At 48.9% G+C, this 140892-nt stretch overlaps 3 protein-coding genes across 13 annotated transcripts in view; all 3 read left to right on the forward strand.

Annotated features, from left to right (window-relative positions):
- Positions 1 to 4063: 4063 nt before the first annotated feature.
- Pik3c2b (phosphatidylinositol-4-phosphate 3-kinase catalytic subunit type 2 beta) lies at positions 4064 to 72972 on the forward strand. The gene is made up of 33 exons (XM_042681720.1): positions 4064 to 4384; positions 24402 to 25424; positions 28435 to 28535; positions 29589 to 29743; positions 30009 to 30129; positions 33421 to 33532; positions 33680 to 33759; positions 34327 to 34390; positions 37008 to 37154; positions 37794 to 37827; positions 39767 to 39962; positions 41000 to 41122; positions 45341 to 45508; positions 46041 to 46152; positions 47137 to 47279; positions 48467 to 48655; positions 49815 to 49908; positions 50344 to 50438; positions 50872 to 51052; positions 52819 to 52926; positions 53469 to 53561; positions 55060 to 55189; positions 56675 to 56811; positions 60608 to 60777; positions 61501 to 61657; positions 62209 to 62318; positions 62445 to 62646; positions 62754 to 62878; positions 64171 to 64288; positions 65902 to 65983; positions 66697 to 66803; positions 69474 to 69602; positions 70678 to 72972. The coding sequence occupies exons 2-33, from the start codon at positions 24489 to 24491 to the stop codon at positions 70864 to 70866; spliced, it is 4908 nt and encodes a 1635-aa protein (XP_042537654.1). The 5' UTR covers positions 4064 to 4384; positions 24402 to 24488; the 3' UTR covers positions 70867 to 72972.
- A 10266-nt stretch (positions 72973 to 83238) lies between these two features.
- Positions 83239 to 92076, forward strand: Ppp1r15b (protein phosphatase 1 regulatory subunit 15B). The gene is given in 3 exon segments (XM_042681704.1): positions 83239 to 85492; positions 89286 to 89462; positions 89464 to 92076. Coding segments are annotated over 3 exon segments (2046 nt in total). The 5' UTR covers positions 83239 to 83677; the 3' UTR covers positions 89518 to 92076.
- A 23291-nt stretch (positions 92077 to 115367) lies between these two features.
- Plekha6 (pleckstrin homology domain containing A6) overlaps positions 115368 to 140892 on the forward strand; it is a 142032-nt gene continuing 116507 nt past the window's right edge. For 6 of the 11 annotated variants that reach the window (XM_042681648.1, XM_042681649.1, XM_042681655.1 and 3 more), the window contains exons 1-3: positions 115369 to 115502; positions 120300 to 120376; positions 124891 to 124948. In XM_042681648.1, the coding sequence (XP_042537582.1) occupies positions 115420 to 115502; positions 120300 to 120376; positions 124891 to 124948 (218 nt within the window). In that variant the 5' untranslated portion in view covers positions 115369 to 115419. Of the gene's footprint in view, positions 115503 to 120299; positions 120377 to 124890; positions 124949 to 140892 lie in introns of all 11 variants that reach the window. The other 5 variants (XM_042681654.1, XM_042681653.1, XM_042681659.1 and 2 more) reach the window with 2 other exon arrangements.

Raw genomic sequence — 140892 nt, forward strand, 5'->3', positions numbered from 1 at the left:
CAGGTCCTGAGCCCTGTCCCTGAGCTTCTTTTTGCTCAAGGCTAGTGCCCTGCCACTTGAGCCACAGTGCCACTTGTGGCTTTTTCTGTGTATGTGGTACTGAGGAATGGGACCCAGGGCTTCATGCATGCTAGGCAAGCACTCTACCACCTAGCCACATTTCCAGTCTCGTGTGCCCCTCCAAACCAGGAACATATTTAACTTTTTTTTCTCATTTTAAAAAATCTCCAGCCAGGCGCTGGGTGGCTCACACCTGAAATCCTAGCTACTCAGGAGGTTGGGCTCTGAGGATGGTGACTCAAAGCCAGCCTGGGCAGGAAAGTCCGTGAGAGTCTTTCTTTTTGTTGTTGTTGGTCATGGGGCTTGAACTCTGGGCCTGGGCGCTGTCCCTCAGCAATTCAGCTCAAGGCCAGCACTCTACTACCTGAGCCACAGCGCCACTTCCTCCGTGAGACTTTTATCTCCAATGAACCACCAGAAAACCGAAGTGGTGCTATGGCTCAAGTGGTAGAGCACTAGCCTTGAGCTGAAGAGCTCAGCGACAGTACTCAGGCCCAGAGTTCAAGCCCAGTGGTGGACAAAAAAAAAAAAAAAATCTCCTCCAGGAGTTTGTGGCTCAAGTCTGAAATCCTAGTTACTTAGGTTAAAATCTGAGGACTGAAGCCAGCTTGGGTAGGAAAGTCTGTGAAGAAGAAGAACAACAACAGAAAAAAAGAATGCCCCCATTCTGCATTCCCTCTCTCTTCCTTCTCTTTAGCTGGCAAACTAGATTGTGTCCTTTACTCTTGTAGCCACTGGAACCTGGCCATTGCAAACCTCTCCCTCCTGCGCCTTTGTGAGGTCCTTCACCCGTTCCTGACAGGCTTCCCCTAGGTACTCTGAGCCCCACCTCTCTGGCTACTTCCTGATTTCTTTTGCAGGCCTCTTCCTTTCTCTGAATGTCCCCTTGAGTAATCTCATAGAGTCCATAATTTTACTATCTGCAACTCAACCCAACATGTCCGCATTTAAACTCACGATGAGTCCTCCACACGAAGATCCATGCCTGATTTATAGCTCCTAACTTCTCTCTAATCTTTTTTCTTTTCTCTTCTTTCTTTTTTTGGGTCTGGTTGTGGGGCCTGAACTCTGGACCTGGGCATTGTCCCTCAGCTCTTCAGCTCAAGGCTAGCACTCTACCCCTTGAGCCACAGCGCCACTTCCGGCTTTTTTCTTTATGTTTATGTGGTGCTGAGGAATCGAACCCAGGGCCTCAAGCATGCAAGGCAAGCGCTCTACCACTGAGCCACCTTCCCAGCCCCTGTCTCTAGTCTTGACCAGCTCTGCCATGGACTCCTAAGGCATCAACAGGGATGTAATTCAAGATTCCTCCCCTCACCAATTCTCTACATTCAATACCTTGTTAGATATCATTTATTTGATGTATTCTCTCATTCTGTGTTTTATTTCTTTTGTGTGTGTGCATGTCTTGAACCTGAGCTGCCCATTCTCGCTTGCCTTTTTTGCTCAAGGTAGAACTCAAGGTTCTACCATTTGAGGTTCTACCATAGAGGTTCTACCTCTATTTCTGGCTTTTTGCTAGTTAATTGGAAATAAGTCGCATGGATTTTTTTCACTTCATTTGATGTCAGTCTATTTGGAGCTTGAATTCATGGCCTGGGCACTGTCCCAGAAATTTTTTGCTCAAGGCTAGTGCTCTACCATTTGAGTTCCACTTCTGGCTTTTTTTTTTTTTTTTTTTTTTTGGTCAGTCATGGGGCTTGAACTCTGGGCCTGGTAGAGCACTCACCTTGTTTACCACTTGAGCCACAGTGCCACTTCCAGTTTTCTGATGGTTAATTGGAGATAAGAGTCTGACAGTTTCCTGCCTGGGCTGGCTTTGAACCTCAACTCTCAGACCTCAGCCTCCTGAGTAGCTAGGATTACAGGTGTGAGCCACTGGTGCCCAGCTTCTATAGACTTTTCTGCTCAGGATGGCTTTGAACCACAAACATCAGATCTCAGCCTCTTGAGAAGCTTGGATTATAGGCATGAGCTACTGGTGCCTGCTGTTAATGTACTCTTTTTTTATGTTTGTCAGTTTGTTTTTATCTCTGCCACAGTTCTCAGCTTCCTTGATCTCCCAGCCAGAATGTAGACTCAACCTCCTTGTTCATCTCCCAGCTTATATGCCTGTGGCAGTGGAAAGCAACTCCACATTCTGATTTAGGTAACAATAATTAGGGTGTAGCTTAGTGGTAAAGCATTTGCTTAGTATGTGCTTAGTATGTGGGAGGTACATGGGAGGTACCAGGCTTCCCAGCACTGCGGGGGGGGGGGGGGGGGGGGGGGGGGGGTTGGCAGTAGGGACTAGGAAAGCCACAAGGAATACTATGATGTACACTGGGCCAGCAGCAAGCAGTTGCCCACCTCCAGGGCCTGAACAGTCTGAAACAAGACAGAGTGAAGGAAAAGGAAAATGACTAGCTACAGGCAGCTTTGGTTGACCATGACTCCAAAGAAAACCAGAAGACAGATGGGGTGGTTCTGGAGTTCAAAGCTTTCCTTTGCCCAACCCCTTCCTTTAATATGCCAGGTCACACCACTCCTCAGGTGTCTTTGTCCACACCCAGGTACTGTACTCTGTTACCTTGTCTGGGCTTGCTTCCAACTGCCATCCTTAGATCTCAGCCTCCAGAGTAGCTAGGATTACAGGCATGGCCCAGGAATGTGCTTTTTATGTTGCTATCTGCTGCTCTTGGTGGGACTTTTTCTGGTTATTCTAATTCTCTCTTACTGAGCCCTGGTCTTTTTCCAGTCTCTAAGACTAACACTAGGCTGACCTTCAAGCATTGTATCCCCAGGAATTATGGCTGGGCTTGTGGCAGAGACTGAGGAAACAATTTAGAAGGACCCACATCTTTCTGACTCCATTAAACCCAAGACAGATTGGAATGGTATCAGCTAAACTAAACAAATATTTCCTTGGTGTGGGGCAAAACTTAGTAGTTGTTTCCATAGGCATTTTTGCTGGCCATCTGAGGGAGATAGTGTGTCTTGAGACCCCAGCATCTGTAGGGGTGCAGAGGGCAGTGGAGGGGGGAGGACCAGGTTCTGATCTTCCCAGGATTGAAGGAAGGAAGGAAAGAAGGAGGGAAGGAGGGAAGGAAAGAAGGAAGGAAGGAAGGAAGGAAGCCTTCAGGAAAATGGTTCCCACGACCAGTGCTCTAAAAAAGGTACCGAGAGTCAACTATTAGGATATAACATATTATAGTTTTTTTTTGTACCATTAGTTGGGTTGGAGGGTCCTCTGCCTCCCCTCTCCCCTCACGTGGAAACATTCACTTGGACCAATGGGAAAAGAACCAGACTGTGTGTATGTATCCCTGCACCTGCACCTCTGGCCTCAAGACAGGAGTTCTTTCCTGCCTCGCTAGCATGAAGATGCGGGGCCATCCCTCAAACCCACCTTGAACCTTGAACCCCGGTGCCTACCACGGAATGATCTGGCTTGCTTTCACCTGACTCACATGGGCGGGGCCAGGGGGGGAGGGGGAGTGTTCCAGCAGGGGAAAGTAGCTACCACCTGCAAACGCCCTCACCCAAGTGGGAAGCGGGAATCCCGGCTCTAGGGTTTGGAGAGCCGCACAGGACGCCAGAGCGTGGCTGGCCACGCACTGCGCCGAGGGCGGGAGGAAAAGGAGGGAGGAGGGAGGAGGGAAGAAGGGAGGGGAGAGAAAAAGGAGGGGGAGGAGAAAAAGGATCGATCAGGGAGGGGAGGGGTGAGGGGAAGAGGAGGGGACAGATCGGGGAGGGGAGGCGGGAGGGAAGCTATTGGGAGAGGAGGAGAGAGGGGCGCGTTCGGGAGGGGAGGAGGAGGGGAGCGATCGGGAGGGGAGCGATCGGGAGGGGAGGGGGGAAGGGAGCGATCGGGGAGAGGAGGAGGAGGAGGGGAGCGATCGGGGAGGGGAGAGGGGGGCCGGGAGCGCGGAGGGGAGAGGGGGGCCGGGAGCGGGGAGGCCGGCCGGGGTTCCCGCCCCGCCCTCGGGGCCGGCGCGCGGCGGCGGGGTGCTGCGGCGGGGCGGCTGCTGTCCGGGTCGCGTCTGGCGCGCGCGGAGCGGTGTCCGTGCAGTGCGCTGGCTGTCCGGGAGATGGCTTCTCCCCGCTCGCCCGCTGCTCCTGCCATTGTCTCCGGGGTCGCCTGATCGCGAGCCGGCGCGCGCTCCCGGCGCCCCCGGTCCATCCCCGGCTGGTCCCCGCGCCCCCTCGCTCGGTGCGAAGCGGAGAGCCAAGCGGCGGGGAGGAGGCAGAGCGCGGCCACCGCACGCCGCGCCGGTGCCGGGGACACCCGGAGCCGCGGAGCCGCCCACGACGCCGGGCTCCGCAGAGCCCGCAGCCCGTGCAGGTAGGACTCGGCGCGCCAGGCCCGGGGGGCGGGGGGGCGTCTGCGGGGAGGCGAGGAGCCCGGGCGGCCGAGGTCGAGGGGCGCCCCCTCCAGCAGGGCATCGACGAGGTGCAACAATGGAAGCGCGGGCACTGCCCGCGGCGCGCGGCGCCCCCGGCCCCGGCGCCCAGCAGGTTGCTCGCCTCTAACCCCGCCGCGCGCCCGCAGCTCGGGGCCTCCCAGACCCGCACCCACCGGCTCCCCCGCATCACACTTCCCAGATCCCGGGTACGGGGCAGTAGGAGCCAGCTAAAGGCTCTGGGGCTTGCTGCTTGCTTAAGAGGAGAAATAAAAAGCAAAATGCGTCCTGGAGGAGGGGTAATGGGGTGGCGCCTTCCGTGCAGAGAAAAAAGTCAGCGTCCAGCCTGAGGACTCTATGCATTTTTTTTTTAAGCCAGGGAGAGTAGAATTGGCTTCTCCCTTATAAGGCTACTGCAGCAAAGGCAGACCGAGAGCTTGCATGGGAGAGGGACCCCGGCCTGAGTTGCAAGGCCCTCTGAGAAGACCCTGTCCTCCTGGCCTGTACTTGTCTCTCTCGCTTTTTTTTAAGCTCCCCATGGCGACATCGGTGGCTTTGATGTGTGTGTGTGTGGGGGGGAGGGGGGTGATGGTGTGCAATCACAGCTGGAAGACCAAGCTAGGCAGCCAAGCTGGGGTGGGGAGCCCAAGGGCTTGGCAGTCTCCTGGATTGTGGAAAGAGGTCACCAAATGGATGAAGTTCAGTGGTACACACACCCTATTTGGCCGAGGTTGGAGTGTGTGTGTGTGTGTAGGGAAGATCTATCATTGCTCCTCTTTCTTCAAGCCAACTTTCTTTCCCTCCAGCTCCACTCTCTTTTGGGGGTCTTTGTGGCTTTCCTGGCCCAATCCCACCATTCATGCTGGGTATGGAATCTATTGTCTCTGGCTGCCCTGATTCCCCCCCCAACTCTGTTGGGGAGTTGTGTGCCCTGGGCTGGTTGATCCCAGCAGGCACCAGAGATTCTTTTACACAGAGATTTATGCAGCTACTCAAACTCCCAGAAGTGGGCCAAGGCTGTCCCTCCTTCCTTCTCTAAGCTACCTGATTGTCTGGTCTGTGGCCAAGCAGGTGTAAGTAATTTGCCCTGATTTCCAGCTGTGAATCAGTCTTGACTGAAAACTTACTCTATTCCTTCCCTAGGAAAGGAAATGGCCCTGACCCCTCAAATACTCTGTGTCTCCCCAACTGTTGCCGTAGGTCCCAGGGCACAGAGGCAGTGAGCCTTTGGAATCAAAGCTCCTCTAGAGCCTGGCAGCCCCATCTGGGGTTGCATCCATGGAAAAATTAAGTCGAGGCACATTTTATAGCTTTGCCTGGCAGCCAGCCTCGGAGGAGACAGTGGCTCTGGGCCGCAGCCCTGGACCAGGGCTGTGGCTGCTTCTCCTCTGGCTGGTGGATGAGGCCAAGGTTTGATTTCCATGGCTCTGGCCTTAATGCTGAGTGTGCATGGGTGTGTGTCTGTGAATCTGATCAAGCTCTCAGGCCTGGCCAGAGGCAGCTTGTCCAGTTTCCTCTCCACTGGATGCATGGATGAGGGAGAGCCAAGGAGGTATACTGGAGTGACAGAGGTCAGTTTATCTAAGCATTTTTCTGGGATGTTCCTTTGCACTTGCCCAGTGATCTGGAATGTCTGTGTTTTGCCATGATGTAGTTTGTACTCTTAGCAGACACTCCACACCCTCGTGGGCCTTTGGTCCCCTCTGCCGTGCCCCCATCCCCTGGAGTCAGAACTTTGCAGTGTCTCCTATCTGGTCCTCCAGCCTCAGACAGACCTGTATGGTCCAGCAGGGGAAAAAATAAAGGCATCTCTGTTCCCTTTGTGTGTATGTGTGTGTGGGGGGTGGTTGTAACTGACCATAAACTTGAAGTACCTCATGCTCCCCAGATGTGAACTTGGATTACAGTGCCATGAGGCCCCATTTTGAGTCCTAGATTGATTTCCTAGATGAGTGTGCATGGACAATTTGGGCACCTCAGATTTTAATTAGCATGTTTGTAAAATGGGGGTGGAAAGTACTTGTCTTGTTGGATTGTTTTAAGGATGAAATACACAACTTGCCTCAAACCGAATGAACAGACTGAAAGGGTTTGGCAAAAGCTCTCAGCGAACGGTTGACAGTACTCTACAAAAGTTGGCTATTTATTCTGGGTTTTAGCATCCGTCCTCTGGCAGGGGGCGGGGCTGAACAGTTTGAGGTGCATGTGAAGTAGGATGAGGGGTGGGGTTAGGGAGTAGGGAATGTTTCAGAACCTTTGCTTTTTGGCAAGCAAAGACTGATTTGACAACACCGAGGAAACTATTTCTTGGGTATTTTTCTCTAAATGGAGTTGGGAACTAGGAGAGAAAAGCTGCTTAATATTTGTAGGGAACTAGGGAGGGACAGATACGTTCCACAGGCTACTGCTGAACTGGCAGATAATTGGATGGCTGACTCTTCCTGAGGTCAGCCATGGAGTCAGTGACAGAGGTGGGTTTTGAAGCAAGCAACCTCCAGGCATTCATACCCTGTGCTCAAATCTCAGTGCCAGAGGTATTGGTATAGGTGAAGCAAAAGGGCATCAGGATTACAGAATTCATTTGTAGTGGGTCCCTTAAATGTCTGGTCACCAGACAGAGACCTCCTTAGAGAATAAACTTCTCAAGGACGGGGCCCAGGGGGATGTGTCTTCCACCCAGCCCTAGTGCACCCTAAGAATCACCCTCATCCTTGGTTATTTGGGGACTGAGGCCCATATATGAGAATTTTTTGGGCTCCTGCCTTAATAGCTCTCTTCTAGTTGTTTTTTTTTAATCCTTTCAAGGGAGAACAATTGGAATAATCAGATGAGGTCATTTGGCCACCTCCTAGGCCACTCTAGTAAATAGATTTGGTACTGGGGGAGGGAAGCTGGGAAAATGAAAGCAGATTTCTTATTATATCAACTTGTTATATGTTCATCTCAACATTCTTTGTGTTTTGTTAAGATGAAACTTGAAGGGTGATTCTTATAGCTCCAATTAACCACCAGAAAATCCAAAGTGGAGCTGTGGCTCAAACTGGTAGAGCAAAAATTGCTCAGGGACAGTGCCCAGGCCCAGAGTTTAAGCTCCACAACCAGCCAAAAATAAATAAATTGTTAGGAATGGAAAAGACCTTGGAGATGACCTCATGGAGAAGTGGCTCTTTCAGGTCACAGCAACCCTGGAACTCATTCTGTATCTCAGGTCACAAGAGAACCAGTGAAAGGAGTTGACCTTTGGCACTTTGCACCACCTCTGTGGTTTCCTGGTTGAGAAATTCTTTTCCCTCTGAACAGGGTATGGGAATTTACTCACCAGAGATGAGTTAAGGAGCTTGCAGACATTTGAGCAGTCTTCCCCTTCTTGTCCTGAGAGCTCCCCAGGGAAGCTTCACCTAATCGTGCATTTCAAAGGAAAGTCAAGGTCATTTGCCTCTCTGGAAACTTCCTTGTGTCTGCCTTCTACATCTCTGTCCGTGGGGTCTGTCCTAAAAGTTAGATGCTACTTCATCTCTGACTGTATCTTCCTCACCACAGAAGTGGGGACCAGGCCTGAGGCCCGCTCCACATATATGGTTCATTCCCACGCTCCACACCCATCTAAGCCAGCTCACCTGAAATAAACTTGAGTGGAGGTATTCTTGCCAGCTGAGTCCTTTTCTGGGATGAGTTACTATGCCTTGCAGCAACTCAGAAGGTGAAAGGGTGAAGGAGAAAAGTAGAGGCCCAAGGAGAATCCATTTTGAATAATAGTAATTATTTTATCTCAGTACTAGGGCTTGAACTCAGGGCCTGGGCACTGTCCTTAGCTTTTTGTTCAAGAGTGGTACTCTCCCACTTGAGCAACAGCTCTACTTTTGACTTTTTTTAACTTTTTTTTTGTCTTTTTTTTCTTTTTTGGTACTGGGGATCGAACCCAGGACGCTGCACTTGCTAGGCAAGCACTTTGCCACTGAGCTACATCCCAGCCCTACTTTTGATTTTTTGATGGTTCATTGGAGATAAGACTCTCACAGAGGGGCTGGGAAAGTGGTTCAGTGGTAGAGTGCTTGCCTTGCATGCGTGAGGCCCTGGGTTCGATTCCTCAGTACCACATAAGCAAAAAGAAAAAAGCCGGAAGTGGCGCTGTGGCCTGAATAGCTGAGGGACATTGCCCAGACCCAGGGTTCAGGCCCCATGACCGGACCCCCCCCCCCAAAAAAAAAAAAGTCTCACAGACATTCCTGCTTGAGCGGGCTTTGAACTGTGATCCTCAGATCTCAGCCTCCTGAGTAGCTAAGATTATAAGTATGAGCCATCAGCACCTGGCTTTGTTTTGAATTGTTATTACAGTGTGTCTTGTTCAATAGGAGAAATAGGTAGGAACTCTTCTTGTGCAGGTGGTCTAGATAATAGTAATGTTGGAACTTCTTAGAGCCCCACTTACCTGTACACAGAGCACATGTCACATCCCTCACCTGTACCTAATAGGGGGAAAGGAAGTTGGAGTGAGTAGACTTGATTCTTCCTTAGGAAGGAGAGATTGTTTCTAAATTGGGGGCAGGTAATGGGAACCTGGGAGAAGGCAGTTCTATGTTTCTGAAGAACATGGTAACCAGGGAGGTGAGAATTTCCACACTTGACCTTAAGAAGGCAGAGCGTGATGAGGCTGCTTACTGGGTGTTCTGGAGTTCTCCTTGGTCCATGTGAGGCTTACCTACCTGCCATGCCCAAGGCCCAGATGGAGGAGTGATGGCATTGCTTCCTGTACTTCTGTGCACACCCTCACTGTCTCTCAGAGACAACTTTTCCAGACCTTTCTGTAGTCAGCTGGCTCTTGTGGAAGGTCCATGTCACTCAGGAATGGAGTCTTCTTGATCTCTCAGGTCCCTTAGCACTGCACAGAAGGAGCAGTGGTTCTCTGGAGGTAACCTGACCTAGACTCAATCTTGTGCTTTATGTATGGGGTGTGGTACTCACTGTCCAAGGATCTCTGCTATCACCACCCAAACAAAATCCAGCTTACGTTCTTCTCCAGGTAGTTGCACATGTTTAAAAGGAGTGCATTTGTTTATTTAATCCATTCAATAATTTTTTTTTACCCTGCAAATAGTTTAATGATTATTTTGGAGCATACATTTTGGAAATCTACTTCAAACTGTACTTAGCAGTAATGTTTAAGTACTTCCTTTGTCCTTCTACTTCTTTTTTAAAATTTGGTGCTGGGGATGGAACCCAAAGTCTCAAGAATGTTAAGCGCACATTCTACCACTGAGCTATATCCCAGACTTGAGGTACATCCAATGATGAACCTCCAATGATGTACCTCCAGTGTTGTACCTCCAATGATGTATCTCCAATCCAATGATGTACCTCCAATGATATACCTCCAATGTTGTACATCCAATGGGCAGGCAGCCTTCTAGAACTTGTCGCTGAATGGAAAATGTAGACAGGTAAAAACGCTGTGGTGAGGAAAATATGGGTGCCTTGTCAAGTCCTAATTGGGGCCTTTTGGGAGGTTTGGGGGGGCGGGGTTAGTCCTCTTGAAGGAATTAAGTATTAGCCAAGATAGGAGCAGTGGGAATTGGAGAAGGATGGAGAATGAAGTATGTGGTGGAAGATGTGGCTGAAAGTAGTTAAATTGGACCAGAGCTTTCTTTTTTTTTTTTTTTTTGTTGGTTGTGGGGCTGGACCAGAGCTTTCTAAGGCATTAGTAATTTATCATTTATTCAATCAATGAATCAGCCATGAGACACTTAAATGTACACTGACACTCTTGGAAGTTCACAGCAGTGAAGGGGATAGATATGGTCTTTATGCTTGTAGAGTTTATATTCTGAGAAAAATTAGTTCAATAAACGTATTGAAGCCGAGTGACTGTGGCTCATGCCTGTAACCCTATCTACTTGGGGGCTGAGATGTGAGGATTGCAATTCGAAGCCAACCCAAGCTGGAAAGTGTGTAAGAATCTTACCTCCAGCTAGCCACTAAAAAGCCAAAAGTGGAGGTATGGCTCAAATGGTAGAGCACCAGCCTTGAGTGAAAAAGCTCAAAGATAGTAAGTACTTAGGCACTAAGTTCAAGCCTCAGTACTGGCATACACACACACACACAAAATTGAATTGACCTTTTTTGTGTGTGTACGCCAGTACTGGAGCTTAGACTCAGGGCCTCACGTTCTTGCTAGGCTTTTTCCACTCAAGGCTAACACTCTACCACTTGGGCCACACCTCCACTTCTGGCTTTTTCCTGGTTAACTAGAGAAAAGAGTCTCACAGACTTTTCTGCCTAGGCTGACTTTGTACCTCCATCCTCAGGTCTCAGTTTACAGAGTGTCTAGGATTATAGGAGTGAGCCACAAGCAGTCAGCTTAACCAAACTTTTTGATTAAGCAGGGATCCTACCCTCATAGATTAAAAGAATTACTGGTGATAAACCTCAGCTGAACTCTAGGAAAATGTGAGCACTCTTAACTTCCTACCCTGTGGATGACGTAAGATGAAGACAAAGGTGGATGACATAAGATGAAAACAAAAGTTCATTTAATTAGTAGTTAGGGAAACAGACTGGGAACTATGATGGGACTCCATGTAGGGGTCTTGAGTATCTGACAAGGAATGAGAGGCACCAATATTTGCCTTAAAACAGTGACGGGGGGGGGGGGGGGGGGAGGGGGGGGCGGGCTGGGAAGGTGGCTCAGTGGTAGAGTGCTTGCCCCTCCCATGTATGAAGCCCTGGGTTCGATTCCTCAGCACCACCTAAGCAGACAAAGCCAGAAGTGGCACTGTGGCTCAAGTGGTAGAGCGCTAGCCTTGAGCTGAGGAGCTGAGGGACAGTGCCCAGGCCCAGAGTTCAGGCCCCACAACCGGATCCCCCAAAAACAAAACAAAACAAAAACAACAAAAACAGTGATGTGAAGCCAAGTGTTGTTGGCTATGCCTGTAATCCTCATTGTTCAAGAGGCTAAGATCTGAGGATCGTGGTTTGAAACTAACTTGGGCAGGAAAATCCATGAGACTTTTTTGTTTTTTCAGTTGTGAGGCTTGAATTCAGAGCCTAGGCTCTGTCCCTGAACTCACTCTCTCTCTCTTTTTTTTTTTGGACTTGAACTCAGGGCCTGGGCACTGTCCCTGAGCTTCTTTTGCTCAAGGCTAGCACTCTACCACGTAAGCCACAGCACCATTTCAAGCTTTATCTGTTTATGTGGTACTGAGGAATGCAACCCAGGGCTTCATGCATGTTAGGTAAGCACTCTACCACTCAGCCACAGACCGAGCCCCAATGGTCTATGTATTGAACCCCTGGGACTTTTCTCTCTTTCTCTCTCTCTCTCAGGAGGGGGGAGTGGTCTGGGAGAGCGTGGGGTATTCTGGAGCAATAGCCAACATCAGCATGAATATTTGCCAGTATGATGAGCCTGGGTTTCCATGGCAGGATGGAAAAAGATGATTTATGCGGAGCTCACACATGTTTCAGCTTAACTCTTTTTGCTTTCTTTCTTTTTTCTTTTTTTTGCAGTATTAGGGCTTGAACTCAAGGCCTTGTGCTTACTAGGCAAGTGCTCTACCAATTGGGCCACACCCCCAGCCCTTAGACTAAAATGTTAAACTATCATTTCCGTAATGTGTGACCTTGGACAAATCACACAATCCCTTTTCCTGTTTTCTGGTTTCCTCATCCATAAAAGAAGGATAATAATATCCACACTTAAGGTCTGCTGTAGCGATGAAATAAAACAATGCTTGGAACCAAATACCAAAGGAAATATTAGAGTCCTGTTTTTGTGAAGGCCAGATCTAGCTTCCCTCCCTTCTCTCAGAGCCTCACCCCCCTTCTTCCGGTTCACCAAGGCTGTCATATACCCTTACCAAGAGTAAATGCCCAGAGCTACTGATTTACAAGGTGGAAATGACTTTCCATTTGACATTTATATTTTTGTAAAGGTATTTTAGCCCAGCTAAATTAATAACAGATCTAGTGTTGGTCTGTGTTTGTTTTGTGCCAGTCCTGGCGCTTAAATTCAGGGTCTGGATGTTGTCCCTTAACTTTTTTGCTCAAGGCTGGTGCTCTACCACTTGGGCCATAGCTCCACTTTTAGCTTTTGTGGTGGTTCATTGGAGATAAGGGTCTCATAGACTTGCTGGGGCTGGCTTTTGAACTGTGATGCTTAGAACCCAGCTTCCTGAGTAACTAGCATGAACAGGCCTGAGCTACCAGCACCTGGCAAGAGTAAACATTTGAGCTATTAATTCTTCCTGATTATAAGCTAACTATATAATCATCTTAGCACCTTACACCATGAGTGGGGTTTCCTTCCTCCAAGGACCTAGGTAAAGAAGAATTCTTGGTTGGCCCTTGGTTCATTGTCCTTGACTGGCAGAGTAGGATACCCTTTAAAGGCAGGAAGCTTCCAGCTGGGGAAGGCCTGGTGGACACCTGGGTTAGTCTGGGCTCAACGTAGCCAAAGCTCCTGTCTCTCTGAGTCAATGACTCAGAGAGACAAGGACAGGCGTGTCCATCTGAGAGGGCTGAGACATCTCTGCTCTGGAGCTGAGAACTGGAGGCCTATTAGAGATCCACCCCACCTACCTCTTTTCTTTCCTCTCTTTTTTCTTTTCTTCCCTCTCCCTCTCCCTCCCTTCCTCTTACCCACCCTTCTATCCATCCTTTCTCTTTCTCTCTCATTCTTTCCTTTCTCTGTCTTTCTCCTTCCCTCTCTTTCTCTCTCTCTTATCCTCTCTCTCTTTCTCTCTCTCTCTCTTTCTTTGTTTCTTTCTTTCTTTCTCTCTTTCTGTCTGTCTGTCTGTCTGTCTGTCTTATCTTTCTATCTTTGCCAGTCCTGGGGCTTGAACTTAAGGCCTGTCCCACTGTCCCTGAGCTTCATTTGCTCAGGCCTTCACTCTACCATTTGAGCCACAGCTCCACTTTGGATTTTTTTTTAATTTTATTTTTAGTAGTTTATTGAGGATAAGAATCTCATGGAGAGGGGCTGGGAAGGTGGCTCAGTGGTGGAGTGCTTGCCTTGCATGCATGAGGCCCTGGGTTCGATTCCTCAGCACCACATAAGCAGAAAAAGCCGGAAGTGGGGCTGACGCACAAGTGGTAGAGTGCTAGCCTTCAGCTGAAGAGCTGAGGGACAGTGCCCAGGCCCAGAGTTCAGGCCCCACGACCGACCAAAAAAAAAAAAAGAAGAATCTCATGGAGGGGCTGGGAAGGTGGCTCAGTGGTAAAGCGCTTGCCTTGCATGCCTGAGAGCCTGGGTTCGATTCCTCAGCACCACATAAGCAGAAAAAGCCGGAATGGGGCTGACGCACAAGTGATAGAATCCTAGCCTTCAGCTGAAGAGCTGAGGGACAGTGCCCAGGCCCAGAGTTCAGGCCCCACGACCGACCAAAAAAAAAAAAAGAAGAATCTCATGGAGGGGCTGGGAAGGTGGCTCAGTGGTAAAGCGCTTGCCTTGCATGCCTGAGAGCCTGGGTTCGATTCCTCAGCACCACATAAGCAAAAAGAAAAAAGCCGGAAGTGGCGCTGTGGCTCAAGTGGTAGAGCGCTAACCGTGAGCTGAAGAGCTGAGGGACAGCGCCCAGGCCCAGAGTTCAGGCCCCACGACTGGACCCAAAAAAAAAAAAAAAAAAAAATCTCATGGACTCTCCTGCCCTGGCTTGCTTTAAACTGCGATCCTCAGATCTCAGCCTCAGCCTCCTGAGTAGCTAGGATTACAGGTGCTGGGCCTTACCTACCTCTTAAATTGCTCATTGCTCCCAGGCTAGTGTTCAGGCCCTAGTAGGGTGGGCATACCCCTCTTCACACTCTGCTCTTTAAATGTAGCTGTCCCTGGAGAAACTGCACCTCATCTCTAACACCCTGTGTAGCTTAGGGTCAGAGATCTGGTGGTCTGGTTTTATAGGAAGCATCAGAGCTGCCTTTGGAGCTAGGATGGCCTGGTTTCTTTTTATTTTCCAGATTCACCCTTCTGACTACTCTTCTCAGGTGTCTTTGCCAGTGACACTTAAGAATGTGACCTGGAGGGGATGAGGACAGCTCACTTTCCTTTCTCAGGGAGCTGATGTGGGAAGGAGTGAGCTGCAGGGTGTATGTGGGGCGGGGTGTGCAGGGGGAGACGGAAGGATTGTAGAGAGCATGTGGGATGTGTATGAAGAGCTATGTAGTGGGTATAGGAAGATGTTGGGGCTGTGGGAGTACAGGTGGAGGGTACAGGACTATAAGTTGGGAAAGTGTAGGGATTGTGGGTAGTGTGAGGAGAATGGGGCACGTGTGGAGGAGGGTATGAGAGACCAGGGCTAAGCATGGCGTAGGAGAGGTATGAAGAATGTATTGGAGACCAGGATGGGAAAGGAGGGGCGCGGGGAGGAAGGAGTGGGGTGTTGTGCTCAGTTCATGGCTTTGGGTCTCAGGATGACCGGAATGTATCTGGAATGGTCTTGCTTGGGAGACAGTGTTCATTGAAGGCATTCTCCCCTGTGGTCAGCTGTGTCTGCATGGCTGATTTAGGAATGCTGTGGTGGCAGAATGACCCTGGGCAGGAGCTGGGGACACATGAGGCAGGGTCTTCTACTCTGAATGGAGGAAGGAGCATGTGTGGCATGGTGCCCTCCCCTGCTTCCATAGATGGCTGGCTTGGCTCTTGGCCTTGTTCTGTTTGGTTTCCTTTGGCCCTCCTCAGAGTTGAGCAGGTGGCAGTCAGCTGTTGGCAGCCCACTCCCCACACAGCCTGCCCCTGCCCCCTGGTTTTCACACCCAGATTTCCAAGCAGTCGCCCCTATTTTTCCCACAGGGGACTGCTGGCTGACTGACCTCTTCTGTGTGCTGGGTCATTCTGAGACACAGGGCAAAGTCAGTGAACCTCTAATGTCATTCAAGAGGGAGATGATCTTTCAGATGGCTGGGATGAGTTGTGACCAGGAGAGACACAATTAGCACAATTGAAATGAACTGGAGACACTCCCAACCTTCCCAGAGGACACCCTGCTCCTGGATGGTGGTCTTTTTATTTGTTGTTGTTGGTCATGGGGCTTGAACTGTCCTTTAGCTTTGTTATTAGCTGGTAGTGGGGCTTGAACTGCGGGCCTGGGCGCTGTCCCTGAGCTTCCTTTGCTCAAGGCTAGCGCTCTACCACTTAAGCCACAGCACCACTTCTGGCTTTTTCTGCATAGATGAGAGTCTCACGGACTTTCCTGCCCAGGCTGGCTTCAACCTTGCTCCTCAGATCTCAGCCTCCTGAGTAGCTAGGATTAAAGGCCTGAGTCACTAGTGCCTGGCTAAATTAGGTAGTTTTGTTGGCATTGTTTGGTGTCCTCTCCTCCATCCCATATCTCTAAAGTTTCTCTGACATCCTATCCTCTGGCGTAGGATTGGGCCCTAATTTGATACACCCCACAGTGCTACCTCCTGCTTCCCTGCAGACAGACACTGATGTGTTGGCCCAGCCCACAGGAGGACCTGGTGAGTGTTTCCTAGTGAGGCTGACCCTGCTCTGCCTCTTACTCTTCTCCCTTCAAGGCCTCCAGGCAGAACAGGGCCTTGTTAAGTTTGTTCTGGCCTGGCTAGAAGGGAGCAGCTGTGACCTGCTTTCTGGACTCTTGTTTCATGGACTGGTCTCCTCCAGGGAGATTTCCCCACCCTCAAAGGAATCCTGAAAAACTGGATTCCACCGGGCATGAGCTGGGGGAGCTGGAGAAGGCTGGAGGTGATAGGTTAGGATCTGGACCTGGCAGGAAGCATCAGTGTACAGGAAGAGGAGGGTGGCAGATGGGAAAGCAAAGGCTGAAGAGAGCTATGATGCCCTGTCCCCTATGATACCCATTTTCTGTGTCTGCTTCCAACATGGAATGTCAGCTGCTCCCCAATAACAGCATCCATAGCACCTGCAGACTGAGGAGAGTTCTGAGGTGTCAGCTGTTTGGTTTTCCAGATTGGAGATGGGATGGATGGTGTACAAATGTATGCAATGGTGTCACGTCCACTGGAAGCCGTGGTTTGTAAGGGCAAGGGGTCATCAAGGACCCTTTCCTTCTCATCCTACCATCTCATCCCTTCTCTGGAGGCAGAGGATGCAGGAGTAATCTATTGTAACTCCCACACTCCTCAGAGGAAACCCAGGGCTGAACTAAAGGAGAAGTGCTCTTTCTTGGGGCTGCAGTAGGTGAGGGAGGAGAGAAAAGGAAAAGGCAGCATGTGTGGATCAGAGAGAGGAAATGTGGTCGTGTTGGCTCCCAGGATGAATTCTGGGTTAGAAATCCACATGATGCCAAGACTTCTTTCCCCCTTGCCAAACATTCCATTCAGCTGGTTGCCAGCTCTGGGTCGCTGGTCTTCCAATCTAAATTGCAGCTCTAGAGGAACAAACTTGTTTGGAAGGAGCCATGAACCATCCTACCTCTTCCAACCCTGCCTCTCCACCTCCTCAGGGTCTGGAGGCTGCAGGGTGTGTGTTGGGAGCTGTGATTTCTGTGGGTTCTTTGTGCCTGTATGAACAGAACACACTGCATAGTCCATTTCTGAGCTGGGACTCTGAGGTTCTGAATTGTAGCCAGTAGTGTATGCAAATCATACTAGTTCTATGTCCCACAGGCTCCAAGCACCTGTTCCTCTGCTAGTCTGGGACCCAGAAAGCTCTTTACAAACCTTTTTTTTTTTTTTTAATGCCAATCCTGGAGCTTGAACTCTGGGCCTGTCCTTGAGCTCTGCCACTTGAGCCACAGCTCCACTTCTGGCTTTTTGTGGTGCTTAATTTGGAGATGAGAGTCTTATGGACTTTCCTACATGGGTTGCCTTCAAACTGTGATCTTCAGATCTCAGCCTCCTAAGTAGCTAGGATGGCAGGTGTGAGCCATGGGCACCAGGCTGTTTATTAAACTTTTGTATCTACTTTGTCTTAAGGATGGATATAGTAACTAAAGGGATGAAGAGTTAAGTCCTGGTAGGAAATAATGTGTCCTATAGAGCTGCTTTAATTCGGTTAAGAGGACACCAGAGAGAGAAAATACACCGATAATCTATTTTTTAAGAAATCTTTTCTTCTTACTATTTTTTTTTTAAGTATACACATATTTTTTGATACTAGATCTTGAACTCAGGGTCTCTTTTGCTCAAGGCTAGCGTTCTACCACTTTGAGTCATAAATCCACTTCTGGTTTTTGATTTGCTTTTTTTTTGGTCAGTTGTGGGGCTTGAACTCTGGGCCTGGGCGCTGTCCCTCAGCTCTTCAGCTCAAGGCTAGCGCTCTACCACTTGAGCTATAGCACCACTTCTGGTTTTCTGAGTGGTTTATTGGAGATAAGAGTCTCACAGACATTCCTGCCTTGGCTGGCTTTGAACTATGATCCTCAGATCTCGTCCTCCTGAGTAGCTAGGATTACAGGCATGAGCCACCTGTGCCCAGTAATTCTAATGTTGTGGATTTAAATAAGGAAACATAAGGTGCACCTTTGTTGGAGGTGGGAGCTGATCTCCTTTTGGATGAACTTCCTGTGGGAGGAGTTAGATTCCTGGGCCAGGGAGTATTGACAGTCTCTTCCTGCTGAGCCAAGGTGAGACAGGTAGACCAGGTCAGTAGGTCTATGACATGGTATATAGGATATGGATTTCTGGCTGCAAAGCCAGTGGTTTTTTTTTTTTTTTTTTTAAGATATGGGTAAGTTGTGGGTGTTAGGGAATGGGTCCTTTCTGGAGAGGAAAATCTGGATGGCTTCCAACCCCCTAGACCTTGTCTATGCTAAGGGGAAGTGCTAAGGATATCTGTTTCAGGGAAGTTCTAGAACTGAGTTCATTTCTTTGCTAAGACTTAGGATGCCCCAAACACCGGGGTTGTAAGACCCTCCATATTTTCACCATCTTCTTTTGAGAGTCTTTCATGCTTTGTACCCAGTGAAGAGGGGCCAGAATGTGCTGGGTCTTCCTGCTTTGGGCCTTAAGGGAGGGCTGAATTATTCATGCAAATATCTGTCACCTTTGCTAGCTAGTAGGACCTCTGGAATTTTGTGCTGAAGTTATCTGAACGAAAGCGCCTCGTAGTTGAGGATCCAGTTCTGTAGCTTGGGAGGGGGTTGACCCTTCAGGTTCTCGGGTACATGGTGCCCTCCGTCCGGACAGCAGGAAGCTTCTCTGTCACAGTGGTGCCACAGTCCCTGCCCTCTCTGGCATGGGTTCACCAGAGGGAGGGCCCTGCCTCTCTCCACTCTTTGAACCATTGTGTGGTTCCGCCTGACCCCACTGCCTCCCTTCCAGTCCCCAGGCATCTGTGGGCAGCTGTGTGGAGGGCATTGATGCCTGGCGCTGCTTACACACTGGCACCAACCTGCTTGGTCATAAACATGACCTCTTTCTTCACCAGCGGACTGCCTGGGGCTTTCTGAGGTTCCTTTAACTCAATTCTTTTTGTCTTCACCAGAGTTCTGAAGCCCTCCTCTGTGGGGTTGAACCTGGCTTCACATGGAATCACCTGAGAGGTTTTGGAAACATAAGAATTCCAGGCTCTGAATTAGAGCCTCCAGGGTAAGGGCCAGGAAGTTATGTGTTTGAAAAACTTCCACATGTCAGTGACAGGCATTCAAGTGTGGACTATGTACTGGATCATACTGTTGTGTCAACAGTAAGTTTTGTGGGGATGATGAGGGTGATGAGGGCATTGTGGTTGCACAAAAGAATGTCCTGATTCTTTTTTTTTTTTTTCCCCCTTAACTTCAAATGGGGCTTAGAATGAATGCCTTGGACAGGCCCTGGTGGCTCAAGCCTATCATACCAGCCATTCAAGAGGCTGAGATCTGAGGATCACATTTTGAAGCCATCTAGGGAGAAAAGTCTGTGAGACTTTTATCTCCAACTAACCAGGAAAAGGCTAGAAGTGAAAATGTAGCTCAAGCAGTAGAGCACCAACCTTGAGTGGAAAAAAACCAAATGAGAACTGGAGATCCTGAGTTTGAACCTCAGTTCCGGCACAATAAACAAGTAAATAGAAAATCCCTCTCTGTTAGCTCCTGAGTACTAAGGGACTAGAATCATTTCCAGCGTGTCAACCTAATAGAAGCTGGCCAAGAAGGAATTGAATTGGGGAAGAGAGGAGACAGGAAATATAAGACCATTGTTACTAAAATACTTAGTCTCTTGCCCCTGGAAAAGAAAACCCAGCTCACCCTATCTCTGTGTCCTTGGAGCTATAACTTCTATGTCTGGCTGCTGCTCTCCAAACCCTCTCTTCACCTTGGATATGGATCTCCTGATCTCTCTCCTCATTGTATCCCCATTTCTCAGCATCAGGGTGAGTGACTTTTGGAAGGAGCAGCTCCAGGGTAGCCCTGGGCATGAGATGTGTCAGTAGACTGGGCTTTCTTCGCTGTGTGGTGGAGTCTAGTGTCTTAGTGAAGAGCCAGGTGGTTAGAGAAGGGGGTGCTAGTTCTCCATCTGAATTGCAGTCTGGAGTTGTGGTTACTGGAGTCACCGTCTGGCTTTTCCTTCTCATGCCTGACTTGGGAGTTCAGAGATGTTTCACTTCAGGGCATCCATCAGTAGCTCTGACGCAAAGCATCTCGGGGTCTTCTGTGGTTTTCTTGTCTATCTGTGCAACCTCCTTAGTTCTGTATTAGAGGAACAACCATGTCCTCGTTACCATCACCATGTCTGAGCATTCAAGCTCTGTCTGCCCAAGAACATTCTCCTCAGTGGAAATGAGCTGAATTTACAACTTAAAGGGGGTAAAGATAATAAACTTGTACTTTTGAAAACAGATGTTTTTTTGTTTTTGTTTTTGTTTGGTGTTGATATTGGGACTTGAACTATAGACATTATCCTTTAGCTTTTTCTGCTCAAGGCTGACATTTTACCACTTGAGCCACAGATTTGCTTTTGGCTTTTTGATGTTTCATTGGAGATAAGCATCTCATGGATTTTCCTGCCCAAGCTGGCTTTGAACCTTGATACTGAAATATTTTGAACCTTGTTACTAAAATATTTAGTCTCTTGCCCCAGGATCTCAGCCTCCTGAGCAGCTAGGATCACTGGTATGAGCCACCAGAGCCTGGCTTGAACACAGTATTTTAAGGACATGTTTGGAATGCTTTGGGAAGCAGGAAGAAGAGGTCCATCCTAGCCTAAGAGTCAGAGAAAGCTTCCTGAAGAACATGATCTTTGAGCAAAGCCCCAGAGGGGTGAGTGAGAACCTCACAATGAAATAAGACTGGGAAGGCCTTGCTCAGGAGAAGAACATGAACCAAGTTGTCATAGAAGTGTCAGATAAACCTTCATGAATGGCTGGAGATGAGAGATGGGACCAGTGATAGAGGCCTGGTGGAGTAGTCAAATGTTCCCAGCCAGAATGAGATGATCAGATTCACACTTTAGAAAGTTCTCTGGCTGCTGGGTAAAGAAAGCCTGGAAGTCGGGTACTGTGGCTCACGCCTGTAATCCTAGCTACTCAGGAGGCTGAGATCTGAGGATCGGTTCAAAGCCAGCCCGGGCAGGAAAATCTGTGAGATTCTTATCTCCAATAAACCACTCAGAAAACTGGAAGTGGCACTGTGGCTCAAGTGGTAGAGCCCTAGCCTTGAGGTGAAGAGCTCAAGAACAGCACCCAGGCCTAGAGTTCAAGCCCCAGGACCAACCAACCCCCCCCCCCCCCAAAAAAAAAAAGCCTTGAAAAGAGAGAGACCTGTCTCAGTAAGAAGGAGGTGGGAAGTGAGGCTGAGAGCTTTGGGCTTGGATCAGGACAGACAGATAGGTTAGAAGGACTGCCTAGCTTTGGTGGTTAACTTAAGCAGGGAAGGGGGAAGGAGGGCTCAAGTGGATTCTAATTTTTTTTTGTGGTGGTGGTTCTGGGGCTTGAACTCAGGGCCTGAGTTCTGTTCCTGAGCCTCTTTGTACTCATTGCTAGTGCTTTACTACTTGAACCACAGCACCACTTCTGGCTTCTTCTGTGTATGTGGTACTGAGGAATCGACCCCAGGACTTCATGCATGCTAAGCAAGCACTCCACCACTAAGCCACCTTCCCAGGCCCAGGGATTCTAACTTTTGGATGGGTTACCAACAGGGTGTTAGGAGGAAAGAGGGGTGGGGGTGGGGGGCGGGTGGCCATGGGTGGCCGTTTGGACTCTGAGGTCATGGAGAGGGAAGGGAAGTCCCTGAGAACCTTGGGTGGGAGGACACATGCATGAGAGGATTGTGCCTCTCCGGAGGCAGGAACCTCTGTTCTCCCCAGGGACTAACTGGAACAAAGTAAGGCTAAATACAGGCTATTTCTGGCCTTAGGTTAATCTCACAGTGCTGCCCAAGGCAAATCTCAACTGCTTGCCTCAGCTCAGGGCTGAAAATACAGGATCATTTTCTGGATATAGAAATCTTAAATTGGGCTGAAGTATAGCTCGGTGGTAGAGCACTTGCCTAGCATGTGTGAAGTCTCAATCTGTGCAACTTTTGAGTATGTTGCTAGCATCTCCTATCTGCAAAGCACTAGGGACATCTTTTCCTGGGTCCAGTTTTCCAGCTTTGAATGGCCAAGTTCTGAACATCTTCATCTGTTCATGCAATTCCTTTGAATTTCAAATAGCAGCACTCCCTCGGACCCTCTGTGTAGTCACAGATAATCCATAGGGAAGGAAGGGCAGGGAAACTCAGCAGGTGCAAAAATGGGCAGAGGGCTTTTGTGGATACCTAGCCTAGGCTCAAGCCAGTCTTTCTTTGAGAACTGGAATTCTGAGCGCTTTAGTTCTCAGAGCTGCTGAGCCATCATACATGGTTTGGGCCGGTCCTTGGCCTGGCAGATACACTGGGCTCTGGGAAGGTACCTTAGCTCTCATCCTATTTTAAATGGAATGGAATTTACCTCTTAAGAATCTATGGAAAGCCAGACGCTGGAGGGTCACACCTGTAATCCTCGCTACTCAGGAGGCTGAGATTTGAGGATCTCGGTTCAAAGCCAGCCGGGGCAGGAAAGTCTGTGAAACTCTTATCTCCAATAAACCACTCAGAAAACCAGAAGTGGCATTGTGGCTCAAGAGGTAGAGCACTAGCCTTGAGCTGAAGAGCTGAGGGACAGCGCCTAGACCCAGAGTTTAAGCCCCACGACTGACAAAAACAAACAAAAAAACAATCTATTGAGTTGGGTGCCAGTGGTTCACACCTGTATTCCTAGCTACTCAGGAGGTTGAGATCTGAGGATCATGGTTTGAAGCCAGCCCAAGCAAGAATGTCTTTGAAACTCTTACCTCCAATTAATTACCAAAAAAGCCAGAAATGGAGGCTGGGAATGAGGCTTAGTGGTAGAGTGCTTGTCTAGCATATATAAAGCCCTGGGTTGGTTCCTCAGTACCCATAAACAGAAAAAGCCAGAAGTGATGCTGTGGCTCCAGTGGTAGAAGAGCTGAGGGACAGAACCCAGGCCCAGAGTTCAGGCCCCACGGCCAACAAAATAAATAAATAGATATGTAGATGTACCTTTTTTTTTTTTTTAGAATCCTATACATTTGTTAATGGATATTTGAGTAATTTCTGATTGGAGGATATTATAAATAAAGCTTTTAAATAAGTTGGTATAAAAGTTTGAGTGATACAGAAGTTTTCTTGGAACCAGGCGCTGGTGGCTCACACCTGTAATCCTAGCTATTCAGGAGTCTGAGATCTGAGGATCATGGTTCAAAGCCAGCCTGGGCAAGAAAGTCCATCAGACTCTTTTTTTTTTTTTTTGGTTAGTCGTGGGGCTTGAACTCTGGGCCTAGGCACTGTCACTCAGCTCAAGGCTGGGGCTCTACCACTTGAGCCACAATTCCACTTCCAGTTTTCTGAGTGGTTTATTGGAGATAAGAGTCTCATGGACTTTTGTCCCAGGCTGTCTTTGAACCTCTATCCTCAGATCTTAGCTTTCAAAGTAGCTAGAATTACAGGTGTGAGCCACCAGCACCTGGCTCCTATCTCCAATTAACCACCAGAAAACCAGAAGTGACGCTGTCGGTAAATCGGTAGAGCACTAGCCTTGAGCTGAAGAGCTGAGAAGTTTTCTTGGGTATTAGTAGGATAATTAAATCCTGTGTAAGAGTATTTACCTTTGTAAGAGACTGCCTAAGTAGCCAGCCACAAGGTGGTTGTTTAGAACTGTGCTCTTAAACAAACAAACAAACAAGCCAGACACTGGTGGGTCATACCTGTAATAATCTTACCTACTCAGGAAGCTGAGATTCAGAGGATGTCGGGTCAAAGACAGTCCTTGCAGTAAAGTCCATGAGTGAGTACAAGATCTTGAATTCAAACCCTAGTTGTCCTATACACACACACACACACACACACTACCACCACCACCAATTTTTTTTTTGTCTTAGGGCTTGAACTTAGGGCCCGGGCTTTGTCCCTTAGCTCTTTTGCTCAAGGCTAGCACTCTGCTTCTTTGAGCCACAGATCCACTTCCGAGTTTCTGGAGGTTAATTGAAGATAAGAGTCTCACAGACTTTCCTGAGTAGCTAGGATTACAGATATGAGCCACCAGCACCTGGCAGTAATTTAGTTGTGTGTGTGTGTGTGTGTGTGTGTGTGTGTGTGTGTTGTTGTTGTTGTTTTTGTCCGAGATGGAAACCCAAGGCCTCATACTTGCTAGGCAAGCATCCTGTCAGCTCCATCCTCAGCCCTAGACAGCTGTCCTCTTTAATCTAACTGAACAGCCCTCACTTCTACCTTTTCCTCTTGGTGGATAGCATGGAATCCTCTCTTTCCTTGGGCAGATAGAAAAGAGAGGAGGATGGGAGTTAGGACTAGCGATGGAGAGGCGTATAATGAATAGACGGGTGGATGAATGTCAAAAATAAAGCTGTGCCGGTATCTTTTATTTTCTCCATCTTTCTGGATTCTTTTCCTTCTTGTTACGGACACTGAAGAAGCACTCACTGGCCTAGATTTTGTCACATACATTACATCATTGAGCAGTCTCTTCTTGTAACTGAATGGCTTTTTTTTTTCTTTCATTTCTTGCCTGCAGGTGTCCAGACACCATGCCCCAGGGCTCCAGGCCTGACACTGGCAGGAAGTAAAAGGCTTCCCTGTCTTTTGTGTTCCCATCCTCACCATGTCTTCGAATCAGGGCAATGGGGAACACTGGGAGTCCCTGGAGTCGGTGGGCATCAGCCGCAAAGAGCTGGCCATGGCCGAAGCCCTCCAAATGGAGTATGATGCCCTGTCCCGGCTCCGGCATGACAAGGAGGAGAGCCGGGCCAAGCAGAACACAGAGCCATCCCTCATCAGCTGGGATGAACCTGCCTTGGACTTCTACAGCAAGCCATCAGGAAGGCGGAAGGACCTCAAGCTCTTGCGTGGTCTCTCTGGCTCGGATCCTACCCTCAATTACAACTCCATCTCCCCACAGGAAGAGCCACCCAACCACTCTACCTCCCAGGGCTCCCAGCCTGGCCCAGGGCCCTGGCCCAAAAGTTCCCTGTCTGGAGATTATCTCTACATTTTTGATGGTTCAGATGAGGGACTTTCTTTGTCCCCCGGACCAGGGGACAAAGATGGCTCTTGTAAGAAACTATCCCCACCTCCTTTGCCTCCGAGAGTCTCTATCTGGGATACCCCTCCCCTTCCTCCCAGAAAAGGCTCTCCCTCGTCATCCTCTAAAAGCTCTCAGCCCAATGACATCAACACTTTTTCTCTAGTCGAACCACTTCCGGGCAAAATTTTGGAGCAGCAGATCCTAGAAGAGGGAGAGCTGCGGGGGGATGGGGGTCAGGGGCACCTGCTAGGGTCTAGGGACTATGATGGCATCAGCGATGCAATTACAAGGCTCAACCTGAAGTCCACCTATGATGCGGAGATGATGTGGGATGCCACCCGGGGCTGGAAGGAAGGCCGGGGACCGCTGGATTTCAGCAAAGACACCCCTGGGAAACCTGTGGCTCGGAGCAAGACCATGCCCCCTCAGGTGCCCCCACGAACCTATGCCTCCCGCTATGCCAACAAAAAGAATATGACTCCTGGCAAGAACCGCCGGATTTCAGCTGCTCCAGTAAGGATCTCATGAGCCCCTTCTGTCCTTCTCCCTTCCCTGAATCCTTTAGGGACAAGGATCAGACCCCCCCTTTGCCATTCCAAGTTCTAACCTGCCCCCCTTTGGCCCTCCCTTCTACTTCTGCCATTGGGACTCTCTGGATCCTTGTTGGGGGATAGGCTTGGTTATAGAAGTTAGGGGGAGGGACCCTAGAAACGCGTGACTATTTTCCAGGGTCAAGTTTTACATATCGTGGCCCAAAGTGCACTTCTAGGGGTAGCATTTTTGGAAGCTCGGTTGTCGCTTTCTGATGGAAGGAGTGTCAGAAGCTAGGGAACTCAGCATCGAGTGTAACTAACTGAATGGCCCTGGGGATTTGAGCAAGTCGCTTCCGGTTCCTGAAGCCCTGTCTGCCAAGGCGCTGCCTGGGGGTGAAGAGCGTTCAGGACTAGTCACTCGTTCAGTACTTGCTCATTGCATACCGGACTCCAGTCCAGATCTCCACAACAACCCTGCCTGAGAGTCCCAAGCCACACACAGCAAGAAAAGGCAGAGCTGGCACTCAGCCCTGGTCTTACTGTTCCAAAGGTCCCTTCTCTCTTGCCCTCCTCCTCTCTCCCTTCCTCCCCGTGTTTATGGTGATAAATACACCTCACAGCAGAGGTTTACTATCTTAACCCTGTTTAAGTGTAGTTCAGAGTCGGTAAGCGCAGTTGCACGGTAGAACTTTTACATAGCTGCCTGCTCTTTGTCCGTTGGCAATATTTAGAGAAATCGGGCAACAACAATAATAGTTTGAATCATATCAGTGTGCAGGGAAAAGTAGAACCATGTTTACACTTCATTCCAGACGGGCTCCGTAGCACCTGCGGCATCTCTGTGGGTGGGTGGGAGCTAAAGGCCACTTTGTGATTTTGTGTGTCCTCTGGCTCCAGAGTTGACAGCGTCTGTGGCAGCTGGCAGCTTCTTGGTCTACCTCACTGCACCCGTTTCCTTGTTAGCCATTGTCTGAGGGACACTGAGGGACACTGGGCTTTCCTGCCTCGTGTCTGTCTAGCCTTTGGGATCCATCCCAACTCCAAAGAGCTACCCAGTCCTTCCTGCTTCTGCTGGTCCTGTACAAAAGCAGAATGAGATCTGGGATGAGCCAGAGCCCCAAGCCTCAGGGCTTTTTAAAGGGCCTGCTTTGAGAGGTGGAGCTGTTCTGCTATTTATAGGGACTGGGAGAATCCTGTTCCTGGCTGAGCTCACCCAGAGCCGGGCTTGCTCACTGAGTCAGGCCACCCTGGTAGGTAGTCACCTCTGTCTTCTCCCTTGCCTCTCCCTTTCTCGCTTCCCCCCCCCCCCCCCATCCTGTGTGTCATTAGTTTTCCCCGAGAGAGCCTGGTCCCTGAGTCTCCTTGAAGAAGTGAGGGCAAAGCAAAAACCTTTTGCCAGTTCTGAGCAGGGGGGAGGGAAATGCGGCCTTGGTCTTCCCCTCCTCAGCCTAATATAAGGGCTCAGCCCACTAGGAGGGGGGACCCCTTGGGCCCCCGGCCTATCCCCCCACCCCGCCTTCGCCGGGCTTGCCGCCAGAGGGACCTTCCTAATCCCAGGCCTGCTGAGCCATCTCTGGAAATGGCTGGTTCCAGATGCCAGCCTGTTACCCCCGCTGCCAGCCACTGCCTGGCAGACCCCCCCAACAAGCATCAGGAGATGCAACCAGGGCCTGCCAGCCGGGCAAACGTAAGTGGCTTTTGTTTTCTTACAGTGCCAGTGAGTGGTACAGAAAGGGCATGAAATAGCCTTCATTGGCTATTCTTTTCTCTCTGCCTCTCTTCTTTTCCTCTGTCCTCCCCCCCTCTTTCTCTCTCTCTCTCTCTCTTTCTCTCTCTCTCTCTCTCTTGGGTTAATTGCTGACAGTGGTACTATTGTTTTGACTGGGGCACAGGCACGCACTTGGCAGAGCCAGAGACTCACATGCCAACTGCCCCCACAGCTGTCCTCCCAGCCCCTCCATGTGCCCCCACACACCCAGGAGTGTGAGGGAGGAAGCAAGCATGGGGATGTGATCCCTCTGGAAGCAGCTGTTCGAACCCCCTGCCTTTAGGGGAGATAGGCTGTGACTCCATGGAGCAGAAACCTCATTTCCTGTGTGGCCACCCTGGGCGGGCCTGTGAGCCACAACCCGTGGGCCTCCACTCCCCCTCAGCCTCATCACACTTGCTTCTCCCTAGGGTGCATTTAAGGGCTTCTTTAGGGCCGCTACTGTGTGATTAGGATAGCAGCTCTGGGATGGGACGCAGTTTGGGGCCTTGTCTGAGAATCCTGACTCCATACTTATGAATAGGTTCTGGGAGAGGAAGTGTGGGAGCAGGCAGGGCAAGGTGCCTGCCATTCTATCCGCCCCGGAGCCTGGAGGAGCCAAACCTTCTACCAGGTTCTCTCCTGCCCAGATTGCTGCTTGAACACTTTCTTCCTCAAATAGCACTTACGAGAAGACACATGTTTCTGAGTCATTGCCCCTATTGAAGGGTTCTCTCTCTCTCTCTCTCTCTCTCTCTCTCTCTCTCTCTCTCTCTCTTTCTCTCTTTCTCTCTCCCCGGTCCTTGAGGCTTTTGCTCAGGGGTGAAGCTTCCCCAAGGACCATTTAGGTTACCCATCTGCTTGGCCTAGAAGGCTTAGAGCTGCCTTTCTCGGCTCACCAACTGAGCCCCTTAGAGGCCATCCCGCTGTGGCCCACAGTGCCATATGCTGCCTGACTGGCAGCCCTGGGCTGGTCAGATACTTCCCCTCACAGAGTGGGTTCTGTGACTCTGGTCCCCTGCTCCCTAGCTTTCATCCTTAACCTGAGATTCAACTCTATTTTTTTTCTGCCTTGACTTTTGGCTTCCTAAGACAGAGTTCCAGTTTTCTCATCCTTTCTTGTGCTCTTTTTATGGAGCTGAGGAGCCAGAAAGTGTTTACACCTCGAGTTTGGGTTTAAAGCTGGGAGGCCCTTCAGGGAAGGGCTGCTAAAGGCATTGAGTTGGCCACTCCTCCCTTACAGGTGGGTTCCCGGCCTCACACTGTCATCCATAGCCATGAGTTGTTTGAGGTCTCAGAAGAGCGAGATGAAGAAGTTGCTGCATTTTGCCACATGCTGGATATGTAAGAGTTAAAAAAAAATGGGTGCGGGGGCTTGGGAGAATTGTGGAGGTGGGGAGGAGAGTTGCCTATCTGTGATGTTTCTTTAGGGAGGAAGAAGAGCCATATTAAATTAACCTCCAACAGAAGCTGGTTGCCAGGCGCCAGTGGCTCACACCTGTAATCCTAGCTACTCAGGAGGCCGACATCTGAGGATCATGGTTTGAAACCGGCCCTGGCAGGAGAGTCTATGAGACTCTTATCTACAATAAATCACCAGGAAATAAGAAGTGGCACTGTAGCTCAAGTGGTAGAATGCTTGCCTTGAGCTGAAGAGCTCAGGGTCAGCACCCAGGGCCAGAGTCCAAGCCTGACAACTGACCTTCTACCCCTTAAAAAATACATATATCTTAGAAGTTGCACATAACTTGCCAGGTGCTAGTAGCTCACTCTTATAATCCAACTACTCAGGAAGCTGAGAACTGAGGATCCTGGTTTGAAGCCAGCCTGGGCAGACAAATTGGAGCAGCTCTTACCTCCAATTAACTAGCAAAAAGTGGGGTAGGGGGGTGACTCAAGTGTTAGAGCACCAGCTTTGAGTGAAAAAAAGCTAAGGGACAATGCCTGGGCCTTGAGTTCAAGCCCCAGTACCCTTGACTCAACCCACCCCCAATATTACACATTGTTACTAAAATTCATGAAACCTTGATTGAACAGTTATCCTCAGCACTTTAGACTCCGGACCTCAGTTGTCCTTCGGAGCAAATATACCCCAGATGGAGATAAGTTCAAGCTTTCTTGAATTAAAAGAGAAAGGAAATGAATTCATAAAAATTTTCTGTTAAGCGGAGCCTGGAAAGCTTTGTCATTTTGGAACTCTCTCTACTCTTCCACTGTGGGAAGCATTTTATAACTGCAGCAAGGATGGAAAAACATTTTCCCAGAGCTACCTCCCCGCTGCCCCCAGCCTAGCCTGTAGACCTGGAGGGCTGAGCTGTGTGGGGACAGAGGGACACCTGGGTGTCCGGGAAGGTGGGTCCCTGAAGACCTCTGGGTCCTTCCTTTCTTCCGGCACAGCCTTCGACTGGGCTGTGACATCCAGGACTACTCCCTCACCGGCTATGTCTGGAGTGCTGTCACCCCGAGCCCAGAGCACCTTGGCGATGAGGTCAACCTGAAGGTCACTGTGCTGTGTGATAGCATTCGGGAGCCTCTCACTTTTACCTGCAATTGTAAGTTAGTTGGGGAGGGGACATGAGCACCCGTTGAGCCAGAGGCAGGGGACTGAAGTCTCAGCTCACCTTGTAGCCCAGATGGGCAGAGGGAAAGTTCCTTTTGGGGTCAGGGTCTAGGACCAGCTTTGTATGTCCTAAGGCTATTTGCTTGCCAAGGTTATCTGGTCAGTGAAGGTGCAGGGGACCGCTTGGCTGGGGATGGCAGATTGAGTGGGGAGATGGAGCTGCACCTGCCTACTCTGCTTGACCCATCCACTTGTAGGTTCCTCCACTGTCGACCTGCTCATCTACCAGACCCTGTGCTACACCCATGACGAACTGAGGGGAGTGGACGTGGGGGACTTTGTGCTCAAGCCCTGTGGGCTGGAGGAGTTTCTACAGAAGTAAGTGGACGTGGTGGGGGAGGAGGGGAGGACAGATGAGAAAGGTGGGGGTGGAGGCAGTACCTGCCTTCTGGATGGTAGAATTATGACGGGCTTGGGAACACAGGACTGGCAGCTCTGCCCCACTTTGCAATGAGGACTCTCGCTTTTCTGGGCACACTCCCGGCCACGACACGCTTCTTCAGGGAGCTCCGTCTTCCAGCAAGTTTGGCTGGATCCTGAGCCAAAGCTGCTGTGGAAAGAGCTTGGAGCTGGCACCAGGCAAAGACGAGGTCCTATGTATGCGGACTTCTGTTTGCTTAGGGGACAGCGCCTAGGGAAGCCTGAGTGGTTGTCGCTCCTGCTTCAGAGGATACGTGGCTGGATACATAGAACTGGGCAGAGGTGTCCTTGTGAACCTACAGGAGAAAATACAATTGTTCTCTCTGCCCAGTTCCTGTGCCAGCACGCCTTTTCCCTTACTCTGGCCTACGCAGCTGGTTTTCCTTCTCCCACAGGCTGGCTTCCAGCTCCTCTCCAGCCAGGACCCTTTGCAGAAGGTGGCCTCCCTGGAAAGTATGATGTGGACAGGCTGAAACAACCCCCTTTCCACTGCCCTAGAGCTCTGGAGGACTGGGGTGACGAAGGGGAGGCGGGGTGAGATTCCCACCCCTCAGGGAGTACACAGCCTGGTGGTAGCAGACAGATGTGGAGATTTGCTTTCCAACCTCTGGCATCCAGTTGGCTTCTGCCTTCCATTTCTGGCCGCCTGGAGTAGGGGAAAGGGAGACCTATGCCTACTTTCTTAGCAGTGCCTGCTAAATGCCACCATACCCTTTGTCTCTCACCTGTAATCTAGTTACAAAGATGGTTGCTCATGGCTAGAGCACAGAATTGGCAGTGAGGATTGAAGACTCATTTCTTGGCTGGTTTCTTCAACCTTAGGGACACACACACACAAACACACACACACACACACACACATGCACGCACGCACGCACGCACCCCCCCCCCCCCCCCCCCCCCGTCTCCACATTCTTATCTGGAAAGGGAAGGACAGGACCTACATAGCACAACACCAGGAGACCTTCAAATATGCCCCATGCACCCATGCAGTACTTGCTTGTGTCTTTGCTCCCCTTAGGGAAGTAGAATGGGGTCCTAGATTCAGAGTTTCCTGTCAGTAAGAGCCTTGGGCAGCTTGCTGCTGGCTGCTAGAAGGAAGTAAGGGTTTAGTTTGGGTATGTAGTGGTGGAGGTGAGGCCAAGCATGAGTGAGGCTCTGGTAGAAAAACAGATATGCCAGGTGCAGGTGGCTCATAGCTGTAATCCTAGCTGTAAGGCTAAGATCTGAAGATTGAAGTTGGAAGCCAGCCTGGGCAGGAAAATCTGTGAGACTCTTATCTCCCATTAACTGCCCCAAAGCCACTAATGGTATGGCTCAAGTGGCAAAGTGCCGTTCTTGAGCAAAAAAAATGCCAAGTGAGAGTATGAGGTTCAAACACCACTGGCACAAAAGGAAAAAAGAAGTAGATAGATGAACATGAAAAGGACCCAATGATCAGTGGTGAATAGCAGCAAGGGAGGAGCAGCCCTGAGAAAGGACTCAGCATTATACAGATGCTGCATCTGGACAGCAGCTCTAGTCCAGGAGCCCTGGAGTTCAGAGGTGGGAGGAGCTGTCTGGTTCCACCTTCCTGTGAAGGCCCATATGGAATATTCCAGTGAGGTGAGACAGGGCCCATGGTCCCCAGGTCATGCCATCCAAAGAGAAAGTCAAGCAAACTTCCTGGGGGGGGGGGGGGGCCTGTGGCCATGATCCTGGTCCAGGACCCCTGCCCATTCTACTTAAAAGTCTAGTCCTGTTTCCTTGTGGAGAGGGCCTTCTGTGTGTGGGAGGAGGACTGGGATGGGAGGAAGATTCTAGACGACTGCTAGTTCCCTAGGGAGCCCTTTGGATTCCTACCCCTGCCTGACCAGAGAGGCTGATATGGAGGGGAGGTGTTGGTCTAGGATGTAGGCTGCTCTCAGATAAGAACCTTGAGATAGTCTTAGGGGAGGGTTGGGTTTCCTGCCACCTCCCCCACTAGCACCACATTCTTCCTTCCTTCCGCGTAGCTTCTCCAGTGTTTTGGTAACACTTCAATCATAGCAAGTCAGGTGTCAGATTGGAGGTGTAGTCCCCAAAGGGTCTGGGCTAGCTTTAGAACTTGTACCTTCTCTGGCTTCCACACATCCCCCTCTTGCTTGTTCCTCTCCCCTCCTCTCCATTTCTGGCCTGGATTCCCAGCTCTGCTAAGGAAGGAAGTCTGTTTCCGGCTTCTGTTACCAGCTGCTGGACCTGCCCCAGGCCCACTGTGCTGGCATATAGGGGAACTCCCTCTGTCCCTTCTCTTGGGTTTTTTTTTTTTTTTTTTGGGTCTGGTCGTGGGGCCTGAACTCTGGCCTGGGCGCTGTCCCTCAGCTCTTCAGCTCAAGGCTAGCGCTCTACCACTTGAGCCACAGCGCCACTTCCGGCTTTTTTCTTTTTGCTTATGTGGTGCTGAGGAATCGAACCCAGGGCCTCAGGCATGCAAGGCAAGCGCTCTACCACTGAGCCACCTTCCCAGCCCCGCTTCTCTTGGGTTTCTGATTGAGGTGTGATACAAGTGGAAGAGAGGCTGGATGGTGATACAAGTGGAAGAGAGGCTGGAAGGACTCCCTTGGTCCTGCTCTGAGAATTGCAAAGTTCTCTCCTGTAGGTGCTGGTTGTAGGGATAGTGCATAGCTCCTATGAGGTCTGCAGAAACTTGTGGGTGATTCCCAAACAAGCAATATACATTCAGGAAGGAGAGACAGAGTTTGGATGGGGATAGCAGGTCTGGAGTCTCAGGATCTCAGTACTCTAGTTGGTCATGTGGAAAGTGGGTGGCAACACCAGAGCTGGGAAGAACTCCCAGCAAGTCTGCTCTGGTTTGTCTCCTACACTGAAACTAAGAGAGTAGGACTTAAACAACTTCTTGTGGACCTCCTCTGTTCTGTTCTCCACTTTACAATTCCTACTGTGGCAGTTTCTACCCTGGGAATGAACCAGTGATAACCACGCAGGTAATAAATACCTGGAAGAGTCAATATTTGTGCTGCACAAGGGCTGAGTGTTATAGGTGGCTTTTATGCTTTCCCCTGAGTTCCACCATGACATTTTCTAGGAATCCAAGAATAGAGGCTACAACGTAGATCCTACCCCACCCCCTCCACCTGGTTCTTTCTCTTCAAGGCCAAGATGCATCTCTCTTCTCACTGATGCTAATGATCTTTCTCTCTACCCTACCAGCAAGCATGCCTTGGGCAGCCATGAGTATATCCAATATTGCCGCAAGTTTGACGTTGACATCCGACTACAGCTGATGGAGCAGAAGGCTGTGCGCAGTGACCTAGCCAGGACGGTTCGTGTGAGGGGTGATTTCAGAGAGCTGGAATGGGCAGAGGGCAACATGGGACATTCTTGGGTGACAGTCGGGTGGGAATGGGAGTACGAGACTATGAGAAAGGTACCATCGTGCCTCAACCAAGTCCTGCTCCTGCTCACACAGGTGAATGATGATCAGAGCCCCTCCACCTTGAACTACCTCATCCATCTGCAAGAGAGGCCAGTCAAGCAGACCATCAGCAGGTGAGAGCGGGGCTGTGGTCCAAACAGGAGGTGTGAGACAGCACTTACTGCACAAATGAGAGATGTTTGCAGGTGTCCAAGGTTGGACCACAGAATCTAGAGAGAGAATCCTCACTGTAGAATATGCTTTACCCCTGCCCCCCCTTTTTTTTTTTGCCAGGCCTGGGGCTTGAACTCAGGGCCTGGGCACTGTCCCTGAGTCTGTGCTCAAGGCTAGCGCTCTACCACTTGAGCCACAGCACCACTTCCGGCTTTCTCAGTGTATGTGGTACTGAGGAATCAAACCTAGGGCTTCATGCATATAGGCAAACACTCTGCTAAGCCACATTCTCAGTCCTGTGCATAACCTCTTTCCTCTAGTATGTAGCTGACCTTCTCTAAGCAAGGGGTGGTGAAGCAGAAAGGATGCTTTCTTCCACCTTCAAGGGGCATGGGAAGAGTGGTAACCCCTTGCAATCAAAACCTGATCCCTAAGCAAAGGAGAGGGGGCAGAAGAAGATGGCTCTCCCTGGGCACTGGGTCTTTTGTGACCTCCCCTGTGATTTCTCCCCTCCCCCCACTTCCCAGGCAGGCCCTGAGTCTTCTGTTCGACACTTACCACAATGAGGTGGATGCCTTTCTTCTGGCTGATGTGAGTATAAATAATGGGGCCGGCCAGACAGGAGCTTCTGGAAGGTTCCTTTCTCTTCTTCAAGCTTCCTGGGATCATCCAGCACCATGAGGGGTCTAGGTAGACCTGAGCACCAGTCAGTAGAGGACTCTCTATCCCCCTAACTCAGAACTACTGGCTGTGGAGCAGCCAGTGTGTAGAAAGGAGTCTGTTCCTCTGGAGAGCATGTAGGCCACGAAGCCGACCCATTTCTGAAGTAGGGCATGTCCATGCTAAGGGGCCTGGAGCTGTCTCCCCAGCTTCTGCACTAATACGTTCATTGGTGGGTGTGTCCTGTAAACCTCGCCCCGGAACCTCCAGTTTGAGAGCTTTCGTTGAGCTAGTGTCATAGGTAGAAACTCTCAGGAGGTGGGAGGTCTAAAATGTATGGCGTGGCCAGCTTTCATTGCACTTGGACTTATATAGAACCTCAGGCTTTGAAACTTTTAAATATGCTCAAATGGCACAACACTAAGACAGATTTCCTTTGAAATGATCTCTTTTTTGTTTTTTTGTTTTTGTCAGTTGTGGGGCTTGAACTCAGGGACTGTCCCTGAGCTTTGGTGCCCCAGGCTAGCACTCTATCACTTTGAGCCACAGTGCCATTTCTGGTTTTCTGGTGGTTAGCTGGAGATAGTCTCGCAGCCTTTCCTCCCCAGGCTGGCTTCCAACTGCGATCCTCAGATCTCAGCTCCTGAGTGGCTAGGATTTCAGCTCCTGGGTGAAATGATCTCTTAAGATATCTCCTTGATCCAGTTAGTAGCCATTAACTCTTCTAAGGCATTGGGAATTTTGTGTACTCGTGTTCTGCCCACTACCAGGATCCGTTGTCTAGTGGCCTCTGCTTGAACATGCACAGTAACAAGGAGAGGACTCTCTGACCATGGAGTCTGTGCTGGCAGCTGCAGTGTAAGAATTGTCTTAGCCCATGTGGAGCTTAAAGAGGTGAAACAGTAATCTAATACGATAGCTATGAGAGGATGGCAATAAGTTAATGAAGGGCTCCTGGAGAAAGCTAGAGGGACACTGGCAGGGATGGGGGAAAGCTTTGTGAAAGGTACGATTTTTGCCTGGTCCCTGCTTTAAATTGACACAGGCAATCAGGATCAGATAGGACAGCAGATTCTAGATGAGAAAACTACAGAAGCCAAAGTACAGAGGGGAAGGGAGAGAGGACTGCATGAATATGAAATTGATTGGGACTGGCCTCAAAAGTGTGAAGGTCATGAAGTGAAGAGATCATGAGGAGTAAGTCTGAGTGGGCAAGTAAGGCCTTAGCATGGTCTCTTTCTAGCCTAGTTCTTGGTCCTTAAGAATTGGTGTGTGGGGCTGGGAAGGTGGCTCAGTGGTAGAGCGCTTGCCTTGCATGCTCGAGGCCCTGGGTTCGATTCCTCAGCACCACATAAGCAAAAAGAAAAAAGCCGGAAGTGGCGCTGTGGCTCAAGTGGTAGAGCGCTAGCCTTGAGCTGAAGAGCTGAGGGACAGCGCCCAGGCCCAGAGTTCAGGCCGCACAACCGGAAAAAAAAAAAAAAAAGAATTGGGGTGTGTGTGTGTGTGCACGCGCGCGCGTGCGTGCATGAATGTGTGTGCACATGCACCAGTACTGGGGCTTGAATTCAGGGCCATACTCTCACTTGGCTTTGCCCCCCAAGGCTGGTACTCTGCTACTTGAGCCATATATCCACTTTTGGAGTTTTGTTAGTTAATTGGAGATAAGAGTCTCATGGACTTTTCTGCCATGGCAGACTGCAATCCATGATCCTCAGATCTCAGCCTACTGAGTAGCTAGGATTATAGGCATAAGATACCAGCTCCTAGCTTAGATTCCTCCCCCCCCCCCCCCCCCCCCCCCCCCCCCCCCCCCCGGTCGTGGGCCTTGAACTCGGCCTGAGCTCTCTACCACTTGAACTATAGCGCCATTTCCGGTTTTCTGGTGGTTTACTGGAGATAAGGGTTTCATGGACTTTCCTGCCCGGGCTGGCTTTGAATCGTGATCCTCAGATCTCAGCCTCCTGAGTAGCTAGGATTACAGGTGTGAGCCATCGGTGCCCGGCTTAGATTGCTTTTCTTAAACTATAGGCCTCTGGGGAAAACCTGCATGTGTAGAAGTGGATAAACTATTGCTGACTGAGGTGGTGTAAGAGGGCAATGGCTGAGAGAATGGGAAAGATGGGTGTGGCCCTTTTAAATTCAGGGTGAGTTGCTGTTTGCTGAGGAAGGGTATTTGAAAGTAAATATAGCCTGGGCACTAGTGGCCCACACCTGTCATCCTAGCTACTCAAGAGGTTTGAGATTTGAGGATGGCAGTTCAGAGCCAGCCTGGGCAGACAAATCCAAGTGATTTATCGCCAAAATCCAGAAGTGGAGCTGTGGCTGAAGTGGTAGAGCACCAGCCTTGCTCTGTAAAGTAAGGGTCAGTGTCTAGGCTTTGAGTTCAAGCCCCAGGACCAGCACCAAAAAAAGAAAGAAAAAAATATGAGCTCTACAGTTCCTCTTTAGTCTTCAGTCCCTACCCTTCTCGGCTCCTTCTTTTAAAGATTGGAAGGTTGAGGGTCAATAGCATAGAATTGAGCCAGCCTCCCTGCGTGGCCTCCCACAGGAGGACTTCCCGCTGAAGGCGGACAGGGTGGTCCAGTCTGTGAAGGCCATCTGCAATGCCCTTGCTGCAGTGGAAACCCCAGAGATCACCAGCGCTCTCAACCAGCTGCCCCCCTGCCCCTCGCGCATGCAGCCTAAAATCCAGAAGGTAAAGGGCTCAGGCGTTAACCTGGGGAAGGGGAGTGGCTTCAGGGCACCGGGCTGCTACCTGCTGAGTGATGGGAAGTTCACATGCTAAAAGGCTCCATCTTTTATGTAGAAGCAGTTCAAACAGAATTTCCTGAGAAACTGGATGCCATGTGTGTCCCCACTTACTGAGAATAAGGATGGGCTGGGGTCTACCCCCTAGATTGGCTGGGTGAGCCTGGGCTGGAAAGGCTTTATTCGTGACCACCAAAGCATTGTTTGACAGTTGGCTTGTCATCAGCCTGAAGAATCAAACCAGGAGAATCTCCATTTTTTCCCCCTCCGCTCCCCCGCCTTCAGCTCAGAGACCCTATATTGGGAACAGGACCAGCAACTGTAGCCCTGTGGTCCTCAGTTAAGGGACTCGAGGGGTGGACTTTTGCATTAGAGCGTATGAGACAGTTTTTAATCCCAGCAGTCCACTCTGTCCATCACGCAGCTCTGGCGGAAACCATTGTCCCCCCTCCCTGGGGAATCTCTGCTCCTAACATTTCAGCCCAGTCTGACCCAGATGAATACAGCTGTGAAAAAGCCTTTCTCCAGCTGTGATGGAAAAGGCTGTGTCTCTTGGAACTCACTCCCTCTTTTTATTCCCCAACAGGATCCCAGCGTCTTGGCTGTGAGGAAAAACCGAGGTAAGGAAATGGCTCTCCTTCTTTGTCTGGGAGGGGCAGTTCTTGGTCCAGATGCCTTTCCTGGATTTGGCCGTGTGTGTGTGTGTGTGTGTGTGTGTGTGTGTGTGTGTGTGTGTGTGTGTGTGTGTGTGTGTGTGTGTGTGTCCGTCCGTCCGTCTATGTGTGTATCTGTGTGTTTGTGTCTGTGTTTTCTTATGAGGTGTGGACACAGCTGGAGCCCACATTTCTTTCCACAGATTATTTTCTCATTCTTCTTGCTAGTCAGTGCTTTATGGTGTTCCTGAAGAGGGAGGCGAGGTAGCAGGCAGTGAGGCAGAGCTGGCCTTTCCATCCGCATGGCAGAGCTATACTTGTGCTGGTTGTGATTTATCTCCCAGCAACATACAACCCTCACTTTCTGAATGGGCATTGGGAAACTGAGAGAGGGAATTTCTCATTTCTCATGAGGATTTCTTCTGTGTGTGTGTGTGTGTGTGTGTGTGTGTGTGTGTGTGTGTGTGTGTGTGTGTGTGTGTGTGTGTGTGTGTGTGTGTGTGTGTGTGTGTGTGTGTGTGTGTGTGTGTGTGTGATGGTCCTGGGGCTTGTTGAACTCAGGGCCTTGCCCTCCTGTTGACCTTTTTCCATCAAGGCTGGTGTTTTAACACCTGAGCCATGCCTCTACTTCTGGCTTTTCTTTTTTTTTGGGTCCGGTCGTGGGGCCTGAACTCTGGGCCTGGGCACTGTCCTTCAGCTCGTCAGCTCAAGGCTAGCACTCTACCACTTGAGCCACAGCACCACTTCCGGTTTTTTTCTTTTTGCTTATGTGGTGCTGAGGAATCGAACCCAGGGCATGCAAGGCAAGTGCTCTACCACTGAGCCACCTTCCCAGCCCTACTTCTGGCTTTTCCCTAGTTACTTGGAGCTGAGATTCTTCTGGATTTGCCTGGACTGGCTCTGAATTGGTATCCTCAGATCTCAGCTTCCTACAAAGCTAGGATTACAGGCATGAGCCACCAGCATCTGATATGGATCCCCTGTTCTTTAAGTTTGTTCCAAAGGCCTCTTTCACTGAAATTCTTATATTAGTTTCCAGTCTTTTGGATATTGTAGACTAATAAAATGTCCTCAGTAGGTGTCTGGGGCCAACATAGAATTGACAGCTGTGTGTGGGGGCAGAGGGGGGGACGCGGGGTGGGGGGAGGGATGGAACCCATTACCTTGCACAAACTGAGCAAGGGGTCTACCAGTTCAGCCTTGTCAGCTTTTTACTTTGCTAAGATAGGACTCTTTGGATCTTTTTCTTTTTCTTTCTTTGGTAGTCCTAGGGATTGAACCTCAGGGTCTGGGTGCTGTCCCTGGGTTTCTTTTGTTCAAGGCTAGTCCTCTACTACTTAAACCACAGTGCCACTTTTGTCTTTTTGAGTAGTTTATTAGAGGTAAAGAGTCTCATGGACTTTCCTGCCCAAGTTGATTTTCCAACCATGATTCTTAGGTCTCGGCCTTCTGAGTAGCTAGGATTACAGACATGAGCTACCAGCACCCAGCTGGATCTTTTTTCTTTTGGCAATAACTGGGGTTTTGAATTCAGTGCCTTGCACTTGCTAGCAGACACTGTACCATGAGTCATGCCTCTAGCCCAACAATTGGCAGTTTTATTACCAAATGTCCTAAAAGAAAGGACATTTCAACAGTAACTAATATAAAAGGAGCCATATGTAAAAAATCAAAATAATAACAACAACAAAAAACATGTTTAAAACCCATAGTCACTTTAGGAAAACTCAGGAATCGCTCCTGCTTTTTCTCCACTCCACCACAGATGGGCAAGTTTTGTCACCACCATTAGAAACCAGCTGACATTAGAGAACCGCTATCCTAACTATCCCATGGTCAGTGTCATGGCAACATGATGGTGCTCATGGAGACCTCACAGGTTTCCCTTGATCCCATGCTTTCACAGAGAAGGTTGTGGAAGCCCTGACGGCAGCCATCTTGGACCTGGTGGAGCTGTACTGCAACACGTTCAATGCAGACTTCCAGACGGCAGTGCCCGGAAGCCGCAAGCATGATCTGGTCCAGGAGGCCTGCCATTTCTCAGGGGCCCTGGCCTTCACCATCTACGCCACCCACCGCATCCCCATCATTTGGGCTACCAGGTAGGCTACGATTTGTTGGACATAGCATGTGTGGCATTGTGTGGCATTCTGGTACACCGGGGCTGAGGGGATGAGCCAAGTGCCAGAGGGGAATCCAGGCTGGGACATCTCTGAGAGACAAGGTCCCCATGGAGATGGAGAAGCACCTGCCACCCCCTCCGTGCTGGCTGCCTCTGCATCCTCCTGCCCCCCTCTGGATCCAAAGCCAGCTGAGGGAGACACGACAGATGGCTAGTTCCCAGATAGAGCCCGCCCCATGGCCAATGACTGCACTCCCCTGCAGAGGCCCAGTGGGAGGGGCGGGAGGTAGGAGTGACCTTTTGTCTGGGGTTCCTTAGGCTTGCAGGGGTGAGCAGAGAGGTAGAGGAGGATCATCATTTGGTAATCTTCAGCTCTTCCTCCATGCCCAGTCTCAGCATCCAAGGCCCCAGGTTCCCGGGGAATAGGCATTTGGCCCCACTCCGCCCTTCCCAGCCCCTCCTTTTCTCTTCCTTTCCCCCTTCTCTCTTTGTTCTTTTCCTTAATGTATTCCTCTGGGCTATTGGCAGAGAACAAAGAAGGCAGCCTGGGAAACCGGGGCCTTCTCTGACCTTTTCTGACAGGCACCTGTCATGAGCCACAGGGACCCCATGTGTTGGCATTCATGGCAGCATATGTCGTTCCCCCCCCCTCCCACACCTCCCCATGCACTTTCACACACATCTGTATACACACACGTGTGCAGGGGCACCCCCATGGATGGGCTGGACCTGACAGAAGAGGAAGCTAGCTGGGAAAGGAAGAACAGCCCCCCTCCACCCCCAGCTCCTCATGGAGCCTCAAATCCTGCAGAGAAGAAGGATCTAGATTGAATTGCTGCCTCTTGAGCGTGTTTCCTTAAATCCAACTTGTCCCTGACCCAGGTTATGTCTCCAGAGACCCAGAGCAGTTCTACCCGCGGAAATAGTTTAGCATAGAGAGGAGGCAAAGATGCAGGATGACTGAGATTGGTTTTGAGGGGGCAGGTATCCTGATTTATTCTGCTCTTTCTTTTGTAGCTATGAAGAATTCTACCTCTCCTGCTCTCTTAGCCATGGTGGCAAGGAGCTGTGCAGCCCCCTCCAGACCCGAAGGGCTCATTTCTCCAAGTACCTGTTCCACCTCATCATCTGGGATCAGCAGTAAGCCATTCCCCAGGCTCCAAGGCCTGTGCCTCTACTCATTCTAGAGAATGCCTCTGGGGCAATTACCAGACTCAGAGCTTGGGCACAAGCCTGGGTTAAACCAGGTTCCACTAATAGCCTTCATCACACAGATATTTCAGCCTTCTGAGTGTCCACTTCTTTATTTAAAATGTATTTATTATTTATTTTTGTGCCACTAATTGAGACTTGAACTCAGAGTTTGGGCACTGTCCTTTATCGATGTTTCGGTGGTTAACTGGAGATAAGAGTCTCATGGACTTTCCTGCTCAGGCTGTCTTTGAACCCTGATCCTTAGATCTCAGCCTACTAAGTAGCGAGGGTTACAGGTGTGAGCTATCAGCACCCAGCTGATAGCTCTTAAATGCTCTTAAATGAAGATAAGCATGATTTCTACCTTCTTAAGTTGTTAGGAGGAGCTCACATAAAAGCATCCATAAAGGCTCTTTGTAACTTGTTAAACCATATAAATGTTACTTGTTAGTTTTAATAATAGCTCATTCTTTTGATCTTGTGTCTCTTAGAAAGTTTTAACTAGTCTGGGGAGTCCCATCCTCTCTTCTTCCCAAAGTTTCCTTAGAATGACACACAGACCCGTGCTCCATTTCCAATGAGTGGAGCAGGGAGGGTTGTCTAGAGAAAGGAATAATGAACTTGAAGCCAAGGAAAAAGGTTATCTTTCTTATCCTCTCTCTAATCCTCTGTTCTTTCTAGTTTCTCTGTAACTTAGTTTCTCAAACTAAGAAATGGAGACATCCGTTTAACTGGGAGGCAGTTGGCATTGAAGGAACACAGGCAGGTTATTAATTTGAAACCATGCACACAAGATAGTATCAATCTCTATTTGTTAATAATTTGATGTCAGGAAGGTAGACATCACCCAAGCAAGGCAGGAAGGAAATAGAGGTGAGGAGACTGGGAATGGCAATGCGGCAGGTGCCGGCCTGCCCTGTGCCTTGTCTGTGCTGCACTCCATCTGTCCTCCAATCAGAACACCCCTTGCTTGCTGCCCCCCAGCTTCATTTCCTCAGACTGATTATCTCTGAGACCTCATTTGCAGAGTAGCAAACACAATGTAAGCATTTGCAGTATATGTTAAAGAAACTAAGGAGAGCCCTGGGGGAGGCTAAAGTTGCCCTGATTAGGTAGACAGGAGTCTGGAGATGGTGGATCAGGCTACAGATAGTCACCTGGAAAGAGAGAGACCCTTTCTCCTGTCCTTTATACTTAGGTAATACTTAGAGCAGTAACTACTATGTTGTGAATTACACAGACACTGTCTCCTTTGGGACAGAGCTGCATTACACAGCCCCTGTATTTCACTGTCTCCTTGGGATTCTCTGCCCTCAATTATTGTTGCTCTCCAAGGAAAGGAGTTTTGGTCTACGAGGACTCTTAAGAAACTGACTTTACATCCTTTTTTTTTTTCTTCTTCTTTTAGTCCTGGGGCTTAAACTCTGGACCTAGGCACTGTCCCTGAGTTCCTTTAGCTCAAGGCTAGCGCTCTACCACTTGAGCCACAGCGCCACTACCTCCATGAGCTTGTTTTGCTCATGGCTAGCATTCATTGAGCATGCTTCATTGAGCCAGCCATAGCTCCATTTCCGGTTTGGGGGTGGTTAATTGAAGTTAACAATCTCACAGACTTTCGTGCCCAGGCTGACTTGGAACCATGATCCTCAGATTTCAGCCTCCTGAGTAGCTAGTATTACAGGTGTGAGCCACTAGCGCCTGGCTTTTACATCCTTTTCCCATGCAGAGTCAGAGAAATACAATGAGCCCAGCCTAACCATTCCCTGTCTGAAATCTGCATCTTGAATCCTAGAGGACAAAGCCATGTGAAGAGCCTGGTGTTGGGGCTGGGAAGGTGGCTCAGTGGTAGAGCGCTTGCCTTGCATGCCTGAGGCCCTGGGTTCAATTCCTCAGCACCACATAAGAAAAAAGCCGGAAGTGGTGCTGTGGCTCAAGTAGAGCGCCGGCCTTGAGCTGAAGAGCTGAGGGACAGCGCCCAGGCCTAGAATTCAGGCCCCACGACCGGATCCCCCCCCCCCCCCAAAAAAAAAAAAAAAAAAGGCCTGGTCTAAACACTGCCTGCCTGGTGCCCCAAGAGAGACCACTAGACCCTTCTTAGGCCAGACCATGTAGGTGAAAGCCAACATACTGTTGGGGTTCAGGGCATAGGCATTTGGGTGCAGCTGCCTCCTCGTTCCTACCAGTCATTCAGTCTGAATGGAGATGGATTGTTTGAAACTGTTAAGAAACTGGACTTGATTAGTGTTCTCTTTTTCACTGTCATTGTCTGAGCACGCTGGCCCTTTCACTTCCGGTTTCTGTTTCCACATGGCTGATGCAGGAGGATATTTGCTTATGAAAATATTCTGTTTTGTGGCTCAGTTCCAGTGCAGTAACCACAATGTCACACAGCAAGTTACATAGACCGTGGTGTTCACACACCACACAAGCCCAGCTGTTTCCTGACAAGGACCCTCAGGGCAGAGGTGTGAACTTCCTTGCCCGAAGTTGTCAGTGGCCAATGCATACTGAAACCTAGCATGGTTAATGTTGAGAAAAGGGGCTGCCAGAAGGAGCTAGGTTTCTCAGGCTAGGAAGAAAGTCAGCTCTGCAGCCAACAGTCATTCTTTTGACCCACCCAGTCCGAGGTTCAGGGAGAAGGTGTTTTGTTGTTGGGTGGGTACTGGAGCTTAATTTCAGGACCAGGATGTTCTACTTTAGCTTTTTCCAGGCAGGCACTCCGCCACTTGAGCCATGTCTCCCTCCGCTTGTAGCTCTTTGCTAGTTAATTATAGGTAAGCATCTTACCATTGTTTCTGCCCAGGCTGTGTTTGAACCACAGTCCTCAGGATTTTAGCCTCCTGAGTAGCTAATGTTACAAGTGTGAGCCACTAGCACCTGGCCACAGGGAGGAAAGGTTTAGAAGCACAGGTCTACCGAAAGTCTGGGAGTAGGGGACTCTGTTGGCTTCTCAGGTGTTCCGATTTCAGTTAGAAAGTTCCTCTTTTCCTTCAGCTCCCGTGCTGGATGCTGCTTCATGGGTGAAAAGCAGGGGCTCAGAACCAGCTTCCTCGCCCGGGGCTGTGGGGTCAGCTGATTCTCCCACTGCAGCAGTACCAGGATCAGTTCACTCTCAAAATAGGTCCAGCGTTGAGCTCTGTCACCGCCAGCCAAGCCCAGCCTGGCATGTCCTCCCGGTGGCTGGAGGGGCCCTAATTATAGCTGTGGGCCCCCTAGGGTAGCAGCAGCTGGGACTGAGCAGGGCCGTGCCAGTCCGTGGCAGGCACAAGTGAATGCCACACCGAAGTGGAGATTTCCTGCCCCCAGGCATGAGGGGCTGCTTTATCTAAAACTGCTGAGCTTGGGGGTAGCCATCCTGCTTCTATGCCTTTGTGCCCTCTGGGCATAGAAGCTTCTGGGCCCTGGGCTGGCCCAGAGGGTGTGGTCATGTTGGACTTTGACCCTGGGACAGCTTCCCAGAAAGGTAAAGTGGGTGCTTCCTCCCTGCCCCGCTCCCCCACCCACAGCTTCCCACCCTGAGCTGGGGAGGAGGGGCTGGGTGTGGTGCTGGCCGGGCAGCTCTGGGGGAACAGCTGGATCTGGGGAGTGGTCACTTGACGTTGCTGTTCTCTTGGCCCTGCTTCCCACTTGGGGGGCCTTGGGAAGCTTCTTCTCTTTATCCCTTTGGCATTGAGTTTGGGGGGGGGGGTGAGAACAAGTCGTCGTATCCTGCTGGGAGAAGGGATGTGGACAGGTAGGAGGGCTATGGGGGAGGGGAAGCTAGGTGAACTGGTGGCTCTGGGCAAGGAGGGATGGGAGGGGGACAGAAAAGGAGGACCAACGAGGATGTCTCTCAGGTGGAACAGCAATGGCCCTCTGGTGAAGGGACTTTTTAGGACCCCAGGGATAGCCTGGAAATCAGGTGATGTTTGTCCCCTCTCTCCTGAGGGCCCTCAAGGACAAGGTACTCCTAGGAGTTCTCCCCCACGCCCCTCAGTGGAGGTCTTGCTTGGTTTGAGACTTGTCCTGGTTCTCCAGCAAGGCCTCCCCAGGGAACACATCTAACCCCCGTCCCCCTTCCAGAGGGAGATAGAATTCTCTGCCTCCATTTGACTTCCTGCCCTGCCTTCCCTCCCCCCTCCTGCCCCCCAAAGTCTCTTGATACGGTCTCCTGTCCCCCCCTAGGATCTGCTTCCCCGTGCAGGTGAACCGGCTGCCCCGGGAGACGCTTCTGTGTGCCACTCTCTACGCTCTGCCCATCCCTCCCCCCGGGAGCTCCTCCGAGGCCAATAAGCAGCGGAGGGTGCCCGAAGCCCTGGGCTGGGTCACAACGCCACTCTTCAACTTCAGGCAGTATGTGAGCCCGAGGAAACATCCTGGCTTTGGAGAAGGGGCAGGGGAGGGGCATGGAGAAAGTGGGGGGGGGGGGTCTTTTTGTTGGTGTGGATGGTTGGCCACACGGACTCCTTGGTGGAAGTCTAGAGGGTCCAGCCATGGTAGAAAGGCCAATGCACGGAACCCAGTGATCTGGATGTAACCAAGAGTGAGTGGGCAAGACTAGTGACAGGACTGATAGGTGTCGGGACCCGGGAAGGCAATGTCTGGCAACATGTCATCTGGCCTTGTTACCGGAAGGAGCTTAAATGTCATCTCTGCCAGCCTCCACTTCCCGAGGACACCCCTTGCCACCGGGTTGTCCTGTCCAGGGAATGGCGAGCTCAGAGAGGCCTTCTGCTGTGGGACGCTTTGTCTAGAATTTAAAAGAAGGTAGAGGCCATGGTCCACCGGGAGAATGAAAGACGCTGGATGGCGTCCTCCGAGGCAGGCTGGGGTTGGGAGAGCTCCGCCAGTGGGTCTCTTGGCTCATCTCACTCTCCTGCCTCAGAGTCCTGACCTGTGGCCGGAAGCTCCTAGGCTTATGGCCAGCCACACAAGAAAACCCCAGGGCCCGATGGAGTGCTCCTAATTTCCACCAGCCAGACAGTGTCATCCTGCAGGTGAGAGCAAACCCAAGCCAGCTCCAAATATCCCCGCTGTGAGCGGTGGGTTGGAGCGGTAGAAAGGACGGGAAGTGTGGGCATAGGATGGTGATATGACCGAAGTGATTGGTGAACCCAGAGCGAAAGGAAGGGTGGGTTTTGTGGTATCTATCTCCCATTTCCTAGAGGTTAACTTTGCTACCAGAGACCGAAGGTGGGGTCTGAGGCCTTCCCTGCCCAGAGCTTAGCCTCTCAATGTCCCTTGTTTTCAACTCTCATAAGTCCAGTCAGCTCTGAGCTGCCTCAGGGGAGACCCTGAGGGAAGAGCCTTTCTCATCAGTCACATGGGGTTCCAACAGGGTGGGCTAGGGTGCCTTTGGAGGGCAGGGAGAGCAGATTAAATCCTGATCTAGTTCCTAGCTCCCAGCTCCCCTTTCTTGTGATCAGGAGATGCTTTGGTATGGAATGGGGGAATGTCAAAGCTTAGACAAAATAAGACATAAAAGTCCAGAATGCACACTATAAAGGCGTGTAGTTCTGTGTTCTATTCATTACTCTATGCCTATGGTTTAAATAGTGCACCTATTAGTGTTCAGTAAACACTTGTTGAATGAAGCAAAGCAGAACTTCTTGGGAGAATTGGTTCACTCAGCTGACTTCTACTTTAAGAGAAAGAGCAGCAGTGGTACCAAGTAAAGGCCCGTGTGTCACAGGCCCCAGTGTAGCCAGTGCCCAGTGTGAGGTCCAAGCGCCTGGTAGCTGACAGGCTTCCAGACCCAACTGAGGGCTCCCCTCAGGAGGAACATCCCAACCTCGCCTCTTCCTTCCTTTCCCATTTCATCCCTCTATTTCCTTGTAAGTTTTGCTGCACGTTACAGCTGATGGGGGTCTTGGGAGTCGCTAAGTCTAGCTGGGTTGTTTTACAAAGCTGGGACCAAGGAAGTGGCCACCTTCACTCACTCTGCCTCCTCACTCCCCTCCCTTCTCTGACCCCCTCCCAAGATTGACTTCCCCACCTCAGCCTTTGACATCAAATTCACCAGCCCTTCTGGAGACAAGTTCAGCCCCCGCTATGAGTTCGGCAGCCTCCAGGAAGAAGACCAGCGCAAGCTTAAAGACATCATGCAGAAGGAGTCCCTGTACTGGTGAGGCCCCGGGCACCCTCTGCCTCGCCCCCCCCCCCCCCCCCAAGCCTGTTATGTGCATTCTGACTCTGCCCCACCTCCCAGTCCCCACCCTTCTGCACTGGAGTGCAGATGTGGGGTAGGCCTTGCCTTCTAGGCAGGACACAGTGGCAGCCCCACCAGACCGTTCTCCATAAGCCAACATGGGGAAAAGTAGAGGGAAAGGACTCAGGAAATGAGATCTGAGAATGCCTAGATTTAGTTATCAGAGGAACAAAGCTTCATTTCCACCCTAGATCTACGGTCCACCACTTGCTGTCTGTTGGGACAGCTGGCTGCAGCCCTCACCTCCCTTCCCCCACCTCCTGCCCCTTTTACACCAACAAGCCTTTGCATTTTTCTGGCCTTGTCACTTTCCAAAAAGGATCAGGTGTCATGGCAAGCTGGCAACTCTCAGGGGTAAATGAGTCCAGGCTGATCTCATCCCTGGGGCTGCTGTGTTCACCAGGATCAGAGAAGAAGGAGCTGGGGGAGCTGATGGGGTTGGGGCTCCTCCCCTGCCTGCCCTCCCCATCCATCTCTCTGTTCCTTCTTGGTCCCTGTGCACATGGAGATCAAGGGAGATAACTCATCCATGTCTGCCCAGGGTGCCAGAGTAGCTGAATGACTACAGACCTCTCCTGCCCCTATCCTTCTGCCCCAACCCTTTACTTCATTAGCCTGGGCTTCATTTGCCCATTAGACACCTGATCTCAGGCAAATTCCAATTAGCCACAGTCCCTATAAAACCAGCAGCTGGCCTCTGGCAGCCCCAAGAGGCTTAGACCCTGACAGGTGCTGCCCTCTGGTGGCTGTACTTGGGAGTAGAGCCCGCAGGACAAGCCCTCGTGGTGGTAAATCTGATGCCCTTGGCTCATGCCTGGGTTCTGCCTGGGTCAGAGATGTCCCTGAGTCAGGATCAAAGGTGATATATAGACCTTACTCCCCAAGCTTTGCTTCCCATCTCCTGGTGGTCTTTGAAAAATACCCGACGGGTGGCTTCCTCAGACATTCTGACTCCATTGGTGACCTGGGCTGCCCACCAGGCCCTTAGGTGATTATAATATGCAGGGAAATTGAGGGGCCATCAAATGGCAGTGTGCACTGTTGTGTGAAGTGTGAGTTCTCCACCTTCTGGCTGACTCTGTCCACGTTCCTCCTCCCGCCAGGCTCACTGATGCTGACAAGAAGCGTCTGTGGGAGAAGCGATATTACTGCCATTCGGAGGTGAGCTCGCTCCCTCTGGTGCTCGCCAGTGCCCCCAGCTGGGAGTGGGCTTGCCTGCCCGACATCTATGCCCTCCTGAAGCAGTGGTCACACATGAACCACCAGGATGCCCTTGGACTCCTGCATGCCACGTGAGTTGTAGCACCCACCCATCCTCCCTACCACTGACCAGGCAACTCTGGGGAAGATGCTCAAGTAGGCATGGATATTCAGGGCCCGTTGGTTTCTGTCTTTTGCTTTGTCTTCATCTTGTTTCCCTGCGATGTTCTAGATGTTTTCCAAATGTAAAACAAAATTGGAAACTACACAGTGAGCCCCTATATACCTACTACCCAGGTTCTGCCGTTCCTATTTGCCTTATCGTTAATTGCATGTTTTTCCATTCCTCTCAAGCAATACAAGTTTTTCTATTTTTATTTTTTTTGTCCTTGTGGGACTTGAACTCAGGGCCTAGGTGCCATCCCTGCGCCTCTTTGTGCTCAAGGCTAGTGCTCTACCACTTGAGCCACTGCTTAATTTCCAGTTTTTGAGTGAATAATTGGAGATAAGAGTCCCACAGGGACTTTTCTGCCCAGGCAGATCTTCAGATCTCAGCCTCCTGAGTATCTAGGATTATAGGCGTGAGCCACCCGCACCTTGCTAGTTTTTTCTTCTTTATTAGCATATATTAATTGTAAAAATGGGTTTCATTGTGACATTTCCATACATGCTTAGAATGTACTTTGATCAAATTCACAACTCCCTCTGTGTGTGTGTGTGGTGGGGGGTACTCAGGCTTGAACTCAGGATCTGGCCACTGTCCCTTAGATTTTTTTGCTCAAGGCTGGCACTCTACCACTTGAACCACAGCTCCACTTCTAGCTTTTCAGTGGCTAACTGGAGATAAAAGTATTAGGGATTTTCTTGCCCAGCCTGGCTTTGAACCACAATCCTCAGATCTCAGCCTTCTGAGTAGCTAGGATTACAGGTATGAGCTGCTGGCACTTGACCCCTTCAGGACTTTTGAGGCAACATTTTTTTCTAGTCTCCCTAAAACTAAGCCTGTCAGATATCTATAAAATTCCAGTGATGCTCTGTTATTTGCCTAGCCAGTTTTAGCCAAAGTAGGCTTGTTTCTAGAGGAAGCTGCTTGTCCAGAGTTGCAGTCCCCAGAAATGACTGACTCTTCCACTGGCTTGGATGCTGTCTTTCCCCGCCATGCTCTGAAGCTCAGGTGTGAAGGGACTTGGCTCACAGCTGTGCTTAGTGCTCACGGCTGGGTTGTCAAGGTCCTGGGCTCTGTCTTGCCAGCTTCCCAGACCAGGAGGTGCGGCGGATGGCTGTGCAGTGGATTGGCTCACTCTCGGATGCCGAGCTGCTTGACTACTTGCCCCAGCTGGTGCAGGTGAGTGGCTGGACCTTTCTTCCGTGTGTGTGTGTGTGTGTGTGTGTGTGTGTGTGTGTGTGTGTTGGTACTAGGGCTTGAACTCAGGACCTTAGTCTGTTCCTTAGCCTTTTTACTCAAGGCCAGCACTCTACCACTTGAGCTGCAGCTCCACTTTCAGCTTTTTGGTGATTAATTGGAGATGAGAGTCTCATGGACTTTACTGTCCAGGCTGGTAACTTCGATCCTCGATCCTCAGACCTCAGCCTCCTGAATAGCCTAGGATTACAGGCGTGAGCCGGTGCCCAGCCCCTTCCCCTCAATTCTGCTTATCGCATCCTCTAGTCCCAAGTTATTCTGCACCTGACTCTTAGGAGCCTAAGGGCCTAGGCAGATAGTAGTGGGTGTAGATTTCAGGCCGTTAATAGAGTTTCATGTTTGCCTTCTCCTGAACAGGCACTTAAGTATGAGTGCTACCTGGACAGCCCCCTGGTACGCTTCCTCCTGAAGCGAGCCGTCTCCGACCTGAGAGTGACCCACTACTTCTTCTGGTAAAGTCCATATGCAGAAAGTGGGAGGCAGCCGAGTGTCCCTTGTCCAGGAGTCTTTCTCCCTCAGGCATGGGCAGTGGGGGGGCGAGGGGGTGGAGCCTAGCAGTCTGGGCTTTGCCCAGGATGTTGCTGATCTACCACGTGACCTTGGCCTAGCCAGCATCTTTCCTTCAGGGTCTCAGTTCAGCCCGTGTAGCTCACTCAGCGGGCCTCATCTCTGTCCGTCTGTTCACCCTGTTCATGAGCTGTAGAGGGGCTTTCAGCTCTAAGCTGGGGACAGGATGGACACAGGTGAGCACTGCATTCGGAGCACATTTTCTTCCTTCCCAGGTGGGGGTGGCTTTTCTGGTGAGATGGCCACGATGCAGCCCCTTCTTCTCCTCTAACCCCCTGTGGTCCCTGAGTGGCCTGACTCCCTTCTCATGCCTTGCAGGTTGCTGAAGGATGGCCTGAAGGACTCTCAGTTCAGCATCCGCTACCAGTACCTGCTGGCAGCCCTGCTGTGTTGCTGTGGCAAAGGGCTGAGGGAGGAGTTTAATCGCCAGTGCTGGCTTGTCAACTCTCTGGCTAAACTGGCCCAGCAGGTCCGCGAGGCCACCCCTTCTGCACGTCAGGTGAATGGGGCAAGGCTGCCTCTATTTCTTGCCTAATACACATCAGTAATACACATCCGGGCTAATATACATCAGTAGTTTACTTCTCAGGTCTCTTGAGCAGAAGGGTGGGACATGATCACTGTGTTTGGTTTGGTTTGCAAAATACTGAGCATCTCTATTTAGCTATTGGTCTTCAAGACTAAGCACAGTTGAGTAAGCTGTCTTTTGCACAAGAGCCCCCAGCGAGAAGAGCAAGTAAGGGCTGAAATCCGGTCATATTGTGTTTCTTTGACAGTGAGCCAGGCTCAGAGGCAACTTTTTCTATTTGTCCAAAGACATTGTATTAGGCCAGCAGTGTTCCTGGTTGGGAGATTTTATTTATTTATTTGTCAGTTGTGGGACTTGAATTCCTGGCCTGGGCTCTGTCCCTCAACTCTTCAGCTCAAGGCTAGCGCTCTACCACTTGAGCCACAGTGCCATATCTGGTTTTCTGATAGTTTATTTGAGATATGAGTCTCATAGACTTTCCTGCCCAGGCTGGCTTTGAACCATGGTCCTTAGATGGATCTCAGCCTCCTGAGTAGCTAGGATTACAGGTGGGAGCCACCAGAGCCTGGCTAAGAGATTTTTATATTAGAGTCTAGATCCTAGCTAGATAGGGTAGTATGAATCTGTAATCTCAATACTTGGAAAGGTGACACAGGAAGATTGAGAGTTTCAGCCTGTGCTGAAACCTGTTTCAAAAGGTAGGGGGAAAACCAAACATCATTAGCTTTTTTTTTTTTTTCTTTCTCCTTTTTTTTTTTTTCTTTTTTCTTTTTGGCCTATCCTGGGGCTTGAACTCAGAGCCTAAGTACTGTTCATTAGCTTTTTTGTTGTTGGTCGTGGGGCTGAACTCTGGGCCTGGGTGCTGTCCCTTAGCTCTTCAGCTCAAGGCTAGCACCCTACTACTTGAGCCACAGTGCCACTTCTGGCTTTTTTCTGCTTATGTGGTGCTGAGGAATGGAACCCAGGGCCTCATGCATGCAAGGCAAGCGCTCTACCACTAAGCCGCATTCCCAGCCCTTATTAGTTTTTTTTTTTAGTTTTTTTTTTTTTTGGTCGGTCATGGGGCTTGAACTCTGGGCTTGGGTGCTATCCCTGCGCTCTTCAGCTCAAGACGTGCGCTCTACCACTTGAGCGACAATGCCACTTCCAGTTTTCTAGTGGTTTATTGGAGATAAAAGTCCCACAGACTTTCCTGCCTGGGTTGGCTTTGAACCATGATCTTCAGATCTCAGCCTCCTGAGTAGCTAGGATTACAGCTCATTAGCTTTTTTTGACCAAGGTGATGCTATACCACTTGAGCCACAGCTGCACTTCTGGCTTTTTTGGTGACCAATTGTGATGGTTAATTAGAGATAAGAAGTCTCACAGGCTGGCTTTGAACCTCAATCCTCAGATGTCAGCCCTTGAATAGCTAGGATTACAGGCATGAGCCACAGGTGCCCAGCTCATTAGCTTTTCTTAGCAAAGCCTGAGCAGGACTTCCCCATGAGACATTCTGGGCCTGTTTCCTGCTGTTCTAAACCTCCCCCCCCCCCCCCGGGGGGGTATCGGAACGTGGTGCTCCTGCACTGGGCCAGCCTGGGACGGACAGCAGTTTTCCTTCCTAAGGGTATCCTGGAGTGTGTCAGGCTTCTCAGTGCATCATTAGGCACCCACTTCTGGGAATGGCCTGGTTGTGGTGGAGCCTGGGAGCCCCCTCACGCCCTCCCCCTCTTCTGTCCCTCCCTCCCTGGCAGGGCATCCTCCGCACGGGCCTGGAGGAGGTGAAACAGTTTTTTGTCCTCAATGGCTCCTGTCGCTTGCCACTCAGCCCCAGTCTGCTGGTGAAGGGCATCGTACCCAGGGTGAGTGGCTGCTGGGTGTGGGGCTGGTAGAGTGGTAAGGCCTCACTGCCCTGGTTGTTGAGGGCAAGGAGGAAGGAAGATGATCTGTTAGTCCCTTCCTAACCCTCATATGTGAAGACTGTGCATGGAGTTGAGAGGAAGTGAGGGGCGGGGTCAGGGGAGGCTGGGAGGAAGTCAGTGACAGTGGTGGCAGCTGTCCAGGTTGGTCCTGTCTGAACCCTGTTTTACAGAGGAGTAACCCGCCGGGAGATGGGACTTAGGAGAAGGCATGAGGGTAATGAGGATGTGCAGGATAGAGGGAAGGAAGGAAGGGATGAGAGGTCAGGTCCCGGGGCTGAAGTGGTGACACTTCATGAACCCAGATGACAGCACTAAAGAGAGGGAGAAGGAATTTGTGCCCTGAGAAATGAGGCACTAACAGTGAGCAGGGCTCAGATGGACGGGCAACAGGAGGGGGTGGCATGTGGTCCAGCATGGAGAGGTGATTTCCTTCCCGGGCACGGGCAGCCTGACCCCGGCTCACTGCCCCATCCCCGGTGCAGGACTGTTCCTACTTCAACTCCAACGCAGTCCCCCTCAAGCTCGCCTTCCAGAACGTGGATCCGCTGGGTGAGCACATCCGGGTCATCTTCAAGGTAAAAGAGCCCCCTCAGGTCTTCTGGGGTGAAGGTGGAGAGAGCGTGGGAGGAATGCAGGTGGCACAGGTAGCCTCAGAAAACTGTTCTCCCCCTATTCCCTGCTGCCTTTTTTGTGGTGCTGGGGATCAAACTCAGGGCCTTGAACATACCACGCACACATTAGACCACTAAGTCACCCCCTCCCACCTACCCCGAAGTCTGCCTCTTCTCTTGGTTTTGTCCATACTAAGGTTTAAGTCTCATACTTGCTAGGCAGGTGCTCTACTATATGAGCCACACCATACTGTTGGCATCGGTGATTTTCAAGATAGGGTCTTATTTATGCCCAAGCAAGCTTGAGCTGTGATCCTCCTATTTGTGTCCCCCCCTCCCCCCCGCAATAGCTAAGATAATAGGTACCAGCCACCACGCCCAGCCATTGGTGGAAATGGGGTCTCAGCAACTTCTTTTTGCCCAGGCTGACCTCTCAAACCATGATCCTTCTTGATATCTGTCTCCCAAATAGCTAGGATTTTACAGGCTTCAGCCCCTGTGCCCAGCATGCTGCTGCCCTGCGTGCATGTATGCATGCGTGCGTGCGTGCATGCGTGCATGTGTGTGTGTGTGTGTATCTGTATGTGTACTGGGACTTGAACTCAGGTCTTCTGCTCTTGCTTGAGCTTCCTCGTTCATGGTGTTCTACCACTTGAGCCACAGCATTTGTCTGGTTAATGAGATAGAGTCTCACAGGCTTTTCTGTCCGTGCTGGCTTCAAACTTGACCCTTCAGATCTCAGCCTGAATAGCTAGGATTATGGGTGTGAGGTAGGATTACTGATAGGAGCCACCAGTGCCCCAATCTGCTGCCCTCTTTAATAGAGCACAAAAGGGTTCAAAGGAATTGTGCATGACAAGAGAGAGCTAAGGACATCTATGTTGGGAAGTATAAATAGGAGGGTCAAGGTCCAGACTGGCCTTGGTAGAAGATAAAACCCTATCTTTAAAATAACTAGAGGGGCTGGGAAGGTGGCTCAGTGGTAGAGCGCTTGCCTTGCATGCATGAGGCCCTGGGTTCGATTCCTCAGCACCATATAAGCAAAAAGAAAAAAGCCAGAAGTGGCGCTGTGGCTCAAGTGGTAGAGTGCTAGCCTTGAGCTGAAGAGCTGAGGGACAGCGCCCAGGCCCAGAGTTCAGGCCCCACAACTGGACCCCCCCCCCCAAAAAAAACTAGAATAACAAGGACTAGGGTATGGCTCAAGCAGTAGAAGAACACCTGCGTAGCAAGTGACAAGCTCTGAGTTCAAATCCCAATACTACAAAAAAAGGGGGGGGGGCAGGAAGAGCAGGCACGACACTGTGGGGATAAACTAACTATAAGCAGGTTGATGTCTCTAGTCTTTGACCCGGTGTGAGCAGAGGTGCAGGGCTGTCGCTGTGGTTCAGGCTCGGGAGCTGTGGGAGCTGGGAGCCTGGGAGGCGGTAGGGACTAGTCTTGGTTGCTCTCTTCCTCCACGCAGTGCGGGGACGACCTTCGCCAGGACATGCTCACTCTGCAAATGATTCGAATCATGAACAAGATCTGGGTCCAGGAGGGGCTGGATATGCGCATGGTCATCTTCCGTTGCTTCTCCACTGGCCGGGGGAGAGGTCAGTTTGGAGTGTGGGTGGGGGGCACCCCCTTTGCTTACTGCCCTTCCGCCCATTCCACAACATGAGCTGGGGGTGAGAGGGGAAAGGGCAATTGAAGTTCCAATTCCAATTGAAGTTCTGAAGTGGCTTGGGAACAAAAAGCAGAAGAGCTAGGCGCCAGTGGCTCACGCCTGCAATTCTAGCTACTCAGGAGGCTGAGCTCTGAGGATTGCGGTTCAAAGCCAGCCCGGGCAAGCAAAGTCCATGAGACTCTTTTTTTTAATTTTTATTTTGAGTCCAGTCCTGGAGCCTGAACTCTGGGCCTGGGCGCTGTCCCTCAGCTCTTCAGCTCAAGGCTAGTGCTCTACCACTTGAGCCACAGCGCCACTTCCGGCTTTTTTCTTTTTGCTTATGTGGTGCTGAGGAATCGAACCCAGGGCCTCATGCATGCAAGGCAAGTGCTCTACCACTGAGCCACCTTCCCAGCCCTCCATGAGACTCATCTCCAATGAACCACCAGAAAACTGGAAGTGGCGCTGTGGCTCAAGTGGTAGAGCGCTGGCCTTGAGCTAAAGAGCTGAAGGACAGCGCCCAGGCCCAGAGTTCCAGCCCTACAACTGGCAAAAAAAAAAAAAAAAAAGGAGGAGAGGAAGACACTTCCAGAACCAACTGACTTGTAGAGACTGGATCCTGATCCAGGCAAGCCAACTGTGAAGTTGTTTTTGAGATGACTGGAAGAATGTGGATGTAGACTAGGTTTGATCAAAGAGGGATGGTTAGATTTGGGGTTGTGACCGTGACCTAGTGGTCATGTGCTTGTGGACATGTGACATATTTATGAATGAAATGACACACCTGGACCGGCTTCCCAGTGCTCCAGTGGGGTGTCAGGAAGTGGGAACTGGGAAGGGGCATATGAAAAGCTAGAACATGATCAGCAAATGTGGATCCTTTTTTGAAGGATGGGTGACAGTTACAAGTAAACTAACACAGGGCTGGGAAGGTGGCTCAGTAGTAGAGCGCTTGCCTTGCATGCGTGAGGCCCTGGGTTCGATTCCTCAGCACCACATAAGCAAAAAGAAAAAGTCTGGAAGTGGCATTGTGGCTCAAGTGGTAGAGCGCTAGCCTTGAGCTGAAGAGCTGAGGGACAGCGCCCAGGCCCAGAGTTCAGACCCCACAACAGGACAAAACAAACGAACAAAAAAAAAACAAGTAAACTAACACAATCTTTTGTTCCCCCCCCATTCCTGTACATGTTTGAAGATTAGTCAGAGTCAAAAGCCAAAAGGATAGCAGTGGCTATGAACTGGGGAGAACCAGGAGTCAACGTAGTGTGGGAGATATGGAGGTGGCCAGCAGGTTTTCCCTCATTTCACAGATTTGGTTCAAAAGCTCCAGAGCTTAGCTTGCTGGCCAGCAAGTACCCTGCCCAACTCCTGCAGGCTTCTCCCCACAACCCCTTTCTCTCCTCTCCAGAGTGTGACCCTGACCTCTCTCTCACAGGGATGGTAGAGATGATCCCCAATGCTGAGACCCTGCGCAAGATCCAGGTGGAGCATGGAGTGACAGGCTCCTTCAAGGACCGGCCCCTGGCCGACTGGCTGCAGAAGCACAACCCCGGGGAGGATGAGTATGAGAAGGTAGGATTGGTGGGATTCGGCTGGATCGATAGACTTGGAGAGGCCCAGAGCTGCTCAGACTGAGCCTGATGCTGAAGCACGACTCTGTTACCTCCAGACCACTCAGCTTTGCTGGGGTGATGGATAACCTCTCTTGGGGGACTGTGTGTATCTCAGGCTGGGTGAACTGACTGTTGTAAGCTGGTGTGTCAGACTTGAAGACTTTGAGTTACTGTTAATACCTGGTAGAGGGAATCTTGGGGGAGGGGCCTGGCCTAGCAAAATTTCCCCATTGCAGCTTCCGATTGGTTCTTCTGGAACTCTCAGAGCAATCCTGTGGTGCCTTACAGAATCGAGATGATTGGTAGAGACTGTTCAGAGATCCTTTGATCTAGCTTCTTTTGTTATACACACATCTGCTGGTACTGGGGCTTGAACTCAGGGCTTTGCACTTTTACTTGGCTTTTCTGCTTAAGGCTGGCGCTCTGCCACTCAAGCCACACTTCCCACTTGCAGCTTTTTGGTGATTCATTGGAGATCTCAATCTCTCAGATATGTCTGCCAGAACTGGTTTTGAACCTCAGTCCTCAGATCTCAGCCTCCTGAGTAGCTAGGATTTACAGATGTGAGCTACCTGAACCTGGCTAGAGACCTTTATAATCCAGTCCTTTCTTTTTGTGGGAGTAATTCATGCTCACACTTGTGCCTGGGGTCACACTCAAAGTCAGGGTAGAGGTTATATATAAGAGGGAGATGAAAGAGGCCTGGTGAGAGAAGAGATTAGATTTTGAGTGGAGCTCTCCTGAGTGGTAAGTCTCGGTGCCTTTTCATAGGTTTGTGACCCTAGATTCTGGGTTAATGAGATAGGGAGGGGACAAGACACAATAAGAATGTCCCTATGGCCGAGCCCTGGTGGCTCACACCTTTAATCCTAGCTACTCCGGAGGCTGAGATCTGAGGAGGCTGAGATCTGAGGATCACGGGTTCAAAGCCCCTGGGCAGGAAAGTCCATGAGACTTATCTCCAATAAACCACTCAGAAAACTGGAAGTGGTGCTGTAGCTCAAGCGGTAGAGCACTAGCCTTGAGCTGAAGTGCTGAGGGACAGCACCCAGGCCCAGAGTTCAAGCCCCATGACTGACCAGAAAAAAAAAAAAAAAAAAGAATGTCAGAATGCTAATTTATATGTGTCACTTCAAGAAGATCTAAATGTATTGATTAATGCATTTAATATCCTGAGGGAAATCACACGCAGCCAAATTATAACCAGAATGTTGTTCAAGGAATGTGTGTAATTAGATGATCTTAAATGGCCCTAAGTATTTGCATTCCCCAGGGTTTAGTCCCTGGCCTGCTGTGCTCTTTTTCATTCTTCTTGGGCTAGCTCATCCCCTATTCCTTCTGCCTCCATCCATACACTGAGGACTTCTAGATCCCTTCCTCTAGCCTCAGCTTCAGTCTCTGGGGCCACTAGCTTGTGGACTTCTCTACTATGTCTTGCCCAGACTCAAGCTGGCTTCTTGCCTCTTGGAGTCTTCTTACTAGAAAAAATACTAGAAGTTTCTTTTGCTCCTTTTGTGTGTCCATTTGTAAGAGTTTCACTCACAGGATAGGGGTGCTCTCCTTGTTAAGTAGGTGGCCAAAAACAGTTCAAAGCCAGTCTGGGCAGGAAAGTTCAGGAGATTCTTACCTCCAATGAACCAGCAAAAGGCCAGAAGTAGCTCAAGGCTTCAGAGGTAAGAGTCTCCTGGACTTTCCTGCCCAGACTGGCTTTGAACTGTGGAGCTGTGGTTCAAAGTGGTAGAGAGCTAGCCTTAAGCAAAAGAGAGTGCTCAGGGACAGTGCCCAGGCCCTAAGTTCAAACCCCATACCGATCACCAAAAAAAAAAGTTACACTCTATGAAAGGGGCTTGGAATGTGGCTCAAGTGGTAGAGCGCTAGCTTTGAGCAAAAGAAGCTCAGGCTCAGGAACAGTACCCAGGCTCCAAGTTCGAACCCCAGGACTGGGGGTGGGGCTGGGAAGGTGGCTTCATGGTAGAGTGCTTGCCTTGCATGCATGAGGCCCTGGGTTCCATTCCTCAGCACCACCTAAGCAGAAAAAGCTGGAAGTGGTACTGTGGCTCAAATGGCACTCACCTTGGGCTGAAGACCTGAAGGGCAGTGCCCAGGCCCAGAGTTCAGGCCCCACAACCAACAAAAGAAAAAAGAAAAAGAAGAGAAACAGTGGATTCAACCCTTAATCACTGTTATATCCCTCCCCCCAAAAGTTTCAGTATATAACCCCGGCTGACCTTGATCTCACTCTGTACCCCAGTTGCTCTCAACATCATGAGCCTTTTGCCTGTGCCTCCTGAGTACTGGAATTGCATGTGAGCCACTGTGCCCAGCTTCCCCTCTCCTCCTTGAAACTCAAAAATATCTCTAACACATTTCACTAAGTAGAGATGTCAGGTTTTCAAGTGTAAAACCCTCCTGGAAGTGTGAACCTGTCTCAGCTCTTCTCCCAAGAACAGTGACTTTAATTAGACAAGGATTTAGCTGTTACCACGAGATCTGGGAGAGGAGTTTTATTTGGGTCAGGAAGAAAGATGGACACATTCTAAGCAGATTCAGGGAATTCTCCCTTAATCCACTACTCAAGCCAGCTTGAACCAGAGTCACGATGGCATGCTGGGAAGGTTTTCAGCATCAAATCGTGTTGTATACCAAGGTCTCCCACGTCTTGGCTGTTTACATCCGGGCTTTTCTATCTGTCTACTTTCTTTCTCACCAGTCTCAAGGGAGAAGATGAAGTTCAGATGAAGGGTGGGGGAAGACATAAACCTTCCATTTCTTTTTTTTTTTTCTTTCCTTCCTTTGTTATACTCTGGGCCTGGGTGCTGTCCCTGAGCTCTTTTGCTCAAGGCAGTGCTCTATCACTTTGAGCCATTGTGCTGCTTCCAGTTGTTCAGGTGGTTAATGGAAGATAAGGGTTTCAAGAACTTTCCTGCCTGGGCTGGCTTCCAAATGTGATTCTCAAATATCAGCCTCCTGAGTAGCTAGGATAATAGGTGTGAGCCCTCAGTGCCCCAGTTCCTTCCGTATCTTTTTACTCCTGCATATGTGGGAGGGGTGTGTGTGTGTGTGTGTGTGTGTGTGTGTGTGTGTGTGTGTGTATGTATGTATGTGTGTGTGTGTATGTGACAAGGGTAAAGGATGAACAGACAGGTGTGAGGTTCTGTTGGGGTTCACAAGAAATAACAAGGCCAGTGTTGACTGAATTCAGCTTGACTGTGGCCCTGAGCTTCTTCCAGACAGCTTTTGTTGTTGTTATTGTTGTTTTTTTTGTTTTTATTTTTTGTTTTGGGTCCAGTTGTGGGGCCTGAATTCTGGGCCTGGGCGCTGTCCTTCAGCTCTTCAGCTCAAGGCTAGCGCTCTACCACTTGAGCCACAGCACAACTTCCGGCTTTTTTCTTTTTGCTTATGTGGTGCTGAGGAATCGAACCCAGGGCCTCAGGCATGCAAGGCAAGCGCTCTACCACTGAGCCACCTTCCCAGCCCGTTATTGTTGTTATTGTACTGATACTGGAACCCAGGGCTGTGCTCTTGCTTGGACTTTTTGGTTTAAGGCTAGTGCTCTACCCCCCAACTGAGCCACAGCTCCACTTCCAGCCTTTTAGACTGAAGGTAAGAGTCTCACAGACTGTTCTGCCAAGCTGGCTTCAAACTGCAATCCTCAATGTCAACCTCCTTCGTAGCTAGGATTAGAAGTGTGCGCCACGGTGCCCAACTCTGACAGCTCTGTGTCCTCTTCCCCCCACCTGCTCCTCGTCTCCCAGGCTGTAGAGAACTTCATCTACTCCTGTGCCGGCTGTTGTGTGGCCACATATGTCTTGGGCATCTGTGACCGACATAATGACAACATTATGCTGAAGACCACTGGCCACATGTTCCACATAGATTTTGGCCGTTTCCTGGGTCATGCCCAGATGTTTGGCAACATCAAGAGGTAAGTGGTATCCTGAAACCAGATGGGTTGGTCACATGTGGAGGATAGAGGTTAGCAGGGATGATTCAGAGCTAGGACAAAAGCTTATGGTGGATAGAACTGTGCCTCCGAGCATTGTCCCTGGGCTGAACAGCTATGGAGAGGACTGGTAAGGAGGTCAAGTCCTTGTAGGGCCTTACAGAAGGTGGGGACCAGCTGTTTTTCCTCGTGTGTGTTTGTGTGTGTGTGTGTGTGTGTGCGCGCGCGCACACACACACACACACATAGGTGCACCAGTTCTGGAACCTGACCTCAGGACCTGGGTGCTGTCTTACAGCTTTTTCACGCAAGGCTGGTACTCTACCACTTGAGCCACAAGCTCTACTTCCAGCTTTTTGGTGATTAATTGGAGACAAGACTTTCCTTCCCAGGCTGGCTTTGAACCGTAATCCTCAGATCTCAGCCTCCTGAGTAGCTAGAATTATAGATGTGAGCCACTAGTGCGTGGCTGTTCCTCTCCTTACTGAGGAAGGAGGCGAACCCACACTGCAGGAAAAGGAAACAGATTGCAACCAAGGAACACGCTGTCTGGGGATTTTGTAATGTGAAAGACAGCAGGGTAAGAGACAGCCTCATGTGTCCAGGTTTGAACACATGATTAACGATGGGGGCCACTACCCCTTAATGCAGCCCACAGGTGGGCTTCTTCCTCCACGGTGACCTTCTACCTGTATGTTTCCCCAGGGACCGTGCTCCGTTTGTCTTCACCTCGGACATGGCATATGTCATCAACGGGGGTGACAAGCCTTCCAGCCGCTTCCATGATTTCGTTGACCTTTGCTGCCAAGCTTACAACCTCATCCGCAAGCACACCCACCTGTTCCTCAACCTTCTGGGCCTGGTGAGGAGTTCCATCTCTGAACACCTCCTTCTTATTCTGTGCCATCCTTAAGACTACCCTGGCTTGTTTCAAAAGATCCTGAGAGGCTGGGAATGTAGCTTAGTGGTAGAGTGCTTGCCTAGCATGCCTGAAGGCCTAGGTTCCACTCCTTAGTACCACATACACAGAAAAAGCCAGAAGTGGCGCTGTAGCTCAAGTGGTAGAGTACTAGCTTTGAGCAAAAGGAGCTCAGGGATAGCGCCCAGGCCCTGAATTCAAGCCCCCAGGACTAGTGGGGAGAGGGGGGGGGGGAAGGAGAGAGGTTCTCAGATAGCATCTTCTCTGAGACCCAATTGAGTAACTGACTACCCTAGATAGAGGGACCCAGCCCACCTGGGGAGAGCAATATGTCTGATCCCCTTATCTCAAGCCTTCCTTCCACTTCCTGTGGTTACCAGCCACTGCCCACAGCATCCGTCTGCTGCCCTCTAGAAGGAGGGTGAAAGGGTGAAAGAGAAGTAGGACTTCCCTGTCCTTAGAGGCCTCTTCTCCCTCTTTTCCTCTCCATCTAGATGTTGTCCTGTGGAATCCCTGAGCTCTCGGACCTGGAGGACCTCAAGTATGTGTATGATGCCCTGAGACCCCAGGACACAGAGGCCAATGCCACCACCTATTTCACTAGGTAACTGGAGGCCTAAGGCAGCCTTGCCCACCCTCACTAGCTCCAGCTGGGGTTGGAGGAGTAGGATGGGTTGTGGGAAGGATTCACCTAGATGGCAGAGCCTCCCATCCCTCCTCTACCCAACAGGTTGATTGAATCCAGCCTGGGCAGCGTAGCCACCAAGCTCAACTTTTTCATCCATAACCTGGCTCAGATGAAGTTCACAGGCTCCGATGACAGGCTGACCCTTTCCTTTGCCCCCCGAACGCACACTCTCAAGAGCTCAGGGCAAATCAGTGATGTGTTCCTCTGCCGTCACGAGAAGATCTTTCACCCTAACAAGGGCTATGTAAGTGTTTTCTCATCTCTGATTCACTTCTGCCATTCACCTCGGCTTCTCAGGGTTCTGACTCTGCTCACAGAGTCAGGTGTTCCCTGAGACTTGGATCTTTACAGATATACATAGTTAAGGTGATGCGAGAGAACTCTCACGAAGCTACTTACATCCAGCGGACGTTTGAGGAGTTCCAGGAATTGCACAATAAACTGCGGCTGCTCTTCCCTTCTTCCCTCTTGCCCAGGTAGCGTTCCCCCTTTTCCTCTCTGGGGCTACTGGGGAGGAAGGATGAGGCTGGCAGGACTGCAGTGGCAAACCTTTTATACCAGAGATCTGTCTACCTGCATTCCTTGGCCTGGTGTGTGGCAACAAGTGCGCCTCCTGCTGGCCAAAGTTGTCACTGCTCCAGAGGTCTTGCTCTAGTCTTGACCATGAACTTCTTCCCATTGCCTCCTGCCAGATTTCCTGCTTGCTGTGCAGAATCTGAAGATGTTTTAAAGTTTCCAACTTATACAAAGAGTTAAACCACTTTCCCAATGAGTAAAAAAAAAAGTGTGATATATACATCCAATGGAATATTATTGAGCATTGAAAGGGAAGGGCCAGTCATCAAAAGATAAAATGAGCTGAGTCACATTAGAATAGTCAGATTCAGTAGTCAGAAGAGAGAGAGGTAGTGGAGGCATTATTGGTCATTGAATGTGGAGTTCAGATTACAAAAAGAGGTCTGATTGCCCCTAAAAACAAAAATTCATTACCTGACTTATGAAACAGTAATTCCTCTGGCTATTACCTTTATAATAGCAATAAAAAATGGATGAAAAGGTCAGTACAGCATTGTGAATGTACTTAATGTTGAACTCTAAGCTTAAAATGAGATGGGGAGCTGGGCTCGAGTGGTAGAGCACCAGCCTTAAGCAAAAAATAAATAAATAAATAAAGCTCAGGGACAGCACCTAGGCCCCAGTTCAGGCCCAGGACTGGTACACATACAAAAATGCTTAAAATGATCAACTTGATGTCATGTGCATTTTTCCAAGATTTAAAAAATAAATGAGGGGCTAGGAAGGTGGCTCAGTGGTAGAGTGCTTGCCTTGCATGCATGAGGCCCTGGGTTCAATTCCTCAGCACCACATAAACACAAAAAGCCAGAAGTGGTGCTGTGGCTCAAGTGGTAGAGGTGCTAGCCTTGAGCTGAAGAGCTGAGGGACAGCGCCCAGGCTCAGAGTTTAAGCCCCATAATGGACAAAAATAAATAAAATAAATGAAAACCTACACTGACAAGAAAAATCAGAAGCTTCAAAGCCATGCAGGCATTTCTGAAGATTGCCCAGCTATTAGTTTTTCCTGGTAGTGGAGGTACTGCCCTTGGAATTGGGCAGTATGAGACCTGGGCGCAGACTGGAGAGAGGGAAGAGATGGAGTAGAGAATCAACTGCAAATGGGGGGTCAGGTGCCTAGGAATGGAAATGAAGTGTGGACTGGGTCTCATTCTTCCCTCTGCCCCCCATCTTCCCCCTCCCCCCACCTCTCCAGCTTCCCTAGTCGCTTTGTGATTGGCCGCTCTCGGGGAGAGGCTGTGGCGGAGCGTCGGAGGGAGGAACTGAACGGCTACATCTGGCACCTGATCCACGCAGCCCCTGAGGTGGCCCAGGCAGGTCTCGCTCCTCTTTCCCAAGGTGGTGGTCATAGCAAGTGTTGGGAGGAAGCAGGGAGCTCTGGGAAGTCAGACAGAAGACTTGGCTCAAAACGGTCAGTCTGCTGTGCTCTGCAGAAGACAGATGTTCCTGGATCCACAGTGGGCCAAGAACATATTCTTACACAACTATCATGTCATTACATCATCTTAAACCTAGGCCATATTCAAATCCCACCCCCCCTTCTTTTTTTCTTTTTCTTTTTGTGCCTGTCCTGGGGCTTGAACTCAGAGTGCTGTCTATACGCTTCTTTTTACTAAGGCTAGTGCTCTACCACTTGAACCACAGCTCCACTTCCAGCCTTTTTAGTAGTTTAGTGGAGATGAAAGAGTCTCATAGGGGACTGGGAAGGTGGCTCAGTGGTAGAGCGCTAGCCTTGCATGTCTGAGGCCCTGGGTTCGATTCCTCAGCACCACATAAGCAAAAAGAAAACAGCCGGAAGTGGTGCTGTGGCTCAAGTGGTAGAGCACTAGCCTTGAGCTGAAGAGCTGAGGGATAGCGCCCAGGCCCAGAGTTCAGGCCCCACAACTGGACCCCCCAAAAAAAAGAGTCTCATAGAAGCCAGGTGCCAGTAGCTCACGCCTGTAATCCTAGCTACTCAGGAAGCTGAGATCTGAGGACTGCGGTTCAAAGCCAGTCTGGGCAGAAAAGTCTGTGAGACTCTTATCTCCAGTAAACCACTAGAAAACAGGAAGTGGTGCTGTGACTCAAGTGGTAGAGCGCTTGCCTTGAGCTGAAGAGCGCAGGGACAGCGCCCAGGCTGAGTTCAAGCCCCATGACTAACAAAAAAAAAAAAGTCTCACAGACTTTGCTGCCTGGGCTGGCTTTGAACCATGATTCTCAAATCTCAGCCTCCTGAATAGTTAGGATTATAGGCGTGAGCCACAGGTGCCCAGCTCTTGCTTTTTTTTTTTTTTTTTTTTAATATTATTTCATTGTTATTATTAAGGTGTTGTACCAAGGGGTTCCCATTTCATAGGTCAGGTAATGAGTACATTTTTTCTTTTGGACAATGTCAACCTTTCTTTTACTTTCCCCTGGTTTTCCCCTCCCGTCCCTGCCCACAAATTGCATAGTTCATTTTCCACATAGTGTACACTGAACACAATGACTGCATTTGTTCACCTTCTTCCCTCCCTTTCTTTGCCTTCCCTTTACCCCCCCTAAAAGGACACAAAAAAATCCCCCAAACAAAGAATACCACCACCACCACCAACAACCACAGAATCCCAAATTCTCTTCTTCAGTTGGGTTTTTGGAGATCAGATCCAGGACCTTGTCACACTGGGCAAGCACTCTACTACTGAGCTATATACTTGCTTCTCCTGAATTCGTCTTTATAGTTGGTTTGAGCCAAATAAGAACTATTTATTATATTTGGTTATCATATTCCATAAATCACCTCTTTTTTTTAAGAGACAGGGTCTCCCTATGTAACCCAGGCTGGCCTTGAACTTGTGATCTTCCTGCCTCTGCCTCCCAAGTGCTAGGTGTGCACTACACAGCTCAGCTGTTTTAAATTGGGTGGTGTCTTACTGAGGACTGTCCCCATGTTCTGATTCCATTCCAGTGTGATTTGGTGTATACCTTTTTCCACCCCCTGCCTCGGGATGAGAAGGCTGCAGGCACCAGCCCAGCTCCTAAGTGCTCAGGTATGGTACCTTTCCAGAGACGACCCTGCCATCTGCTAAACCATCCAAGGCTCCTCTTTCCTGCCCTGGCCTCTTCCCAGTTCTTTTTTTTTTTTTTGGTCGGTCATGGGGCTTGAACTCTGGGCTTGGGCGCTGTCCCTGCACTCTTCAGCTCAAGGCGAGCGCTTTACCGCTTGAGCCACAGTGCCACTTCTGGTTTTCTAGTGGTTTATTGGAGATAAGAGTCACACGGACTTTCCTGCCTGGGCTGGCTTTGAACCACAATCCTCAGATCTCAGCCTCCTGAGTAGCTAGGATTATAGGCGTGAGCCACTGGCACCCTGCTCCCAGTTCTCTTTTCTTTGACTTGTATCCTATCCCTTTCTTACTTACTGGGGAATCTGGTTTCCCACTCAGACTATGGATCCCCAGGTTCCCGGGCTGGGTTCCCCAGAGGGTGGATATACTGTTAGTGATTGTACTCACAGATCGGATAAACCCATCCTGACCCACCTCTAAACCTGGTTCAGGACCCCACTTACGGCTATTTGCAGTGAGGATCAGAACCTGACATTCAGGAGTTCCAGACCCCACTTACGGCTATTTGCAGTGAGGATCAGAACCTCACATTCAGGAGTTAGGATGGTGGTCAGAAAGGATACAAACACTTCCTACGTGCCAGTCAGGGCAGGGCTGGTCTGTTGACCTTTCTCCATTTCTTTTGTCCCTAACAGATGGCACATGGGCCCGGCCTGTGGGGAAGGTGGGAGGGGAGGTGAAGCTGTCCATCTCCTACAAAAATAATAAACTCTTCATCATGGTGATGCACATTCGGGGCTTGGTAAGTGCTGCACGGCCCTCATTGGGTTCTTTATTGTATGCTTTGGGCTGATCAGTCCTTCTCTGTCCTCTGTCATGCAAATAACCACAAAGGTTTACTGAGCCTGCTCTATGGGCCTGTTTCTGCCAGGCCGGCAGCTGACCAAACAATTCAAGGTACAGCTGCTGGCTCACTGGTATCTGGCCTCACTCTCTGGAGGTAATGTGAGCACCAACCTCCTGACGTGGCTATATGGATTAAATGAGATAACAATGCCCGAGACCACTTACCTTTCCGATTTGACTATTTATTGCCAGTCCTGAGGCTTGAACTCAGGGCTTTGTGCTCTTGGTTGGCTTGCTTTGGTGCTCTACCACTTGAGCTCTACTTCTGGCTCCTTGGTAGTTACTTGGAGTTCAGAGTCTCGAAGACTTTCCTGCCCAGGCTGGCTTTGAACCACAGTCCTCAGATCTCAGCCTCCTGAGTTGCTAGGATTTTAGGCCTGAGTCACCTTCACCCAGTTCACTTTTCAGATTATTGTTGTTACGGTAATTGTGAAAGATGCCTGATGGTGGCAATAAGGCAACCACTTGACGTCTTTCAAGGACAATCAGGTTAGGAAATTTGTGGTACAGGTTCTAAATAGAAAGGGAGGGAGACTTTTACTGTATTTTCAGCGTGGGCTGCACTCCATGTTGGCATTTTGTGTAGGTGACGGCGTTGAAGACCGGGAAGAGCAGGGAGCTTTGGAGCAGACTTGCTTTGGTTCATTCTTTCATTCTCACATGTTCATCTCATACCTACTATATGCCAGGCACTGAGCTCTGGATATGGGAGAAAATAAAACCAATCCTGTGTTCAGAGAACTTACATTCTAGTTAGAAAAGGCGGATAGACAAGTAGACTAGTGAACTGTATGACATGTAAGGTGTGGTAGGAGCCAGGCAAGAAATAATAAAGCAAAGAAGGAATCTTGGGCAGAATGAGGAAAGGAGTTTGCCTAGAGTGTTCAGGCCTCAGTGATGAGAAGCAAAGAGGGAAGAGGTGAGGAGGGAACTATGTATGTTATAAGTATTCTGAGAGAGGTCTGCCCAGGAGGGGAGCAGTTAGACCCAACAGCTCTGGAGATACAAGCCTGCCTCTATCAGGCAGTGTGTCAGGACTACAAAAGCCCAGTGGCTGGCGCTGAAGGGGCAAAGGGCAAAGGAGCAGCAGAAGGTGAGGTCAGAGAGGGTATGGTGGTACACAGCCCAGACTACAATGAGACCTCTGGCTCAGTCCCTGAATGAGATGGGAATTGTTAGAAGGCTTTAGGGAGATATATGATCTGACTTAACTTTGTTTTGTGTGTGTGTGCTTGTCCTGCGGCTTGAACTCAAAGTCTAGGTGCTACCCCTGAACTTCTTTTGCTCAAAGTTAGCACTCTGCCACCTGAGCCACTTTAGCTCCACTTCTGGCTTAGTTTATTGGAGATAAGATTCTCATGGGTTTTCTTGCCCAGGCTGGTTTTGAACCTCCATCCCTGAGGATCCTTCAGCATCCCAAGTAGTCAGGATTAAAGGCATAAGCTGGCATAGCTACCAGCTCTGACTTAGCTTTTAAAAAGATTAAGCCAGGGATCCAGGGTGTAGCTTATGGGTAGAGCAGATGTAGTATGTTCGAGGCCCTGGGTTGGGCCCAGGACATTAAAAAAAAATCAGCCACATGAATCAGTAGTTGGCTGACCTTGAGCAAGCAACTTAGTCTCTGATTTCTGTCTCCACCTCTTAGAGGTTAAATGGACCAAATGACAAAAGTGCAGGATGTCTGGGACAGGAGGGCTCTCACAATGAGCCACTCAAAACAGACCACATTATGGAATGTCCTGGGCATTTATATAGAAAGTATAGCACTAATGTAACTCATGATCTTGATAGATATTTTTTATCCACATGGACTGAGCTGGGAAACAGAAAAATGAATTGTTTGGACTTCAAAAAGCCAGATGCAGCCAGAAAAAGCCAAGCAAGAAAGTGAGGCCCTCAACTCAAGCTCCATTCCCAACACACACACACACACACACACACACACACACACACACACACACACACACACACACACACACACACACACACACACACGAAAAAGAAGCTACATGTTGGAGAAAGGAAATGTAATGGTAAGGAAGAGACACTATAAAAATCTTAATTCAAGCCCCAGGAAGGGCATTAAAAAATTTTTTTTTGGAGCTTTTTTGCTCAAGGTTAGTGCTCTATCACTTGAGCCACAGCTCCACTTCCAGTCTCAAGACTTTCCTGCATGGGCTGGCTTTAAACTGTGATCCTCAGATCTCAGCCTCCTGAATAAGCTAAGATTACAGACATGAGCCACCTGTACCCAGCTTTTACAAGAATCTTTTCTTTTGTGTGTGTGGTTGGGGGAGGGGGGCAAGGGGTGCCTGGGGCTTGAACTCTAGGCCTGGGCACTGTCCCTGTGCTCTTCAACTCAAGGCAAGCACTCTACCACTTGAGCTACAGCATCACTTCTGGTTTTCCGGTGGTTAATTGAAGAGTCTCACGGACTTGCTTGCCCAGGCTGGCTTTCAACTGTGATCCTCAGATCTCAGCCTCCTGAGTAGTTAGGATTACAGGCACAAGCCACCAGTGCCCAGCTTTATAAGAATCTTTATATTTTGTTTTTATTCTGTTACAGCAACTGCTCCAGGACGGAAATGACCCTGACCCCTACGTGAAGATTTATCTCCTTCCTGACCCTCAGAAAACCACGAAGAGGAAAACCAAAGTGGCCCGGAAGACCTGCAACCCCACCTACAATGAGATGGTGTGTAGGGGTACAGCGGTTGGGGGGGGGGAGGTAAGGCGGTAGTGCCTGCTCTTCTTTTTTTTTTTTTTGGTCAGTCGTGGGGCTTGAACTCTGGGCCTGGGCGCTGTCCCTCAGCTCTTCAGCTCAAGGCTAGTGCTCTAGCACTTCAACCACCCTGCCACTTCTGGCTTTTTCTATTTATGTGGTTCTGACAAATGGAACCCAGGGCCTCATGCAGGTGAGGCAAGCACTCTACCACTGAGCCACCTTCCCAGCCTGTGCCTGCGCTTCTCAATCAAATCATACAAGAATTCCACGCCTGCTAACTTAGACACTGTGGCTACTTTCACATTGCAATGGCAAGTGTGAGAATATATTCCTATATTTCCAATCTAAGCAAAAAGCATTCTGACTCCTAGGGTCCTGGGATGGATATGAACAGAGGCCCCAATAAAAAAAAAAAAAAAACCTTTTGTTCTGGTTGGTGCTCTGGGGGCTCCTGTGTATAAACCTAGCCAATCAGGTGACTAAGATCTGAGGATCATGGGGTGGAGACAGCCCCAGTCAGATAAATCCAAAGGACTCATCACCAATTAATAAGCAAAAGGTACAAGTGAACACACACTCGCACGCACAGCCAGCACTTACCTGCTTGAACTCTGAGCAGAGAACAAAGTTCTCTGGATTCTCCCTTGGGTTCCTGGTGCCTTCTGTACTCCCTTGGACTCTGCAGGGCTGGCAAGATAAAATGATCTTGGCCTCACCCAACTCTAACCGCCAGGAACTTGAACCTCTCTCCTCCCCACTGCTTTCTGTGTTCCCTGGGGATGTTTTTGGGGGGAGGAAAGGGGCGGAGTTTGACTTCAGGTCTGGGCACTGCCCCGGAGCTCTTTTACTCAAGGCTAGAGCTTCTACCACACTTTGAGCCACGGCTCCTCTCCCAGGTTTCTGGTGATTAATGGGAGATACGGGTCTCAGGGGGACTTTTCAAACCCTGGTCCTCAGATCTCAGCCTCCTGAGTAGGTGGGATCATAAGCATGAGCCACCGGAGCCACCTCTCTCACCACTTGCCCCTCTTCCCGCTGTTTGCAGTTGGTGTATGATGGCATCCCCAAGGGTGACCTGCAGCAGCGCCAGCTCCAGCTGAGCGTGCTGAGCGAGCAAGGATTCTGGGAAAATGTGCTTCTGGGAGAGGTGCATATTCGCCTGCGCGAGCTGGACCTGACCCAGGAGAAGACCAGCTGGTTTGCCTTGGGGTCTCGAAGTCATGGGACCTTGTGAGCCCAACAGAGCTACAGCCCAGAACGCCAAGAGCTAGGGGAGAGGACTTCCCTGCTGGGCTGGGACCCTGCACAGCCTCCCTGTTGGTCCCCGTGGACCTGGCTGCTGGTCCGGCTGCCTCCATCACCCCTCCCACCGCACACTGAAGCGCGGGTGGGTTGTGCTGCACAGCCCCTTGGAAGCCGTGGTGTTGCAGCCGAGTTTTATAAGAAGTTTACCTTGTGTCAAGGGAGCAATGCCTGGATTGGGGGAGGTGGTGGGGTGTGTGTGTGCGTGGGAATAGCTTTTGTGGGGGAGGGGAGGGTGGATATCTTTATTTTTTATTTTTAAAAAATGAGATAGTAATGTTGTCCCGAAGTGGGACAGGAAGCCTTGCAAGAAGGGACATGCATATGCCTCCAAAGGCAAACGAGGAAGACTGGGACTTGGTTTTTCTTTTTGTTGTTTTCTATGATTGAAGGTTCTTAATGGACTTTTTCTCTAGGATATTTTGGTTTTGGTTTTCTAGCTATAGGAATTATCGGGGAGGGGCTCAGGGGATCCTTCCCTCTCTAGGGCAGGCTTGGGAGGGACAGGAAGGGCTTCCTGTACTGGACTGAAGCCCCTACCACTGGGCCCTTCTGATTTTGCCTCCAAAGGAGAGCGCCATGATACCTACCTATATAAGGAAGGGCCTTCTGCCAAGGACATGTATTCAGGGACCCATGCTCTTTAGGGGAGGAGTGTTTCCTCTTTCTAATGCTCTGTTAGGACTTGGCCTGAATACCTTCTCCCCTCACCCCTGGGGTCTGTCAGCCCCCTGTGGGGCCTTCTGGTCCATGGGTGTACGCTGGGGGACGTTTTCCCCCCTTAGCTTTTTCTGGTGGGACAAAATGCTAACCCCCACCCTTAGATTTAGTTTCACCCAGGGCCTGTAGGCAACAGATGCCAGTGTGACTGCCTGCTGATAGTTTCTGGAAAGTTCCATATCTCCCACCACCGCTTTCTGTTGTGCTGCTTTTCTCTCCCCAAACTCTATTCCTGTCCCATGTTCCCCCCCCCCTAAGAATTTCCCTCCTTCTGTGGGGCCAGAAGCCAGTTTAGCCTGGAGCCAAAGAGATGCCTGGTCTAGAGCAGAGAGGGTCCTGGAGCAGGAGGATTCCAGCAGTGTTTTGCTGTCAAATCTCTTCCCAAATCTGGGAGGGGGGTGGGGAAGGGGGCGGGGGAGGAGAGATTGGATTAGGAGCCTGGATTGTTTCTCTGTGGCTGAGCTCAGGCCCTGGAAGGGAAGAACTGAACTCTTTACTCTTCCTAGTCTGTATTCCCTATCGGGTGAATTTAAAATTCATTTTGCGTTTCTATCCAAAGGGTTGAATTCCTTAAAAAAAAAAAAAAAAAAGAGGAGGAAGAGTTTGAATTTGATGATAATTTTTGTAACCTGACTTGGCCAGATGTGCCCCACGACTTGGGAAAGGTGTTAATGAGAGGAGAGGACATGCCATAAACAGACCCTCAACAGCTTCCTCCAAGCAAGGGTCAGAAATTCCCCCATTTTGCTGATTCATTCCATTACTGGAGGAAGAAGCTCTATCTCTTGAAGCCACAGGGCAGCAAGGAAGTTTACTTTTTCTTTTAAATGAAAATGGCAGCCGAATATGGGCGGTGCATGCCTGTAATCCCAGCCCCAGCTACTCCTGAGACTGTAGGTGGAGGGAGAAGGTGGAATGCTTTGGGCCAGCCAAGGGAAATATATAGTGAGACTCTTAGCTCAAAAATGAGAGAACAAAAGGGATGGGAGCATACATAGCTCAAGTAGTAGAGTGTTTGCTTAGTAGTATAGACAAGGCCCTGGATTTGATTCCCCATACTGGAAAATAAAAATAAAAATGCCAAGGACAAAGCAGGCTGCTGAGAGGAGGGACCTGGGAGAGTAGGGGAAGGAAAAGAGTGCACCCTTCCCAGATGTTTGGACCATAGATGTGTTACTGGCTTTGGCCTGTAGCTCATTTGATTCTGACCTTCTGTGTCCCTTAATTTAAAGAGGTCTGTGTACTGTACCCACTTCCCAGACCCTTTGTATCTTCTACTTTCTCCGAATTGTATTTTCTAATAAATGACATTTGACAAAAAAAACTACTGTACTTAAGATTGATTGAAGTGTAAATGTTCAAATGAAAGCATCCTGTAAGATCAATGATAGCCTGGAAATGTGGCGTAGTGGTAGAGTACTTGCCTAACATGCATGAAGACCTGGGTTTGATTCCTCAGTACTACATAAACACAAGAACCAGAAGTGGCGGGGTGGCTCAAGTGGTAGAGTGCCAGCCTTGAGCAAAAAGAAGCTCAGGGACAGGGCCCAGTCCAAGCCCCAGAACTGGCCAAAAAAAAAAGACCAATAATAATCTTGGTTTTGCAAATGGCAACACAGCCCTGAGGTATTAGAGTAGGTATTTTTGCATTCTACAGCAACTCCATCAAACAGATATTACCTTTGTTTTTCAGATGAAGAATCTGAAGCTCCCAGAGACTAAATAACTTGCCTGTGGGCATACAGCCTTCTAGTCTTAGAGCTGGAGTTTGAACCTATATTTATTTGACTCCAAATTTTGTGCAAAACCTTAGGTAACATGTCATAGTCTCCCCACTTGGCATGTTATTTGGTAGCTTTCAGTATTTTTATACATCATGTTTTCTCATTACATGGTTGTGGTGGTTGGAAAGCCCTCAGTTTTGTTAAAGCATTGACTATGTGTAATGAAAGCTTCTGGAATTTACACCGGGTACTATACCAAGTTCCCAGGTGGGGGTTACAAACTTAGATTAAGACCATTCTCTTTATTTAAGGGCCCTATGGTCTAGAGATATTTAACTAGCCCTTCTTCCCCCCCGCCCCTTTTTTTTTGGTCGGTCATGGGGCTTGAACTCAGGGCCTGGGCACTATCGCTGAGCTTTATCTCTCAAAGCTAGTGCTCTTGGCCTGGGAACATGGCTTAGTGGTAGATTGCTTGCCTTGCATGCATGAAGCCCTGGGTTCAATTCCTCAGTACCACATAAACAGAAAAAGGCAGAAGTGGTATTGTGGCTCAAGTGGTAGGTAACATGTTAGCCTTGAGCAAAAGAAGCTCAGGGACAGTGTACAGGCCCTGAGTTCAAGCCCCAGGACTGGCAAAAACAAAAAACACTATCATTTTGAGCCACAGTGCTATTTCCAATTTTCTGGGGGAAGATAAGAGTCTCATGGACTTTCCTGCCCATGTTGGCTTCAAACCTTTATCCTCAGATCTCATCCACCTGAATAGCTAGGATTACAGGCATGAACCACCAGCACCCAGCTCTTCAAGCATTTTCTAACTCAAGCTCTTGGGCAAACTGTAGCCCAGAAATACACCCCTAAATGGAAAGTGAAGGTGATGTGACCCCAGTTTAAAAATTTCACCCAGAAATAACTAAAACTCCAGTGTTTTTTTTTGTTTTTTTGTTTTGGTCGTGGGGCTTGAACTCTGGCCTGACCACTGTTCCTGCGCTCTTCAGCTCAAGGCTGGTGCCCTACCGCTTGAGCTACAGCGCCACTTCCGGTTTACTGGTGGTTTATTGGAGATAAGAGTTTCACGGACTTTCCTGCCCTGGCTGGCCTTGAACAGTGATCCTCAGATCTCAGCCTCCTGAGTAGCTAGGATTACAGGTGTGAGCCACTGGCACCCGGCTCCAGTATTTCATTCTATGGAATTTCTGGGACTTTCAAGGGCTTTATTTTTTTTATTTTTAAACTTAAATTTTATTAATTATTTTTATTTTACTTTATTAGCAATAAACAAAGTGATTGCTGCTAGATCTGAGGAGTTGCCATGGCCTAGACAAATCCCTATAGCCCTGTTAAAAGTTAGAACTTGAATCCAACAAGGGTTTTTAGTTAAGGATATCTTGGCCAAATGGGGTAGAAATCTGAAGCCCCCAAGGGAGTGGGGATGAGAGCTAGGGAGTGGGGAAGAGGGAGAAGAGAAACAGTAGAAGCCCAGGGGGACCTCCCACCTCCATTCTCCAAGTTTCAAGAGTAGCAAAACTGAAGTACTGAACTTGATACGATTTAGAGGGCAGTGATTTGAAAGGTCAAAAGTAAGGCAGCATTTTAGGTTGCAAACTAATTCTGCTACCTGGGACTTGATTAAGGTGTCTGACCCATTCAGCAAACCACTGGAAACCTTGGGTCCGGTGAGGTGTCAGGCATTGTGGCTGCTAAGTTAACTAACGTTGATCCTGTCTTCCAGGAACATAGCAAAGGAGGCACCCAGGAGGCATCAAGCTGTCTCTGTGTCTGTGGGTTCCTCATCTGTGGATTCTGAACCCATTGAGCTGTCCAGCCAAGAATGGAAAACATTTGCAAAAACCCCCTGCATTGTATTTAACATGCATACACAGATTTTCTCATCATTTCCTAAACTAGGTGGTACAGCAACTATTTACATAGCATTTGCATTGTCATAAGTCTAAAAAGTAAGTACAGAGATGATTTGAAGGATTTAGGAGGGCTAGACACCCATGGCTCATAGTTACAAATCCTAGCTACTCCGGAGGCTGAGATCTGAGGATTGAGAGCCTGAGAGTCCATGAGACTTTTTTTTTTTTTTGTCAGTCATGGGGCTTGAACTCCGCCTGGGCACTTGAGGTCTTCAGCTCAAGGCAAGCACACTACCACTTAAGCCACAGCACCACTTCCAGTTTTCTGGTGGTTTATTGGAGATAAGACTCTCAGGAACTTTCCTGCCCAGGTTGGCTTTGAACTGTGAACCTCAGATCTCAGCCTCTTGAGTAGCTCGGATTACGGGTATGAGCCACTGATACCCGGCTTCCATGAGACTCTTATCTCCAATTAACCAGCAAAAAACCAGATGTGGAGTTGTGGTTCAAGTGGTAGAATGCCAGCCTTGAGTATAAAAGCTAAAAAACAGTGACCAGGCTCTGAGTTCAATACTAGGCCCCAAATTAGATATAGATAGATAGATAGATAGATAGATAGATAGATAGATAGATAGATAGATAGATAGATAGATAGATAGATAGATAGATAGATAGATAGATAGACAGATAGATAGATAGACAGACAGATAGAATAAAGTGTGTGGGAGGAATCGTGTAGATTATATGCAGATACCATCCATCTTATGTTAGGGACTCAAACATTCATGATTTCGTCTGCCGGGGGGTCCTAGAATCAATACCCGCCCCCACTACACCATCAAGGGACATCTGCAATCACAGTGCAGTATTGGCTTACACACGGAGGGACGGGATGAGGTAGCAGAGTAGGCTTTTGCAGAAGAGATACTTAGAGTTTTCTGCCTTTTTTTTTTTTTTGCCAGGGCCTGGGCACTGTCCCTGAGCTTCTTTTTACTCAAGGCTACCACTTGAGCCACAGCCCCACTTCTGGCTTTTTCTGTGTATGTGGTACTGAGGAATCGAACTCAAGGCTTCCTGCATGCTAGGCAAGCACTCTACCACTGAGCCACCTTACCAGCCCCTTCCTTTCTTTTCTTTTTTTTGAGATAGGATTTGAGATAGGATATAACCCAGACTGGCTTCCCTCCTGCCTCCGCCTCCTGAGTGCTAGAATTACTTGTGCCATAACCACACCCAGCTAAGGCTTAGGAAGTATCAGGCTGAAGGTTCAATTCCCCAAGAAGGACAGGAGTCAACACTGACCCCTGGGGTTAGGGGAGAGGTTTTCCTAGCTCAGCAGTAGAGCGTCCGCTTGGGATTAGCTATGAAGACTTTGGATTGTGTTAAGTTTAAAATGTCTGATAGGTATCCAAGTGGAGACACTGGACAATGGAATGAAATGGAATTCTGCAGCTCAAGGGGGCCGCTAGACTGGAGCTTAACTGTGGACGTACTCAGCATTTGGATGGTATTTGATTTCATGGAAAGGTAAGATGTAGGTAAGAGAAGCCAGAAAAATAAGACCTGGGAGGACTGAGGCCAAAAGAGGAGGAAGAGGAAAAGGAGAAGAAGGAAGAGGCACTGAAATGATAGGAAAACCCAGTTGAATGGTGTCCTGGGAAAACAAAAGTAGATTGTGTCCTAGATCTTCCTGAAAACAAGTAACATGGCTGGGAAGGTGGCTCAGTAGTAGAGTGCTTGCCTTGCAAGCGTGAGGCCCTGGGTTCAATTCCTCAGCACCACGTAAGCAGAAAAAGTTGGATGTGGCACTATGGCTCAAGTGATAGAGCGCTAGCCTTGAGCTGAAGAGCTGAGGGACAGCGCCCAGGCACAGAAGTCAGGCCTCTCGACCAACCAAAAACAAAACAAATAGCAACAAAAACCACCCAGACTGAATCGTTTAAACTGCTCTGGAGGCTGAATTCTGAGAAGAGAATAAGGTGTCTGCAGTTCAAACTATTCTGGAGGCTAGAAGTCTGCTCTGAAGGCTGGAAGTCCAAGAAGAGAACAGGTGTCCGCAGGGTAGGTTTCCCCTGAGGGCTGAAGGGAGAATCTGTTTCAGATCTCTTTCTACTTTGTGATGTTTGGTATTCCTTGGTTGACAGCTACATCACCCTGATCACTATCCAAACTTACTTTTTGTGAGGACACAGTCAAATTGGATTAAACATGCTCTAATGACCTAATGGAATCTGTTATCTGCATAGGATCTATTTCTACATAAGGTCACACCTGCAAATGGGTGGGGGGGGGGGGGCGTTAGGATTTCAACAGAACTGCACCAGACACACTCACTCTTCGGGACTGGATATTATAAAGTCCGCTCCTGGATGGCAAGCAGACTGCACCTTCCTCGCAGCAAAGTCTCCACCCAGTACCTGAGTTATCTAGGCAACTGGCACACCTGGAAGAGGTCACATCTACATCCTCTGAGGTCACATCTGAATTTCATGTGGCCGCACCTTTCTCCGCCCATACCCTAGATAAGGCCTAGCCCAGGCCCAGATGCTCTCTTTCCCAGCTCTTTCTTTCCCAGCTTTCCCAGTTCTCTCTCCCAGCTCTTTCTCCCAGCTCTCTTCCCCAGGTCTTTCCCAGGTCTTTTGCCAGCCACGTGGAATGCCAACCTTGCCTGGTCCCAGCAGGTCTACTGAATAAACCTACCCCTTACCTGAATACCAGGTGTGTGGTGCTGTACTTACTCGGCTACCTCTTTTTAAAAACCTAACGGATATATCAGCATGTTCTTTGTGGACTTGAACTGCTTGTAGAAGTGGTAGGGTGGAAGCCAAATTGAAGTAGGTAGAAGAGAGAACAGGGAGGCCAGGTGTGGTAATGAACTCAGGATACCAGTACTCAGGAGGCAGAGGTAGGAGGACCCAGAGTTTGAGGCCAGCCTGGGCTGCACAATGAGATGCTGGAGAAAAGAGGAGAGGAAAGGGGAGGTGAAGGAGAGTTAAGAGAGCAAGAGAAGGGGGAGAGGAGAATCAGAGCATAGTTCTTGAGACATTGTGGTGTTACAGAGACTTGGAGTGGATCTATCTGGGAGAGTTTTTGTTTTGTTCCCAGTCTTGGGGCTTGAACTCAGGCAGGCCTGGGCACTGTCCCTGAGCTTCTGTTGCTCAAGGTGCTATAGCACTCTGTCACATGAGCCACAGTGCTACTTCCAGCTCTTTCTGTTTATGTGCTACTGAGGAATTGAACCCAGGGCTTCACACCCGCTAAGCAAGCAAGCACTCTATCACTAAGCCATTTCTTAGCCCCTCAGGGAGAGTTTTTGAAGACAGTCTTAAACTATGTTAATGTAAACGATCTATTTGTGAGATAGAAACCTCTTTGTTGGGGTTGGAGGCATGACTCAGGTGGTAGTACATCAGCCAGTGAACAAAAGTGGCAGATACTGAGTTCAAGTCCCAGTCTCAGACCAAAAATTTCTATACGACTGGGGAGAAATGATAACAGATAGAACTGCTTGAGTAGGAATGAAGAGCCAGGAGCCAAGAGGAGGCATTTTGGCTTGCAGTGAGAGGGCCGAGTAAGTGAATCCAGATGTGGGTGGATTTAAGGGGTGAGAGGAGGGGGCGGTTTATGTGTGGATTAACTTTCTCTGGGATGTCTGTTGTGATGGATTCTAAATTGAGAAGTGGAAATTGAAGGAGGAAGCGTTGGGAAACAGAGTCAGCTTGTGAGAGACGCACAGCTATGGGAGATGCCCAGAGTAGATGTGATTAGTGACCACAAGGGACAGCAGTTGGCTGGCATATTGGAATGATCTTCCAGCAGTACTGGCTGACACGGAATGGCTGGGTAGCTGGGTCTAACTAGGGTTGAGATTTTTTTTTTGTCAGTCATGGTGCTCAAACTCAGCGCCTAGGCACCATTCCTAAGCTTTTGCTCTCAAGGCTAGTGCTCTACCCCTTTGAGCCATGGCTCCACTTCCGGTTTTCTGGTTGTTAATTGAGATAAGGAGTCTCAATGGCTTTCCAGCCCAAGTTGGCTTTGAACCACAATCCTCAGATCTCAGCCTCCTGAGTAGCTAGGATTAGAGGTGTGAGCCACTGGCAACCAGAGAAGGTTGCAATATTGTCACAGACAAATGTTGGAGTGGGAAAGAAGCAGGAGAATCTTTGTGAGGAGGTAGTTTTAATACTGGAAGTGGTGGCAATGCTTGTGGTCTCTGATGGTTTAAGTAGCAGTGTAGGTTGTGAGAGTCTGAAAAGCGAACTGCGAGACTGGAAAGGACTGGGGTTTTGGAAGGCCTTCTCCCCACAAACTCTCAAGACCCTGAGAGCTTCCTAGAAAGCTCAATCAGTCCAGGCTTAATGGGAATTCAGATTTCTATCCTGGGTGTGGGCTAATTCCACTCTAAACTGTATGTGGGAGCCTGAGGGTAGACTAAGGTTTAGGCAAATTGTAAGCTATTTACTGTTTAGCTCTCCTTCCCCTAGAAGAAAGTCATCTACCACTTGTATACAAAATATTGTGAAGTGAGTCGGCACCGTTGGCTCACGCCTTAATCCTAGCTACTCAGGAAGCTGAGATCTCAAGATCTCGGTTCAAAGCCAGCCCAAGCAAGAAAGTCTGTGAGACTCTTATCTCCAATAAACCACTGGAAAACTGGAGTGGCACTGTGGCACTGTGGCTCAAGCGGTAGAGCGCTCACCTTGAGCTGAAGAACTGAGGGACAGCGCCCAAGCCCAGAGTTCAGACCCCATGACTGACAAAAAAAATGTCATGTGTTGAAGTTCATAACACACTTTCTACATATTCTTCCTTATACAAAAGCAATAAAATCCTTGGTTAAGAATCTTGGGATCTGAAGCTGGCAGAAGGCTACAGGTTCCCCTGGTCCCCCAAGCCTCAATTCCATGCCTGGTCTAGTCTCTGTTACTGCCTAACTCCCAGTAGCAGCAGGTTAAGGGATACTTGGCAGGTTGCAACAGTAGGAGCACAAGGACCAATGAGTTGGAAAGACAAACATATGAATTACTTAGAAAGGAGTCAAAGAGCTAGGTACTTTTTACCTACAGCCTGACAAAAATGTTTTAAAAGTAAACACACTGCAGTGTTTTCTGCCAAAGTGCCAGTCAGCTTGCCAGTCCAAGGACTTCCTGTCTTCACCAGCTGGCATATAGTCCTAGGAGCCTCTTGTTAACTGTGTTCAAAGGCTTTGTGATTGCTTTTTTCCCTCTAGTAAGAATAGAAAAAGCTGTCAAAAAGGCTCAGGGACAGCTCCCAGGCCCTGAGTTCCAGTCCCACAGCTAACAACAACAACAAAAAAAAACCAACTTAAAAGTACTATGGAAATAATTTTGGCCTTAAAGTCAAAGGACCCTCTGAAATAGTTTCTACTGTGTCTGTGTATTTGGGTTTGAACTCAGGGCCATGTGTCTGTTTTCACTTGGTTTTTTGATTAAGACCAGAGGCTTACCTCTTGAGCCACAGCACCACTTCGGCTTTTTTTTTTTTTTGCTGGTTCTGGGGCTTGAACTCAGAGCCTGGATTCTGTCCTTGAGCCTTTTTTGTGCTCGAGGCTAGTGCTCTACCACTTGAGCCACAGCACCACTTCCGACTTTGTCTGAGTGGTTTATTGTAGATAAAGTCTCATGGACTTTGCTGCCTGGGATCTCAGCCCCCCTGAGTAGCTAGGATTACGGGCAAAAGCCACCAGTGCCAGGCTTCCTCAGCTTTTTGTAGACTTTTCTGCCCGGGCTGGCTTCAAATCATGATCTTCAGAGCTTATCTTCATAAATTGGTAAGATTACCGACATGAGTCATCAGTGCCTGCTTTGGTTTTAAAATAGGATCTAGAAGGTATATAAACCATATTTTGGGAAACATTGTGCTAGTTATTAGGTTAACAGCTCTCTGTGGACCAGAGATGGGCTCATTTACAGGGGTACAAAGCTCAGTGGGTTAAATTCTCTAATAATATATAGTAATCTAAGTGTTGGGGCAAAGGCCTCAAGCAGACAATTATACAAGCTTGAAGCTTGCATAGATACTTAGCAGGAATAGGTGGGAGCTTTCCTGGTGCAGAACAGTCCAGGAAATGGCTGAAGCCAGAGCATGCATGGATAAGCCCAAAGGTGTAGAGTATAAGGAAATGATGGTGTAGAAGAAAGAGGAAGGGAAGGGAAGGGAAGGGAAAAGGGAAAGGAAAGGGGAGGCTGGAAGACTGTGTGGAGGACAGGCTGAATAGAGCTTTTATTCTGTAGGCAACAGAAAACAATGGAAGATTGTAAAGTAGAACAGCACTGTAACATTGGCTAATGTTTGTGTCCTGCATTCTGGGCTAGCTCTATATTAAAATTCTCACCAGTACATTGAAAGAGAAACTAATAGTATCAGTCTCACTTTTCCTCTGAAGGAACTAAGGCTTCTAGTAATTGATTTGCATACTTGGACCTCTTTTCTCTTATGAAAACATTTTTCTAAAGTTCTTAGGATTGAGAGATTAGATATTTTCAGATATTCCTAGTAAGGTCATAAAGGGCAAACAACAGAAACTGAAGACCTGGTTTCCTAGAAAGATGGAGCTGTGGGGCTGGGAAGGTGGCTCAGTGGTAGAGCGCTTGCCTTGCATGCATGAGGCCCTGGGTTCGATTCCTCAGCACCACATAAGCAAAGAAAAAAAAAAGCCGGAAGTGGCGCTGTGGCTCAAGTGGTAGAGCACTAGCCTTGAGCTGAAGAGCTGAGGGACAGTGCCCAGGCCCAGAGTTCAGGCCCCAAAACCGGACCCAAAAAAAAAAAAAAAAAGAAAGATGGAGATGTTACTTAAAAAGGCCCAACAAAGGAGGAGGAGCAGCTGGTCTCCCCTTGATCCCCCCCCCAAAAAAAAACACATTTACTTCCTAGTTCTCATAATTATTGACTTCCTTTTGCAATAGCCACTGGACTTCACAGCTAGGGATTATTTTAGCAGAAATAAGGAAATGAACTGAGATCAAACTATGAGAGAATACAATACAGCAATGAATATTACCAGTCAATTTTCCCCCTCTCCCCCAAAAGGACAATGGTCCCCTAGGCTTCCTTCTTTGGGTACCATAGTACTACACGATTCTGTTTGCTCAGGAAGTAAATGAGTTGACTATGTAGCCTGCTTGGAAACATAAAAGAAAGTCAACAGTTATGAGACTCTAGTCCCCTTTATGACTTGTGGTCAACATCTGAGTTCTCATTCATGTGCTATGAACATGTCAGTTGAACGCTGAAAGACCTTGAACCTAGATTCCAGGCAAGGCTGAGCTGTGATGAAGAAACCCTGCGGCAGAGGGACAGGAATGCATACAGGATTCATTTTCTTGGCCCTGTCTCCACGACAGGTGGTCTGTACTTATCCTGCACTGTCCAGCTCACAGGTGAGATCTCAGGCTGATGATCTACTTAATACTCTACGTAGCGGAATGTCTATTTGCGTAACAAGTCCCATAAAAGGGAAATTCTTGTGTGTGTGTGTGTGTGTGTGTGTGTGTGTCAGTCCTAGGACCTGCACTCAGAACCTGGGCACCGGCTCTGAACTTTTCTGCTCAAGGCTAGCTCTCTACCCCTTGACCCATGGCTCCACTTCCGTCTTCTTCGGTGTTTAATTGATGAGAAGAGCCTCAAGGATTCCCTGCCCGGGAAGCCTTCGAACCGGGACCCTCAGATCTCAGCCTCCAGCGTAGCTAAGATTACAGGCGAGAGAATTCTGTTATCCCAGGAACCGTTTCTCCTCCCCAAGCTCTACCCTTTAACCCAGAGGGCGGCGGAGGGTGCGGTCTCCTAGGAGACTACTGGGAACCGACTGCGCACGCGCACGGCCAGAGCCCGGCTGATGCAACCTCCCGCGTGCGAGCGGCCCCGCCGAGAGTATGGAAGCCGGCTGGGATTTCGGGCGTGACCAATCAGCGGCTAGACGGAAGTGAGGAAGGGCCCGCCTCCCGAGACTGCCTGTGACGTTGGGTGGCGCAGGGCTGGTGTCGTAGACGCCGACCGTCCTTCGTCTCCTCCGGCGGCTCGCGGCGTTCTCCCTTCGCTCCGGCCCTGCGGCCATTTTGGGCTTCCCCCAGCTTTCCGGCGTCGCGTTGTCTCAGCGGGTTGTGACGGTCTGTGTCTCCCGGAGAGTCGCCGCCGCCGCGAGAAGGTCGTTACCTATGGTGGGGAGACCTCGCGTGGAGTAGACACCAGCGTCCCCCGCCAGGATGGAAGTCGCCCCGGCCGCCGCCTCCTCCGCGGGCCGCGGGGCTCCGGGGTCCGCCGCCCGCTTCCGGAACCGCGGCCTTGTGTGGCTCCTCCGCGGACGCCAGCACCGGCCTGGGGTGCCGACTCCGCCGCGGGGCAACGCCGAGGCTGTGTAGGCCTCCTCGCGATCCCGTCCGAACCTCCCACCCGAGAGACGCCGGCCGCGGACTCGGCGATGGAGCCCGGTGCGCGCGGCCCGCGCCCACGGCCCGGCCCGCGGGCCGCTCTCCGGCTGCCCTTCTTCCCGCGGCGCTGTCAGGCCACTCCCGCCCCTGTGAACTCCGGGGACCCTCCCCTGCCTTCTTCCGCCCAGCCCGAGGCTCGGACCAGCTACTGGGTGAGACTGCTTTCCCAGCTCCTCGCACCGCTGCCCGGCTTGCTCCAGAAGCTGCTGATTTGGAGCCAGCTTTTCGGTAGCGTGATTCCGACCAGATGGTTGGATTTCGCCGGAGGCTACAGTACTCTGAGAGCCCTGAGGGGACGCGGGGAGCCAGCCACTCCCACCGCGCGGAAGGCTTTGAACTCTCTGCGACGGGACCCTTCGGACGATCCGGTCGCCCGTCCCCTGGATTGGTCAGAGGAGGGGCTCCTCTGGCATTGCCCATCCTCGGACCTAGACTTGGAACTCAAAGCCAAGGGAAGGCCTTTGGACTCGGCGGCGCACACTTTGTTCCTGGAGCAGCAGCTGTGGGGGGTAGAGCTGTTGCCCAGTAGCCTTCAAGCCCGTCTGTTCTTTGACCAAGAACTTGGCACTTCGCCCTCCGGGTCTCTCAACATTCAGCGCTTAGGCAATTTCAACGTAGTCTCTTATTTGCTGAACCACTCTTACCTGAACTGCCTTCCCTATCTAGAGCTCAGCAGTCAGAACAGCGTGGCAAGCGGCGAGCTCGTTGAGTTCCAGACACTAGCCTCCGAAAACAGCTGCCTGTCTGAGGACCCTTGTCAACCCCAACCACTGCGAGCAGAGATCTGTGCAGCCTCGTGGCAGGAGTGTCCACCGCTTTCCAGAGAAGGCCTTCCCGAAATCCACCATCTTCGCATGAAACGGCTGGAATTCCTTCAGCAGGCTCACAAGGGCCAAGAGTTACCCACGCCTGACCAAGATAATGGCTACCACAGCCTGGAGGAGGAGCACAGCCTTCTCCGGATGGATCTGAAACCCTGCGCAGAGAACTCAGCCCCTGCTGGAGTCATTCCTGGGACACCCGGGGAGGCTCAACTTGTTCTGCCGAAGCCAGACCTTTCGGAAAGCGAGGTACTCGGAGAGAAAGAACGTGAAGAGGACCAAATCGGTGTCGTTGACTTCTCTGCCATGGAGAATGACTTTCCCATTTCAGCGCGGCCAGCTTGTAATAACAAACTGATTGATTACATTTTGGGAGGTGCATCTAGTGACCCGGAAACAAGTTCGGAGTCAGAAGGCGAGAGTTGGGATGAAGAAGCTGAGGATGATGGTTTTGATAGTGATGGCTCACTGTCATCAGACCTTGAAGGAAACTCTGTGGGACTTTGGAACTCTTTCTACAGTGTCGATCCTTATAATCCCCAAAACTTTACAGCCACAATTCAGACTGCTTCCAGAATTGTTCCTGGAGCCTCTTCTGATACGGGGAAGGATTTGTCTGGCAAGTCCGATCTGCGGAACTCTCCCCTTCCTGATGAGACTCCTGATGGTTATTCTGGAGAGGATGATGACTGGGAATCTAGTGCAGATGAGGCAGAGAGTCTTAAACTGTGGAACTCTTTCTGTAATTCTGATGACCCCTACAACCTTTTAAATTTTAAGGCTCCTTTTCAAACATCAGGGAAAAACTGGAAAGGCTGTTGTGACTCAAAGAGCCCTTCTGAGTCTATAGTGGCCATTTCTGAGTGTCATACTTTACTTTCTTGTAAAGTGGAACTTTTAGGGAGCCAAGAAAATGAATCTCCAGACTTGGTTCATCGTGATATTCTTTCTGGAGACAGACACACACATCTCAAAAGAAAAAAGGTTTGTATCCTTTAACATGCTTAGAAATGAGTTTTGATAGCTTTATGATTTTATGCATAATTGTGCATGTTTTTGGGAAAGTATTCTTAAGTTCCTGTTTGCATTGAGAAATGTTCAAGTAACTTAGCCAAGAGAAAGATTCCAGTAGATGTTACGAGATAGTGTTTCAATTTGGGTTGGTGGCTTTGGGTTTGCCAACTATAAGTTTCAATTTTTGTTTTTGTTCTGGTCAGTCCTGGGACTTGAACTTTGGGCCTGGGTTCTGCCCCTCAGCTCAAGGCAAACACTCTACCACTTGCCACAACGCCAATTCCAGTTTTCTGGTGGTTAACTGGAGATAAGTCTCATGGACTTTTCTGCCGAGCGTTGGCTTCGAACCATGAGCCTCAGATCTCAGCCTTCTGAGTAGTTAGGATGACAGGCGTGAGCCACCGGTGCCCAGCCCAAGTTCTCTCTTTTTATTGGGACAGAAATACTCATGTGTGCATGATTTAGTTTTCATAGATCAAGAACGTTCTATTCTAGCTAAGGAGTTTTACAATACTTTTTTTTTTTTGCCAGTCCCCAGGGCTTGAACTGAAGGCCTGGGCATTGTCCCTGAGCTGCTTTTGCTTAAGGCTAGCACTCTACCACTTAAGCCACAGCACCACTTCTGGCTCTTTCTGTATATGTGATACTGAGGAATCCACCCCAGGACTTCATGTATTCTAGGCAAGCATTCTACCACTAAGCCACATTCCCAGCCTACATTAGTTTTGTATGTGGCCTTTTGTTTGCAAGTATGTAGTACTTTATGTGCATGGCAAATGTTACTCCTGTCCATTGAAACCTAGAGAGGTAATACCAATCTCTTTTATTTTGGGTCCGGTCGTGGGCCTGAACTCTGAGCCTGGGCACTGCCCCTCAGCTGTTCAGCTCAAGGCTAGCGCTCTACCACTTGAGCCACATCACCACTTCCAGCTTGTTTTTTGCTTATGGGTGCTGAGGAATCGAACCCAGGGCCTCAAGCATGCAAGGCAAGCGCTTTACCACTGAGCCACCTTCCCAGCCCAATACCAATCTCTTTTGACATTAATAGCTTTTTGATTGGCAGTTGAAAGCTACAGGAAATGGTAAAGGCTTTTATAAAGGAAAAAGATTACAAGTTAACAGTGTCCAGTTATAAGTTTAAGTGAACCATGGATGGTTACTTACTTGGTTTGGGTAGTTGCTTCCTATTCCTGGCCTAGTCTTAAAAACTTCTTGGGGGGGGGGGGGGGGCTGGGAAGGTGGCTGAGTGGTAGAGTGCTTGCCTTGCATGCCTGAGGCCCTGGGTTTGATTCCCCAGCACCACATAAGCAAAAAGAAAAAAAAAGCCGGAAGTGGCACTGTGGCTCAAGTGGTAGAGAGCTAGCCTTGAGCTGAAGAGCTGAGGGACAGCGCCCAGGCCCAGAGTTCCGGTGGCACGACCGGAACCTCCCCCCCCCCTCCCCCCCCCCCAAAAAAAAAACAAAAAAAACTTCTTGGGTGTATTTTACTATTTAAATGGCTGTGTAGTTAATTTTAGTTTTGTGAATCTTTTGAATTGCTTTGTTTCTTTTCATGACTTATTGTACTGTGAAGTTATTAATTGGGAAGAAATCTCCCCCAAACACTTGGGTATCTTTATTGTGAAGCAAGTTTATAAGGAGCCCCTGACAAAATGATTTGTTTAGTTGAGAACAGACACAAAATGGGGTGAGCACGTGGCGTCTGAGATTCTACTCCTGAGTGTTTTGGTGCTAAGAGATAGGGGAGGCAGCCCAGCTTGGCTTTGATCCACCATTTATCTGATGGGGACATCTGTTTGCAAGATGTATTGTTTTCTATTTTTGCCATGCTGGGAATTAAACCTAGAGCCTCTTGAATTGGCTTTACTTCTGAGTTGTACCCCAGCCCAGTTTACTCCAAGTTTAAATGAAATGAGTAAATAAAACTGGACCAGTCCAGTTTCTCATCTCAGTTGCTTATTGAGTAAAATGAAACTAGTGAAGAAGATATTACTTTTGGCTGAATTAGAAACAAAGTTACAAAAGAATGTGTCTAAATATGATAAAACGTAGGACAGCTGTTGACTATGCCATTCTTGAGGTTTATGGGAATAATGGGTAGTGCCTTAATTTAGAAGCTTCAGTTCTAGGAGTTTGAAATACTTTCTGTGCTGGCAAAATGTAGTGCAGATTATGGAGCCAGACAGCCTGGATCCTGTTTACACCCCTTAGATACTGGGTGGTCTGGGCTTGCTAGTTGACCTCATAGGGTTGATGGGAGGATTAAATGGTAATAAAAATGAGAAAACTCTGGGGGCTGGGAAGGTGGCTCAGTGGTAGAGCGCTTGCCTTGCATGCCTGAGGCCCTGGGTTCAATTCCTCAGCACCACATAAGCAAAAAGAAAAAAGCCGGAAGTGGCGCTGTGGCTCAAGTGGTAGAGCACTAGCCTTGATCTGAAGAGCCAAGCCCAGAGTTCAGGCCCCATGACTGGACCCCCCAAAAAAAAGAAAAATGAAAAAAAAATGAGAAAACTCTGAAAAGAGCTTGCATATGGCAAACCCTACCCTAATGACACAGCGATTGAGTAATGATTAGAATGCAATATCTAGTAAGGTGTTACATACCTATTAATTGTCCTCACGGGCATTCTCTAGCCTGATGTAAAGGCAAGGAAAGGAGTAGGCCTCTGCGGGATTAGCTGATGTAATTTAAACATGCTTTAATGCAAGTTTTTAACTTTCCGAGTTTGGTACCTCAGGAGGAAATGTCCTTAGTAAGAATTAAGTAGGATTGTCATTCATTCTTTGTCATGTATGTTATGGTATGGACAATTTCATGTATTGGTTGAGCCTCTCTAATGTGAAAATCCAAAATCTGAAACCTTTTTTTTTCCCCCCTTTGGAGACAGGTCTTTCACTTGTTGACCAGACTGACCTTATACTTGAGCTCTTATTGCCTCAGTCTCCCCAGTGCTGGAATCAGATTCCCCCTTCCCCCTAGTAACCCCTAGATTGGATCCAGGCTCTTTCCTGTGCTAAGCAAATGCTTTCCAACTGAGCTACATATCTCTACCCCCTGCTCCCACCCTAATGTTAAGTTTTTGGGTGCCAACATGAAACTAACCTTTTTTTATTTTGAAGCATTTGGATTTCACTTAAGGATAAAAGCAAAGTGTATGATGGGGCTGGGAAGGTGGCTCAGTGGTAGAGCGCTTGCCTTGCATGCCTGAGGCCCTGGGTTCGATTCCTCAGCACCACATAAGCAGAAAAGGGCAGAAGTGGCGCTGTGGCTCAAGTGGTAGAGCACTAGCCTTGAGCTGAAGTGCCGAGGGACAGCGCCCAGGCCCAGAGTTCAGACCCCACTACCAGACCCCCCCCCCAAAAAAAAAAAAAAAAGCAGAGTATATGAACATATTCCAAGATGCAGTAAACTCTGAAATCTGAAATACTACTGGTCCCAAGCAATTCAGATAAGGGGTTATAAACCTGTGTATGTTAGCATACTAGATACAAAGAAGAGGATCTTTTTTCTTTTGTTAGTCTTACAAAGTCTCATGTAGTAACATCCTAAAAGAACCAATTTTACTATAGTTTGTTTATTAAGTAACTTTCTCTTCTCTAATATGATTATAAAAGGAACTGCCAAAAATCTCAACAATTGGCCAATACTGAAAAGTGAAAACTCTTCAAAAATGAAAAATAAAATAATATTGTTTAAAAGTTTTCTATAAGAATATTGGCTTCCATGGATGTAGTGGTATTGAAGTGAGTCTTTGTCTTCGTAGGTAACCTTCCTTGAAGAAGTTACAGAGTATTACATAAGTGGTGATGAGGATCGCAAAGGACCATGGGAAGAATTTGCAAGAGATGGATGCAGGTTCCAGAAACGAATTCAAGAAACAGAAGTTGCTATTGGATATTGCTTGACATTTGAGCACAGAGAAAGAATGTTTAATAGACTCCAAGAAGTGTGCTTTGAAGGACTTACTGTTTTCAAACAATGTTAAGATGAGTTGATAGTGTGTAGCCTTGCATACACTACCTCTTAAGAGGCTTAAAAAGATAAAAACAAATATTGACTTTTTTTCTTTAAAGAGATATAAAATTGGTTCCCGTGAAATAGTTTAATTTTCACAACATATCCCATTAGAAATATGCAGGCTTACGGTCAGCTCTGATAATGAAGGATCTGTGATTTTTGGTCCTCCCCTTTTCAGTTTAGTTGGATGTTTTTTAAATGTTCTTTGTTTGCTTGAAGTGAACAGGGAGACCTTTTGAGTTGTAACTTTGCACTTTAAAATTTACTTTCTTGGGAAACAATATAGGGCTTTAAAGCCCATTTTCAGTTCTAATTTGTACATTTGTCCAAAATTATTAGGCTCCTAATTTTTACCAATATTCCTAAATTAATGGGCTTTTATGTTTTTCTGTTTTTTCTCTCTGTTGATTAGGCCCCTTTACCTTAAGGCTGCAAAATAATAATCTTCATGACATACTAAAAGCACATTATATCATGCCACTTTTTTCTTGTTTTAAAGGTGACTATTGTTGAAAATGTGGTGAATTTTTCTACCAATTTTACTTAAGATGTTTCCAATGACTGCCAGAAAACCCTGCCCTTAGAGGAATCTCTGCAGCTTTGAAAAAGCTGTGTCTATCTGCCAAATCTTAGCATCTAGTATATTTTATTTCTGTGCAGACTGTTTTTGGAGTTTTCTGTTACTGTAGCTCCAGTTCTGTTACTGTAGCTCCAGTTACTGTAGTTCTTTGTATCTTTCCACAGTGAGAAATTGTAAAACACTTGAGAAAGTAAACACTGCATCCTAAGTGGTTTTTTCACCTTTAGAGGCAAATAAGAGTTTTGTTTTTATAGTATACGCTCTCAAAAGAAGATCAGTGTTATTCAACACCACACCTCAGCACTGTCACTTTCAAAACCTGTCAGGGTGACACTAAACTTGGGGCTGGGCAGCTCTGAATCTACAAGTGTGAAATGGAAAAGAAGCTCCAGTCAGTATCCAGGTTTATTGCATTCTGCTATTTTAATAATAGAAAAGCAATGGCAAAGCCTCTAGTTTCAGGAAAGGAAGAACTAGATTTAACAACTTGCAAGTCTTAATACCTTTAGTCCAAAGTTTACTATTGAAGTCTTTGCATTGATTGATTATGCTTGTTTCATTTAGCTAGCTTTCCATGGTGTGCATCTGTTGGGTTAGCTCTGATGGTCAGTTTTTACTCCATGTCTCCCACCACAGGAGGTTAGAAGACCACTTATTTTGAACTTAACTTCAGTATAGGGATGAGTTTTTCAGAAGTGCTTGTAGGGTTACTACCTCAGTTTATGATCTACCTGGTCATTTTATTCCCATCTGGTTTGCTCTCGAGATCTGCCTCCGGTGTTAGTGTATATATATTCATTACTATACACACTGAGAGTACAGCATATGGAAGCTGGCTAAGTTATTGAAGAGACCTTGGGGCTTGGGTCCCTCCACGTAGGCAACCACAGAGTCTGGTAAAACACAATGGAAAAACAAGGGTGCTTCAGGCCTGGGTCATTCACTTAGGTAAAAGCCTTGTGATAATGCATAGGTGGTCTTTTAAAATAAGACTAAGCATACTAGATGATTTGAAACTTCAGTTACATTTTGTGTTTCTGAAATCTAGCACATCTGTGAATTTTAAAGTGATAGGACGTCTTTACACTTGTTGGATTTCTCTTGAGACTGCTCCCACTTGCAGAAAAGTAAAAGCCTGGTTCAGAATCTCCCATGTCTTCCTCTCTCCTTTAGAAGTGATAAGATTGTGATGACGACAAAGGGACCATAAATTAGTCTGGACTAGGGCTCAACTGTAAGTTGCTTTTTGAGCACAAGACCCTAAATTCAATCCCCCATGCCACCAAATGAAAAAGAAATATTGCCTATAATTTGTACAGTGGTTTTCCTGGCTACCAGGCTTAGAGTAAGCTAAAAATTAGATTGAAGCTGGGCATGGTTGTACATGCCTGTAATCTCAGCACTTGCAAGGCTAAAGCAAGAGGATCTCAAGTTTAAGGTCAGCCTAGCCTACATAGCAACTCTTAAGGCCAGACGGATAGGTATGATAAGACCTGTCTCCAAAAAAAAAAAAAAAAAAAAATTGGACTGAAGGAGCAAGGCAAAATTCTTGTCGGTTTATCCAATTTCTCTATATTAAGAGTCCCTTAACCAATGTTTAAGAATAAAATGCCTGAAGGTCTTTCGAGCACATTTTATACATTAAAGTCATGTCATGGTGCTTTACATGTGAATGTATCATGAGAAGAGCTTTGTATAGACAGATAGCATTTCTATTTCTCAGTGATGAAATGTGATAACACCTCTTCCATCTAACTAGAAGTCAAACCCATCAGATTTTATTTTTTTATAATTTATGGAAGGTGAAGTTTAGGTACTGGCAGACTTCTAATTGGCTTCTTCAGATCCAGTGATTTAAATGTAGCCAGTCTGTTGGAATTTTATTGTTGAAATTCTATTTGTATATATACCTGTTAACTAATCTGTAAATTGTAATAAATATATTTGCAATCATTAAGTATATGTGATTTTTTTTTTTTTTTTTTTTTTTTGTCTTTTTGTACCAGTCCTGGGGCTTGAACTCAGGGCCTGGGCTTTTTTGCTCAAAGCTAGACTTGAACTACAGCTCCACTTCTGGCTTTTTTTGGTGTTAAATTGGAGATCAGAGTCTTATGATCCTGCCTAGGCCGGCTTTAAACCATAATCCTTCGATGTCAGGCTCCTGAGTAGCTAGGAGTATAGGTGTGAGTCATTGGCACCTGGTCATGATTTTTTTTTTTTTTTTTTTTTGAGTGTTCTGACATTGGTTTTAGAATTCCTACACAGGTTTTTCAGGGTGAAATCCATATTGTGGAAGCACTGTAGATTGAATGCTGACTGGATTTTGATGGGTGAGTTAACTTCAGCCTGTTGAGGGGGGAAGAGTGGTACGAAGGTAAATACTATGCAGCCAGCTACTGTAAACCCTAGCTATTCTGGAAGCTTGAGGTCTGATCATTGCATTTCAAAGCTGGCCAGGGCAGACAAATCCAGGAGACTCTTATCTCCACTTAACCAGCAAAAAGCCAGAAATGAGACCGTGGCTTAAGTAGAATGCCAGACAGTGAAAAAGCTAACATCATGAGACCCTAAGTTCAAGTCAGTATAAAAACAAAACCTGGGAACCATGTTTTAGTAAAAGAATTTGCTTAAGAATGAACATCTAAGAGCCAGTTTAATTCTGAAGTTAGCTCCAGCTCCAGTTCTACAAAGAAGATAAATGGAATATTCATAGGAGTAGTCAAATTCATATGGGCATAACTACTCATAGGCAACAGTAAAGTGTCAGTGCATATTAACATGGTATTGCAAAGCTGAATGTGATGATCGTATCAGGAAAAACAACTATTTACTCTGAAGAAAAATGTACCCCATTTTAGTGGTAGGAATAACATTCTTAAGCCAAAGCATTTGGATCTTCCCAGTTACTGAAAAGTTACTAAAATGTTTCTGAGGACTGCAAGTATGACTCAAGTAGAGCACCTGCCTCACAAACTTGCAGTCCTGAGTTATGCACGCATGCGCGCGTACACCCCCCCTCCCCACACAGGCAAGAGAACAGTCACAAATAATATACAAATTGAATTAATCCTAGGTTATTTACAAATTGGGGCCAATTTAAGCAGTTTTGGAAAGTGCATGAAAGCAGCCACATTGATGACAAGCCACATTTATTCCCTATCCTGATATTTGAGAATTTGTTATTTTTACATTATTTCTGTAGTACTGGAGATGGAACACAGAGCCTTGGTATGCCTGGCAAGTACCCTGCCACCCAGTTACAGCACCAGCCCTCCAATCTGAAGTTCAAAGCAGGTTTTGATGGATAGTCTCGAGTTTTGATAGTTGCATGGAGATTTGAGAATTTGATGGTCTGGCATATTTTCCTTTGGAGACTTCCTTTGGACTTTTACATATCTTTTTAAAGTAAAAATGGAAAGACCCTTATTTTTAATTTTAAAATACGCATAGGGCTGGGAAGGTGGCCTAGTTAGTGGTAGAGTGCTTGCATTGCATGCATGAAGCCCTGGATTGGATTTCTCAGTACCACATACACAGAAAAAGCTGGAAGTTGGGCTGGGAAGGTGTCTCAGTGGTAGACTGCTTGCCTTGCATGCATGAGGCCTTGGGTTCAATTCCTCAACACCACATAAGCAGAAAAAAGAAAAAGCTGGAAGTGGTGCTGTAGCTCAAGTGGTAGAGTGCTAGCCTTGAGCTGAAGAGCTGAGGGACAGCACCCAGGCCCAGAGTTCAAGCCCCATCACTGACTAAAAATAAAAATAAAAGTACACATTATTGCCAGGGTTTGGTGGCTCACACCTGTAATCCTAGCTACTCAGGAGGCTGTCTGGACAGTGCCTAGGCCCAGGGTTCAAGTCCCACAACTGACAAAAAAACCAAAACCCCACAACTGTAACGCTACTACCCAACAAGAACTATGGCCCAGAGCTCTGGACATCAGCGCTTTAACAATGTTAAGTAAACATTTGTTCTCCGAGACCTGACTAAAGATGTTTGGGGGAAAAGATGACATAATGCTGTTTGTGAGCCAGGCATTGGTGGCTCACGCCTGTGACACTAGCTACTACTCGGGAGGCTGAGATCTGAGAATTGTGGTTCAAAGCCAGCTCAGGGAAGAAAGTCCATGAGACTCTTATCTCCAATAAACCACCAGAAAACTGGAAATGGTGCTGTGGCTCAAGTGGTAGAGCACTTGCTTTGAGCTGAAGAGCTGAGGGACAGCACCCAGGGCCAGAAATCAAGCCCCAGGACTGACAAAAAAAAAAAAGTGCTGTTTGATTTTTTTTTCTGTTTACTGTTTTTGTTTGTTTGCTGGTACTGGGGCTTGAACTCAGGGCATAGACTTTGTTAGTGAGTTTTTTTTTTTTTTTTTAGCTCAAGGCTAGTAACGCTACCATTTGAGCTCCATTTCCAGCTTTTTGGTGGTTAACTTGGGGATGAGTCACAGACTTCTGCCTGCCCAGTCTGTTTTCTAGGATTACAGGTGTGAGCCATTAAGCACCTAGCTCACACAGCTGGTGTGTGTGTGTGTGTGTGTGTGTGTGTGTGTGTGTGTGTGTGTGTGTGTGTGTGTGTGTGTGTGTGTGTGTGTGTATCTAGGATTACAGGTGTGAGCCATTAAGCACCTAGCTCACACAGCTGGAGTGTGTGTGTGTGTGTGTGTGTGTGTGTGTGTGTGTGTGTGTGTGTGTGTGTGTGTGTGTGTGTTCATGGGGCTTGAGTTTAGGGCCTGGGCATTGTTCCTGAGCTCTTTTGCTCAAGGCTAGTACTCTACCACTTTGAGCCACAACACCACTTCAGTTTTCTGATGGTTAATTGGAGATAAGAGTCATGGATTTTACTTCCTGGGCTGGCTTTGAACCAGGATCTTCATATCCCAGCCTCCTGAGTAGCTAGGATTATAGGTGTGAGCCACCAGCACCTGGCTAATGATTCTGTTTTGAGTGAAATTTGTTGTCACTTGAGGGGAGGTTCATTATTTTGGTTTTGAAGGCAGGAAACAAAGGAGAATCTTGAAGGAGTTTTGAAAAAGACATGGGATGTATTTTCTGGGATTTTTTTTTTTTTTTGGTCGGTTGTGGGGCTTGAACTCTGGGCCTGGCGCTATCCTTGAGCTCTTCAGCTCAAGGCTGGTGCTCTACCACTTGAGCCACAGCACCACTGCCGGCTTTTTCCGTTTATGTGGTGCTGAGGAATCGAACTCAGGGCCTCATGCATGCAAGGTAAGCACTCTACCACTGAGCCACCTTCCCAGGAATGGTTGTTTTTAAAAACAAATTTCATCATGAGAAGACTAGCTCCCCTTTGGATCTCAAATATCACCTCCAAGGGACATCTGAGGACCCTATGTATTCCCCACTTCTCCTATTACCTTTCCCTTTCCCTCTGACCTCATCTTGTTAACACTTCCAGTGGTTTTTTTTTTTTTTTTGGGGGGGTTCGCCCACCCTCACTAGGCTCTAACCCCAAGAGAGTAATCTTGTGATGAGCTGGAGCCTAGCACTGCACCTGCGAGTTAGAGAACAACTATTTGTTAATGCGTTAATAAGTTTCCTTTTCTTTTCATCCATCTTGGGGCTTGAACTCCAGGCCTGGGCACTGACCCTGCGTTCTTCAGCTCAAGGCTAGTGCCCTACCACTTGAGCCATAATGCCACTTCCGGTTTTCTGGTGGTTAATTGGAGATAAGAGTCTCCTGGACTTTTCTTGCCTGGGCTGATTTTAAACCGTGAACCTTAGATCTCAGCCTTCTGAGTAGCTAGGGTTATAGGTGTGAGCCACTGGCGCCCGGCTAGAGTTAATAACTTTTTTAAAGTCACGTTGATTAAAGTTTCATCAATACAGTCACGTCTGATCAGACACGAATGTGCCACAATCACAGATGACACAGTTGCATAGAACTTAAAGGTCCTTAGAGAACAGATACAATAAGCTCTAACTAAATTTGTAGAATGTAATTGCAGATTTGAAGGTGGCTGGGGATACCACATCAATTAATTTGAGTGTCATTAATAAGGTGCATGTTCATTTATGAATTTAATATGTGGGCAAATCAGCTGAGGCCTTTCTTTTCCAGAACTAATACAGTATATCAGAGTGCCAGAATATTCTCACAGCAATACATGAGCACGAGATTAGCCTTGGGCTCCTAGCAATGCTCTCTTAGTTACACCAGATGGCGTTACATACCACGTCAGAGTGACTGATGGGTTGACTACTACTCATCCTTGGAGGTCCATCTCTCCACAGCTGCAAATCTGCCCTGCCCCTCTCAGCCTGGTCCATTGTTGCTCCACCTTTGTTTTTTTTTTTTAATAGCAAATGCCCAGGATGAGTGGATGTTCCTTAGGTAAGAGTAGAAACATGTATTTGAACACAAGCAGAGGATCTTAGGCTTCCTTGTCTAGGAGAGGGAGGATAAGAGAGGATTCAGAAGATCCAAGGTGAGATCTAAGAGCTGATAAATGTTCGCTGGGTTTTGTGTGTTAGAGTTTTCCAAGCTAGTGCTTTGTCTCAACTTTCTGTGTTTCAATTCCATCCCTGAGCTTCTTGTCAGTCATTTTAATGGGAAGAGGGAGCGGGAGCCTGAACTCCCATTCTCTCATGGAGCATTGGGCTGTCTAATGACATGCTGTATATGTGCCTTGTTGCCAGGAGGATTTAAAAACTGAAGAACCACTGTGCTGGGTTTCCCTCTGAGAGTGAGTAGCCAAGGCCCAGTAGATATCCAGGACCGGTCTTTGGTGGGTTGGTATTGGTGCCAAGTGAGCCGTCCTTAGAGCCATGTGCAAAAGTACAGAATGGAAAGCCATTGTGTGTTTGCATATCATTTCCCGTGCCTGTAGGACAGGTGACTATCAACTGTCCCATGGCTGCTCTCCCTTTCTTTAGTTTCTACTTGATTGAACTGAGTAGATGGGTTAAAGATTTCTTTTCCTACCTCTAAGAATTTACATAGAAGGGTTTTGTTTTCTTTTTTGTCTTTCTGATTGCTGAATTTTCTGGATATACAGATTCCCTGCCCTAGGACTAGGTGCCAAATGTCACTGCTCAATTGGCCTGGGGTGGAGCCCAATTTTGCCCAAGGGAAGGGAAGATTTTTTTTTTTAATAGGAGAAATTACTGTATTGAGTTACAGAAGAAATGTCCTGCTGGGTGGTCAAAGCCTGGAAGCGGTGCATGTTCTTGCAATTACTTTCTAGTGGGGTGACTAGTTACAGTAACTGGTTTCATCGAACCCCTCCCACTCACATAGACCCTGCCCCTACCCCACTCAGGTTCTTCAGGAATATTTACCTCGCCTGGTCAGGGTTTCTTCTCCCCTCTATAGAGGCTTCCTTGATGAGACTCCATCTCTCTATCTGAAGGGTTTGTCATCTTTTCATTATTACAGTATTCTATATACCCCATCCTTTTTTGTGTGTGTAGGTCCTGGCACTTGAACTCAGGGCCTAAGTGCTGCCTCTGAGCTTTTGTGCTCAAAGCTTGTGCTCTATCACTTGAGTCACAACTCCACTTCCAGCCTTTTTAGTGGGTAATTGGAGATTAAGTCTCATGGACTTTCCTGCCCCAATGACTTTGAACTAGGATCCACAGATCTCAGCTTCTCCAGTAGCTAGGATTACAGGTATGAGCCACTAATGCCCAGCCTGGTTTTTTTTTTTGTTGTTGTTTTTTCCTTAAATTTGAGACAGGTCTTGCTGACTTGCCCACGCTTGCCTGGAGGTTATTATAAAGTCCAGAATAGCCTCAAACCTCTGATCTTCTTACCTTAGCCTCCTGAGTGCTAGGATCACAAGCATGAGCCACCACACTCTACTGCCTTTTATAATTTCTTAAAGTAGAACTTAGACCACTCATCTAAGGCATTTTGTTTCTTCTAATTAAATATTGAATGTTATAAATCTCCCCAAAAGCAGTATTAGAAGTTTGCCATATGTATTTATATATTGTGTTTTCACTTTCATCCAGTTCAAGATATTTTCTAATTTCCTTTGTTCTTTCTTCTCTATCTTGGGACTATTTAGAAGTATGATGTCCAATTTGCAGTATTTGGGTACTTCCCAGATCTGAAATTGACTTCTAATTTAATTTTATTGTGGTTAGAAAATACTTTATTTTATTTTTTTTATTTTTTTGGCCAGGTGCCAGTGGCTCACCCCTATAATCCTAGCTACTCAGGAGGCTGAGATCTTAGGGTCACAGTTCAATGCCAGCCCAGGCAGGAAAGTCCATGAGATCATCTCCAATAAACCACCAGAAAACCAGAAGTGGTGCTGTGACTCAAGTGGTAGAGTACTATCCTTGAGCTGAAGGGCTGAGGGACTTTGCTCAGGCCCAGAGTTCAAACTCTGTGATCAACAACAACAACAACAAAATTCAAGCTTATTGAGACTTGTTTTATGCCCTAATATATGTCTCTCTGTAAGAGGTTCCATAGATATAGAAATAGATATTTTTTGGTAGCCTTAGGGTTAGAACTTAGGGCCTTTCCCTTGCTACACAGGTGCTCTACTGCTGAGCCGAGCTCCAGCCCTGTATTTATTTATTTTTGTTTGTTTTTGCTAGCTTCCTCTTGGTCGCTTGCTTGCTTGGCTTGTGCTCTACCACTTGAGCCACTTTTCAGCACAGCTTTGGCTCATTATTTTGGAGATGGAGCTTCACAGATTTTATGCCTGGGCTGGCCTTAACCCGTGATCCTCTGATCTCAGTTTCCTGAGAAGCTAGAACTGCAGGCCTGAGTCACCAATGCCTGGTTTTTCTATTTGTTTCTGATAAGGAGGAGGATGTGCTGCTCTCTTCGCGCCACTGTGGTCTGAAGTCAGTCCATTCTAATATTCACCTTATTTATTTCCTTATGTTTAAAGCAGTTTTTTAGTAGATAGCATAGAGTCTTACAAAATCTAGTATAATAGTGTCTACTTTTTTTTTTTTTTGCCATTATGAAACTCAGGGCCTGGGCACTGTCTCTGAGCTTCTTTTTTGTTCAAGGCTAGCACTCTACCACTTGAGCCACAGTGCCACTTCTGGCCTTTTCTGTTTATGTGCTATTGAGGAATTGAACCCAGGGCTTCATGCATGCTTGGTGAGCACTATACTACTGAGCCACATTCCCAGCTCTGGTGTCTACCTTATAATTGAGAGTATTTAGATCATTTATATTAAATGTAAGTATCAATAAAGTTGAGTTTAAATATATTGTCTTGCTTTTTATTTCCTATATGTCCTATCTAGAGAGAGAGAGAGAGAGAGAGAGAGAGACTGTGTAGGCCAAGCTGATCTTGAACTAGTGATTCTTAGGTTCCCCAGTGCTTATTATATAAATATGTCACTATGTCCAGCTCTCCTACTAATTTTTTTTATAATTTCATTTATAACTTTTTATTTTAGTGACTGTTGTCATGTTTGATAGCTTTAACATTACAGTAAGAGCATAGTATTTTATATGTATGTATATACACAAAACTTATAAATCTATGTTATATTACTATTATTTTTGTTTTCAAGAGTTATTTTCTTGGGGCTGGGAAGGTGGCTCAGTGGTAGAGCGCTTGCCTTGCATGCCTGAGGCCTTGGGTTCGATTCCTCAGCACCACATAAGCAAAAAGAAAAAAGCCGGAAGTGGTGCTGTGGCTCAAGTGGTAGAGCGCTAGCCTTGAGCTGAAGAGCTGAGGGACAGCTCCCAGGCCCAGAGTTCAAGCCCCATGACTGACAAAAAAAAAAAAAGAATATTCTTTGTTGCTTTGTATGTCCCTCCCCCACGGTATAACCCCTGCTTTCACTGTATTTGATGTCGGTATAATTTGTGGAGGGGAAGGGAAAAAACAAATCATTTAAATAGGGATACAGGTAGACCCATTGCAACAATGAGATGTACAAGTCGTTATGCTGAAAACGAACTTTACAACTTTGGTGGCGGGGGAGGAGGAGGCAGATTGGTTGAGGGGGGTGGGAGGATGGGAAGGGATGGGAAGGGGAAACAAAGGAGGAGCCTACAATGCTTGATAAGAAATGTACTAATTAGGGGCTGGGAAGGTGGCTCAGTGGTAGAGTGCTTGCCTTGCATACATGAGGCCCTGGGTTCGATTCCTCAGCACCACATAAGCAGAAAAAAAAAAGCCGGAAGTGGCGCTGTGGCTCAAGTGGTAGAGCACTAGCCTTGAGGTGAAGAGCTGAGGGACAGCACCCAGGCCCAGAGTTCAGGCCCACGACTGGACCCCAAAAAAACAAACAGAAATGTACTCATTATCTTGCCCATGTAATTGTAACCCCTCTGTACAGTATTTTCACAATAAAAAAAATAAAGAACATACTAGACCTTCAAAAAAAAAAAAAGAATGTGACATTTCTTACTCCCCAGAATGTGCATAACATAAATGAATATTAATTACAAGGTTCATTAGCTTCTCTCTTTCAGTAGACCATAAACTGCAAAAGAACCATTTTTTAAAAAATTAATTAATTAAAAAAATTAATTTATTTATTGTGTTGATACTGAGGCTTGAATTCAGAGCCTGGGAGTTGTCCCTTATCTTCCCCTTAGCTTTCTTAGCTTTTTTCACTCAAGGCTGCCACTTGAGCCAAACTTCCACTTCCAGTTTTTTGGTCTTTGATTAGAAATAAGAGTCTCACAGACTTTCCTTCTTGGGTTAGTTTTAATCCACGATCCTCAGATCTCAGCCTCCTGAGTAGCTAAGGTTTCAGGCATGAGCCACTGTGGCCTGAGTCCATATTTGAATCATTAAGGTGAAGCAATGTGTAGCAGAGAACTTGACTGACTCCTGCTAATTTGTTCACTCAGTATCGTTTATGAGTACAGTGAGAAGCCCTGTTTCATCTGCTGAATTCATTTACTCTGAATACTTACTGAGCATTTACTGTGTGCCTCATGCTGAGCCAACAGCTGGGAACGCAGACTGGAAAAAGACTGGCATGGTATCTGTTCTCAAGGAGCTTACCAAAAAGAAGTCAGTTATGGTGGTGACACGTAGGACATGAAAGCAACAGAAGAAGGTAATAGGGAAGAAGCGGGGATGAGTCCTGAATGGTAGGAGGAACTGAGTCAGGCGGTCAGGGGAGGCAGAGTCAGGAAGAGGGCTCTAGCAAAGCTGGGTAAAGAAGAGGCAAGAATGATAAAATGACAGTGGTCAGGCAAGTGTGTTAGACCCTATGGGGCCTATGTGAACTGCTACAATTTTATTTTCTCTCCAAAAATCTCTGTAGTAGGCTCTGCCTAGAGTGGTGTACATGCCTGTAATCTTAGCTTCTCAGGAAGCGGAGATAGGAGGATCAAAGTCTGAGGATAGCCTGGGAAAAAGTAAGGTCCTCTTTGAAAAAGTTGAGACTGAGGGCACATGCCCTTAATTCCAACTACTTTGAGGACAGAGATCGTAAGAGCTAGGTCAGAGACCAGCCTTGGCAAAAACTCAAAACCCTTTCTGAAAATCAGTCTAAAAGTAGGAGGGCTAGGGACCATAGATCAAGTGATACAGTGCTTGCCTAGTAAGTATGAGACCCTGAGTTCAATCCCCAGTAGTGAAAAATAAATTTTATTTTTAGTGGGTTAAACAAGGATAAAGGTGGGGGAAGAACAGAGGAAGAGTTGCTGGGATAGCGTAGCAGGCTGTGAAGGAGGCTTGGGCCCGTGGCAGTGGATATGGACCAAGGAAACTGTTGCCTGAGACTCAGGTTTCCTGGGATACAGATTTTCAAGGCTAAAACTGGGGCAAGTCCCAGGCAAACCAGAATAGTTAATACTACTGTTCCTAGGTGTTAGTGGCTAACAGTGGTGCAGGAAGTTGATGGTGCCATTCATGGGGATGGAGCACTCAGGGAGGACGGATTTGGAGGTGTAAATCAAGCATCCTACTTTGGCTACATTAAGTGTGAAGCATCTACATGGAGATGGAGACAATTGGATCTACACATTGGAAGCCCACGGGAGAAATCAGATCCAGATGGAAACTTAGAATACAGCAATATCTGGATGGTATTTACGTCAATATGGAAAACTGCCTGAGAAGACCATGTAAACAATTACAGATATGTGTGGGTCAATATGATATTAAACAGGAGTTACCTGAGATTAAGAAGGAATAGCTGGGCATGGTAGCCCACACCTGTTATCCCAGTTGTACAAGAAGCATAAATAGGAGGATCACAGTCCAAGCCAATCTGGGACACTGGGCTATATTCGAAAAGTTGCTAAAACAGTACTGGAGGCATGGCTCAGCAGTAATGCCTCCTAGTCCGCATAAGGCCCTGACCTCAAATCCCATTATTAGGAAGGGAGGGAGGGTCCCCACTCCCAAGGAGTTCATTGTGATAAGCATGGGTGTCAGGCAAGCTCAGATGCCTCCTTCTAGGGCTGTGTTTGGAAGGAGAATGAGAAATGGGAGATGGGTAGAGAAGAGCTTGCCAGGTGCAGGAAGCGACTGAGGAGAGGTAGTCAAGCCATCCAGAATGACTGGGAAGGGAGTGGAAGAGAGGAGAGAGCTATGAAGTACATCCTAAGATGAAAACTGAAAAACATTTAGCAGCCTGGAAGTCAGTGCTTATCTTTTTTTTTTTTTGGTTGTGGGGCTTGAACTCTGGGCCTGGGCACTGTCCCTCTGCTCTTCAGCTCAAAGTGAGTGTGAGTGCTCTACCTCTTGAGCCACAGTGCCACGTCCAGTTTTCTGGTGGTTAATTGGAGATAAGAGTCTCACAGACTGTCCTGCCTGGGCTGGCTTTTTTCTTTTTTTAGTACATTTTTTATTGTGAAAATACTGTACAGAAGAGTTACAATCACATGAGCAAGGTAATAAGTACATTTCTTATCAAGCATTGTTGCCTCCTCCTTTGTTTTTCCTCTACCATCCCTTTCCTCCCATCTCCACAACTACATCCCCCCCTCTAAATTGTAAAGTTCGTTTTTCAACATAGTGTCTTGTACATTTTACTGTTGCAATGAGTCCACCTGTATCCCTATTTAAACAATTTGTTTTTTCCCTTCTGCTCCCCAAATTATACCAACATCAAATACAGTGAAAACAGGGGTTATATTGGGCTGGCTTTAAATGGCAATGCTCAGATCTCAGCCTCTTGAGTGGCTAGGATTACAGGTGTGAGCCACCAGCACCTGGTTTATCAGTGTTTATCTTTACCAAATACTTATTTTCAAGGCATTGTCAGGACAGAAACCAGATTTGGAGTAACTGAGGCAAGAGGCAAGACTCAAGACAGCCCAGATGCATGGACCGCTTCTCGAAGGGCAAGGAGGGAGAGGGTGAGTGGCAGCTGAGAGCGGGGTGGAATGGGGTTGGTTTTGCCGGGTTTCCTTTTTCCTGGTACTGAGGCTTGAACTCAGGGCCTCCTGCTGTCCTTGAGCTTTTTCTGATCAAGGGTAGCATTCTTCCACTTAGCCACAGCTTCACTTCTGGCTTTTTGGTGGTTAATTGGAGATAAGAGTCTCATGGATTTCTTGCCCCAGCTGACTTTGAACCACAATCCTATATTAGCCTCCTGAGTAACTAGGATCACAGGCCTGAGCCAACGGCTCTGGGCTGTTTTACTTTACTTTTTTTTTTTTTTTGTGCTGGTTCGGGGGCTTGAACTCGGCCTGGGCACTATCCTTGAGCTTCTTTTGCTCAAGGCTAGCGCTCCCACTGGGAAGGTGGCTCAGTGGTAGAGCACTTGCCTTGCATGCATGAGGCCCTGGGTTCGATTCCTCAGCACCACATAAGCAGAAAAAAAAAGCTGGAAGTGGCACTGTGGCTCAAGTGGTAGAGCACTAGCCTTGAGCTGAAGAGCTGAGGGACAGTGCCCAGGCCCAGAGTTCAGGCCCCACGACCAGACCCAAAAAAAAAAAAAAAAAAAAGGCTAGCGCTCTACACCTTTGCCACAGAGCTACTTCTGGCTTTTTTCTGAGTAGTTTATTGGAGTTAGAGTCTCACAGACTTCCCTGCCTGGGCTGGCTTTTTAATTTTTTAATTTTTTGCCACTCTGGGGCTTGAACTCAGGGCCTGAGCACAGTCTCTGAGCTTCTTTTGCTCAAGGCTAGCGCTCTACCACTTGAGACACAGCCCCACTTCTGGCTTTTTCTGTTTTTGTGAGGAATTGAACCCAGAGCTTATACATGCTAGGCAAGCACTCTACCACCAATCCACTTTCCCAGCCTGGGCTGGCTTTGAACTGCGATCCTCAGAACTCAGCATCCTGAGTGGCTAGGATTACAGACATGAGCCACCAGTCCTTAGCCTTTCTTTTCTTTTTTCTTTTTAACAATAGAAATCTTGCACTTAGTTATAGGCTAGAAGAAAGGAGTTAAGTGAAGGAGAGCTCGAAAATACAGGGGGAGGCTAGGGAAGATAATTGCTGGAGTAGGATTCCTGAGAAGCTGGTCCAGGAAGGGCTCTTGTGGGCCCACGCCTGACTGGGGGTCCGAGGAAAGAAACAGAGAAGATTGCAGGGAGGAAAGGGGCTGAAGTGAGTGTGTTCCTTCTGATCGCCTTCATTTTCTCCTGGAATAACAATGAAGTCTATTGCTGAGAATGACTGTAGACATGGCAAGAGGCATGTGGAAGGCTTGAGAGTATGAATTTATAGGATCATCAATTTGTTTAATTCCTCAGTGGCTTGGTGTGATATTTTTCTGGGCACGGGAGATGAAAAATGGGCAGATGGGTCCAGGGTAGAGTTTTGTATTGTGACACAGCTGAGGACCAAGTTATTGGCTGGTAGCCGGTGGGGGGAGGGAGGAGGGTGAGAGGTCGTGGGGGGGGTGGGGTGGGATGAAGGGACAGGCTGTTTGAGCAGAAAATACAGCCTGAGAAACAAGACTTGGGCTTTGAGGTCTGGAGGAAACTCCAGGGCTTAAAGGTACTGCAGGAAGAAAGGAGTGAGGACCAAACTATGATCCGAAAGGTGGGAGTTAGGAGCTGGAGAAGTGGTAGAACTCCTGAGTAGAAAGGGCGGGTATTTAGCTTCACGTTTGCTAAGTTGGGAAGCTGACTGATAGGGAGTTGGAGGTGTGAAGGCCTGGAGGTGGGCGTGGCTTGGCTTGGGAGTCCTGGGAGATCAAGAAGGTAGGTGAGGTTGGAAAGTACATTCGCATCAGCACAGAAATCACCGAGCTGCGAGGGGAAGGGGAGGCATCAGAGCTTTGTCTCTCGTGAGTGTGTTGGATTGATGAGCCAGGCAGTGGTGGCGGCAGGGACAAGAGAAGAAGAGGCTGGCTGGCCAAAGGCAGCAACAGATTTCCTTAGCAATGGAGGCATAATGGTGTCTTATAAATCCACTGAACTAAACTGAACCCAAGGGCTGTGTGAGTTCCAGGAAATGTCACCAGCAGCAGCAGCTGCCATTTTCTAGAAAAAAACAAAAAACCAAACCATGAAAAATCAGCAGAAATAGGGCATTGCTCACCTAAGCCATAGTCAAGGAGAGGGTTTTGAGCCAAGTAACCACTAGACTCATTTCTCTGGGGGTCCCCCTAGTCCACATCTCTTGTCCTGACCATGTCAACCCTCCCCCACCCCTTCGGGGGGCTTGCCAGTACCAGTGCTCTGCTCCAGGACAGTCCTGGCAGGAAAAGCCAGCCAGCCATCTTTGGGCTGGCGGCCTTCCCAGGAGGAGCCGGGGCTGAGGCTCTGAGCGAGGAAGCTGAAGGAAGCACATTTGGTGGTGCTTCTCTACGGTGAACAAGGGCTCATTAGCCAAAACCACCATCTTCCCAGGCTTGTTCTGACCCACTTAAAAATAACCTGAGTGGTCTCTCCCCGCTTCCACACAGGAGCAAGTCGCTTCCAGCTCAAGCAGAACCCACCTGAGCCTCAGCCCTTGGAGGAGGCTGGGCCTGTCCCCCATCACTTCTTGTGAGTGCTGGGAGCCCACAAAGGGCGGCTCCCAGACGCCTCCGGCCTGTTCTGCCGAATTCACCAGCCGGCTTGGTTCTTTCTCATTAAGGCGACCTCTAAAGTTGGAGCGCCCCAGTTTCTCAACCCTTCATCTCCGCCTTCTCCTTACCTACATTTATTCCTCTGTGATCTCAACCAGCCAGTGGCCGTCATAGCGCCTAATCACTGACAAACACCAAAGGTCTCTACTGCTGGGACAGACGCAAACCACATGCATTCAGCACCCTCTGGCACCTCTACTTGGATATCTTTCCCTTCTTTCTTTCCTTTCTTCCTCCCTCCCTCCCTACATTCCTCCCTTTCTCCTTCCTTCTCCTCCCTCTTTCTCTTTTCTTTCTTTCTTTCCTTCCTTCCTTCTCTTTCTTTCTTTCTTTCCTTCCTTCTTTCTTTCTCTCATGCTGGTACTGGGGCTTGAACTTAAGAGTCTGGGCCTTGTCCTTAGCATTTTCACTCAAGGCTGGTACTCTACCACTTGAGCCGCACCTCCATTTCCAGCTTTTTGGTGGTTAATTGGAGACAAGAATCTTTGTGTGTGTGTGTGGGGGGGGGGGTCATGGGGCTTGAACTCTGGGCCTGGCACTGTCCCTGAGCTCTTCAGCTCAAGGCAAGTGCTCTAGCACTTGAGCCACAGCGCCACTTCCTGTTTTCTGGTAGTTTATTGGAGATAAGAGTCTCGTGGCCTTTCCTGCCCGGGCTGGTTTTGAACCACAATTCTCAGATCTCAGTCCCCTGAGTAGCTAGGATTACAGGCATGAATGCCTGAGTTCTAGTTGGCTGTCTTATGGGAAGTTCTCTTTCCTTCTTCCTGCCATGCCTGCTCTCCTTTCAGCTACTCCATCCCAATCAGAGCAACTCTCTCCTCCCAGGTGCTCATGCTAAATACCTTGTAGTTATCCTAACTCTTCCCTTTCACTCACAGCTTAATTACAGCCTGTCTACCAATTCTGTCAGTTCCACCTTGAAAAGATACCCAGCACTTGGCCACTTCCTACTGCCTCTACCCCACAACTCCCTGAACCTAACTACTACTCCAGTAGTCTCCACATTGGACTCTGCTTCTACCAGAAGCCCCTAAAAGCATTAACTCATGGGTGGGCATGGTACTACACTAGTAATCCTCTGGAGGCAGAGATAGGGAGGATTGTTGTTTGAGGCCAGTGCAGGCAAAAAGTGAATGGGACCCATCTTAATCGATGTAAAGCTGAGTAAGCTCGGTGCCAGTGGTTCATGATAGTAATCAGCCACTCAGAAGGCTGAGAACTGAACACGGAAGTTTAAAGCCAGCCTGGGAAGAAAAGTTTGCTAGATTCCATTTCCAAAATAACTGGTAAAAAGGACTGAAGCACTGGGCCTTAGAGGCTCACTCCTGTGATCTTAGCAGCTCAGGAGGCCGGGATCTGAGGATCATGCTTAAAGTCAACCCCAGGAAGGAGAGTCTGTGAAACTTTTCTAACTAACAACGCAAAACAAAATAAAACAAAACAAAGCAAAAAACAAAAAACTGGAAATAGAGCTGCCGCTCAAGTGGTAGAGCACTAGCCTTGAGCAAAAAAGCTTAGGAACAGTGCCCAGACCCTGAGTTCAAGCCCTAGTTCCGGCACCAAAAAAAAAAAAAAAGAAAGAAAAAGAGCTAGAGCTGTGGTGGCTCAAGTGGTAGCACTAGCCTAACAAGTTGCTGAGTTCAAACCCCAGTACTGCAAAAAACAGAAAAGAAAAGAAAAAGGAACAAAAGTAGGAAGGAAGGAAGGAAGAGAGAGAGAAAAGGAAGGAAGGAAGGGAGAAAGAAAGAGAAACGTAAAAAGAGAAACACTGGGTGCACGCCTGTTAGCCCAGCTATGCAGGAAGCGTGAATAGGAGGATCTCGGCCAGGCCTGCTTGGACCTAAATTTGAAGCCTTATTTGAAAAATAGTGAAAGCAAAAAGGGCCAGGGGCATGGCTCAAGTGATAAAGGACCTGCTTGTCAGTTCCAAAGTCATGAATTCAAACTTCAGTATCAATAAAATGAAACCAAGGAAATATTAAGTCACAAAGGTCATGTCACTAATACACCCCTTCCCATTCATTTGGAATAAAGCAAACTACTTACCATGGCTTGGCTTGAGCTGGGTTTCCTCTAGCTCTCTGTCTTCATTTCCACCACCATCCCCAACCTTGTTTACCCTCTTCCAGCCACACTGGCCTCCTTGCTGGTTGTCAAACATTAGGATGCTCCTGACTCCAGTGCTTCACACTATTTCCTGAAAAACCTGCCTTCCAGTGTTCCCCCAGTTCCCCCCACCCTCTGCTCATGTCACCTTCTCCGTGAGGCCTTTCACTCATTATAACGTATGTATAGCACAAGATAGCGGTGCCCATTGCCTTCCCATTGCCCCTTACTGTCTCCCCCTTTCTCCATATACTTACATCTTCTGAGACCAGGAACTTATTGAAGGTGAACTTTATGAGAGCAGAGTTTTATTCAGTCCCGGGTCTCTTGCATTTAGAATAGAACCTGACCCACAGATGGACCCAGGAAATAGCTGTGGAACAAATGTAATTAATTCAGCTGGCCATAGGGAAAGCCTAGAATCTTCCTCCCACTGGATGCCTGTCCTCGAAGAGTTTTTATAACAGCCCTTTCTCTTTCAAGCCTTTCTGGAAGAACGGCTTTAATTAAGCAACGATTTCACTGGGCCCCTGCGTATTTACGCAATCACAGCTCTAAGGCCAGCAGAAATGACCATTGCCTTCCCTTCCTTCCCACTTCCTGTAAGAAAATCAGCCGGAGGCAGGTGACCTGCCTGAGGGGGAACATCACTATTAAACACGGCACTCAATAAAAGCCACTGATGTGGTTATTCTTTTATAGGGCAGCAGAATGTGTTCTAATCTCTTGTAACCATGTCTCCCTTGGCCAAATGTGTTTAAATGATTGAGTACAGGTCTCAAAAATAGAGCTTTCGATCGATTGGGTTTTTCAGGATGAGTCGGGTTCCAACTCCAGATGGACTTCCCATCACCCTGGGGCCTCCTCTCAGTTCTCCAGTGGCCTCCATGAGGGAAGAGTGTAGATTAGGTGATTGTCCAGATTCAGTCTAAAATTGTGACCTTGAGATAGAAGAGCTCCCACTGGAAACACATCTGCTTGTCCAGATGTGTGTGGGTAGAAAAGCAAAAGGTGTGGGTTTTATGTATGTGTGTGTGTGTGTGTGTGTGTGTGTGTGTGTGTATGAGAGGGAGAGACAGAGAGAGACAGAGAGACAGAGAGAGAGAGAGCAAGCTTTGTATTGGGTCTTGGTCAGGACCTTTTCAATTGTTAGGAGCAGAAAACTCAACCAAGACTGACTGGAAATGCCAAAGGTAGAGCCTCCTCTGACAAGCTGAGTCGAGGGCTCATGGTGCATCAGGAAGATGCAGGGCCGGCCTCGGAGCCAGTCTTCCGGCTCCCTTTCTCCTATGTTGTTTCCATTTCAGGCCAGCTTTCCTCACCTGCCAGCCTCTGAGCCAAGAGGAATAAAGAGCTCCTTCCCAGGATTTCTGGGGTCCTTAAAAACAGAGTCTCATAGGTAGGGTCTGACTCCTGCCCCATGGATGGTAGATGGGTTGCTAGTTCAGTGCCATCCTCCCTCCCCATGGAGCAGGGGTATATGGGGTACCCCTCTCTACCCAAGCCTTGACTGTGGCAGCAGGGTAGGTGTCAAAAAGAACCTCAGGAGGCTTGTAGCAGAAGAGAGAGTGGATGTTGGACAAGACAAATCAGAGACATTCATTCCAGTCCTCATTCAGTTATAGTATTCTTAGAAGCCCTGCATTAACGGCCCATGCTTCTGTAACAAATTACCACAGACTGAGTGATTTAAAACAACAGAACATACACTCTCACCGTTCTGCAAGCCAGAAGTCTGAAATCAGTGGTGTCAAGGCCATGCTTTCTCTGGCAGATCTAGGGGAAAATACATTGCTTGTCTCTTCCAGCTTTTAGTGGTTACTTGTGGGCTGCATCATTCCAGTCATTCTGGGATGTCTTTCTGACCTCCATGGTTATATTACTTCTTCCTCTATTTCTGTTAAATCTCCCCAATGTTTCTTTTCCAGGACACTTGTCATTCAGTTTAGGGTCCACACAAATTATCTAGCATGATTTTTTTTTTGTGCATATGTGTGTTTGTCCTGGGCCTTGAACTCCGGGCCTAGGCGCTGTCACTGAGTTTTTGTACTCAAGGCTAGTGCTCTACCACTTTGAATCACAGCACGATTTCTGGCTTTTTTGGTAGTAAATTGGGGATGAGAGTCTCATGGATTTTCCTGCCCAGGCTGGCTTTGAACCTCAGAACTCATCCTCCTGAGTAGCTAGGATTACTGGTGGTAGGAGCTACCAACTCCTAGCCCTAGCACGACTTTCTTATCTGAAGATCTTTTGCTTGGACTGGAGATGTAGCTCAGTGGTAGAAAACTTGCCAAAGTATGTGCAAGGTCCTGAGTTCATTCCCTAGCACAGAAAGAATAAGTCTACTTAATTATATTTGTAAAGACTTTTCCCAAATAGGCTCCAGGGATTTAACTTGAATAGTATAATGATACTTAGTTGAAAACTCTATGACTTTATAATGTAGGAGAATCAGAATTACTTCTAAATATCACTACTATATCTGTATTATTACTACATTATCAATATATCTGGTTTGTTGCCTTTTTCTTTACTTTTTTGTTGTTGTTGTTGTTGGTCATGGGGCTTGAACTCTGGACCCCCTGGGTGCTGTCGGTGGCTCAGCAATTCAGCTTAAGGCTAGCGCTCTACCACTTGAGTCACAGTGCCACTTCCGGCTTCTTCTGTTTATGTGGTGCTGAGGAATTGAACCCAGGGCCTCATGCATGCAAGGCAAGAGTTCTACCATTGAGCCACCTTCCCAGGCCCTGTTTGTTGCCTTTTAAGGAGATAAAATAAGTTGATGCCTGGGCTGGATGGAGTGGGGAGGGGCATACAGTCACATTTCCAACTCAGTCAGCAGAGTTTTCATTTTCACATATCAGCCTTCTTCCTTCTTTTAGGTATTTGTTGGAACAAGAGTTTGTTTTTTTGTTTTGTTGTGTTTTTTTGCGGGTCCTGGGCCTTGAACTCTGGGCCTGGGCACTGTCCCTCAGTTCTTCAGCTCAAGGCTAATACTCTACCACTTGAGCCATAGCACCACTTCTGGCTTTTTCTGCTTATGTGGTACTGAGGAATTGAACCCAGGGCCTCATGCATGCAAGGCAAGCACTCCACCACTGAGCCAACTTCCCAGCCCACAAGAGCTATTTCTATTAGGCTTTTCTGCTCTTTTCTTACATGTCTGTAGTGTTTTTTTGTTTTTGCCAGTCCTAGGGCTTGAACTCAGAGACTTAGTACAGTCCCTGAGCTTCTTTTGCTCAAGACTAATGCTCTACCACTTGAGCCACATCTCTACTTCTGGCTTTTTTTTGGATTTATTGGAGATAAAGAGTCTCATAAACCTCCTTTCCAGGGCTGGCTTCAAAATGTGATCCTCAGATCTCAGCTTCCTGAGTACCTAGGATTACAGGCCCAATCCACTGGCATCCAGCTGTAGTTTTTTTTTTCCCCCTTAAAATATCATTACTAGTAAAAAAAGAATATCATTACTAATTATATCAATGTTGATCATAATTGGCAAATAAGGACTAAAATATGAAAGTTACTAATAGAAGTGTACCACAGTTAGAAAAAGATTTTTAAACCTGATTTTTTATTTTAAATGAGTGAAAAAAATACTCAAAGTATCAACCCCTTGTGCAGCATTGTTATAGTGGTAAGCAAAGCTACCTTTTCAAATAGTCAGTGAGCGGCCTTGTGTGGTCTAGATGGACATACTCAGGAACCCAGGTGGACCGCAGTAGAGTCCCCACTCCTTCTAGAAGGCAGTGGGCTATCTCATCTCGTTCCTGATTTCCACCCACAGGCAGCCAAACAGCTGCTCATTCTGGTTGTTCAGGTTGGGCTGGGAATGTGCTGGGTTGCTGGTATTTTCCCTTGAGGCATCTTGGCAGAGATCCTGGCAACTTGAAGCTTTGGACATCACTGGGGCCAGGCAGGTGGCTGAGCTTTATCACAGGATGAGTCTTACAGGTGTTTCACAAGGCTGGAGATTGAAGCCTGGCATCGGAGTCCGCTCCCTTTACCTGCCAACCTTCCCCAAGTCAGAAACCAAGAGACACCTACGTGTTCCTCTGTGCTTCTCAGATGCCTCTCAATTTATATTTGTAACCAATTTTCTTCTTTTTTCCTTCCTTCCTTCCTTTCTTTCCTTCTTTCTTTCTTTTTCTTCCCCTTCCTTCCTTCTTCCCTCCCTCCCTCCTTCCCTCCATTCCTTCCTTCTTTCCTTTCCTTTCTTTTTTCCTTGTGTGCCAGTACTGGGGCTGGAATTCAGGGGGCCTGTGCACAGTTCCTGAGCATTTTTACTCAAGGCTAGAGCTCTGCCACTTGAGCTATGGTTTCAACTCCCAGCTTTTTGGTGGTTAATTGGGAATACAAGTCTTACGGACTTCCCTGCCAGGGTTGGCTTTGAGTCATGATCCTTGGATCCCAGCTTCCTGAGTAGCCAGGATTACAGGTGTGAGCCACCTGTGCCATGCCCAGATTTAGCTTTCTTTACTAGAAATGTGTAGGGTCTGAAAGAGAGAAAAGATTTTCTGATTCTCTTCTGCATCTGGGGAATGGACTCAACTTAGACCAACAGCCAGAAATGAACCTGCATATGCTGGCAGAATTAATTTCCTGTGTTGGAGGCAGAATGATGTAATTAATGGAAAGAGCCTGGCCTGGGACATTAGGAGGCAGATCCTTCCCAGTCACCCACTTGCCTAGTGACCTTGCTCAGTCCCTCTCCTTCTGGTTCCTCAGTTTCCCACATTTAAAACAGAGGATTGGTCTAGAGGGTCTTAGAGGTAGTCTCTAGGTTTACCATCTGTCAGACCTAGGTCCATCATAATCTCCAGGCCTCTGGGATGCCAGGAAGACTCCTCGGCTGTTTCTTTTTCCAGAAGACTCCCCCCCTCCCCATTTGCTGTTGCTAGTAATTATATTCAGCATACCCCTGAGTAAAGTCTAAAAGTACAGGATTATGATTGGAGTTAAAAATGGTTCCTGGCATGCACTAGTGGCTCACACTTATAATCGTAGTTACTCAGGTGGTTGAGATCCAGAGAACTGAGGTTCAAAGCCAACCCAGGCAGAAAGAGTTGGAGAGACTCCATCTCCAAGTTAACCATCATAAAGCTTGGTTGGAGGCATGGCCCGAGTGGTATAGCGCCAGCATGTGTGAGCAAGCCAGCCAAGCAAGCCTTAAGTTCAAACTCTAGTACAGGCAGACAAAAAAATGGAGCTCCCATCATGACTAAATTGGGTAGTCATTAAACATTAATTAGTTGGTTTTCCCAGGCAGGTGCTGGGGCTATAAATATGAATACGATGGAGCCCCAGCCGGGCAGAACACACAGCAGAGTGAAGACAGATCAATAAATTGATCGTTGCAGTGTGACAGATACTATGACAGGGCTATTTGTAAGGCAGCATGACACATAGAAGATGGACACACATATACCTGGGGTGGAGTCCAGAATGGCTTCCAGAGGAGATGCCACACAGGCATACCTGGAGGCCCAGTGGGAGTCACCCAAAGTAATGCCCATGAAATGTATGGCCCCTCAGTGCTGGGGACAGGCGATAGCATCAGCTAATGAGCAAAGCATCACGAGTTCGAGTCCTGGTCTTGGACAAAAGAAAAATGCAGCTACTTATCAACTCTCATTTCCTTTAATGACAGCATTTCTCTCCTTGTCTGATTAATTATTCCCTTGGGCCTGGTACATGAGTGGAATAGTGGGCACCTAACCAGAATCCTAGAAGCAGGTCTTGAGTAGGCTGGAGGAACTGGATGGACCCTAGACTTTTTTTTTTTGTCGGTGTGGGTGTTGAACTCTGGGCCTGGGCACTGTCCCTCAGTTCTTCAGCTCAAGGCTAGTGCTCTACCATTTGAGTCACAGCACCACTTCTGGTTTTCTAGTGGTTTATTGGAGATAAGAGTCTCACAGACTTTCATGCCCCGGCTGGCTTTGAACCGTGATCCTCGGATCTCAGTCTCCTGTGTAGCGAAGCATGAGCCACTGATGCCCAGCCCCTTTCTTCTTACTTTCTTTACCTTTCCTCCTCTTCCTCTCCCCCTCCTCCTCCTTCCTGCCCCTTCTTCCTCCTCCTCCTTCTATCTCCTCTTCTTCCCCCTCCTCTTCCTCCCCTCTTCTCTCTTTCTTCTTCCTCTTGCACGCCTGCTGCCTGTTCAGGAGCAGCATTTCTCGGTATTTTCTGTGCTTCTGCACGGCAGGCTTCCTGGAGGTGGTGCTGGGGAGGTAGGTGAGGTACTCGCTTGACTAACCAGGTTGGCATCTTGCTAGAAGAGACTCCTGGTCCCGCGGGCCTGGCCGCTCTGGGCGCCACCCTTCCCTGCAGCTGACCTTTGCTCCGCTCACCTCCCCACCCCTGAGCCACCAGGTTTCTCGCTTCTCCTGTCAGTTGGGCGGCCGGGCACGTCCGGGGCTGGCGACTCCAGGCCGATCCGGGCGGCGGGCCTTGGAGAGCGGGCAGCGGGCGGCGGGCGGCGGGCGGCGGGCGGCGCGCGGCGGGCAGCGCCTCACCTCGGGCCCCGCCCCGGGCCGCCGGTGCAGCCGGCGTGCAGGGAGCCGCCCGCGGCGCGGCGGGCGACCCGGAGCCGGAGCCGGGCCACCTGCCTCCTCCGCGGGGCGGCTTCCCCCGGAGCCCGGCCCCGCTCCCGCAGCGACCCCGCGCCCGGGCCCCCTCCTCCCGGGGGCGCCGACCCGCAGCGCCGGGCGGCCGGGCGGGGGCCGGGCTCGGCGCCCGCTAGCACCCGCGGGCGGAGCCTCAATTACTCACCGCGCTAATTGCCCGTCATTAAAGTTCCGGAGACGGTGCGGAGCGGGGCCGGGCGGCCAGGCGGGCAGGTGGTGTCTGGGCCCGGGGCCGGGGCTGCCCGGCCCGGCCAGGGTTAAGCGCCGCCCGGCTCGCGGCCAGCTCGCCGTCCGCGAGGAGAGGCCAAAGTCGCTGCCAGGGGCCCGGGCGGCCCGCGGGGAGCCGGGCGGACCCACGCGACCCCCGCCGCGCAAAGTGGGGGGCGCCAGGCTGGCGCCGGAGCGGGGTGGGCAGAGAGAGAGAGGGAGAGTGAGGAGAGGAAGAGAGAGGGAGCGAGAGGAAGGGAGAGGGAGGGAAAGAAGAGAGAGAAGAGGGAGACAGAGGAGGGAGGGAAAGCGGGGGGGGGAGAGGGAGAGGGAGAGGGAGGGAGAGAGAGAGAGAGAGAGAGAGAGAGAGAGAGAGAGAGAGAGAGAGAGAGAGAGAGAGAGAGAGAGGCGCTGCGGGAACCGAGATGGCCGATGAGATTGACTGGCTAGACTTGCCCGGCCGGTGGACCTACGGAGTGGACCGTGGAGGGAGAGTGTTCTTCATCAAGTACGTAGGTCTTTCTTTTTCTTTTCTCTTCCTTCCTTCCTTTCTCTTCCTTCCTTTCTTTCTCTTTCTTTCTTTCTTTCCTTCCTCCCTCTCTCCCTCTTTCTTTCACCTTAAAGTTGTGCAACTTGAAAGGTATCAGGGTGGGGGGCAGATTGGAGGGTGGAGGAGAGGAGTGGCTACCATAGAAAGCAATCTGACTACACTTATCAGATGTCTGTTTGAATGTGTCTCCCGCTTTTTCCTCAATGGGTCAAAGTCCAGCAAAGGCTCAGCCTTCCCTAGGCTGGAATGGCAGGAGCAGGGCCAGGGAGCTGCAACCTCACCCCTCTGCCCCACCCACAGAGGTGGCAGGAGGAGACCCCACAGCCACCTGCCCAGCCTGCCTGCTTTCAGATCCTTTTGCTGAGAGAAGCCAAGTAGATCTCTTTGCCCCCCCCCCCCCCCCACGGTCCCCGCCTCTCACTTCTACCTGAAGACTTGGGCTAAGTAACCATGCCTTCATCATCCAGTTCTTGGTGTTTTCCCCGCCCCAGAATTCAGTGTGTCCAGGAGTGCTATTCCTGTCCCCTTCCCGCTGCTTTCTGGGGCTGTGGTCAAGAGGCAGGAGCAGCTCCATGCCCACTGTGTGCGCAGCATTCAGGGAGGCAGAGCCTTCACTGTTCTTAGTAATATATTAGTACTGTTGTATTAATTTCATAAACCCAAATGGCTGTGGCATAATCTCATTATAACAAAGTGGCCCTGCTCAACCCTCTTTTGGCCCGCTTCTCTTACACTCATCTTTTGCCAAGAGAGAAATCTCCCAATGATATAGCAAGTCTAGAAGCACAGCACTCTGGACCGTGACTCACACTAGACAAGCTTTCCCTTTCTCAAGGTAAGCAGTCAGTCACTCAGAGAACAGGAGAGCTAAAGGGACCATGGAAGCAGCCCCAGATTTATTTTAATGGGGATCTGAGGTCCAAAGAGATCAAAAGTTCTTGTCAAAGATAATACCACTTGTCAGTCAGAGCTGGGGTGAAGCCTGGCATCCATCTTCAGACTCTAGGTACCTGCTGCCTTCCTAGGAGCTTAGACAGGCAATGGTTTCTCTGTGGTGTTTCTTAGTTTGTACACGTGTCTAGGCCTTTCTTCTTTAATTATCACTATCATTATCAAAATGCATGCTATAATTGTATTATCTTAGAAATGAACTCTCGTTAAGTTCTTGACCCTGAATCGGTTTTGTTTTTTGTTTTTGGGTCGGTCATGGGGCTTAAACTCGGGGCCTAGGTTCTGTCCCTCAGCTCTTCAGCTCAAGGCTAGCACTGTACCACTTGAGTCACAACACCACTTCCAGTTTTCTGGTAGTTTATTGGAGAGAAGAGTCTCACGGACTTTCCTGCCCGGGCTGGCTTTGAATTGTGATCCTCAGATCTCAGCCTTCTGAGTAGCTAGGATTACAGGCTTGAGCCACAGTGCCTGGCCCATGAGATTCTTAAGTGGAGCTGTGGTTCAAGTGGTAGAGTGTGAGCCTTGAGCACAAAAGGAAAGGGACAGGGCCTAGGCCCTGAGTTCAAGCCCCAGAACCAACACACACACACAAATAAAAAAGAAAAAATACCAAGAAACCAGAAACCACAAGCTTGTTTGGCAGGGAAGGAGTGAGACAGGAAGTTGGAGGGGAGATGACCTTGAGAGGGAGGCTCGGTGCTTGGACTGTGGGAGACATGGACTGGGGTGGAAGGAAAGCAGAGAGAAAGAAGTTGGTGTTGCCAGTCTGGTGTGGGCAACAAAATGAGGTTTATGGAGAACAGGACAAGTCAGGAACAAGAAGCCATGCAGAGGGAAATTAGCCTTACATGGGGAAAGATACCTTTTCTCCAATGTAAAGATCCAAGTTGAAAATGGATGAGTGTGAGGTGGGTTAGGATGGAGGATGCACCAGGGAAGCCTCAGGATTCTCATTTTGTCTTCAAAATAAGAGATCAGTAGTAGAGAGTAGGAATGGTGGGTAGAAGAGGCAGAGTAAAAGTTGGTGGGAAAGTTCTAGAATAGTCTTCAAATGGCAGCTAAGAGGGAATCTTGAAAGAAATTCTGTGTGGCTCTCCAGGCCCAGCCAAGCCTTCAGACTGTGGCTTTGTAGTAACACAAGCCCTCCTAAGTCCAGCTTCCTCAGAAGCTCAGAGTGGGCAGGGAGACAGCCTCATGGCCCAGGCTGACAAGGGTTGGACCATGGAAGCCCAAGAAGAGGAAGTGAGGTGGTGATGGAAGTCAGGTTGTGGTGGGGATGTCTGTGACCTTCAGGCCACAGGGTGGAGACACATGGGAAAATCTGAGAGAGCCAATGGAGTGTGAGGAGGGGAGGGCTAGGGCAGCTGGAAAGGAGATGGCAAGGGTTGAGGACACTGCCTGATTTTCCCTCAAACCTTTCCCCTTCCTTGCTTTCCCCTTTCACTGGCAACCAAGACCAAAGCCATGGCTGGAGGCCCCATACGGGACTACTAACAAGGGTTCCAAGACTCAGGGCTCACCAGAACCTTGACTTTTGCTTCTTTTTGCTCATCATATTGGTGGGTGAACTGAGAAGTCTCCTCTTACAGCAGGTGTCCAACTTCAGAGAAAAACTAACCCAGTAAAGAGAAACAAAGGGGACACATCCACATGATGCACACAATTTTTAAAATCAGATTTATCTGTAAAACTGTTATAAAACAGCCCCTATGTCCATCAGCAGCTGAGTATATTCTACAATACAATACTATGAATTACAAGTCTTGAACTATAACATATGCCACCATACAGAAGAAAGAAAGGGTGGGATGGGGGAAGAGAGCGAGGAAAGAGGTAGAGAAGAAAGGAAGGAAGGAGAAAAGGGAAGATGGAAGGAAAAAGGGAAAGAAAGAAGGAAAGACAGAGATCAGACAATGAAGTTTACCTTTTATGATTCTATTTGTATAAAACTAGAAAATGCAAACTTACCTGCAGTGATAGAAAGTAGACATCCCTGTGGAAGGAGGGAGAAATTGCAAAGGGGGCACAAAAAATGTTTTAGGAGATCCATGTTTTGATTTGGTGATAACTTTCTTAGATGTATGCATATGTCAAAACTCAGTAAATCATATACTTTATATGTGTATTATATACGCTAGTTCAATAAAAATGTTAGTGGAGTATTTCTTAGTGGAGCTAATTGTATGTCAATTATGCCCTAAAGACACTAAATAGAGTTTTGTCCAGGGTTCAAACCTCACCTTAAAGCCTGGATGATCCAGGTGACTAGGGAGTTCCGTCTTCCACATACTTGAATAGTCCACAACCAGCAGCTGTCACATGCTGGATTATATCTGGAAGAATCTGTGTTACTTTGGTGGAATGGAGGGCTGTGGATGGGCTCCCGCACTCTCAGGTTCAGAGCCCAGGGGGTCTGCATTGCTGGGAAAGCCACCTTTCTGGTGTGAGATTCTAGAAAGAGCTTAAGGATTTGTGGGAACTGGATCAAGGTCTGAAATCTGGCTTTCATCACTTACTGGTGTGACTTTGGGCAAGACATCTAGCTTCTCTGAACCCTAAATTCAAAATCTATCAAATTCTTAAAGTGAAGGAATGATGTAAATGAAAATTTGCAGCACTGTAGCAAGCCTGTAATTTCAGCCTCTCAGGAGGTAGAAAAGTAAAAGGATCATGGCTGGAGAACAGCCTGAGAAAATTTAGTCAGAGACTCTATCAGAAAGACAAGCTAGCTGAATGCCAGTGGCTCATGCCTGTAATCCTAATTACTCAGGAGGCTGAGATCTGAGGACTGCAGTTCAAAGCCAGCCTGGGCAGGAAAGTCCACAAGACTCTTATCTCCAATTAACCACCAGAAAACCAGAAGTGGCGCCGTGGCTCAAGTGGTAGAGCACTCACCTTGAGCTGAAGAGCTCAGGGACAGCGCCCAGGCCCAGAGTTCAAGCCCTATGACCCTTCCCCCCCAAAAAACTAAAAGCAAAAGGTCCAGGGGTATGGCTTAAGTAGGGAAGCCCTATGGCTCTGATGGTTAAATATCCAATAGTAACAATTATTTTTCCCTCCCTCCCACCCCTTCCTCCCTTCTTGCCTTCCTCCCTTTCTCTCCATCCCTCTTTCTCTTTCCTTCCTTCCCCCACTTCCCTCTCTGTCTCTCTTCCTTTTACTCTGTTTTAATTTGTAGCATTTCAGACACCTAGGACTCTTATTCACACAGCTTCTCATCTCATGCATCTGAGGCATTCCAAACTGAGGATTCTCCCTGCTCTTCCCACCCAACTTCCTCAGTAACCATTCCTTCATCCCCTTTCACGACCCCTCCTTCCCCCAGCACTTTATTTTCTGATAAAGTGAGTATCACTGGGTATATTTCCAGGTATACGGTATTGCCACCATCTTTTTAATGCATCTGGTTCCCCAGTTATAAATTCTTTGAGCCCAGGGGCTGGGAAGGTGGCTCAGTGGTAAGAATGCTTGCTTTGCATGCATGAGGCCCTGGGTTCGATTCCTCAGCACCACATAAACAGAAAAAGCCAGAAGTGGCACTGTGTCTCAAGTAGTAGAACGCTAACCTTGAGCTGAAGAGCTCAGGGATGGCGCCCAGTCCCAGAGTTCAGGCCGAATGACCGACAAAAAAAAAAAAAAAAAATTCTTTGAGCCCAAAGATCAGAGTTGGCTGTGTGAGTGAAAATGAATGAATGAATATGGACATGCTCATTGTCCTGAATAGACAGTGGCTGCTGATGTGAATTTGGAGATGGAAGCTCTGCTCATGAAAACACTGACCCTTTCTTATTTGTCCTTCCATAGTGATGAGGAAAAGTCAACCAGCTGGGTGCACCCTGGTACAGACTCTCCCATTCAAAGTGGACACTGCTTTAGTCCAGGTAAGGAGTGACTTGCTGTATCTTTGCAATAAAGGAAGGAACAATAGCTCAAAGTGACAGCAGGAAGAGCGCTTGGCTGTGCTCTGTCCTCCTCCTTTCCATGTCAGACTGTGCTGGCCATTATCTGGGGATATTATAGGATACCTCTGGCTCTTTCCAAGTTTCTACCTTCACCATTAGTATATTGGGAAGACCTCAAGGATAAAGATCTTATTTATTTTTTTTATTGTGAAAATACCGTACAGAGGGGTTACAATTACATGGGCAAGATAATGAGTACATTTCTTATCAAGCATTGTAGCCTCCTTCTTTGTTTCCCCTTCCCATTCTATCCTCCCCCCCCCCACACCCAACCCTCCCCCCTTACTTCTTTTTCATCTTTCTGCCCAGCCAGAAAGTCTCCTCTATCCTGAGACCCCTGGCCTGTGCAGAGCCAGCCCCCGCGCATGCCAGGTTGCAGGCTTCCACACCTGTGCTGCCAGGATGGCTGCCATTAGCAACATGTGGCTACTGAACAATGGAAATCTCAGGCAGTCTATGGATGATCTGAAATGTTCATTTTAATTGATTTAAATGATGGCTGATTAGGTACTTCTTCAGCTAAGGAGAGAAAGGGGAGGGCAAGGCTAACACTGGTTGTTCATTCACTCTCAGGGTCTCCCAGCTAATGGGAAATGTTGGACAAGTCAAAAATATAAAGTCAGAAAAAGGGAAAAGTTTCAGTATTAATTGCCAGGGTGAAGACACCAGGAACCAGAAGGCCTGGGCCACTGCAAGTCAATAAAAGACCAGTTTCTCTTTGATGTTGTCAGAGGCCAGTAGGATGAGGAGATGTAAATAGACTCATGGGAAAATCTCCCATCCTAGCAGCCTTTACCTGACCAGATAGCAAGCATTTGATTTCAACTGTGGTTCCTCAAGGGACTTACTCAGCTTTGCTGGACACACTGGGTTAGAGGTATGACTTGCCCAGAGGCTATTTCTTTTAGATTCTACACTAGAATCATGTTCTAGAGCTAGATGAGATTCCAGGGACTATGGAGTATAATTTCTCCATCTTAGAGGAGGAGCAGAAGAGAAGAAAAGAAGAACCTGACTTAAGGCTACTTGGTTAACAAGCAAAGTGACGTCATCGTTAAATGCACAATTTTTGGAGACACGGAGACCTCGTTCCAGTCACAGCCCTCCTTTTTCATCTGCCTGGTTTTGAGCAGAGGGTTTGACTCCTCTAGAACTTGGCTTGTTTTACATCAGCATAATGGGGGGAGGGGGGGGTTGAGGGAGAAGATGGTGGACCTTCACCATTACACAAGAAAGACTCCACACAAAAGGGAGGTGACCTCTACTCCTACCTTTCCAACTTGAGGTGAGTCACGCCTCCTGCCTGCAAGTCCATGGCTGCATTTCCTCCTGGCAGATGCGGCTATGCGTGCCTCCAGCGGCGCAGTTGCGTACAGATCAGCCTACCTGTCTCAGCCTCACCCTCAGTAGGACTGAGAGACGCAGAAGAACGGAGAGACGATTCTGTCCTTTTTAACTGCAGCCAACTGGTTGTCCTGGGCTGAGAATGGGTTAAGATGCCCCTGAGGCTACCGGAGGGCAGCTGCCTCGGCGGGCACTCCGCCTGGACAGGAATATAAGCGCTCTTGGTGTTGCCCAGGCAGAGAGGGCAGTGTGGAGGGAAGTTGCTAGAAAAAGGCAAGAGGACATAATCCACACTGGCCTCTTTCCCAGGCGGCCATCACAGTGGCAGGATTATTTATGATTCTGACCCAATGGGGATCCCTGTCCTCGGGGAGGCTGCCAACCCACGCCCTCCTGAATGGAAGCGTCTTCCTAACGGGACCGGGGGGAACAAGTCGCATTCACGGAGCCGCACAGAGGAAAGAGTGTGGGCTGAGGAGGCGCGGACCAGCGCTGCCCTCCCGGCCAGACGCTTCCCGCGTGACCCTACGCCGCGCCTCACGGTCCCGCTCTGCACGCACGTTTGGGTTGACACCCAGGGTGCGATCCGCTTTGCGCCTGAGACGCGTGGCGGGCTGCCGGGCCTGGAAGAGGGGAGCGCTGCGCCGGCCTGAGACGCGCTGCCGGGCCCGGAGGAGGGGAGCGCTGCGCCGGCCTGAGACGCGCTGCCGGGCCCGGAGGAGGGGAGCGCTGCGCCGGCCTGAGACGCGCGGGCGGGCCTGGAAGAGGGGAGCGCTGCGCCGGCCTGAGACGCGCGGGCGGGCCTGGAGGAGGGGAGCGCTGCGCCGGCCTGAGACGCGCGGGCGGGCCTGGAAGAGGGGAGCGCTGCGCCGGCCTGAGACGCGCTGCCGGGCCTGGAGGAGGGGAGCGCTGCGCCGGCCTGAGACGCGCTGCCGGGCCCGGAGGAGGGGAGCGCTGCGCCGGCCTGAGACGCACGGGCGGGCTGCCGGGCCTAGGCAGGCGTGTGGCTATGAGCCGCCCTGCTTTGCTGAAGCAGCAACCACAAAAGTACAGACCGCGGATGAGCGCAAGTGAGGCAAAGACTGGATAAAACCTGCGCGTGCTGAACCCGCCATCCGATCTCTGCCGTGTGGGCAGGACGGCGGCTGTCGGGCAAGATGGCGGCAGTCAGTCAAGATGGCGGCAGTCAGTCACGATGGTGGCTGTCAGTCAAGATGGCGTCTGTCAGCCAAGATGGCGTCTGTCAGTCAAGATGGCGTCTGTCAGCCAAGATGGCGTCTGTCGGGCAAGATGGCGGCTGTCAGTCAAGATGGCGGCAGTCAGCCAAGATGGCGGCTGTCAGTCAAGATGGCGGCTGTCAGTCAAGATGGCAGCAGTCAGCCAAGATGGCGGCTGTCAGTCAAGATGGCCGCTGTCAAGGTAGCTGTGGTCAAGATGGCGGCAGTCAAGATGGTGGGAGTCAAGATGGCAGCTGTTAAGTTAACGGAAGTCAAGATGGCGGAAGTAAAAACGCTGGCAGTGATGATGGCAAGTGCCAGTATGGCAGCTGTCCATATGATGGTGGCTGTCAAAATGGCGTCTGCCAAGAGGACAGTGGTCAATAGCGTGGCAGAAGGTGTGCAGAGGGTGGCTGCATCTTACAGGCCTTAGGCCTGGGCAGGTGTTCAGCTTGATCAGCAAGATGGCAGTGAAGATCAGGGGACTCCCAGTATGTCAATCAGGAGGCTCTTGTGCCCCGCAACAGGAATGGTCTGGACCGGCTCCCTGGCCGGCCGGCCAACACTGGGTCCTCAGGGCTCTCGAAGGCCCCCTCTGCCGGAGGGCGGAGGGATCCACGGTGCTGGCGGAGGGACACAGGCGGGGAGCCCGGAGACAGCCTGCAGGAGGAGTCAGCCCCTAACAGAGGCCGGTGGACATGGAGGGACTGTGCCGCACCACCCCGCGGCCAAGGTCAGCCTCCTATGCTGCCTCCAGGCCTGGTTACTCTAAGATTCCATGACCCTCCTTTCAGCATTTCCATGGAGAACTTTTTTTTTTTTTTTTTTTAGAGATGCTATTGAAGAGCACAAAGTAAGTCTCTTGTTTTCTGGGGTTGATTTCCCGGGTTCTCTGCCTCTGGTCTGGGAGCAGCAGAGTCTGGAGGTCAAAACACTGGCCTGGGAATCAGATTTGGGTCCTAGTCAGATCTTGGTGCAAACAATGTGTGAACTCTGAGTGAGTCACCTTCTTTTGGCCCCGGCCTCTGGTCTGGGAAGAGACTGGCCGAAGATCCTGAGGATCCTTCCAGGATGATCGTCCCTGTGGTAGCTGCTGTGTCTCGGGGTGGGCCCAGGGCCTGGCCCAGTGCAGACACCTGGAAAAGATTTGTTTAGTGAATGAGGAATTTATCAAGTATTGATTTCATTTGCCCACTCTTTGCTTATTGTCATTGCCAAAGATGTCCTATCTCTCTCATTACTTCCTGGAAATTAGAAGTAATAGATTAAAAAAGTAAAAGTGAATGCCCTGTGCCAATGGCTCATGCCTGTAATCCTAGCCACTCAGGAGGCTGAGATCTGAGGATCACAGTTCAAAGCCACCCCAGGCAGGAAAATCCTTGAGACTCTTTTTTTTTTTGGTCTGGTCCTGGGGCCTGAACTCTGGGCCTGGGCACTGTCCCTCAGCTCTTCAGCTCAAGGCTAGTGCTCTACCACTTGAGCCACAGCGCCACTTCTGGCTTTTTTCTTTTTGCTTATATGGTGCTGAGGAATCGAACCCAGGGCCTTGAGCATGCAAGGCAAGCGCTCTACCACTGAGCCACCTTCCCAGCCTGTCCTTGAGACTCTTATCTCCAACAAACTACTCAGAAAACCAGAAGTGGCACTGTGGCTCAAGTGGTAGAGTGCTTACCTTGAACTGAATAGCTCAGGGACAGCGCCCAGAATTCAAGTCCCACAACTGACCAAAAAAAAAGTGAAAGTGAAATGGTTGCTTTGCTATGCTGTGGCTTATCAATGAATTTTCCTGATCCTGATCCTACAGGCAGGTTGGCCTGAGGAGAGGCTGCTTCTAGGTCTGGTCTTCTTACCTAGTGTTTTGCCTTCTTGCAGATTTGCCTAAGGGCTGGGAGATGGATTCCACCCAGGAAGGAGCTGTGTTCTTCATCAAGTAAGTAAGAGAGCTCCTTTCTCATCTCGCTATGGGTCTATGCTTTCATCTTTGCAGCTGGTGTCTCTTTTGAAGGGGAGGTAGCCTGAGGGTCTGGTTCATCACTGAAGACACACCAACCCTAGGCCCATAAATGGTTCATGTGTGCTGAGGCTTCAGGACACCATAAGACAAGCGACGGGAGAGTATCTATGTCTCTGTTGGCCTGGGTGGTGGCCCATATCAATCTGGGAAAGCTTTCTGGGGTGGGGTGAGAGGAACACTGGGCTGGGCTGTGCAGGTGGAGATATTGTTGTAGGCACTGGGCAAGGGTTGAGAAGATTATCAAGCGTCTGGGTGTGAGGAGCAGGGTGTGGAGCCTTGGGCAGGGCAGGTGGAGGTGTTCACAAGAGGAAGCAGGGTGGAGGGGGTGGCTACACCAGGCTTGGTTGTCTCTGTGGATATGTTGGGGGTAGGGAACTCTGCTTCTCTCTGAGGGATTGGTTAGGTCTGTCTGAGCCATGAATCTTCATAGCTGAAGGTATACCTTAGGAAGGAAGTCTCCCCTGGACTGAATCAGAGATGCAGGACACAGGTCTTTGGGGTGTGTGTGTGTGTGTGTGTGTGTGTGTGTGTGTGTGTGTGTCCATCCACAGCTCCCATTGGACCCATTTTCATCGGTTTGGCCTCTATCTCTCAGCTTCCCAGCCAGGCTGGATCCTGGCTTCCTTTCCACAGGGAGAGGCTCAGCGTGCCCAGGCCTGTGGATTCCTGCCTGGTCTGGCTCTTGGCTGTAGAGAAATGGCAGAGCGCCGCTGCCCAGTGGCCAGAGAACTGGCTCTGCTAGAGACAGCCAAAACCCCCCGGGAAGGGAGGACTCTCGTCTCATCCCTCTCTTCTTTTAGCCTCATTCCTCTGAACTGTGTTTTCTGTCTCAAGACCGGCAAATACACATCAGCTTGGTCATTAATCATATTTCTAAAACAAAAGTGTGTTTTACAAAGGATCCATTATTGAAATTGTTTTGCTGTCATTTGACTGTTAAAACCTGAAACTTCCCTAAAATTGACCCCCAACTCATTTCTTGAAGTGTCTTCTTGAATAATTCATAGAGATGCCACCTTAGTCATCAAAGTATCTGGTTTTGCAGGGTGCTGGTGGCTCACGCCTGTAATCCTAGCTACTCAGGAGGCTGAGACCTGAGGATCACGGTTCAAAGCCAGCCCTGGCAGGAAACTCTGAGACTCTCTTTTTTGTTATTGTTGTTGTTGGTCGTAGGGACTGAAGTAGGGTCTGGGTGCTGTCCCTGAGCTCTTCAGCTCAAGGCTAGTGCTTTATCACTAGAGCCACAGTGCTACTTCTGGATCTTTCTGCTTATCTGGTGCTGAGGAATTGAACCCAGTGCTTGCAAGGCAAGCACTCTACCACTGAGCCACCTTCCCAGCCCCTCTGTGAGACTCTTATCTCCAATAAACCACCAGAAAATCAGAAGTGTTACTGTGGCCCAAGTGGTAGAACACTCTCCTTGAGTCAAAGTGCTGAGGAACAAAGCCTAGACCTAGAGTTCAAGCCCCATGACTACCTCTCCCCTCTCCCCCCCCCCCCCCCGGAAAAAAATACTTGGTTCTTAGGATTGTTCACCAAGCACTTTCTCAGTGTTGCTTTAAAAACTTGCCACCTGCTGGGCACTGGTGCTTGTAATCCTACCTACTCAAGAGGCTGAGATCTAAGGATCATAGTTTAAAGCCAGCTCCAGCAAGGAAGTCCAAGAGACTTTTATTTCCAGCTAACCTCCAGAGTTATAGCTCAAAGTAATAAAGTGCTAGCCTTGAGCAAAAGACGTCAGGAACAGCACCCAGACCCTGTGTTCAAGCCTTAAGACTGACAAAACAAAACACAAGCAAAAAGAAAAACTTTCCACCTAAGATGGTCTGGTCCTACCTACCTTCTTTAACAACCAGTGATTGCGACTTTTATCTCTCCTTCTAGTCATCATATCCAAGCCATGCCCACTCAGGACCTGGCACAAGCTGTTCTTTGTCTCGCACACTTCTTTCTGTTTCCCTCATCTGACTCCAACTTGGCAGTTGGCTTAAGTGTTCTCTCCTCTGGGAGGCCTTTTCTGACTTTTGCATCTGAAGCTCCCTGTTTTTCCTTAGTCTTATTTTATTTTTTGTTACACCAGTCATTACTTGAAACTTTCAAGATCTTACTGATTGATTGTGTTTTCTCACTGCTATGTAATCCTTGAGAGCGCCGCCACCATCCTTGAACTGGTGCATGATGGGAACCCAGCATTTGCTGAAATGGATGAAAGGCATTGGTGTCTACACACCAGAAGCATAGCTAATTCCTGCTTCGGCGATCCGCCCTGAGCTTCCCCAATTCATTGCACACAGATTTGAATTCTTGACCTGCTCTGTGCCCGCCTCATCTTTGTCAGAGCCCTCCCCTCTTCCAGGGTAGGCTCCTCAGAGGGCAGTGCCTCTCCCTCCCTCACTTCCCCCGAGGTCCTCTCCTGCTACGCGTCTCCGTCCACCCACTTGTCATCATCCGTGGCCACCATTAAGTTCATACCCACCCAGATATCCACCTGTACCATTCTAGCAGCTTCCCCACTGGCCGTCCTGCCTCTGAGCCCACAGGCTGCAAGACTTTTTTCTTTCTTTCTAGAATATACATTTGCTCATATCTCCATTAAAGTCCTTCCAGGATTAAAATCTCAATCCTAGGGCTGGGAAGGTGGCTTGGTGGTAGAGTGCTTGCCTAGCATGCATGAAACCCTGGGTTCGATTCCTCAGTACCACATAAGCAGAAAAAGCTGGAAGTGGCATTGTGGATCAAGTGGTAGAGAGCTAGCCTTGAGCAAAAAGAAGCCCAAGGATAGTACCCAGGCCCTGAGTTCAAGCCCCAGGACTGGCAAAAAAAAAGTGGCAATTCTTTCCACACACTTAGAGAGCTCTGAAAGCCAGCTCCTCCTGCCCCTTCAGAGCACCTTCTGCTCCCAGGTTTGTTCTTTCGCCCTCCCCTGGAGCCTTGCCAAGTCACGTGTGGCTTCCTCCCTCCCACAGGTCCACGCCCTGATAGTACTTCCCACTCAGTCATGCGGCTTCTGTCTACCAGTGAGTCCTGCTCTCCCTTCTGTACTCTGCCCATGGTGTCCCTTCTTCAAGGAAGCCCTCCTGCCTGCATTGTAGCCGTTAGACTCCAATCTGAGAGTGTGCCTCAACTATGGGAGGGTTTGTTGAAACAGACTTATCTCTCTGGTTTCTTCTGTCTCAGTATCTAAGCTGTGCATTTTTTTGTTGTTGATCATGAGACTTGAACTCTGGGCCTGGGCGCTGTCCCTCAACTCTTCAACACAAGGCTAGCATTCTACCACTTGAGCCACAGTGCGGTTTCCTGTTTATTAGAGATAAGAGTCTCACAGACTTTTCCTGGCCAGGCTGGCTTTGAACCTCTACCCTCAGATCACAGCCTCCTGAGTGGCTAGGATTACAGGTATAAGCCACTGGCATTCAGCTTAAGCTGTGCATTTTTTTTTTTTCTCTCTCAAGGCTAGTGCTTTACCACTTGAGCCACAGCTCCACTTCTGGCTCTTTTTGGTACTTAATTGGAGATAAGAGTCTTACTGACTTTCCTGCCCCAGATGGCTTTGAATCAAGCTCCTCAGATCTCAGCCTCCTAAGTAGCTAGGATTACAGGTGTGAGCCACCAGCACCTGGCTTAAGCTGTGCATTTCTACAAGGCTTCCAGGTGACGCTGATGCTGCTGACCTGGGGAATAGGCTTTCAAGAACCATTAGTTTAGGTTGAAAACTCATCAAGGGGAAGGGGTCACGGGGTAGCCATGAAGCCTGGGGACAGACAGTATTGTTTTGTAGTGTATTATAAAGGAATATCAGTAACCATTTCTTTTTTTTTTTTTTTTTGGGGGGGCCTGAACTCTGGGCCTGGGCGCTGTCCCTCAGCTCTACCACTTGAGCCACAGCGCCACTTCGGCTTTTTTCTTTTTGCTTATGTGGTGCTGAAGAGTTGAACCCAGGGCCTCATGCATTCAAGGCAAGCGCTCTACCACTGAGCCACCTTCCCAGCCCCTCAGTAACCATTTCTTATGTGAACATATATCCCTTGGACAGTCTGGCTATAGTAGCAACAATAGTCACTTCCAGAGTTAAAAGCTTTCCTACATTAGCTCATTTAATCCTCATAGTACCTCATGGTGGGGGTGGGGCTGGAAGGGGTGGGGAAGAACTACTATCCCTAAGTGTTCTAGAAAATGATGAGAGACATCAAGATACCGCATGGTTGCATAAAGCCCAGCTGGGCGACAGCCTGGGGCCTGCACGATCTCACAGCTGGGTCTCCTCCTGGCATACTGGGTGCCTGGCTCGGACAAGGAGGCCTGGCTCAGTGAGTCTTAACTGAATGAGGGATGGGAAGAGCGGGCCATGGTCAGGCACCTCCTTGTCTCACCATGCTCTGCAGTCAGTTCCCACCAAGTTGATGACATTTGGATGGTGGATGAATTGGAAACTCTGAGAACTCCAGACGTGGATCTCAGAAGTAATAACCAAAGGACAGATACTGAGACGACTAGGGGGTTATTTTTTCCTTCTCTCGTGGATGAGCAAATACTGACATTTGCCTAGGATCAAACAAGTATGATACTTGTTCCTTCATGGAATCTGGGGGATGATTTTCATGGCACCCATGAATGATATATAGCTCAAGTGTGTTGAAGATTTAAAGGTCTTGTTTGAGAGGAAAAGGAGTGAGCGAGAAAAAGCAAAAGGGGAAAGGTGGGCTGAGCCCATTGCTGGCCTTTTCACGTATTTCCACAAGGAGGCGCCAGAGCACACGTGATTGTCCACACCGAGCCTTTTGGGTTTTGCCTTCATGGATGACCCCTGAGTTCCCTCTCGTGGATCCTCCCTGCCCACACTCAGCCACTGTGGATCTGGTGGGTTTCTTTATGAGGCTTAGGATCTGGCTGTGGGACAGCCCGGTTGCTGACTACTAGGAAGTCTTCTTCCCATTTCCTGCTCAAGCAACAGCTGTGGAACCTGTTGATTGTCTCCAAGAGCACCCTTCTGGCTGGTCAGGGACCAACGTTGCAGATTCACACCCTGATGAAACTCCCTCCCCCTTCCTCCAGCTCTTCCATCTAGCCCTGTCACTCCTTTGATGTTTTGATCCAAAGGCTGCCTCCAGGAAGGTGCCAGATGGATCTCTGGTCACCCATCAGCTTTCCATCCAGGCCAGGGGCTGCTGGGCCGCTTTGTCCCCAGGTCCCTAAGGGCTGGGCAGTGGCACACTGGTAGGTGATGTCTATGAGGTTGTGCTAGGTCAAGACAAATCCCAACCTGTAGGTCCCCAAACAAGGCCACACCCCAGGAAGCGAGGCTGAGATTCTAAACCATGTTCTGTTAGGACAGAGAGGGGTCACAGCACAGGGAAGCAGTTCTTTCCTCAGAAAGGAAGTAGTTCCTCAGACAGCTGAGAGAAAAGCAGGGCATTGTCTGAGCCACAGAGACGCCTCATCTGCAGGTGAGGGGAACCAAGGCTCAGCAGTCAAGTAGTTTGTTCACAGGGATGGACCTGAGGCTGGAACTCAACCCACCAGAGATCTTTACATGGGATCCTCCCTGCTTTCCTGATGGTAGGTTCTGGAGGGAGGGAGGACTAAGTGGATAATGTTCGAGGATGAGGACTGGGTACTGGGGGGCAATGAATCTGGTTAGTGGCTACCAGGACCTGTGGTGGGAGGTGGAGAGGACTGTTCAGAGCCTGAGTGGTGGCCCTGTGAGCCAGGGCCTTGGAGTTTGGGGCCGAGAGGCAGGACTAATGTCCACTGTGTTTACAGTCATTGCTCCCCATGCTTCCTCCTTCCAGCCTTCTCCACTTGCATCTGCCCTGCTGGGCCAACAGGAGGACTTGAACTTGGCCAAAGGCCTTGGTTTTCTCTGTTCTATCTCACTTGTCCTTACTGAGACACTCCTGCATTTTCTCCCTTGCTCCCCACAGGAAGGCACTGTACCCCCACTTACTCCTCCACTTAGCTTCTCAGGCCTCCTGAACCCCCATGTCCCCTAGAAATATTGACATACCTGGCTCAGGCTTCCTGAAGAACCCAGGACTTGTCTGTAGCCCTTACCTTCTTCCTGCCAGGGAGGAAACCCGCCCAGCAGGCCCGTCTGTTGGCTGCCTTTTCCAGCTGCCTGAGGATCTTGTGGGATTTGGGCTGGGGTCCTTCTTCCCTTCCCAACTCTCTCCCCATTGCTGTAATCTCTTTGCTCCATCAGCTCCTTGAGGTGGGAGACCTGTGACCCTCCCTCCCCCCTGCCCAGCCCCTCATTTCTGGCTGCTTGAGAGCAGACTCTGCCCCGCCTGTACCAGGCAGCCTTGCCAAGTCCTAGAGAGCCAGGGCAGGTGAGCTGGGCTCCGTCAGCTCTGCCTGGCACCGGGCCCTTGCTTACAACTTCCTGACCCTTCAGCTTTCTCGGAGTCAATGAGGATCAGCCTAACATCTCAGCTAGCTGAGGGAGGGAGGGCCCCCCCCCCCCATCCCCTCCAGGCTGCTGGCTGCTAAGTGTCACTCTAGTTTAAGACTCCCAGCTCTGACCTGGCCAGAGGGGTGTGTTCTCTTCAGTACTTCCCCAGGCTCCTGGCTTTACCCCAAGGTGTAGTATGTGGGTTGGGTGTGGCTCAGACTTCCTCCTGGCCCTCACCCCACCAATTAGGCTCAGCCTGGGTTTCTGGGAGGAAAGTCTGCTCTTGCATTTCCCAGAGTAGGTTCTTCTTAAAGGAAAGGGCTTCTGGAACAAAAAAAAGGCTCATCCTCAGCCCACAGTAAGATGGAGTTGCTGGGACTTGAGTGCAGAGAGGCTCTCTGTAGAGTTCAAGCCACTCTGTTAACAAGATAAAAATGACCACATGGCTAGAGCTTTGTAGACACTCTCCATTTAAGTCTGCTTCTTCCAATTTCTTCCTTTTGTTCCAGTTCTGGGATTTGAACTCAGGGCCTGGGCAGTGTCCCTGAGGTTTTCTGCTCAAAGCTAGCACTCTACCGCTTGAGCCACAGCTCTACTTCCAGCTTTTTGGTGGCTCATTGGAGATAAGAGTCTCAAAGACTTTCCTGCCTGGGCTGGCTTTGAACTGCATTCCTCAGTTCTTAGGCTTCTGAGTAGTTGGAATTACAGGCGTGAGCCAGTGATGCCCAGCTCTTGGAATATTTTTCTGCTCACTGTGACCCCAGTTGCTCATGGGATTCTATCTCCGCTCTGGTCTTAAGGGATAGACAACACAGATCGGTGAACCTGCCTGGAAGTTTACGTTCGAGGCCTCCATTTCCTCCTCATCTTGCTGGTTCTGGTTATAAAAACTCAGCATTTCTAGTGTGCTTGTCTGTTGTCACAGAGAATCTCTTTTTTCCAGCACCCAAAGAGATGTGAACAGAGAGAAAAATGGGGGTCAGATGGGGGTGAGGGGAGAATCTCTCTGTCTACAGCAGAGCAGGTCCACAAGCCTAGGGTTTGAAGTCCTTCTGCCTCTGACAGTCAATGGTACAGTACACAGGTGCTTAAGGTCATTGGAGACCAATTTAGCCTAAGAACTAGGAGCTCCCTGCACCCCACGATGGTCTCCAGCCCTCTGCATGTTGTTTCTTCAGTCATTGTGTGGGGGAGTCTGGCCCTCTTGGGTGGACAGCTCCAGGGCTGAAAGGCAGCCATAGGCAGGCTAGGGTTAGAACCCCCAGCACAGTGCCAGCTCCCCCCCCCCCCCAGGCTGGTTCTGGCTCTCTGCAGTCTCTTGTGGGAGGCTCTTAAAATGCAGTCATGCAGACACTGGTCCTAGCATCCCCTTTGGGGGGCAGCCTCGTCCTGGCTGTAGGAAGCAGAGGCAGGAGGGAGGCTGTGTAGACCACCCTGACCCCTCCCGAGGATGGGCTGCAGGGGTGGTTAGCGGCTTGTCATGGTATGGATGGAGTTAAACCTTTCCAGGGACTATTTACTCCTGATCCTAAGTGACAGCTCGGGGAGGGAGAGTCACGTGGCACTGAAATCCCCACGGAGCCCATGGAGCATGCCCAGCTGCTCCTGCCTGGGAAAGATGCTGGATCCTGCAGTAACCACAACAGCATCCTCTCCCTGCGCCAGGGACCTGACAGCGGGAGAGATGAGTGATTAGTGCAGATTAGATCTGTGCCCAGCTCTGGGGAAGGGCCCCCCTCAGGCGGGAAGGGGAGAGAAAGACCCAGCCGGCCTGAGGTGGGGGAGGGGAGCCTCGGGGCTCGCAGAGTTCGCGCTGCACTGTGTGGGATCACCACACCTCCAGACGCCAAGCCGGTGAGTCTGTTTTGATGCCATGCATCTGTGAGGTGGGAGGAGGAAGGTTAGGCCCAGGGCAGGGCCGGCAGGGCTGGCAGCCTCCTGCCCGCCGCCGCCTCCTGTGATGAGCCAGGGCCCAGCGCACTGCGGGACCACTGCCTTCTCAGCCTCAGCCTTGGCAGTGGTACTGGGGGATGGGAGGGTGCTGAGCATGCTAATTAGAGCCCTCTCCGTGCCCCACCCCCTCTAGGAGCCCCAGGAAGGGCTGATGCTGCCAGAATTGGTATTTGCGTGGCCTCTTTGGGACTGCCAGCATCTTAGGGTCCAGTGTGAGTGTGTACGGTGGGGGGGATGTCCTGGAGCCCAGAGCCAGCCTCACCCCGATTGATTCTCACTCCTGGAGGAAATGAATGCAGGAAGGAGGGGAATGCTGGAGGGGCTCAGGGATCAGGTTCAGGTCAGCCTCCAGGGGCTGGCCTTCCTCAGTGGGAGGGGTCAGAGGGCCTCCTTTTATGGGTCTTGGAAGCAGAGCTCTTGCTTCCTAGGGTGGGAATGGGGGTGGGTTGGAGTTTCAGTGGGGAGCTCCTGAGGGCACTGGAGCCTGGTACATGGACAGGGATGGCAGGGAGCAATGGCAGGGATGGCAGTGTTTGTAATGATAGACCAGGACCAAGCCTCACAGAGACCTGGGGCTTCTGGCTGTGTGAGGACTCTGGGGAGGAAGGGAGGCTGGGGAACTAGCTAGGGAGGGTTGGGGCAGAGCAGTGGGGAAAGGGGGAGACAAGGAGGGAGAAGGGGCCATGGATGATGCTCTGAGATGGCAGGCCACAGGCCTGGCAGTGCCAGCCCAGAGCAGCATGGGAGGCATAGAGGGGAGGATGGGTCCTAGCCTAGAGTCAGTGTGGGGAGGACTGTGGGCTTCAGGACAAGTCCTCCATCTGACAGCTTGGGTGCTGCGCTCCACTGCAGGTCTCCTGCATGCGGTGGCTGGTGGGGGGTGGGGGGGGAGGAGGGGCTGTGTGGCATCTCTGCCTGAATTCCTTGACCCATGGCTGTGGGGGCACCGCAGGTGGCTGCTCCCTGTTCCCCAGAGCCTGCAGTCTAGGCCCTGCCAGAGCTAGGGAGGTTTCTGCAGGGCTCGTGCTCTAGGCTGCAGCATCCCCCTCCGAGAGAGCTGTATCTCTACTTGCGCTGGGGCTGAGGGGGAAGTGGGGGTGGGCAGGGGTGTGCGGGAAGTGCCCCAGAGACTTGGCAGACAGGGCCTGAGGCTGAGCTGGCTGGAGGAAGGAGGTGGTGGGAGGGGCCCAGGCACCCCGCCTGGCACGGCCATGGGGCTTTCCTTGCCGAAACAAGAGAGTTTCTGTGTCTCTGCACAAGGACGTGGAGTGCTGGGCCGCAGAGATGAATTATTAAAAGCCCGTGCTTTCCCAATCAGCGGCAAGGTGATGGATGTGTTAGCGAGGGTGTGTAATTAATCCTGGCGGGCTGCTGCACAGGCTGGAGACAAAGGGGACTTTTTTTTTTCTTTTTTCTTTTTGCCAAGTTCAGTTTCTTTTCCCTTTTCCCAGGAAGATGATGGTTGGTGCAGGACCATTACATAGATAATTACTTTCCGTGTGCCTTCCTGGGTGATTGAGCTGTATTCTTCCTGCTCAGAGTAATCGAGTAATTGCTGAGGGAATCAGGGAGCACCAGCCCCGCCCTGGCTCCAGGCTGCCCTCACAGTTCCCTTACTGGGGATCCAGGCTCAGCTTAGGGAGCTGTCTTGGCCCGGGGGTGGCCTGGACTGCACCCCGCACTGGGGTGAGATGTGAAGTAGAGCTGAGCCAGTGATGGTTCTTTGGATCCGTTTCCTTCCTGCCTTCCTCAGCGGCCTGTTGTGACTGTCTATGAGGTCATTGGCACGATCCTGGCACGCCCACGCAGCCCTTTTGGGCAGGGCAGGAGGAAGGCTGGGCTGGGCTGGACTGGGAAGAGCTTGGCCAGGGCCAGAGCTGCAGGGCCCACTGAGCTCTACAAGCTGGGATTAAGGAGATGACTCCATGCAGTTCAAACACTCCTAAGCAAGTGGGTGCTTACGGCTCACGCCTGTAATCCTAGCTACTCAGGAGGCTGAGATCTGAGGATCACAATTCAAAGCCAGTCCAGTCACAAAAATCCATGGGATTCTTATCTCTAATTGTAACCACTGAAAAGTGGGAAATGGAACTGTGGTTCAAGTGATAGAGTGCCAGCCTTGAGCACAAAAGCTAAGGGACAGTATCTAGCCCCAAGTTCAAGCCCTCGTCTTGGCACACAGTTTAAAAAAGAGAAAAAATAAAAATGAAAAAAATAAACCCTATTCTAAGCAAGAACCAGGTTCACATGGGTTATTTAGAGCAAGTGGGGTGGGGCTTGGAAGGTGGCTCAGCGGTAGAGCGCTTGCCTTGCATGCATGAGGCCCTGGGTTCGATTCCTCAGCACCACATAAGCAGAAAAAAAAAGCCGGAAGTGGCACTGTGGCTCAAGTGGTAGAGTGCTAGCCTTGAGCTGAATTGCTGAGGGACAGCGCCCAGGCCCAGAGCTCAGGCCCCACGACTGGACCCAAAAAAACAATTTTAGAGTAAGTGGGGGCAGGCTGAGGACAAACCTCTCTAAGACTCCCAGTCAGGGGATGCTCTCTCTGCCCTCTTCCCCAATGTCCCCCGGAGACCATCTGTTCCATCCACCCTCCCCCAAGCCAGGTGAGCCCTAAGCCAGCCTCCCTTGGGGACTCCATCCTCACAGGCACTTCCTGCACAATACAGAGAAGGCAGGAGACGAGCGCTTCTATGCTGATGTACACTCCAGTCTCACCCCTTCTTCCTCTGCCCTCCCCCCCCCCCGCCCGCCCCTTTCAGGTCTGGGGATTTGAAGCTTCATATAGCATGACAGCCTCTCTTTTACATGGGAATGAAAAATTTTTTAAATTAGAATATCACGTACTTGAATATGTAGATGTAATGCAGCCTGCACAGCCAGGTCTGTATTGGACATTGAGACCATCAACTTATTTTCCTTTTACAAATAAATACAATATTAACATTTTTATTTATAAGGTTCCCCCTTGTATTTTGGGGTTCTCTTCTTAGGATCAATTCCGGAAGGTAAATTATTTTGTTTTTCTAAAAAACCTACTATGAATATAAAAGCACGGTCATTCACATGTAGAATACCTGTAAAGAAAATGTAAAGTCAGGGACTTATATCTGTAATCCTAGCTAGCCGTTTACAAGGCTGAGAAGGAGGGGTCCAGTTGGAGGGCCAGCCCCTGGAGAGCAGTCCTGGAGACTCATCTCAGCTGAGGAATCTGGGCCTGGTAGTTTGTACCTGTCATCCAAGCTATGACAAGAAGCCTAAAGTAGGTAGGGAGCAGTCCACGTATGTGCCCAGGCTGGAAATAAGACCCTATCCCAAAAGTAGCCAGCATACAAAAAGGCTGAGGATGTGGCTCTGTGGGAGAGTTCCTGCTTAGCTAGCACAAGGCCCTGAATTCAACCCCCAGTACCTCGAAAAAAAGAGTTTAAGCTGGGCACTAGTGGTCCACACCTGTAATCCTAGCTACTCTGGAGGCTGAGATCTGATGCTCGCTGTTCAAAGCCAGCCCAGGCTGAAAAGTCCAGAAGTGGAGCTGTGGCTCAAAGTGGTACAGTGCTAGCCTTGAACAAAAGAGCTTAGGGACAGTGACCAGGCCCTGAGTTCCAACCCATGACTGACAAAAATGAAAGTGTAAAACTATTCATAATTCTCCCTTTCAAATATTTGGTATATAATTGTAACAGTTTGATAGGTACATCTTTTTATGCATTTATGCACAAACACATGACCAGATTTATATATTTTATTTTATTTTTCTGAGATAGGGTCTGTTACATACACCAAGGTTGGCCTTGACCTCTTGTTCTGCCTGTCTTTGCCTCTTGAGTGCTGGGATTACAGGCCTATGCCACTTCTAAGCTTTATAAAATTTAAAATATATTAAGTGAATATTCCATATTTGCAATTATATGTTATATATTCCTTTAAAAACATATGTTCAATCTGGTTTTTCTTTAGTTATCTTTTAAGTACAAAGGGGTTTCAACTCAACCTAGAAGCTTACGAGTACAGTTGCACCTTGACAGTGTGACCTCTTCCATTGTCCCCCACCCCATCTATCCCAGCCCCACCCATCCACTCAAGTTACCTGGTTCTAATGTTCACATATCAAATATAATAACTGTATTTTGATGGTATTCTATCTGGTTTTCTTTTCCTTCTTCCTTCCCACCTTCCCTCCCTTCCTTCCACTTCCTTCCTTCTTTCCTTTTTTTTTGCCATTCCTGGGGCTTGAACTCAAGGCCTGGGCACTGTCCCTGAGCTTCTTTTGCTCAAGGCTAGTGCTCTACCACTTGGGAAGCAGTGGCACTTCCAGCCTTTTCTGTTTATGTGGTACTGAGGAATGGAACCCAGGGCTTCATGCTTGCTAGACAAGCACTCTACCACTAAGACACCTTCCCACTCCCCTTCTGTACTTTGGTGCACTGGTATTGGGGCTTGAATTCAGGGTCTCCAGCTCACCATTGGCTTTTTCATTCAAGGCTGGTCATCAAGAGCACAGTTATAGATTCCTGTCAGGTGGAACCTGGGGTCTGCTACTTACATGAAATGACACCGACAGACTTTTTTCTGTAGATCTGCTTCTCTATCTGGAAAAGGGAGATAATGTTAGTATCATGTTTCTTGGAGAGGAAGGTGAAGTCATATATGTAAACTATGTAGAACTTGAGAAAAAGAATAAATTATACATTTATGATTTTTTTGCCAGTCCTGGACCTTGAAACTCAGAGCCTGGGCACTGTCCCTGAGCTTCTTGTGCTTAAGGCTAGCACTCTACCACTTGAACCATAGTGCCACTTCTGGCTTTTTCTGTTTATATGGTACTAAGGAAACAAACCCAGGGCTTTGTGCATGCTAGGCAAGCACTCTACCACTAAGCCACATTCCCATGATCATTTTTTTAATGCTCATACACAGGGGCTCATCACTGTTCCTTAGTAGATCTTTTTCACACATGATTGGTACTCTCCCATTTGAGCCACACCCCTACTTCAGCTTTTTGCTCATTAATTGGTGATAAGAATCTGTTTTGTCTACCTGGTCTCAGCTTCAGCCTCCTGAGTTGATAAGATTACAGGCATGAGCCACTAATGTCCAACTATAGAAATCTTTCTGAGATTTGCATAAGGAACATAACTCAGAAAATGGCTATCATGGTCTCACTCCCTCCACACCCTCAAGTGTCCTTGTTTGAGGCTTACTGTCCCTTTCCTCCAGTGATCCTTGATTTCCCTGGTGCTTCATGCCAGAAGTGGGCTCACCAGCACCCATTCCCAGGACTGAAACCTCTGCAGGATGGTCCCCTGCTATGTCCTACTTGGTGCGGGTGCAGGAAGAAGGACTCCCCTGGTGTCCTCTAGCTTGTGGGACACTCGACCTCAGCCCACACCTGTCACACACTGATGCCTGCACATCCTCCCTTGCAAATCCACCCAGAGTGTCTCATTCCCCTGAGCCCTCTTTGCATGTTTACCAAGTAGTCCAAGCTGGCCTGATCCAATAATTCTGCTTTGTGTGTTAATAAGGGGAAGTTGGCAGAGAGAAGTCTTCCTGTGAATCCTGGTCCAAATGAGTAGCTGTATGACTTAGAGCATGTCACTTTATATCCACGATCCTTTGTTTCCTAGTGTGACAGCTGGGGTTAGTGTCACTACCCAACTGCCTTGTTGATTGCTAGATGAGTCACATGTGTGCAAGTGTGCTGTAAACTGTAAATACTTACACGGATGTCTATGGTTGCTGAACAATGTATATCAGAAGGCAGTGCTTCCGCTCAGAAGCCAGCTGGGTACCCAGGTTGGACCTGGTGGGAATTGTGTTTAAGGAAGGTGGTATTGAGGGTGATTGTCAAGTCCTCCAGGCCCCCACTTTGTCTCTATAGTGAGTTGGTCCTTACTGTGTAGATTCAGGAAGCGTGGGGGAGGATGCCTAGGCTGCTTTGCTGGCCGCACTGTCTTGTCCAGCTTCAACCGTGTTTTCCTGAAACTGGTTGGGAGGTGGCCTGGAGCTCTTGGAGGATCAGTGAGGCCTCTCCCTCCTCAGCTCTATCCTCATCCAGGGCACTCAGGTATATCTCCGAAGATCTGAGTTCACATGTCTATAGTTGCACATGCCAATTTGCTTTTCATTAGCCTTGTGCTTGCAGTTAGCTAGTTCAGTTCAACCTGGACTGGAGTGGTGAGTTCATTTTTCTGATTTCACTTGGCTCTTGGGTCCTTGTGAGCATCAGCACAGCTTTCTAGAGGCTGTAGACAAGTCTTTTGGCCTCCTGTGAGACCAAGCTGGTGCTAGAAGAGTTGAGGTGGACAGAGAGGATGGCGGTGGGGCAGGGCACCTGCTTTGGTGGGGATACTTTCTGGAATCCCAAGCGAGGCGTAGGATCTAGGTTTCCTCCTGCTCAAATGCCATTCTTCGGCTCCTCTTTTGTTGTCTCTAAAATAGGAGTAATGAATTGTAGTGTGTACCATGAAATCCTAAGTCACAAAAATGAATTTTTAAATTCAGTCTGAGAAGGGAACAGACAGGTGGGCAGATGTGTGTTCTGAAAATGAGATATAAGCTATGTATGTTGGTGACCAAGAAAGAGGTAGACTCTTCTGGAAGGGACGGGAAAGGATTCCCTTAGGTAGACCTCAACTAGATCTTACTAGCTTCAAAAATCAATTTAATTGCCGGGCGCTGGTGGCTCACGCCTGTAATCCTAGCTACTCAGGAGGCTGAGATCTGAGGATCGTGGTTCAAAGCCAGCCCGGGCAGGAGAGACCGTGAGACTCCTATCTCCAATAAACCACCAGAAAACCGGAAGTGGCGCTGTAGCTCAAGTGGTAGAGCGCTCGCCTTGAGCTGAAGAGCAGAGGGACAGCGCCCAGGCCCAGAGTTCAAGCCCCACGACCGACAAAAAAAAAAAAAAAAAAAAAAATCAATTTAATTTCTCTGGGTCTCAGAGCCAAATGTGGTAGTGTGTGCCTGTAATCCTAGCATTTGGAAGGCTGAATCAGGAAGATCTAGAGTTCCAAGTCAGCCAACAAAACAGAATAAAACTACTTTAAAAATCCTCTAGGTCTCAGTCTCCTAAGTTATGATGTAAGAATGCTAAAGCCTCCTTCAAAGAAGTGAGGAATGAAATGAAATAAATAATATAAAGAAGACATCTGTCCCTGCATTATTGTTTAATTGCTGTTCAAATGTCTTCTTGAGGCCAGGTTACATGGTGGCTTGGTAGGGAGGGACAGGAGGCTCAGGAGGCTGGTCCCTGTCCTTCACCTTAGCTCAGTGACCTTGAACCAGTCTGTTAACTCCTGCAAGTCTCCGTTATTGTATCTGCAGGGAGGTCACAATTGTCTAGGTCAGCTGAGAAGCTTCACACAACGTACCTAGAATTTCCTCAGTGTAGTTAAGTCCTAGAATATGAGTTCTTCTGTGAATTATGTATTTCATGGAAAAACAGCATGTGCTTGCAAAGATACACGTTGCACATTGCAGGTTGATTCCTAGATGTGCTCCAAAAGAGAGGAGGACC

The sequence above is a fragment of the Dipodomys spectabilis genome, unplaced genomic scaffold (genome assembly GCF_019054845.1).
Source record: "Dipodomys spectabilis isolate Male_0828 unplaced genomic scaffold, ASM1905484v1 ptg000069l, whole genome shotgun sequence".
Taxonomy (NCBI): domain Eukaryota; kingdom Metazoa; phylum Chordata; class Mammalia; order Rodentia; family Heteromyidae; genus Dipodomys; species Dipodomys spectabilis.

Excerpts from the sequence above, each read along its gene's own strand:
- Pik3c2b (XM_042681720.1), top strand. The coding sequence starts at position 24,489 with ATGTCTTCGAATCAGGGCAATGGGGAACACTGGGAGTCCCTGGAGTCG. Across the intron at positions 29,744-30,008 it reads TCTCACTTTTACCTGCAATT|GTTCCTCCACTGTCGACCTG; the intron begins GTAAGTTAGTTG and ends ATCCACTTGTAG. Across the intron at positions 61,658-62,208 it reads TCCTCAACCTTCTGGGCCTG|ATGTTGTCCTGTGGAATCCC; the intron begins GTGAGGAGTTCC and ends CTCTCCATCTAG.